Source organism: Triturus cristatus, chromosome 6 (genome assembly GCF_964204655.1).
Source record: "Triturus cristatus chromosome 6, aTriCri1.1, whole genome shotgun sequence".
Taxonomy (NCBI): Eukaryota; Metazoa; Chordata; class Amphibia; order Caudata; family Salamandridae; genus Triturus; species Triturus cristatus.
The window spans coordinates 1,249,561,790-1,249,705,968 of record NC_140589.1 but is presented as its reverse complement, the minus strand read 5'-3'; positions in this window follow the sequence as shown (position 1 = coordinate 1,249,705,968).

The following is a 144,179-nucleotide window of genomic DNA, read 5'->3' as shown; positions in this document are numbered from 1 at the left end:
AATGCCTGAAATTGGTCGAAATAGAAGCTTCTGAGTAGCAGAAAAAGTCTGTAAAAATGGCAATTTTGGTCACATTGAGGCTTTAAAAAGTAGTTATTCAACATTAGGCACAATCCAAATGACATTTTGAATCAATTTTTCTACAGTCCAAAAAATCTATTTTCTGATGAAAAACGATGACCCGTGACCTGTCGAACTTTCTCCAGATGGTCAGAAATTGTAAGTTTTTTATTGTGTTGTCTTTTGACGGTAAATGATTATTGCATGTGAATTAGAACTCTTAGAACTAAAATAAGTGTGTTTAGAGGCATTTTAATGCCTGAAATTGGTCGAAATAGAAGCTTCTGAGTAGCAGAAAAAGTCTGTAAAAATGGCAATTTTGGTCACATTGAGGCTTTAAAAAGTAGTTATTCAACATGAGGCACAAACCAAATGACATTTTGAATCAATTTTTCTACAGTCCAAAAAATCAATTTTCTGATGAAAAACCATGACCCGTGACCTGTCGAACTTTCTCCAGATGGTCAGAAATTGTAATTTTTTTATGTTGCATTTTTTGACTGTAAATGACTATTGCATGTGAATTGTCAGTTTTGGAACTAAAATAAGTGTGATTAGAGGCATTTTAATGCCTGAAATTGGTCGAAATAGAAGCTTCTGAGTAGCAGAAAAAGTCTGTAAAAATGGCAATTTTGGTCACATTGAGGCTTTAAAAAGTAGTTATTCAACATGAGGCACAATCCAAATGACATTTCGAATCAATTTTTCTACACTCCAAAAAATCTATTTTCTGATGAAAAACGATGACCCGTGACCTGTCAACTTTCTCCAGATGGTCAGAAATGGTCATTTTTTAATGTTTAATTTTTTGACTGTAAATGACTATTGCATGTGAATTATCACTTTTGGAACTAAAATAAGTGTGTTTAGAGTCATTTTAATGCCTGAAATTGCTCGAAATAGAAGCTTCTGAGTAGTAGAAAAAGTCTGTAAAAATGGCTATTTTGGTCACATTGGGGCTTTAAAAAGTAGTTATTCAACATGAGGCACAATCCACATGACATTTTGAATCAATTTATCTACAGTCCAAAAAATCAATTTTCTGATGAAAAACGATGACCCGTGACCTGTCAAAATTTCTCCAGATGGTCAGAAATGGTTATTTTTTAATGTGTGGTCTTTTGACTGTAAATGACTATTGCATGTGAATTAGAACTCTTGGAACTAAAATAAGTGTGTTTAGAGGCATTTTAATGCCTGAAATTGGTCGAAATAGAAGCTTCTGAGTAGCAGAAAAAGTCTGTAAAAATGGCAATTTTGGTCACATTGAGGCTTTAAAAAGTAGTTATTCAACATGAGGCACAATCCAAATGACATTTTGAATCAATTTTTCTACAGTCCAAAAAATCAATTTTCTGATGAAAAACCATGACCCGTGACCTGTCGAACTTTCTCCAGATGGTAAGAAATGGTCATTTTTTAATGTTTAATTTTTTGACTGTAAATGACTATTGCATGTAAATTATCACTTTTGGAACTAAAATAAGTGTGTTTAGAGTCATTTAAATGCCTTAAATTGGTCGAAATAGAAGCTTCTGAGTAGGAGAAAAAGTCTGTAAAAATGGCAATTTTAGTCACATTGAGGCTTTAAAAAGTATTTATTCAACATGAGGCACACTCCAAATGACATTTTGAATCAATTTATTTACAGTCCAAAAAATCAATTTTCTGATGAAAAACGATGACCCGTGACCTGTCGAAATTTCTCCAGATGGTCAGAAATGGTAATTTTTTTATGTGTTGTCTTTTGACTGTAAATGACTATTGCATGTGAATTAGAACTCTTGGAACTAAAATAAGTGTGTTTAGAGGCATTTTAATGCCTGAAATTGGGCGAAATAGAAGCTTCTGAGTAGCAGAAAAAGTCTGTAAAAATGGCAATTTTGGTCACATTGAGGCTTTAAAAAGTAGTTATTCAACATGAGGCACAATCCAAATGACATTTTGAATCAATTTTTCTACAGTCCAAAAAATCAATTTTCTGATGAAAAACGATGACCCGTGACCTGTCGAACTTTCTCCAGATGGTCAGAAATTGTAATTGTTTTATGTTACATTTTTTGACTGTAAATGACTATTGCATGTGAATTATCACTTTTGGAACTAAAATAAGTGTGTTTAGAGTCATTTTAATGCCTGAAATTGGTCGAAATAGAAGCTTCTGAGTAGGAGAAAAAGTCTGTAAACATGGCAATTTTGGTCACATTGAGGCTTTAAAAATTAATTATTCAACATGAGGCACAATCCAAATGACATTTTGAATCAATTTATCTACAGTCCAAAAAATCAATTTTCTGATGAAAAACGATGACCCGTGACCTCTCGAAATTTCTCCAGATGGTCAGAAATGGTTAAGTTTTTTAATATGTTGTCTTTTGACTGTAAATGACTATTGCATGTGAATTAGAACTCTTGGAACTAAAATAAGTGTGTTTAGAGGCATTTTAATGGCTGAAATTGCTCGAAATAGAAGCTTCTGAGTAGTCAAAAAAGTCTGTAAAAATGGCAATTTTGGTCACATCGAGGCTTTAAAAAGTAGTTATTCAACATGAGGCACAATCCAAATGACATTTTGAATCAATTTTTCTACAGTCCAAAAAATCAATTTTCTGATGAAAAACGATGACCCGTGACCTCTCGAAATTTCTCCAGATGGTCAGAAATTGTAATTTTTGTATGTGTTGTCTTTTGACTGTAAATGACTATTGCATGTGAATTAGAACTCTTGGAACTAAAATAAGTGTATTTAGAGGCATTTTAATGCCTGAAATTTGTCGCAATAGAAGCTTCTGAGTAGCAGAAAAAGTCTGTAAAAATGGCAATTTTGTTCACATTGAGGCTTTGAAAAGTAGTTATTCAACGTGAGGCACAATCCAAATGACATTTTGAATCAATTTTTCTACAGTCCAAAAAATCAATTTTCTGATGAAAAACAATGACCCGTGACCTGTCGAACTTTCTCCAGATGGTCAGAAATGGTAATTTTTTTATGTTTAATTTTTTGACTGTAAATGACCATTGCATGTGAATTATCACTGTTGGAACTAAAATAAGTGTGTTTAGAGTCGGTTTAATGCCTGAAATTGGTCTAAATAGAAGATTCTGAGTAGGAGAAAAAGTCTGTAAAAATGGCAATTTTCGTAACATTGAGGGTTTAAAAAGTAGTTATTCAACATTAGGCACAATCCAAATGACATTTTGAATCAATTTTTCTACAGTCCAAAAAATCTATTTTCTGATGAAAAACGATGACCCGTGACCTGTCGAACTTTCTCCAGATGGTCAGAAATTGTAAGTTTTTTATTGTGTTGTCTTTTGACGGTAAATGATTATTGCATGTGAATTAGAACTCTTAGAACTAAAATAAGTGTGTTTAGAGGCATTTTAATGCCTGAAATTGGTCGAAATAGAAGCTTCTGAGTAGCAGAAAAAGTCTGTAAAAATGGCAATTTTGGTCACATTGAGGCTTTAAAAAGTAGTTATTCAACATGAGGCACAATCCAAATGACATTTTGAATCAATTTTTCTACAGTCCAAAAAATCAATTTTCTGATGAAAAACCATGACCCGTGACCTGTCGAACTTTCTCCAGATGGTCAGATGTTGTAATTTTTTTATGTTACATTTTTTGACTGTAAATGACTATTGCATGTGAATTGTCAGTTTTGGAACTAAAATAAGTGTGATTAGAGGCATTTTAATGCCTGAAATTGGTCGAAATAGAAGCTTCTGAGTAGCAGAAAAAGTCTGTAAAAATGGCAATTTTGGACACATTGAGACTTTAAAAAGTAGTTATTCAACATGAGGCACAATCCAAATGACATTTTGAATCAATTTTTCTACAGTCCAAAAAATCAATTTTCTGATGAAAAACCATGACCCGTGACCTGTCGAACTTTCTCCAGATGGTCAGAAATTGTAATTTTTTTATGTTACATTTTTTGACTGTAAATGACTATTGCATGTGAATTGTCAGTTTTGGAACTAAAATAAGTCTGATTAGCTGCATTTTAATGCCTGAAATTGGTCGAAATAGAAGCTTCTGAGTAGCAGAAAAAGTCTGTAAAAATGGCAATTTTGGTCACATTGGGGCTTTAAAAAGTAGTTATTCAACATGAGGCACAATCCAAATGACATTTCGAATCAATTTTTCTACAGTCCAAAAAATCAATTTTCTGATGAAAAACGATGACCCGTGACCTGTCGAAATTTCTACAGATGGTCAGAAATGGTAATTTTTTTATGTGTTGTCTTTTGACTGTAAATGACTATTGCATGTGAATTAGAACTCTTGGAACTAAAATAAGTGTGATTAGAGGCATTTTAATGCCTGAAATTGGTCGAAATAGAAGCTTCTGAGTAGCAGAAAAAGTCTGTAAAAATGGCAATTTTGGTCACATTGAGGCTTTAAAAAGTAGTTATTCAACATGAGGCACAATCCAAATGACATTTTGAATCAATTTTTCTACAGTCCAAAAAATCAATTTTCTGATGAAAAACCATGACCCGTGACCTGTCGAACTTTCTCCAGATGGTCAGATGTTGTAATTTTTTTATGTTACATTTTTTGACTGTAAATGACTATTGCATGTGAATTGTCAGTTTTGGAACTAAAATAAGTGTGATTAGAGGCATTTTAATGCCTGAAATTGGTCGAAATAGAAGCTTCTGAGTAGCAGAAAAAGTCTGTAAAAATGGCAATTTTGGACACATTGAGACTTTAAAAAGTAGTTATTCAACATGAGGCACAATCCAAATGACATTTTGAATCAATTTTTCTACAGTCCAAAAAATCAATTTTCTGATGAAAAACGATGACCCGTGACATGTCGAAATTTCTCCAGATGGTCAGAAATGGTTAAGTTTTTTAATATGTTGTCTTTTGACTGTAAATGACTATTGCATGTGAATTAGAACTCTTGGAACTAAAATAAGTGTGTTTAGAGGCATTTTAATGGCTGAAATTGCTCGAAATAGAAGCTTCTGAGTAGTCAAAAAATTCTGTAAAAATGGCAATTTTGGTCACATCGAGGCTTTAAAAAGTAGTTATTCAACATGAGGCACAATCCAAATGACATTTTGAATCAATTTTTCTACAGTCCAAAAAATCAATTTTCTGATGAAAAACGATGACCCGTGACCTCTCGAAATTTCTCCAGATGGTCAGAAATGGTAATTTTTGTATGTGTTGTCTTTTGACTGTAAATGACTATTGCATGTGAATTAGAACTCTTGGAACTAAAATAAGTGTGTTTAGAGGCATTTTAATGCCTGAAATTGGTCGCAATAGAAGCTTCTGAGTAGCAGAAAAAGTCTGTAAAAATGGCAATTTTGTTCACATTGAGGCTTTGAAAAGTAGTTATTCAACGTGAGGCACAATCCAAATGACATTTTGAATCAATTTTTCTACAGTCCAAAAAATCAATTTTCTGATGAAAAACAATGACCCGTGACCTGTCGAACTTTCTCCAGATGGTCAGAAATGGTAATTTTTTTATGTTTAATGTTTTGACTGTAAATGACCATTGCATGTGAATTATCACTGTTGGAACTAAAATAAGTGTGTTTAGAGTCGGTTTAATGCCTGAAATTGGTCTAAATAGAAGATTCTGAGTAGGAGAAAAAGTCTGTAAAAATGGCAATTTTGGTAACATTGAGGCTTTAAAAAGTAGTTATTCAACATTAGGCACAATCCAAATGACATTTTGAATCAATTTTTCTACAGTCCAAAAAATCTATTTTCTGATGAAAAACGATGACCCGTGACCTGTCGAACTTTCTCCAGATGGTCAGAAATTGTTATTTTTTTATTGTGTTGTCTTATGACGGTAAATGATTATTGCATGTGAATTAGAACTCTTAGAACTAAAATAAGTGTGTTTAGAGGCATTTTAATGCCTGAAATTGGTCGAAATAGAAGCTTCTGAGTAGCAGAAAAAGTCTGTAAAAATGGCAATTTTGGTCACATTGAGGCTTTAAAAAGTAGTTATTCAACATGAGGCACAATCCAAATGACATTTTGAATCAATTTTTCTACAGTCCAAAAAATCAATTTTCTGACGAAAAACCATGACCCGTGACCTGTCGAACTTTCTCCAGATGGTCAGAAATTGTAATTTTTTTATGTTACATTTTTTGACTGTAAATGACTATTGCATGTGAATTGTCAGTTTTGGAACTAAAATAAGTGTGATTAGAGGCATTTTAATGCCTGAAATTGGTCGAAATAGAAGCTTCTGAGTAGCAGAAAAAGTCTGTCAAAATGGCAATTTTGGTCACATTGAGGCTTTAAAAAGTAGTTATTCAACATGAGGCACAATCCAAATGACATTTTGAATCAATTTTTCTACAGTCCAAAAAATCAATTTTCTGATGAAAAACGATGACCCGTGACCTGTCGAACTTTCTCCAGATGGTCAGAAATGGTAATTTTTTAATGTGTTGTCTTTTGACTGTAAATGACTATTGCATGTGAATTAGAACTCTTGGAACTAAAATAAGTGTGATTAGAGGCATTTTAATGCCTGAAATTGGTCGAAATAGAAGCTTCTGAGTAGCAGAAAAAGTCTGTAAAAATGGCAATTTTGGTCACATTGAGGCTTTAAAAAGTAGTTATTCAACATGAGGCACAATCCAAATGACATTTCGAATCAATTTTTCTACAGTCCAGAAAATCAATTTTCTGATGAAAAACGATGACCCGTGACCATTCGAAATTTCTCCAGATGGTCCGAAATGGTAATTTTTTTATGTGTTGTCTTTTGACTGTAAATGACTATTGCATGTGAATTAGAACTCTTGGAACTAAAATAAGTGTGATTAGAGGCATTTTAATGCCTGAAATTGGTCGAAATAGAAGCTTCTGAGTAGCAGAAAAAGTCTGTAAAAATGGCAATTTTGGTCACATTGAGGCTTTAAAAAGTAGTTAATCAACATGAGGCACAATCCAAATGACATTTTGAATCAATTTTTCTACAGTCCAAAAAATCAATTTTCTGATGAAAAACCATGACCCGTGACCTGTCGAACTTTCTCCAGATGGTCAGATGTTGTAATTTTTTTATGTTACATTTTTTGACTGTAAATGACTATTGCATGTGAATTGTCAGTTTTGGAACTAAAATAAGTGTGATTAGAGGCATTTTAATGCCTGAAATTGGTCGAAATAGACGCTTCTGAGTAGCAGAAAAAGTCTGTAAAAATGGCAATTTTGGTCACATTGAGACTTTAAAAAGTAGTTATTCAACATGAGGCACAATCCAAATGACATTTTGAATCAATTTTTCTACAGTCCAAAAAATCAATTTTCTGATGAAAAACGATGACCCGTGACCTGTCGAACTTTCTCCAGATGGTCAGAAATGGGAATTTTTTAATGTGTTGTCTTTTGACTGTAAATGACTATTGCATGTGAATTAGAACTCTTGGAACTAAAATAAGTGTGATTAGAGGCATTTTAATGCCTGAAGTTGGTCGAAATAGAAGCTTCTGAGTAGCAGAAAAAGTCTGTAAAAATGGCAATTTTGGTCACATTGAGGCTTTAAAAAGTAGTTATTCAACATGAGGCACAATCCAAATGACATTTTGAATCAATTTTTCTACAGTCCAAAAAATCAATTTTCTGATGAAAAATGATGACCCGTGACCTGTCGAACTTTCTCCAGATGGTCAGAAATGGTAATTTTTTTATGTTTAATTTTTTGACTGTAAATGACCATTGCATGTGAATTATCACTGTTGGAACTAAAATAAGTGTGTTTAGCGTCGGTTTAATGCCTGAAATTGGTCTAAATAGAAGATTCTGAGTAGGAGAAAAAGTCTGTAAAAATGGCAATTTTGGTAACATTGAGGCTTTAAAAAGTAGTTATTCAACATTAGGCACAATCCAAATGACATTTTGAATCAATTTTTCTACAGTCCAAAAAATCTATTTTCTGATGAAAAACGATGACCCGTGACCTGTCGAACTTTCTCCAGATGGTCAGAAATTGTTATTTTTTTATTGTGTTGTCTTATGACGGTAAATGATTATTGCATGTGAATTAGAACTCTTAGAACTAAAATACGTGTGTTTAGAGGCATTTTAATGCCTGAAATTGGTCGAAATAGAAGCTTCTGAGTAGCAGAAAAAGTCTGTAAAAATGGCAATTTTGGTCACATTGAGGCTTTAAAAAGTAGTTATTCAACATGAGGCACAATCCAAATGACATTTCGAATCAATTTTTCTACAGTCCAAAAAATCAATTTTCTGATGAAAAACGATGACCCGTGACCTGTCGAAATTTCTACAGATGGTCAGAAATGGTAATTTTTGTATGTGTTGTCTTTTGACTGTAAATGACTATTGCATGTGAATTAGAACTCTTGGAACTAAAATAAGTGTGTTTAGAGGCATTTTAATGCCTGAAATTGGTCGCAATAGAAGCTTCTGAGTAGCAGAAAAAGTCTGTAAAAATGGCAATTTTGTTCACATTGAGGCTTTGAAAAGTAGTTATTCAACGTGAGGCACAATCCAAATGACATTTTGAATCAATTTTTCTACAGTCCAAAAAATCAATTTTCTGATGAAAAACAATGACCCGTGACCTGTCGAACTTTCTCCAGATGGTCAGAAATGGTAATTTTTTTATGTTTAATGTTTTGACTGTAAATGACCATTGCATGTGAATTATCACTGTTGGAACTAAAATAAGTGTGTTTAGAGTCGGTTTAATGCCTGAAATTGGTCTAAATAGAAGATTCTGAGTAGGAGAAAAAGTCTGTAAAAATGGCAATTTTGGTAACATTGAGGCTTTAAAAAGTAGTTATTCAACATTAGGCACAATCCAAATGACATTTTGAATCAATTTTTCTACAGTCCAAAAAATCTATTTTCTGATGAAAAACGATGACCCCGTGACCTGTCGAACTTTCTCCAGATGGTCAGAAATTGTTATTTTTTTATTGTGTTGTCTTATGACGGTAAATGATTATTGCATGTGAATTAGAACTCTTAGAACTAAAATAAGTGTGTTTAGAGGCATTTTAATGCCTGAAATTGGTCGAAATAGAAGCTTCTGAGTAGCAGAAAAAGTCTGTAAAAATGGCAATTTTGGTAACATTGAGGCTTTAAAAAGTAGTTATTCAACATTAGGCACAATCCAAATGACATTTTGAATCAATTTTTCTACAGTCCAAAAAATCTATTTTCTGATGAAAAACGATGACCCGTGACCTGTCGAACTTTCTCCAGATGGTCAGAAATTGTAAGTTTTTTATTGTGTTGTCTTTTGACGGTAAATGATTATTGCATGTGAATTAGAACTCTTAGAACTAAAATAAGTGTGTTTAGAGGCATTTTAATGCCTGAAATTGGTCGAAATAGAAGCTTCTGAGTAGCAGAAAAAGTCTGTAAAAATGGCAATTTTGGTCACATTGAGGCTTTAAAAAGTAGTTATTCAACATGAGGCACAATCCAAATGACATTTTGAATCAATTTTTCTACAGTCCAAAAAATCAATTTTCTGATGAAAAACGATGACCCGTGACCTGTCGAAATTTCTACAGATGGTCAGAAATGGTAGCTTTTTTATGTGTTGTCTTTTGACTGTAAATGACTATTGCATGTGAATTAGAACTCTTGGAACTAAAATAAGTGTGATTAGAGGCATTTTAATGCCTGAAATTGGTCGAAATAGAAGCTTCTGAGTAGCAGAAAAAGTCTGTAAAAATGGCAATTTTGGTCACATTGAGGCTTTAAAAAGTAGTTATTCAACATGAGGCACAATCCAAATGACATTTTGAATCAATTTTTCTACAGTCCAAAAAATCAATTTTCTGATGAAAAACCATGACCCGTGACCTGTCGAACTTTCTCCAGATGGTCAGAAATTGTAATTTTTTTATGTTACATTTTTTGACTGTAAATGACTATTGCATGTGAATTGTCAGTTTTGGAACTAAAATAAGTGTGATTAGAGGCATTTTAATGCCTGAAATTGGTCGAAATAGAAGCTTCTGAGTAGCAGAAAAAGTCTGTAAAAATGGCAATTTTGGTCACATTGAGGCTTTAAAAAGTAGTTATTCAACATGAGGCACAATCCAAATGACATTTCGAATCAATTTTTCTACAGTCCAAAAAATCAATTTTCTGATGAAAAACGATGACCCGTGACCTGTCGAAATTTCTACAGATGGTCAGAAATGGTAATTTTTTTATGTGTTGTCTTTTGACTGTAAATGACTATTGCATGTGAATTAGAACTCTTGGAACTAAAATAAGTGTGATTGGAGGCATTTTAATGCCTGAAATTGGTCGAAATAGAAGCTTCTGAGTAGCAGAAAAAGTCTGTAAAAATGGCAATTTTGGTCACATTGATGCTTTAAAAAGTAGTTATTCAACATGAGGCACAATCCAAATGACATTTTGAATCAATTTTTCTACAGTCCAAAAAATCAATTTTCTGATGAAAAACCATGACCCGTGACCTGTCGAACTTTCTCCAGATGGTCAGATGTTGTAATTTTTTTGTGTTACATTTTTTGACTGTAAATGACTATTGCATGTGAATTGTCAGTTTTGGAACTAAAATAATTGTGATTAGAGGCATTTTAATGCCTGAAATTGGTCGAAATAGAAGCTTCTGAGTAGCAGAAAAAGTCTGTAAAAATGGCAATTTTGGACACATTGAGACTTTAAAAAGTAGTTATTCAACATGAGGCACAATCCAAATGACATTTTGAATCAATTTTTCTACAGTCCAAAAAATCAATTTTCTGATGAAAAACGATGACCCGTGACCTGTCGAAATTTCTCCAGATGGTCAGAAATGGTTAAGTTTTTTAATATGTTGTCTTTTGACTGTAAATGACTATTGCATGTGAATTAGAACTCTTGGAACTAAAATAAGTGTGTTTAGAGGCATTTTAATGGCTGAAATTGCTCGAAATAGAAGCTTCTGAGTAGTCAAAAAAGTCTGTAAAAATGGCAATTTTGGTCACATCGAGGCTTTAAAAAGTAGTTATTCAACATGAGGCACAATCCAAATGACATTTTGAATCAATTTTTCTACAGTCCAAAAAATCAATTTTCTGATGAAAAACGATGACCCGTGACCTCTCGAAATTTCTCCAGATGGTCAGAAATGGTAATTTTTGTATGTGTTTTCTTTTGACTGTAAATGACTATTGCATGTGAATTAGAACTCTTGGAACTAAAATAAGTGTGTTTAGAGGCATTTTAATGCCTGAAATTGGTCGCAATAGAAGCTTCTGAGTAGCAGAAAAAGTCTGTAAAAATGGCAATTTTGTTCACATTGAGGCTTTGAAAAGTAGTTATTCAACGCGAGGCACAATCCAAATGACATTTTGAATCAATTTTTCTACAGTCCAAAAAATCAATTTTCTGATGAAAAACAATGACCCGTGACCTGTCGAACTTTCTCCAGATGGTCAGAAATGGTAATTTTTTTATGTTTAATGTTTTGACTGTAAATGACCATTGCATGTGAATTATTACTGTTGGAACTAAAATAAGTGTGTTTAGAGTCGGTTTAATGCCTGAAATTGGTCTAAATAGAAGATTCTGAGTAGGAGAAAAAGTCTGTAAAAATGGCAATTTTGGTAACATTGAGGCTTTAAAAAGTAGTTATTCAACATTAGGCACAATCCAAATGACATTTTGAATCAATTTTTCTACAGTCCAAAAAATCTATTTTCTGATGAAAAACGATGACCCGTGACCTGTCGAACTTTCTCCAGATGGTCAGAAATTGTTATTTTTTTATTGTGTTGTCTTATGACGGTAAATGATTATTGCATGTGAATTAGAACTCTTAGAACTAAAATACGTGTGTTTAGAGGCATTTTAATGCCTGAAATTGGTCGAAATAGAAGCTTCTGAGTAGCAGAAAAAGTCTGTAAAAATGGCAATTTTGGTCACATTGAGGCTTTAAAAAGTAGTTATTCAACATGAGGCACAATCCAAATGACATTTCGAATCAATTTTTCTACAGTCCAAAAAATCAATTTTCTGATGAAAAACGATGACCCGTGACCTGTCGAAATTTCTACAGATGGTCAGAAATGGTAATTTTTGTATGTGTTGTCTTTTGACTGTAAATGACTATTGCATGTGAATTAGAACTCTTGGAACTAAAATAAGTGTGTTTAGAGGCATTTTAATGCCTGAAATTGGTCGCAATAGAAGCTTCTGAGTAGCAGAAAAAGTCTGTAAAAATGGCAATTTTGTTCACATTGAGGCTTTGAAAAGTAGTTATTCAACGTGAGGCACAATCCAAATGACATTTTGAATCAATTTTTCTACAGTCCAAAAAATCAATTTTCTGATGAAAAACAATGACCCGTGACCTGTCGAACTTTCTCCAGATGGTCAGAAATGGTAATTTTTTTATGTTTAATGTTTTGACTGTAAATGACCATTGCATGTGAATTATCACTGTTGGAACTAAAATAAGTGTGTTTAGAGTCGGTTTAATGCCTGAAATTGGTCTAAATAGAAGATTCTGAGTAGGAGAAAAAGTCTGTAAAAATGGCAATTTTGGTAACATTGAGGCTTTAAAAAGTAGTTATTCAACATTAGGCACAATCCAAATGACATTTTGAATCAATTTTTCTACAGTCCAAAAAATCTATTTTCTGATGAAAAACGATGACCCGTGACCTGTCGAACTTTCTCCAGATGGTCAGAAATTGTTATTTTTTTATTGTGTTGTCTTATGACGGTAAATGATTATTGCATGTGAATTAGAACTCTTAGAACTAAAATAAGTGTGTTTAGAGGCATTTTAATGCCTGAAATTGGTCGAAATAGAAGCTTCTGAGTAGCAGAAAAAGTCTGTAAAAATGGCAATTTTGGTCACATTGAGGCTTTAAAAAGTAGTTATTCAACATGAGGCACAATCCAAATGACATTTTGGATCAATTTTTCTACAGTCCAAAAAATCAATTTTCTGATGAAAAACCATGACCGTGACCTGTCGAACTTTCTCCAGATGGTCAGAAATTGTAATTTTTTTATGTTACATTTTTTGACTGTAAATGACTATTGCATGTGAATTGTCAGTTTTGGAACTAAAATAAGTGTGATTAGAGGCATTTTAATGCCTGAAATTGGTCGAAATAGAAGCTTCTGAGTAGCAGAAAAAGTCTGTAAAAATGGCAATTTTGGTCACATTGAGGCTTTAAAAAGTAGTTATTCAACATGAGGCACAATCCAAATGACATTTTGAATCAATTTTTCTACAGTCCAAAAAATCAATTTTCTGATGAAAAACGATGACCCGTGACCTGTCGAACTTTCTCCAGATGGTCAGAAATGGTAATTTTTTAATGTGTTGTCTTTTGACTGTAAATGACTATTGCATGTGAATTAGAACTCTTGGAACTAAAATAAGTGTGATTAGAGGCATTTTAATGCCTGAAATTGGTCGAAATAGAAGCTTCTGAGTAGCAGAAAAAGTCTGTAAAAATGGCAATTTTGGTCACATTGAGGCTTTAAAAAGTAGTTATTCAACATGAGGCACAATCCAAATGACATTTCGAATCAATTTTTCTACAGTCCAGAAAATCAATTTTCTGATGAAAAACGATGACCCGTGACCTGTCGAAATTTCTACAGATGGTCAGAAATGGTAATTTTTTTATGTGTTGTCTTTTGACTGTAAATGACTATTGCATGTGAATTAGAACTCTTGGAACTAAAATAAGTGTGATTAGAGGCATTTTAATGCCTGAAATTGGTCGAAATAGAAGCTTCTGAGTAGCAGAAAAAGTCTGTAAAAATGGCAATTTTGGTCACATTGAGGCTTTAAAAAGTAGTTAATCAACATGAGGCACAATCCAAATGACATTTTGAATCAATTTTTCTACAGTCCAAAAAATCAATTTTCTGATGAAAAACCATGACCCGTGACCTGTCGAACTTTCTCCAGATGGTCAGATGTTGTAATTTTTTTATGTTACATTTTTTGACTGTAAATGACTATTGCATGTGAATTGTCAGTTTTGGAACTAAAATAAGTGTGATTAGAGGCATTTTAATGCCTGAAATTGGTCGAAATAGACGCTTCTGAGTAGCAGAAAAAGTCTGTAAAAATGGCAATTTTGGTCACATTGAGACTTTAAAAAGTAGTTATTCAACATGAGGCACAATCCAAATGACATTTTGAATCAATTTTTCTACAGTCCAAAAAATCAATTTTCTGATGAAAAACGATGACCCGTGACCTGTCGAACTTTCTCCAGATGGTCAGAAATGGGAATTTTTTAATGTGTTGTCTTTTGACTGTAAATGACTATTGCATGTGAATTAGAACTCTTGGAACTAAAATAAGTGTGATTAGAGGCATTTTAATGCCTGAAGTTGGTCGAAATAGAAGCTTCTGAGTAGCAGAAAAAGTCTGTAAAAATGGCAATTTTGGTCACATTGAGGCTTTAAAAAGTAGTTATTCAACATGAGGCACAATCCAAATGACATTTTGAATCAATTTTTCTACAGTCCAAAAAATCAATTTTCTGATGAAAAATGATGACCCGTGACCTGTCGAACTTTCTCCAGATGGTCAGAAATGGTAATTTTTTTATGTTTAATTTTTTGACTGTAAATGACCATTGCATGTGAATTATCACTGTTGGAACTAAAATAAGTGTGTTTAGAGTCGGTTTAATGCCTGAAATTGGTCTAAATAGAAGATTCTGAGTAGGAGAAAAAGTCTGTAAAAATGGCAATTTTGGTAACATTGAGGCTTTAAAAAGTAGTTATTCAACATTAGGCACAATCCAAATGACATTTTGAATCAATTTTTCTACAGTCCAAAAAATCTATTTTCTGATGAAAAACGATGACCCGTGACCTGTCGAACTTTCTCCAGATGGTCAGAAATTGTAAGTTTTTTATTGTGTTGTCTTTTGACGGTAAATGATTATTGCATGTGAATTAGAACTCTTAGAACTAAAATAAGTGTGTTTAGAGGCATTTTAATGCCTGAAATTGGTCGAAATAGAAGCTTCTGAGTAGCAGAAAAAGTCTGTAAAAATGGCAATTTTGGTCACATTGAGGCTTTAAAAAGTAGTTATTCAACATGAGGCACAATCCAAATGACATTTTGAATCAATTTTTCTACAGTCCAAAAAATCAATTTTCTGATGAAAAACGATGACCCGTGACCTGTCGAAATTTCTACAGATGGTCAGAAATGGTAGCTTTTTTATGTGTTGTCTTTTGACTGTAAATGACTATTGCATGTGAATTAGAACTCTTGGAACTAAAATAAGTGTGATTAGAGGCATTTTAATGCCTGAAATTGGTCGAAATAGAAGCTTCTGAGTAGCAGAAAAAGTCTGTAAAAATGGCAATTTTGGTCACATTGAGGCTTTAAAAAGTAGTTATTCAACATGAGGCACAATCCAAATGACATTTTGAATCAATTTTTCTACAGTCCAAAAAATCAATTTTCTGATGAAAAACCATGACCCGTGACCTGTCGAACTTTCTCCAGATGGTCAGAAATTGTAATTTTTTTATGTTACATTTTTTGACTGTAAATGACTATTGCATGTGAATTGTCAGTTTTGGAACTAAAATAAGTGTGATTAGAGGCATTTTAATGCCTGAAATTGGTCGAAATAGAAGCTTCTGAGTAGCAGAAAAAGTCTGTAAAAATGGCAATTTTGGTCACATTGAGGCTTTAAAAAGTAGTTATTCAACATGAGGCACAATCCAAATGACATTTCGAATCAATTTTTCTACAGTCCAAAAAATCAATTTTCTGATGAAAAACGATGACCCGTGACCTGTCGAAATTTCTACAGATGGTCAGAAATGGTAATTTTTTTATGTGTTGTCTTTTGACTGTAAATGACTATTGCATGTGAATTAGAACTCTTGGAACTAAAATAAGTGTGATTAGAGGCATTTTAATGCCTGAAATTGGTCGAAATAGAAGCTTCTGAGTAGCAGAAAAAGTCTGTAAAAATGGCAATTTTGGTCACATTGAGGCTTTAAAAAGTAGTTATTCAACATGAGGCACAATCCAAATGACATTTTGAATCAATTTTTCTACAGTCCAAAAAATCAATTTTCTGATGAAAAACCATGACCCGTGACCTGTCGAACTTTCTCCAGATGGTCAGATGTTGTAATTTTTTTGTGTTACATTTTTTGACTGTAAATGACTATTGCATGTGAATTGTCAGTTTTGGAACTAAAATAATTGTGATTAGAGGCATTTTAATGCCTGAAATTGGTCGAAATAGAAGCTTCTGAGTAGCAGAAAAAGTCTGTAAAAATGGCAATTTTGGACACATTGAGACTTTAAAAAGTAGTTATTCAACATGAGGCACAATCCAAATGACATTTTTTTTTTTTTTTTTTTTTTTTTTAAAAAGTTTTTATTGAACAATAATTCGGTTACAAGTACGGGCCTACAACCACCCGGGCCGGCCGCTAGGTACAGAAGGAAATCTACACATATCAAGGCTACAGTCAGTTCCCAGGGCACTGCCCCGCAGTGGCTCCGGATAGTTCTCGAGGAACAGGAGGCTTAAGTCCAACAGTCACAGCAACAAAAAGAAAAACAATAAAAAACAATAGGCGAGGTATGAGGGCAAACAGTGCAGGTCAGGCTCCCCCCGGGGAACTCCAGTCAGGACAATTGAGCAATCGGCAGAAGGAAGGAGTACCGGGAGGCCGGGGACGGAGGGGGGGGGGGGGGGTCAAGGGAGATGAACGTCCATATGTAGTTATTCCAAAAGGTGCCAGGAGCCATCAAGGGTCAGGGGGACATGGCGATATCAGTGTCTACCAGGGGGGGCGTACAGATACCTCCGCGATACGTGTTCCATTGCCCCCAAATTCTATCCCATGCCCCCGGCTTGCCACGGGCCACATACACTGTCTTCTCCCGGAACATACACCAATCCATATTCTCCTTCCATACTGACACGGTGGGCGGCCGTTGAGCGCCCCAAAGTTGCGCTATGTCCCTCTTGGCAATCATGTTCCCTAGGGCCGCCCACCGGGTCTGAGCCGCGCTGTAATCATTGGGCTCCCACACATTCAGGACACAGCGACGCACCTCCGGCAGCAGCACAACCCCAGTGACCTGTCCCATAACCGTATGAACCCGGCGCCAGTAGTCCGCCACCTCGTGGCACTCCCACAGGATATGAAGAAAGGTGGCGCTGAGCCCACAGCCCCGCTTACAGAGCCCGTCGTCGGAAAATCCCATCGAAACCAAGCGAGGACCCGTCACATACACCCGGTGGAGAATTTTGAGCTGTACCAACCGGAGACGAGCCGGAATGGCGACCTCCTTGGGGGACGACAGTGCTGACTGCCAATCCTCGTCGTCCAATTCCACCCCATCCCCAGTCCAAGCCTCCCGAAGGCGCACAAAGAGGTCAGCCCGATGATTAATTAATTTTTTATAAATTAAAGAAATAGTACTATCAGGGACATGTCTGTCAAGTATGCGGTCCTCGAGGGGCGAGGAAACCGGGATCTTGGTCCCCTCCCCGAAGACCGAGAGCAGGGCGTGCCGAACCTGGGCGTAGCGGAAGAACTCCCTGTCCGTTAGCTCGTATTCGGCCTGGAGCACCGCGAAAGTCTTAACCGCGCCCTTGTGCCACAGGTCTCCCACTTTGCTGATCCCAATCGTGTCCCACTGGTCAAACCCCTTCGTGGTCCAGAGGCTGCCCAGGCGGTCGGAGGCAAACAAGGGAGTAGCACATGTTAATCGCTCACTCCAGCCCGTGGCCGCAGTGGCAGCCCTCCAGGTCCGCACCGCAATCTTAGTAGGACCCGTCAGGGTCCGGCCAGCCAGGCGGGAATAAAGTGCCCTGTTATAGTTCCCGCCGGGAAGCAGGAACCTGTCCATCTCATACGCCGGATTCAAGCCGGGCGCATACGTGGCATGGTTAATGGCCGATAGCTGCGAGGCCCAATAGTACCTGCGAATGTCAGGAAGCGCGATGCCCCCGTCATACCAGGGGAGAGTGAGCTTAGCAAGAGCAATACGCGCCCGCCCGTCCCACACCAGTCTCCTCTGCAGGCTCTCCACCTCCCGAAAGTAGGCCACTGGGATAACGTCGAAGGAGTTCTGGAGTGCATAGAGGAACCTGGGAAGGGACATCATTTTGAACAACGCGGCCCGACCCAGCGGGGACAGGGGCAGCCTGCACCACCGGGCCGTGTCCTCCCGCAGTCGCCGAAGTGGACGCAGGAGATTCTGCTCATAGCGAGCCACCGGGTCCAGCGAAACGTATATTCCCAGGTACTTAAAGCCGCTCAGAGATATTTGGATCGGGAGCCGAGGCGGCAGGAGAGGAGGACCACCAGAGATGGGATAGACGCAGGATTTAGACCAATTGATCGTGAGACCCGAATTGTTCCCAAAGGAGGTCAGAACGTCAAAGAGGACGTTGAGCGACTGCCGCGGTGAGGTGAGATAAAGGAGAATATCGTCCGCATACAGCGAGACCCGATCTTCAAAGCCCGGGCCCCATCGGATCCCTCTAAGCGAGGGCTCCCAACGGAGCCAAGCAGCGAGTGGCTCCAGGGCGAGAGCAAAAAGCAAAGGGGACAACGGGCACCCCTGCCTCGTGCCCCTGCCGAGGGCAAAGGGCCGAGAGACCCGCCCATTCACCACCACTTGAGCCATGGGTCCCGTGTAAAGGAGCTTCACCCAGCCAATAAATCCTTCCCCAAAGCCAAATTTAGCCAAGACAGCCCAGAGGAATGGCCACTCAATAGTGTCAAAGGCCATCGTGGCATCCAAAGAAACCAGCACGGCCGGTTCGGAGAGGAACTCCGCCCTGGCAAGGGCACCGTGAAGACGCCGCAAGTTAAGAGCGGTGTTGCGGTGCGGGATAAAGCCGCATTGGTCCGGATGAATAAGGTCGCACACGACACTCAACAAGCGATTGGCAAGGACTTTCGCCAGGATTTTAGGCTCCGCATTGAGCAGTGAAATAGGCCGGTAAGAAGTACAGCGGTCTCGCGGCTTGCCCTCCTTGGGGATAACAACTATAGTGGCCAAGCGCAGGTCGGCCGGAAGGGAACCCGCCGCAAGAGACTCGCGGAACATGCGACTGAGAAAGGGCGCAAGCTTATCAGGGCGCAATTTGTATAGTTCAATGGGCAGACCGTTAGGACCCATAGCCTTGCCCGAGCGAAGAGAGCGAATCGCGGTCGCTATTTCATCCGACGACAAGGGGGCGTCCAGCCGCTCCCGGTCCTCAACGGACAGGCCGGGCAGGGCAATATCTCTCAGTAGAAGGCGAGAGCCATCCTCATCCCTGTCAGTCACTGGGGAGTACACCGCCCGGAGGTGGTCGGCGAAACATTCCACAATCCGATCCGGCTCAGTCACACACACACCATCCGCAGCACGCAACTCGGGGACCACACGATTCACTCTCTCCTTTTTGTCCAGCCACGCAATCAATTTTCCCGCCTTGTCCCCGGCGTCATACAATCGGCCCTGCTGCTCCCTATACATAGTTTTGGCCGCGTCAGTGACCAGGGACCTATATTCAAACTGTTTCAGGCTAAGGGCATGTAGCCCGTCCGGAGTAACATTCGCCTCCAAGGCCGACTCCAGCCCCGAGATGTCAGTCTCCAGCTTCACCACTGCCTCGCTCCTGACCCTCTTAGCCACCACTATCTGGGAGAGGGCGTGTCCGCGGATCACAGTTTTAAAAGCTTCCCACAGGGACAACGCAGACGACACCGACCCCTCGTTTTCACTGAAGTATTGGTCCATGGCCTTAACCAGGCTGTCACGGGTCGTAGGGTCCCGCAGGTACCATGGGTTAATGGGAGCTATCCGCCCTGCGGACCGCGCCCCGGTGTCAAAGAGAAGCCACAGCGGAGAATGGTCGGAGATACCACGCGCCAGGTGCCTGACCTCTCGAATCCGACCAGTCTGCGCCGCGGGCATAAGGAAGTAGTCTAACCTGGAGAGACTCCCATGCGCCCCCGAGTGAAAGGTGAACTGACATTGGGTCGGATGCATCAGTCTCCAACTATCCACCAGGCCGAAGGTCTCCAACATCCCACCCAGCCAGGACTGGGCAGCGGGGAGGGTCCTTGGTGGGTGACGATCCAGTTCACCCGAAACCACAGAATTAAAGTCCCCGCCCATGAGCAGGAGGCCGTCCGGAAGGTCAAGCAGCATTCGACCCAAGTCAGTAAAGGTGGAGTTCTGGAGGCCCGGGGGGACGTAGATTGAAACCAGGGTAAGGGGCTGCCCCTCCCACCTCCCAATCAAACACACATAGCGCCCTCTGTCATCCGAGACTATCCTCGTGATCTCCACCGGAAGGGAGGTTCGCAGGAGAATGCCCACCCCCCTGGAGCCAGTTGTGAAACCAGAATGGGCTACGAGGCGGTATCCCCCCCTGTTCATCGCATGACAGACATTGCCGACCAAATGCGTCTCCTGGAGAAACACCACCAAATGACATTTTGAATCAATTTTTCTACAGTCCAAAAAATCAATTTTCTGATGAAAAACGATGACCCGTGACCTGTCGAAATTTCTCCAGATGGTCAGAAATGGTTAAGTTTTTTAATATGTTGTCTTTTGACTGTAAATGACTATTGCATGTGAATTAGAACTCTTGGAACTAAAATAAGTGTGTTTAGAGGCATTTTAATGGCTGAAATTGCTCGAAATAGAAGCTTCTGAGTAGTCAAAAAAGTCTGTAAAAATGGCAATTTTGGTCACATCGAGGCTTTAAAAAGTAGTTATTCAACATGAGGCACAATCCAAATGACATTTTGGATCAATTTTTCTACAGTCCAAAAAATCAATTTTCTGATGAAAAACGATGACCCGTGACCTCTCGAAATTTCTCCAGATGGTCAGAAATGGTAATTTTTGTATGTGTTGTCTTTTGACTGTAAATGACTATTGCATGTGAATTAGAACTCTTGGAACTAAAATAAGTGTGTTTAGAGGCATTTTAATGCCTGAAATTGGTCGCAATAGAAGCTTTGAGTAGCAGAAAAAGTCTGTAAAAATGGCAATTTTGTTCACATTGAGGCTTTGAAAAGTAGTTATTCAACGTGAGGCACAATCCAAATGACATTTTGAATCAATTTTTCTACAGTCCAAAAAATCAATTTTCTGATGAAAAACAATGACCCGTGACCTGTCGAACTTTCTCCAGATGGTCAGAAATGGTAATTTTTTTATGTTTAATGTTTTGACTGTAAATGACCATTGCATGTGAATTATCACTGTTGGAACTAAAATAAGTGTGTTTAGAGTCGGTTTAATGCCTGAAATTGGTCTAAATAGAAGATTCTGAGTAGGAGAAAAAGTCTGTAAAAATGGCAATTTTGGTAACATTGAGGCTTTAAAAAGTAGTTATTCAACATTAGGCACAATCCAAATGACATTTTGAATCAATTTTTCTACAGTCCAAAAAATCTATTTTCTGATGAAAAACGATGACCCGTGACCTGTCGAACTTTCTCCAGATGGTCAGAAATTGTTATTTTTTTATTGTGTTGTCTTATGACGGTAAATGATTATTGCATGTGAATTAGAACTCTTAGAACTAAAATAAGTGTGTTTAGAGGCATTTTAATGCCTGAAATTGGTCGAAATAGAAGCTTCTGAGTAGCAGAAAAAGTCTGTAAAAATGGCAATTTTGGTCACATTGAGGCTTTAAAAAGTAGTTATTCAACATGAGGCACAATCCAAATGACATTTTGAATCAATTTTTCTACAGTCCAAAAAATCAATTTTCTGATGAAAAACCATGACCCGTGACCTGTCGAACTTTCTCCAGATGGTCAGAAATTGTAATTTTTTTATGTTACATTTTTTGACTGTAAATGACTATTGCATGTGAATTGTCAGTTTTGGAACTAAAATAAGTGTGATTAGAGGCATTTTAATGCCTGAAATTGGTCGAAATAGAAGCTTCTGAGTAGCAGAAAAAGTCTGTCAAAATGGCAATTTTGGTCACATTGAGGCTTTAAAAAGTAGTTATTCAACATGAGGCACAATCCAAATGACATTTTGAATCAATTTTTCTACAGTCCAAAAAATCAATTTTCTGATGAAAAACGATGACCCGTGACCTGTCGAACTTTCTCCAGATGGTCAGAAATGGTAATTTTTTAATGTGTTGTCTTTTGACTGTAAATGACTATTGCATGTGAATTAGAACTCTTGGAACTAAAATAAGTGTGATTAGAGGCATTTTAATGCCTGAAATTGGTCGAAATAGAAGCTTCTGAGTAGCAGAAAAAGTCTGTAAAAATGGCAATTTTGGTCACATTGAGGCTTTAAAAAGTAGTTATTCAACATGAGGCACAATCCAAATGACATTTCGAATCAATTTTTCTACAGTCCAGACAATCAATTTTCTGATGAAAAACGATGACCCGTGACCATTCGAAATTTCTCCAGATGGTCCGAAATGGTAATTTTTTTATGTGTTGTCTTTTGACTGTAAATGACTATTGCATGTGAATTAGAACTCTTGGAACTAAAATAAGTGTGATTAGAGGCATTTTAATGCCTGAAATTGGTCGAAATAGAAGCTTCTGAGTAGCAGAAAAAGTCTGTAAAAATGGCAATTTTGGTCACATTGAGGCTTTAAAAAGTAGTTATTCAACATGAGGCACAATCCAAATGACATTTCGAATCAATTTTTCTACAGTCCAGAAAATCAATTTTCTGATGAAAAACGATGACCCGTGACCATTCGAAATTTCTCCAGATGGTCCGAAATGGTAATTTTTTTATGTGTTGTCTTTTGACTGTAAATGACTATTGCATGTGAATTAGAACTCTTGGAACTAAAATAAGTGTGATTAGAGGCATTTTAATGCCTGAAATTGGTCGAAATAGAAGCTTCTGAGTAGCAGAAAAAGTCTGTAAAAATGGCAATTTTGGTCACATTGAGGCTTTAAAAAGTAGTTAATCAACATGAGGCACAATCCAAATGACATTTTGAATCAATTTTTCTACAGTCCAAAAAATCAATTTTCTGATGAAAAACCATGACCCGTGACCTGTCGAACTTTCTCCAGATGGTCAGATGTTGTAATTTTTTTATGTTACATTTTTTGACTGTAAATGACTATTGCATGTGAATTGTCAGTTTTGGAACTAAAATAAGTGTGATTAGAGGCATTTTAATGCCTGAAATTGGTCGAAATAGACGCTTCTGAGTAGCAGAAAAAGTCTGTAAAAATGGCAATTTTGGTCACATTGAGACTTTAAAAAGTAGTTATTCAACATGAGGCACAATCCAAATGACATTTTGAATCAATTTTTCTACAGTCCAAAAAATCAATTTTCTGATGAAAAACGATGACCCGTGACCTGTCGAACTTTCTCCAGATGGTCAGAAATGGGAATTTTTTAATGTGTTGTCTTTTGACTGTAAATGACTATTGCATGTGAATTAGAACTCTTGGAACTAAAATAAGTGTGATTAGAGGCATTTTAATGCCTGAAGTTGGTCGAAATAGAAGCTTCTGAGTAGCAGAAAAAGTCTGTAAAAATGGCAATTTTGGTCACATTGAGGCTTTAAAAAGTAGTTATTCAACATGAGGCACAATCCAAATGACATTTTGAATCAATTTTTCTACAGTCCAAAAAATCAATTTTCTGATGAAAAATGATGACCCGTGACCTGTCGAACTTTCTCCAGATGGTCAGAAATGGTAATTTTTTTATGTTTAATTTTTTGACTGTAAATGACCATTGCATGTGAATTATCACTGTTGGAACTAAAATAAGTGTGTTTAGAGTCGGTTTAATGCCTGAAATTGGTCTAAATAGAAGATTCTGAGTAGGAGAAAAAGTCTGTAAAAATGGCAATTTTGGTAACATTGAGGCTTTAAAAAGTAGTTATTCAACATTAGGCACAATCCAAATGACATTTTGAATCAATTTTTCTACAGTCCAAAAAATCTATTTTCTGATGAAAAACGATGACCCGTGACCTGTCGAACTTTCTCCAGATGGTCAGAAATTGTAAGTTTTTTATTGTGTTGTCTTTTGACGGTAAATGATTATTGCATGTGAATTAGAACTCTTAGAACTAAAATAAGTGTGTTTAGAGGCATTTTAATGCCGGAAATTGGTCGAAATAGAAGCTTCTGAGTAGCAGAAAAAGTCTGTAAAAATGGCAATTTTGGTCACATTGAGGCTTTAAAAAGTAGTTATTCAACATGAGGCACAATCCAAATGACATTTCGAATCAATTTTTCTACAGTCCAAAAAATCAATTTTCTGATGAAAAACGATGACCCGTGACCTGTCGAACTTTCTCCAGATGGTCAGAAATGGTAATTTTTTAATGTGTTGTCTTTTGACTGTAAATGACTATTGCATGTGAATTAGAACTCTTGGAACTAAAATAAGTGTGATTAGAGGCATTTTAATGCCTGAAATTGGTCGAAATAGAAGCTTCTGAGTAGCAGAAAAAGTCTGTAAAAATGGCAATTTTGGTCACATTGAGGCTTTAAAAAGTAGTTATTCAACATGAGGCACAATCCAAATGACATTTCGAATCAATTTTTCTACAGTCCAGACAATCAATTTTCTGATGAAAAACGATGACCCGTGACCATTCGAAATTTCTCCAGATGGTCCGAAATGGTAATTTTTTTATGTGTTGTCTTTTGACTGTAAATGACTATTGCATGTGAATTAGAACTCTTGGAACTAAAATAAGTGTGATTAGAGGCATTTTAATGCCTGAAATTGGTCGAAATAGAAGCTTCTGAGTAGCAGAAAAAGTCTGTAAAAATGGCAATTTTGGTCACATTGAGGCTTTAAAAAGTAGTTATTCAACATGAGGCACAATCCAAATGACATTTCGAATCAATTTTTCTACAGTCCAGAAAATCAATTTTCTGATGAAAAACGATGACCCGTGACCATTCGAAATTTCTCCAGATGGTCCGAAATGGTAATTTTTTTATGTGTTGTCTTTTGACTGTAAATGACTATTGCATGTGAATTAGAACTCTTGGAACTAAAATAAGTGTGATTAGAGGCATTTTAATGCCTGAAATTGGTCGAAATAGAAGCTTCTGAGTAGCAGAAAAAGTCTGTAAAAATGGCAATTTTGGTCACATTGAGGCTTTAAAAAGTAGTTAATCAACATGAGGCACAATCCAAATGACATTTTGAATCAATTTTTCTACAGTCCAAAAAATCAATTTTCTGATGAAAAACCATGACCCGTGACCTGTCGAACTTTCTCCAGATGGTCAGATGTTGTAATTTTTTTATGTTACATTTTTTGACTGTAAATGACTATTGCATGTGAATTGTCAGTTTTGGAACTAAAATAAGTGTGATTAGAGGCATTTTAATGCCTGAAATTGGTCGAAATAGACGCTTCTGAGTAGCAGAAAAAGTCTGTAAAAATGGCAATTTTGGTCACATTGAGACTTTAAAAAGTAGTTATTCAACATGAGGCACAATCCAAATGACATTTTGAATCAATTTTTCTACAGTCCAAAAAATCAATTTTCTGATGAAAAACGATGACCCGTGACCTGTCGAACTTTCTCCAGATGGTCAGAAATGGGAATTTTTTAATGTGTTGTCTTTTGACTGTAAATGACTATTGCATGTGAATTAGAACTCTTGGAACTAAAATAAGTGTGATTAGAGGCATTTTAATGCCTGAAGTTGGTCGAAATAGAAGCTTCTGAGTAGCAGAAAAAGTCTGTAAAAATGGCAATTTTGGTCACATTGAGGCTTTAAAAAGTAGTTATTCAACATGAGGCACAATCCAAATGACATTTTGAATCAATTTTTCTACAGTCCAAAAAATCAATTTTCTGATGAAAAATGATGACCCGTGACCTGTCGAACTTTCTCCAGATGGTCAGAAATGGTAATTTTTTTATGTTTAATTTTTTGACTGTAAATGACCATTGCATGTGAATTATCACTGTTGGAACTAAAATAAGTGTGTTTAGAGTCGGTTTAATGCCTGAAATTGGTCTAAATAGAAGATTCTGAGTAGGAGAAAAAGTCTGTAAAAATGGCAATTTTGGTAACATTGAGGCTTTAAAAAGTAGTTATTCAACATTAGGCACAATCCAAATGACATTTTGAATCAATTTTTCTACAGTCCAAAAAATCTATTTTCTGATGAAAAACGATGACCCGTGACCTGTCGAACTTTCTCCAGATGGTCAGAAATTGTAAGTTTTTTATTGTGTTGTCTTTTGACGGTAAATGATTATTGCATGTGAATTAGAACTCTTAGAACTAAAATAAGTGTGTTTAGAGGTGTTAGACCTGGCATCATTGGCATGAGTCTCTCCTCCATTTTTTTCTGTTTGCCTCCTCTGTTTACGATGTTTTTGCTGGATTATTGCTTTGGGCACTGTGCCACTGCTGATCAGTGCCACAGTGCAAGTGCTCCCTATGTTAAATTGTTACATTGATTGGTGTTACCATGATTGGCTTGGTTGACTTACTGTTCAGTCCCTAGTCTAGTGCACTGAGTGTGCCAAGGGCGTGTAAGTTAACTGCTGCTGGTGGGCTTGCAGCACTGGTTGTGCCACCCACAGAAGCAGCGTGTAAAATGTGACTCAGGCCTGCCACCGCAGCGCCTGCGTGCAGTCCCTGACTGCCATGTCGACTTGGTAAGGAAACCTACTTACCAGTCTCTAAACCTTCACTTTGCCACATTTCGGACACCTCTATGGTAGGCCCTAGGGCAGGGTGCATTGTTGGTAAAAGGTAGGTCATGCCCTGATGTGTGTGGCATGACCTAATAGTGAATCACAGCCATTTTCGTTTTTCACTATTGAAGGGCTACCTGCCTCCAATAGGCCAGACTGGGCAGACTGATTATTAACTCCATTATAATCTATCTGACTCAGGGAGCATGGTAGCAAGTCAAGTTTAGTATCCCTGAACTCAGAATTTAATAACACACCCTTTAGGATGGATGGTTTTTAAATTCTATGTTTGAAAATAGCACTTTTAGAAAGTGGCTATTTTCTTGTCCAACTATCTACCGGTCTCTGCTGGTTTGGTGTGCGTGTCAGGGGCTGGGTGGCCCCAGAGGTCTGAGTGAGTCAGTGTGGGGTGAATGGGGCGTTTACACATAGAGTGAGGGAAGAGTAGCCTGCCCTGCCTGACACAATACAGGCTCCGCCTCCTGCTGGGCGACTGATAGCCCTGCTCCTGCCAGTGACAATACTGGCTCCGCCTCCTGCTGGGCGGCTGAGGACTCTGCCCTGCTCAGTGAATAGGCCAGGTGCCTCTGCCTGGCAACACCCACAACAAACCTGAGATGGTGGGAATCGCCCTGCTTGGACAAAGGGAACAAAGAGAAAAAGGGGTATAAGAGAAGGACCCCTGAACCAAGAACTCAGATCACTTCTGACAAGGAAACCTGTACCAAGGACAAGAAGCCTGCTTATCTAAGGACTTGCCTCCCCTTTCTGCCAGAGTGCTGTTTTGCTGTGGAGGAACCTGAAAGCTGCTTCTTTATTTTTGCCAAGGAACAAGGAGAGAGGAACTTGGTGTGTACTCTCTGAACACTTGCTAGAAAATCTCCAAGGACTGGAAGAGTGCCAGTCTCCTGTTGAAGTCACAGGGCCAAAGGACTTCACCATTTGCTGAATTGCTGGGAAGTGTTTTTTCCAGTACACGAGGGAAAATCTGCAGTCTCGACGCCAGCAGCAACGCCAGTGAGCAGTGGGTACCGGCCCCGGCTCCAAGTGACCCCGTCTCGACGCCGGTATCGACGCCAGTGAGGAGTGAGTATCGGGTCTACCTCTAAGCGACCCCGTCCCGACGCCGCTGCTGATCGCATCGACTCGACGCCCTTCTCGACGCCGTGAGCGCTGCTCCGGCCCGACATCCCTCGACACCACTGCGGATTGACCCGACTCCGAGGCACGATCGACGCCGACCTCGACGCCGACATCTCGACGCCGTGGATCATCGTTTCCTTCGTTTCTCAAGGTACTGTACTTGTGGGGTCTGTTGCGACTCCAGGCTCGACGTAGCGCTCCTCGCGGTCGACGCCGAACCTTGGGAATCCTGTAGACTCGACGTCGTGTGACTCCTGTGGGGGTTACATTGTTGCCAAAGAACTGTGCTCAGAAGAATACTTTGCTAAAGAACTATTTGCCAAGAAGAAACCTTACTTGAACTATTATTTTTCCTTCCAAAGAGTATTTATTAAGACTGTGGTATATTTTTGTCGTTATTTGGTCTTGTGCTAAACCTTATATAAAGATCCTATTTTTATAATAACTTCGGTGTCGTGTCCATCTGTAGTGTATTCACTTTATTACTGTATGTGGTCATAAATGCTTAACACACTGCCTCTGAGATAAGCCTGTCTGCTCTGCCAAGCTACCAAGGGGGTAGCAGGGGTTATCTGAGTGTGTAATCCCCTTGCCCTGACTAGAGTTGGTTGGTCCCTATTTGTCAGAAGTGTATACCTCTGCCAACTAGAGACCGCCGGTTCTAACATTGGTGGTCAGCGGTGAGGATTTGAACTTTGCATTTATGACTCATGTGCAGTGATTAGTGTACGCTACATAGTGAAAGCAGACCATAACGCAGCCACAGTCCGTTTGGTAGGATATCCTATTTTTGTTCTCCGCTTTCCTGGAGCTTATTTTCTTAAACACTGCCAGTTTTGACCATGGAGAATGCCGGAGCTGCTACACCTGTGGAGAATGTTGTGGGGGAATTTGATAAGGAGAAGATAGATTCCTACACGCTAAAAGATCTAAAAGGATTTTGCAAGCAGTTTAAAGTTCCTACCACAGGTGTCTCAAAGAAAGAGGGCTTCCTCAAAGCGCTGAAGGCCTGGTTAGAGGCCAGAAATCCCTCTGATCCGGTGGTGGTACCGGAAGAGGAAGAAGAAGAGGAAGAGGAAGAGCCCACCGGTGGGCCAGTGTCATCTCCAGGCAGTAGTGCGTCCTCTAGGAGCCTTTCCCCCGAAGAATTAGAAGACAGGGAGAAGGAGAGGGGGTACAAGTTGGAAATGGCAAAACTCAAATTAGGAGGGCAGTTGGAATTAGAGAATGCAAGAAGCAAGAGAGAAGCTGAAATGGAGAGCAAAAGATTAGATTTTGAGAGAGAGAAATTAGCGTTTGAACGTGAGAAGATGGTGAGGGAGATGGAGCTTAAAACTAAGAGTTTAGAGTTGAATCCCTCTGGTGGCAGCACTCCATCTGTGCCTGCAGAAAGTAGGTTTTATTTTCCTAAAGATGTGATCAAGGATTACAGTAAGAATGAAGATATTAGCCAATGGTTTAAAGCATATGAGTTAGCATTGTTGGCCCACCGGGTCCCTGAGAAGGATTGGGGAACGGGGTTGTGGAGCCGCTTTACAAACGAGGGGAGAGATACCTTGTTGAGCCTTCCTGCTGAGGATAGGATGTCTTATACTCATATGAAAGATGCTTTAATGCTGAGATATGGCTTAACTCCAGAAAAGTACAGACAAACCTTTAGAGAATGTAAGAAGTTGCCTGGTACTACGTGGGTTGAATATGTGTCTTTTTTCTGCAGAACCATGGATGGTTGGATAAAGGGTAGCAAGGTTGATAGTTATGATGCTCTTTATGATTTGTTTGCTTGGGAGCACTTGTCTAATAACTGTTTTCCAGAGCTACGCCAGCACCTTGTTGATAGCAAGCTATCTAACCCTAGAAAACTTGCTGAGGAGGCGGACCGCTGGGTCAGTACCAGGGTCCACAAGGGTCCAGTGGGAGACTCAGCCAAGGGTGGGCAGGGTCCCCAGCAGAAGAGTGGGGGGGACAGGGGTAAACAGAGGGAGTTTCAGAAAGGGCCCCAAAGTAGTCCCCAAGGGAACCAAGGGAAGGGTTCCCAGCCTCCCCCTGTAAAGAAGCCAGAGGCCCCGACAGGTAAACCTGTTCACAGGGGCCCCATGACCTGCTATGCCTGTAAGCAGGTGGGACACCGTTATTATGATCCCCAGTGTCCCATGAAGGATTCGAATGCACCGCCGCGTGCACCCCCTCGTCAGGTAGCGAGTGTAGCCCTGGGAGGGGATGAGATGGGTGCCCCCGGTGGGTGGGGTCCCGCAGAAATGTCCCTGGTCTCTTTAGGAGACGTGGAGATGGTCCCTCCAAACCCTCTGCCTAGTAACACTAAGAAATATAGGCAGTGGGTGACCATTAATGGCCATAGGGTGGAAGCTCTCAGAGACACCGGAGCGAGTGTGACAGCTGTCAAGTGTCACTTGGTGTCCAGAGAGCAGGTGGTCCCTCATGCATTCTACCCCGTTGTAGCTGCTGACAACTCACAGAGTAAGTGTGAGGTAGCTCAAGTTCCTTTTGAGTGGGGGGGGGTCTCAGGTACTCTTCAGGTTGCTGTGAGGCCCGCCATGCCTGTTGATTGTCTCTTGGGCAATGATTTGGAGGACTCCCCTTGGGCTAAGGTGGAGAGAAAAGCGCATCTGGAAATGTTGGGTCTGCCTGAGTGGGTGTGTGCGACCACCCGGTCCATGTCAGTCAGTAAGGGTGTTGATGGGGGCCCGGAGCCTGGAAGTATGGCCCAGGTCCCAACCGTGAAGAGAAGAGGCAGGGGGCGCGGGAAACCGTCCCCCATCGTTCCCGCGGTCCAGGAGGGAGCAGACCCTGAGGGGGATGCCCTGGAACCGACAGGAGAACAAGTGGCCGAACTGGGAGACCTGCCCGAGCTGACCCATTGGCAGCAGGATGGTGGTCCCTCCAGGGAGGAATTTTGTGCTGAACAGAAAGTGTGCCCTTCTCTTGTGGGTATGAGGCAGCAGGCCTCAGCCCAAACGACAGGTGATCAGTCAGGATCACATTGGGTCTACTGGGAGAACGACCTCCTGTATAGCGAGCCTAAGGCTGCTGAACCTGGGTCAGCCCGTGTGCTGGTGGTACCCCAGCGCTTCAGAGCCTTCCTACTGGGGTTGGCTCATGACGTTCCGTTAGCTGGACATCTGGGGCAGGACAAGACCTATGACAGGCTTGTCACCCATTTTTATTGGCCTCAGATGAGAAGGGATTCAGATATCCATTGTAGGACCTGTCAAACTTGCCAGGCAAGTGGGAAAAGTGGGCGGAAGCAGAAGGCTCCCCTCCAACCTTTTCCCGTCGTCAGTACCCCCTTTGAGCGAGTGGGAATTGACATTGTGGGGCCCCTGGACCCCAAGACAGCCATGGGCAACAGGTTTATCCTGGTCTTGGTGGACCATGCCACCCGGTACCCGGAAGCCATCCCTCTCCGAACAGTGACGGCCCCCGTGGTGGGACGGGCACTGATGGGTGTTTTCTCCCGCATGGGGTTCCCCAGAGAGGTGGTGTCAGACCGAGGCACCAACTTCATTTCGAATTATATGAAGTCTCTGTGGAAGGAGTGTGGGGTAACCTACAAGTTTACCACTCCTTACCACCCCCAAGGTAATGGGCTGGTTGAGAGATTTAACCGGACCCTAAAAGGCATGATCATGGGTCTTGAAGAACCAATGAGGCGTAAATGGGACGTCCTCTTGCCATGCCTGCTGTTTGCTTACCGTGAGGTGCCACAGAAGTCTCTAGGGTTCAGCCCCTTTGAGCTTTTGTATGGTCACCCGGTAAGAGGACCTTTGAGTCTGGTCAAAGAAGGCTGGGAGCAATCTCCCAGGAAACCTCCCCAGGATGTATATAGTTACATGCTGGCCTTTAGGAACCAGACTCGGCGCTTCAGAGATCTTGCTCAGGCAAATCTGGAGGCCAGCCAGGAAGAGATGAAGCGGTGGTACGATCAGAATGCCACTCTGGTTGAGCTTCAACCTGGTCAGAAAGTTTGGGTCATGGCCCCTGTGGAACCTTGTGCGCTCAAGGACAGGTGGACTGGACCGTTTGAGGTTGTGGAGAAGAAGAGCGATGTCACCTACTTGGTGGACTTGAAATCTCCCAGGAACCCCTTAAGGGTCCTGCATGTCAACCGGTTAAAGCCCCACTTAGAAAGGTCCGAAGTGGGCATGCTCCTTGCCACAGATGCTGGGATGGAGGAGGAGAGTGAGCCTCTTCCTGACCTCCTGTGTGCAAAAGAAAAAGATGGGTCAGTGGATGGTGTTGTCCTCTCTGACACACTGACCCCTGAGCAGCAGCAAGATTGTCGCCATCTGTTGGTACAATTCCCTGATCTGTTCTCCTTAATCCCTGGTGTCACTCAGTGGTGTGTCCATGATGTGGACACTGGGGACAGCACTCCTGTGAGGCACAAGGCCTACAGGGTGACTGACAAGGTCAGAGCATACATCAAGGAGGAGGTCTCCAAGATGTTTGCCTTAGGGGTGGTTGAGTCCTCTAGCAGTCCTTGGGCCAGCCCAGTGGTCTTGGTCCCAAAGGCTGCAGCGCCTGGTGCTTCACCAGAACTTCGGTTCTGTGTGGATTACCGAGGCCTCAATTCGGTCACCAAGACTGACGCGCACCCCATCCCCAGAGCTGATGAGCTCATCGATCGGTTGGGGGCTGCCCGGTACCTTAGTACGTTTGATCTAACGTCTGGGTACTGGCAGATCGCCTTGACTGATGGGGCAAAAGAGAGGTCTGCATTCTCCACACCAGATGGGCACTACCAGTTCCGTGTGATGCCCTTTGGGATGAAGAATGCCCCTGCCACATTCCAGAGGTTGGTTAACCAGGTATTGGCCGGGCTGGAAGATTTCAGCGCCGCCTACCTGGACGATATAGCAGTGTTCAGCGCCAGCTGGGAGGAACACTTGCGCCACCTCCAGGAAGTGTTGTTGGCCCTGCGCAGAGCAGGCCTCACAATCAAGGCTAGTAAGTGCCAGATTGGGCAGGGTTCAGTGGTGTACTTGGGGCACCAAGTAGGGAGCGGCAAGGTGGCCCCCCTGCAACCCAAGATAGATACCATCCTGGCTTGGGAACCGCCCAAAACCCAGACTCAGGTGAGAGCCTTCTTGGGTCTCACGGGTTACTACAGGAGGTTCGTCAAGGGGTATGGCAACATTGTGCACCCCTTGACCTCGCTGACTTCCCGGAAGCAGCCGAGACTTGTGATCTGGACTGACGCCTGTCAGAAAGCCTTTGACACCCTGAAAACTGCAATGTGTACAGCACCGGTCCTCCAGGCACCCGACTTTTCAAAAGAATTCATTGTCCAGACGGACGCTTCAGAGCATGGTGTGGGGGCTGTTCTAGCACAGATGAATGAGGAGGGCCGAGACTTACCTGTAGCCTTCATCAGCCGGAGGTTACTTCCCAGGGAACAAAGGTGGAGTGCGATAGAGCGTGAGGCATTTGCTGTGGTCTGGGCGCTGAAGAAGCTAAGACCCTACCTGTTTGGGACTCACTTCCGGGTTCAGACAGACCACAGGCCCCTCAGATGGTTAATGCAGATGAGGGGTGAGAACCCAAAGCTGTTGAGGTGGTCCATTTCCCTACAGGGGATGGACTTTACGGTGGAACACCGCCCTGGTACAGATCACGCCAATGCTGATGGTCTGTCCAGATTTTTCCGCCTTAGTGATGAGGACTCCCTGGGTGAAGGGTAGTTCTCCCCACATTTCAGCTGGAGGGGACACGTGTTAGACCTGGCATCATTGGCATGAGTCTCTCCTCCATTTTTTTCTGTTTGCCTCCTCTGTTTACGATGTTTTTGCTGGATTATTGCTTTGGGCACTGTGCCACTGCTGATCAGTGCCACAGTGCAAGTGCTCCCTATGTTAAATTGTTACATTGATTGGTGTTACCATGATTGGCTTGGTTGACTTACTGTTCAGTCCCTAGTCTAGTGCACTGAGTGTGCCAAGGGCGTGTAAGTTAACTGCTGCTGGTGGGCTTGCAGCACTGGTTGTGCCACCCACAGAAGCAGCGTGTAAAATGTGACTCAGGCCTGCCACCGCAGCGCCTGCGTGCAGTCCCTGACTGCCATGTCGACTTGGTAAGGAAACCTACTTACCAGTCTCTAAACCTTCACTTTGCCACATTTCGGACACCTCTATGGTAGGCCCTAGGGCAGGGTGCATTGTTGGTAAAAGGTAGGTCATGCCCTGATGTGTGTGGCATGACCTAATAGTGAATCACAGCCATTTTCGTTTTTCACTATTGAAGGGCTACCTGCCTCCAATAGGCCAGACTGGGCAGACTGATTATTAACTCCATTATAATCTATCTGACTCAGGGAGCATGGTAGCAAGTCAAGTTTAGTATCCCTGAACTCAGAATTTAATAACACACCCTTTAGGATGGATGGTTTTTAAATTCTATGTTTGAAAATAGCACTTTTAGAAAGTGGCTATTTTCTTGTCCAACTATCTACCGGTCTCTGCTGGTTTGGTGTGCGTGTCAGGGGCTGGGTGGCCCCAGAGGTCTGAGTGAGTCAGTGTGGGGTGAATGGGGCGTTTACACATAGAGTGAGGGAAGAGTAGCCTGCCCTGCCTGACACAATACAGGCTCCGCCTCCTGCTGGGCGACTGATAGCCCTGCTCCTGCCAGTGACAATACTGGCTCCGCCTCCTGCTGGGCGGCTGAGGACTCTGCCCTGCTCAGTGAATAGGCCAGGTGCCTCTGCCTGGCAACACCCACAACAAACCTGAGATGGTGGGAATCGCCCTGCTTGGACAAAGGGAACAAAGAGAAAAAGGGGTATAAGAGAAGGACCCCTGAACCAAGAACTCAGATCACTTCTGACAAGGAAACCTGTACCAAGGACAAGAAGCCTGCTGATCTAAGGACTTGCCTCCCCTTTCTGCCAGAGTGCTGTTTTGCTGTGGAGGAACCTGAAAGCTGCTTCTTTATTTTTGCCAAGGAACAAGGAGAGAGGAACTTGGTGTGTACTCTCTGAACACTTGCTAGAAAATCTCCAAGGACTGGAAGAGTGCCAGTCTCCTGTTGAAGTCACAGGGCCAAAGGACTTCACCATTTGCTGAATTGCTGGGAAGTGTTTTTTCCAGTACACGAGGGAAAATCTGCAGTCTCGACGCCAGCAGCAACGCCAGTGAGCAGTGGGTACCGGCCCCGGCTCCAAGTGACCCCGTCTCGACGCCGGTATCGACGCCAGTGAGGAGTGAGTATCGGCTCTACCTCTAAGCGACCCCGTCCCGACGCCGCTGCTGATCGCATCGACTCGACGCCCTTCTCGACGCCGTGAGCGCTGCTCCGGCCCGACATCCCTCGACACCACTGCGGATTGACCCGACTCCGAGGCACGATCGACGCCGACCTCGACGCCGACATCTCGACGCCGTGGATCATCGTTTCCTTCGTTTCTCAAGGTACTGTACTTGTGGGGTCTGTTGCGACTCCAGGCTCGACGTAGCGCTCCTCGCGGTCGACGCCGAACCTTGGGAATCCTGTAGACTCGACGTCGTGTGACTCCTGTGGGGGTTACATTGTTGCCAAAGAACTGTGCTCAGAAGAATACTTTGCTAAAGAACTATTTGCCAAGAAGAAACCTTACTTGAACTATTATTTTTCCTTCCAAAGAGTATTTATTAAGACTGTGGTATATTTTTGTCGTTATTTGGTCTTGTGCTAAACCTTATATAAAGATCCTATTTTTATAATAACTTCGGTGTCGTGTCCATCTGTAGTGTATTCACTTTATTACTGTATGTGGTCATAAATGCTTAACACACTGCCTCTGAGATAAGCCTGTCTGCTCTGCCAAGCTACCAAGGGGGTAGCAGGGGTTATCTGAGTGTGTAATCCCCTTGCCCTGACTAGAGTTGGTTGGTCCCTATTTGTCAGAAGTGTATACCTCTGCCAACTAGAGACCGCCGGTTCTAACAAGAGGCATTTTAATGCCTGAAATTGGTCGAAATAGAAGCTTCTGAGTAGCAGAAAAAGTCTGTAAAAATGGCAATTTTGGTCACATTGAGGCTTTAAAAAGTAGTTATTCAACATGAGGCACAATCCAAATGACATTTCGAATCAATTTTTCTACAGTCCAAAAAATCAATTTTCTGATGAAAAACGATGACCCGTGACCTGTCGAAATTTCTACAGATGGTCAGAAATGGTAGCTTTTTTATGTGTTGTCTTTTGACTGTAAATGACTATTGCATGTGAATTAGAACTCTTGGAACTAAAATAAGTGTGATTAGAGGCATTTTAATGCCTGAAATTGGTCGAAATAGAAGCTTCTGAGTAGCAGAAAAAGTCTGTAAAAATGGCAATTTTGGTCACATTGAGGCTTTAAAAAGTAGTTATTCAACATGAGGCACAATCCAAATGACATTTTGAATCAATTTTTCTACAGTCCAAAAAATCAATTTTCTGATGAAAAACCATGACCCGTGACCTGTCGAACTTTCTCCAGATGGTCAGAAATTGTAATTTTTTTATGTTACATTTTTTGACTGTAAATGACTATTGCATGTGAATTGTCAGTTTTGGAACTAAAATAAGTGTGATTAGAGGCATTTTAATGCCTGAAATTGGTCGAAATAGAAGCTTCTGAGTAGCAGAAAAAGTCTGTAAAAATGGCAATTTTGGTCACATTGAGGCTTTAAAAAGTAGTTATTCAACATGAGGCACAATCCAAATGACATTTCGAATCAATTTTTCTACAGTCCAAAAAATCAATTTTCTGATGAAAAACGATGACCCGTGACCTGTCGAAATTTCTACAGATGGTCAGAAATGGTAATTTTTTTATGTGTTGTCTTTTGACTGTAAATGACTATTGCATGTGAATTAGAACTCTTGGAACTAAAATAAGTGTGATTAGAGGCATTTTAATGCCTGAAATTGGTCGAAATAGAAGCTTCTGAGTAGCAGAAAAAGTCTGTAAAAATGGCAATTTTGGTCACATTGAGGCTTTAAAAAGTAGTTATTCAACATGAGGCACAATCCAAATGACATTTTGAATCAATTTTTCTACAGTCCAAAAAATCAATTTTCTGATGAAAAACCATGACCCGTGACCTGTCGAACTTTCTCCAGATGGTCAGATGTTGTAATTTTTTTGTGTTACATTTTTTGACTGTAAATGACTATTGCATGTGAATTGTCAGTTTTGGAACTAAAATAATTGTGATTAGAGGCATTTTAATGCCTGAAATTGGTCGAAATAGAAGCTTCTGAGTAGCAGAAAAAGTCTGTAAAAATGGCAATTTTGGACACATTGAGACTTTAAAAAGTAGTTATTCAACATGAGGCACAATCCAAATGACATTTTGAATCAATTTTTCTACAGTCCAAAAAATCAATTTTCTGATGAAAAACGATGACCCGTGACCTGTCGAAATTTCTCCAGATGGTCAGAAATGGTTAAGTTTTTTAATATGTTGTCTTTTGACTGTAAATGACTATTGCATGTGAATTAGAACTCTTGGAACTAAAATAAGTGTGTTTAGAGGCATTTTAATGGCTGAAATTGCTCGAAATAGAAGCTTCTGAGTAGTCAAAAAAGTCTGTAAAAATGGCAATTTTGGTCACATCGAGGCTTTAAAAAGTAGTTATTCAACATGAGGCACAATCCAAATGACATTTTGAATCAATTTTTCTACAGTCCAAAAAATCAATTTTCTGATGAAAAACGATGACCCGTGACCTCTCGAAATTTCTCCAGATGGTCAGAAATGGTAATTTTTGTATGTGTTTTCTTTTGACTGTAAATGACTATTGCATGTGAATTAGAACTCTTGGAACTAAAATAAGTGTGTTTAGAGGCATTTTAATGCCTGAAATTGGTCGCAATAGAAGCTTCTGAGTAGCAGAAAAAGTCTGTAAAAATGGCAATTTTGTTCACATTGAGGCTTTGAAAAGTAGTTATTCAACGCGAGGCACAATCCAAATGACATTTTGAATCAATTTTTCTACAGTCCAAAAAATCAATTTTCTGATGAAAAACAATGACCCGTGACCTGTTGAACTTTCTCCAGATGGTCAGAAATGGTAATTTTTTTATGTTTAATGTTTTGACTGTAAATGACCATTGCATGTGAATTATCACTGTTGGAACTAAAATAAGTGTGTTTAGAGTCGGTTTAATGCCTGAAATTGGTCTAAATAGAAGATTCTGAGTAGGAGAAAAAGTCTGTAAAAATGGCAATTTTGGTAACATTGAGGCTTTAAAAAGTAGTTATTCAACATTAGGCACAATCCAAATGACATTTTGAATCAATTTTTCTACAGTCCAAAAAATCTATTTTCTGATGAAAAACGATGACCCGTGACCTGTCGAACTTTCTCCAGATGGTCAGAAATTGTTATTTTTTTATTGTGTTGTCTTATGACGGTAAATGATTATTGCATGTGAATTAGAACTCTTAGAACTAAAATACGTGTGTTTAGAGGCATTTTAATGCCTGAAATTGGTCGAAATAGAAGCTTCTGAGTAGCAGAAAAAGTCTGTAAAAATGGCAATTTTGGTCACATTGAGGCTTTAAAAAATAGTTATTCAACATGAGGCACAATCCAAATGACATTTTGAATCAATTTTTCTACAGTCCAAAAAATCAATTTTCTGATGAAAAACGATGACCCGTGACCTGTCGAAATTTCTCCAGATGGTCAGAAATGGTTAAGTTTTTTAATATGTTGTCTTTTGACTGTAAATGACTATTGCATGTGAATTAGAACTCTTGGAACTAAAATAAGTGTGTTTAGAGGCATTTTAATGGCTGAAATTGCTCGAAATAGAAGCTTCTGAGTAGTCAAAAAAGTCTGTAAAAATGGCAATTTTGGTCACATTGAGGCTTTAAAAAGTAGTTATTCAACATGAGGCACAATCCAAATGACATTTTGAATCAATTTTTCTACAGTCCAAAAAATCAATTTTCTGATGAAAAACCATGACCCGAGACCTGTCGAACTTTCTCCAGATGGTCAGATGTTGTAATTTTTTTGTGTTACATTTTTTGACTGTAAATGACTATTGCATGTGAATTATCACTGTTGGAACTAAAATAATTGTGATTAGAGGCATTTTAATGCCTGAAATTGGTCGAAATAGAAGATTCTGAGTAGGAGAAAAAGTCTGTAAAAATGGCAATTTTGGTAACATTGAGGCTTTAAAAAGTAGTTATTCAACATTAGGCACAATCCAAATGACATTTTGAATCAATTTTTCTACAGTCCAAAAAATCTATTTTCTGATGAAAAACGATGACCCGTGACCTGTCGAACTTTCTCCAGATGGTCAGAAATTGTTATTTTTTTATTGTGTTGTCTTATGACGGTAAATGATTATTGCATGTGAACTAGAACTCTTAGAACTAAAATACGTGTGTTTAGAGGCATTTTAATGCCTGAAATTGGTCGAAATAGAAGCTTCTGAGTAGCAGAAAAAGTCTCTAAAAATGGCAATTTTGGTCACATTGAGGCTTTAAAAAGTAGTTATTCAACATGAGGCACAATCCAAATGACATTTTGAATCAATTTTTCTACAGTCCAAAAAATCAATTTTCTGATGAAAAACCATGACCCGTGACCTGTCGAACTTTCTCCAGATGGTCAGATGTTGTAATTTTTTTGTGTTACATTTTTTGACTGTAAATGACTATTGCATGTGAATTGTCAGTTTTGGAACTAAAATAATTGTGATTAGAGGCATTTTAATGCCTGAAATTGGTCGAAATAGAAGCTTCTGAGAAGCAGAAAAAGTCTGTAAAAATGGCAATTTTGGACACATTGAGACTTTAAAAAGTAGTTATTCAACATGAGGCACAATCCAAATGACATTTTGAATCAATTTTTCTACAGTCCAAAAAATCAATTTTCTGATGAAAAACGATGACCCGTGACCTGTCGAAATTTCTCCAGATGGTCAGAAATGGTTAAGTTTTTTAATATGTTGTCTTTTGACTGTAAATGACTATTGCATGTGAATTAGAACTCTTGGAACTAAAATAAGTGTGTTTAGAGGCATTTTAATGGCTGAAATTGCTCGAAATAGAAGCTTCTGAGTAGTCAAAAAAGTCTGTAAAAATGGCAATTTTGGTCACATCGAGGCTTTAAAAAGTAGTTATTCAACATGAGGCACAATCCAAATGACATTTTGAATCAATTTTTCTACAGTCCAAAAAATCAATTTTCTGATGAAAAACGATGACCCGTGACCTCTCGAAATTTCTCCAGATGGTCAGAAATGGTAATTTTTGTATGTGTTTTCTTTTGACTGTAAATGACTATTGCATGTGAATTAGAACTCTTGGAACTAAAATAAGTGTGTTTAGAGGCATTTTAATGCCTGAAATTGGTCGCAATAGAAGCTTCTGAGTAGGAGAAAAAGTCTGTAAAAATGGCAATTTTGGTAACATTGAGGCTTTAAAAAGTAGTTATTCAACATTAGGCACAATCCAAATGACATTTTGAATCAATTTTTCTACAGTCCAAAAAATCTATTTTCTGATGAAAAACGATGACCCGTGACCTGTCGAACTTTCTCCAGATGGTCAGAAATTGTTATTTTTTTATTGTGTTGTCTTATGACGGTAAATGATTATTGCATGTGAACTAGAACTCTTAGAACTAAAATACGTGTGTTTAGAGGCATTTTAATGCCTGAAATTGGTCGAAATAGAAGCTTCTGAGTAGCAGAAAAAGTCTCTAAAAATGGCAATTTTGGTCACATTGAGGCTTTAAAAAGTAGTTATTCAACATGAGGCACAATCCAAATGACATTTTGAATCAATTTTTCTACAGTCCAAAAAATCAATTTTCTGATGAAAAACCATGACCCGTGACCTGTCGAACTTTCTCCAGATGGTCAGATGTTGTAATTTTTTTGTGTTACATTTTTTGACTGTAAATGACTATTGCATGTGAATTGTCAGTTTTGGAACTAAAATAATTGTGATTAGAGGCATTTTAATGCCTGAAATTGGTCGAAATAGAAGCTTCTGAGTAGCAGAAAAAGTCTGTAAAAATGGCAATTTTGGACACATTGAGACTTTAAAAAGTAGTTATTCAACATGAGGCACAATCCAAATGACATTTTGAATCAATTTTTCTACAGTCCAAAAAATCAATTTTCTGATGAAAAACGATGACCCGTGACCTGTCGAAATTTCTCCAGATGGTCAGAAATGGTTAAGTTTTTTAATATGTTGTCTTTTGACTGTAAATGACTATTGCATGTGAATTAGAACTCTTGGAACTAAAATAAGTGTGTTTAGAGGCATTTTAATGGCTGAAATTGCTCGAAATAGAAGCTTCTGAGTAGTCAAAAAAGTCTGTAAAAATGGCAATTTTGGTCACATCGAGGCTTTAAAAAGTAGTTATTCAACATGAGGCACAATCCAAATGACATTTTGAATCAATTTTTCTACAGTCCAAAAAATCAATTTTCTGATGAAAAACGATGACCCGTGACCTCTCGAAATTTCTCCAGATGGTCAGAAATGGTAATTTTTGTATGTGTTTTCTTTTGACTGTAAATGACTATTGCATGTGAATTAGAACTCTTGGAACTAAAATAAGTGTGTTTAGAGGCATTTTAATGCCTGAAATTGGTCGCAATAGAAGCTTCTGAGTAGCAGAAAAAGTCTGTAAAAATGGCAATTTTGTTCACATTGAGGCTTTGAAAAGTAGTTATTCAACGCGAGGCACAATCCAAATGACATTTTGAATCAATTTTTCTACAGTCCAAAAAATCAATTTTCTGATGAAAAACAATGACCCGTGACCTGTCGAACTTTCTCCAGATGGTCAGAAATGGTAATTTTTTTATGTTTAATGTTTTGACTGTAAATGACCATTGCATGTGAATTATCACTGTTGGAACTAAAATAAGTGTGTTTAGAGTCGGTTTAATGCCTGAAATTGGTCTAAATAGAAGATTCTGAGTAGGAGAAAAAGTCTGTAAAAATGGCAATTTTGGTAACATTGAGGCTTTAAAAAGTAGTTATTCAACATTAGGCACAATCCAAATGACATTTTGAATCAATTTTTCTACAGTCCAAAAAATCTATTTTCTGATGAAAAACGATGACCCGTGACCTGTCGAACTTTCTCCAGATGGTCAGAAATTGTTATTTTTTTATTGTGTTGTCTTATGACGGTAAATGATTATTGCATGTGAATTAGAACTCTTAGAACTAAAATACGTGTGTTTAGAGGCATTTTAATGCCTGAAATTGGTCGAAATAGAAGCTTCTGAGTAGCAGAAAAAGTCTGTAAAAATGGCAATTTTGGTCACATTGAGGCTTTAAAAAGTAGTTATTCAACATGAGGCACAATCCAAATGACATTTTGAATCAATTTTTCTACAGTCCAAAAAATCAATTTTCTGATGAAAAACGATGACCCGTGACCTGTCGAAATTTCTCCAGATGGTCAGAAATGGTTAAGTTTTTTAATATGTTGTCTTTTGACTGTAAATGACTATTGCATGTGAATTAGAACTCTTGGAACTAAAATAAGTGTGTTTAGAGGCATTTTAATGGCTGAAATTGCTCGAAATAGAAGCTTCTGAGTAGTCAAAAAAGTCTGTAAAAATGGCAATTTTGGTCACATTGAGGCTTTAAAAAGTAGTTATTCAACATGAGGCACAATCCAAATGACATTTTGAATCAATTTTTCTACAGTCCAAAAAATCAATTTTCTGATGAAAAACCATGACCCGAGACCTGTCGAACTTTCTCCAGATGGTCAGATGTTGTAATTTTTTTGTGTTACATTTTTTGACTGTAAATGACTATTGCATGTGAATTATCACTGTTGGAACTAAAATAATTGTGATTAGAGGCATTTTAATGCCTGAAATTGGTCGAAATAGAAGATTCTGAGTAGGAGAAAAAGTCTGTAAAAATGGCAATTTTGGTAACATTGAGGCTTTAAAAAGTAGTTATTCAACATTAGGCACAATCCAAATGACATTTTGAATCAATTTTTCTACAGTCCAAAAAATCTATTTTCTGATGAAAAACGATGACCCGTGACCTGTCGAACTTTCTCCAGATGGTCAGAAATTGTTATTTTTTTATTGTGTTGTCTTATGACGGTAAATGATTATTGCATGTGAACTAGAACTCTTAGAACTAAAATACGTGTGTTTAGAGGCATTTTAATGCCTGAAATTGGTCGAAATAGAAGCTTCTGAGTAGCAGAAAAAGTCTGTAAAAAGGGCAATTTTGGTCACATTGAGGCTTTAAAAAGTAGTTATTCAACATGAGGCACAATCCAAATGACATTTCGAATCAATTTTTCTACAGTCCAAAAAATCAATTTTCTGATGAAAAACGATGACCCGTGACCTGTCGAAATTTCTACAGATGGTCAGAAATGGTAATTTTTGTATGTGTTGTCTTTTGACTGTAAATGACTATTGCATGTGAATTAGAACTCTTGGAACTAAAATAAGTGTGTTTAGAGGCATTTTAATGCCTGAAATTGGTCGCAATAGAAGCTTCTGAGTAGCAGAAAAAGTCTGTAAAAATGGCAATTTTGTTCACATTGAGGCTTTGAAAAGTAGTTATTCAACGTGAGGCACAATCCAAATGACATTTTGAATCAATTTTTCTACAGTCCAAAAAATCAATTTTCTGATGAAAAACAATGACCCGTGACCTGTCGAACTTTCTCCAGATGGTCAGAAATGGTAATTATTTTATGTTTAATGTTTTGACTGTAAATGACCATTGCATGTGAATTATCACTGTTGGAACTAAAATAAGTGTGTTTAGAGTCGGTTTAATGCCTGAAATTGGTCTAAATAGAAGATTCTGAGTAGGAGAAAAAGTCTGTAAAAATGGCAATTTTGGTAACATTGAGGCTTTAAAAAGTAGTTATTCAACATTAGGCACAATCCAAATGACATTTTGAATCAATTTTTCTACAGTCCAAAAAATCTATTTTCTGATGAAAAACGATGACCCGTGACCTGTCGAACTTTCTCCAGATGGTCAGAAATTGTTATTTTTTTATTGTGTTGTCTTATGACGGTAAATGATTATTGCATGTGAATTAGAACTCTTAGAACTAAAATAAGTGTGTTTAGAGGCATTTTAATGCCTGAAATTGGTCGAAATAGAAGCTTCTGAGTAGCAGAAAAAGTCTGTAAAAATGGCAATTTTGGTCACATTGAGGCTTTAAAAAGTAGTTATTCAACATGAGGCACAATCCAAATGACATTTTGGATCAATTTTTCTACAGTCCAAAAAATCAATTTTCTGATGAAAAACCATGACCGTGACCTGTCGAACTTTCTCCAGATGGTCAGAAATTGTAATTTTTTTATGTTACATTTTTTGACTGTAAATGACTATTGCATGTGAATTGTCAGTTTTGGAACTAAAATAAGTGTGATTAGAGGCATTTTAATGCCTGAAATTGGTCGAAATAGAAGCTTCTGAGTAGCAGAAAAAGTCTGTAAAAATGGCAATTTTGGTCACATTGAGGCTTTAAAAAGTAGTTATTCAACATGAGGCACAATCCAAATGACATTTTGAATCAATTTTTCTACAGTCCAAAAAATCAATTTTCTGATGAAAAACGATGACCCGTGACCTGTCGAACTTTCTCCAGATGGTCAGAAATGGTAATTTTTTAATGTGTTGTCTTTTGACTGTAAATGACTATTGCATGTGAATTAGAACTCTTGGAACTAAAATAAGTGTGATTAGAGGCATTTTAATGCCTGAAATTGGTCGAAATAGAAGCTTCTGAGTAGCAGAAAAAGTCTGTAAAAATGGCAATTTTGGTCACATTGAGGCTTTAAAAAGTAGTTATTCAACATGAGGCACAATCCAAATGACATTTCGAATCAATTTTTCTACAGTCCAGAAAATCAATTTTCTGATGAAAAACGATGACCCGTGACCTGTCGAAATTTCTACAGATGGTCAGAAATGGTAATTTTTTTATGTGTTGTCTTTTGACTGTAAATGACTATTGCATGTGAATTAGAACTCTTGGAACTAAAATAAGTGTGATTAGAGGCATTTTAATGCCTGAAATTGGTCGAAATAGAAGCTTCTGAGTAGCAGAAAAAGTCTGTAAAAATGGCAATTTTGGTCACATTGAGGCTTTAAAAAGTAGTTAATCAACATGAGGCACAATCCAAATGACATTTTGAATCAATTTTTCTACAGTCCAAAAAATCAATTTTCTGATGAAAAACCATGACCCGTGACCTGTCGAACTTTCTCCAGATGGTCAGATGTTGTAATTTTTTTATGTTACATTTTTTGACTGTAAATGACTATTGCATGTGAATTGTCAGTTTTGGAACTAAAATAAGTGTGATTAGAGGTATTTTAATGCCTGAAATTGGTCGAAATAGACGCTTCTGAGTAGCAGAAAAAGTCTGTAAAAATGGCAATTTTGGTCACATTGAGACTTTAAAAAGTAGTTATTCAACATGAGGCACAATCCAAATGACATTTTGAATCAATTTTTCTACAGTCCAAAAAATCAATTTTCTGATGAAAAACGATGACCTGTGACCTGTCGAACTTTCTCCAGATGGTCAGAAATGGGAATTTTTTAATGTGTTGTCTTTTGACTGTAAATGACTATTGCATGTGAATTAGAACTCTTGGAACTAAAATAAGTGTGATTAGAGGCATTTTAATGCCTGAAGTTGGTCGAAATAGAAGCTTCTGAGTAGCAGAAAAAGTCTGTAAAAATGGCAATTTTGGTCACATTGAGGCTTTAAAAAGTAGTTATTCAACATGAGGCACAATCCAAATGACATTTTGAATCAATTTTTCTACAGTCCAAAAAATCAATTTTCTGATGAAAAATGATGACCCGTGACCTGTCGAACTTTCTCCAGATGGTCAGAAATGGTAATTTTTTTATGTTTAATTTTTTGACTGTAAATGACCATTGCATGTGAATTATCACTGTTGGAACTAAAATAAGTGTGTTTAGAGTCGGTTTAATGCCTGAAGTTGGTCGAAATAGAAGCTTCTGAGTAGCAGAAAAAGTCTGTAAAAATGGCAATTTTGGTCACATTGAGGCTTTAAAAAGTAGTTATTCAACATGAGGCACAATCCAAATGACATTTCGAATCAATTTTTCTACAGTCCAAAAAATCAATTTTCTGATGAAAAACGATGACCCGTGACCTGTCGAAATTTCTACAGATGGTCAGAAATGGTAGCTTTTTTATGTGTTGTCTTTTGACTGTAAATGACTATTGCATGTGAATTAGAACTCTTGGAACTAAAATAAGTGTGATTAGAGGCATTTTAATGCCTGAAATTGGTCGAAATAGAAGCTTCTGAGTAGCAGAAAAAGTCTGTAAAAATGGCAATTTTGGTCACATTGAGGCTTTAAAAAGTAGTTATTCAACATGAGGCACAATCCAAATGACATTTTGAATCAATTTTTCTACAGTCCAAAAAATCAATTTTCTGATGAAAAACCATGACCCGTGACCTGTCGAACTTTCTCCAGATGGTCAGAAATTGTAATTTTTTTATGTTACATTTTTTGACTGTAAATGACTATTGCATGTGAATTGTCAGTTTTGGAACTAAAATAAGTGTGATTAGAGGCATTTTAATGCCTGAAATTGGTCGAAATAGAAGCTTCTGAGTAGCAGAAAAAGTCTGTAAAAATGGCAATTTTGGTCACATTGAGGCTTTAAAAAGTAGTTATTCAACATGAGGCACAATCCAAATGACATTTCGAATCAATTTTTCTACAGTCCAAAAAATCAATTTTCTGATGAAAAACGATGACCCGTGACCTGTCGAAATTTCTACAGATGGTCAGAAATGGTAATTTTTTTATGTGTTGTCTTTTGACTGTAAATGACTATTGCATGTGAATTAGAACTCTTGGAACTAAAATAAGTGTGATTAGAGGCATTTTAATGCCTGAAATTGGTCGAAATAGAAGCTTCTGAGTAGCAGAAAAAGTCTGTAAAAATGGCAATTTTGGTCACATTGAGGCTTTAAAAAGTAGTTATTCAACATGAGGCACAATCCAAATGACATTTTGAATCAATTTTTCTACAGTCCAAAAAATCAATTTTCTGATGAAAAACCATGACCCGTGACCTGTCGAACTTTCTCCAGATGGTCAGATGTTGTAATTTTTTTGTGTTACATTTTTTGACTGTAAATGACTATTGCATGTGAATTGTCAGTTTTGGAACTAAAATAATTGTGATTAGAGGCATTTTAATGCCTGAAATTGGTCGAAATAGAAGCTTCTGAGTAGCAGAAAAAGTCTGTAAAAATGGCAATTTTGGACACATTGAGACTTTAAAAAGTAGTTATTCAACATGAGGCACAATCCAAATGACATTTTGAATCAATTTTTCTACAGTCCAAAAAATCAATTTTCTGATGAAAAACGATGACCCGTGACCTGTCGAAATTTCTCCAGATGGTCAGAAATGGTTAAGTTTTTTAATATGTTGTCTTTTGACTGTAAATGACTATTGCATGTGAATTAGAACTCTTGGAACTAAAATAAGTGTGTTTAGAGGCATTTTAATGGCTGAAATTGCTCGAAATAGAAGCTTCTGAGTAGTCAGAAAAGTCTGTAAAAATGGCAATTTTGGTCACATCGAGGCTTTAAAAAGTAGTTATTCAACATGAGGCACAATCCAAATGACATTTTGAATCAATTTTTCTACAGTCCAAAAAATCAATTTTCTGATGAAAAACGATGACCCGTGACCTCTCGAAATTTCTCCAGATGGTCAGAAATGGTAATTTTTGTATGTGTTGTCTTTTGACTGTAAATGACTATTGCATGTGAATTAGAACTCTTGGAACTAAAATAAGTGTGTTTAGAGGCATTTTAATGCCTGAAATTGGTCGCAATAGAAGCTTCTGAGTAGCAGAAAAAGTCTGTAAAAATGGCAATTTTGTTCACATTGAGGCTTTGAAAAGTAGTTATTCAACGTGAGGCACAATCCAAATGACATTTTGAATCAGTTTTTCTACAGTCCAAAAAATCAATTTTCTGATGAAAAACAATGACCCGTGACCTGTCGAACTTTCTCCAGATGGTCAGAAATGTTGATTTTTTTATGTTTAATGTTTTGACTGTAAATGACCGTTGCATGTGAATTATCACTGTTGGAACTAAAATAAGTGTGTTTAGAGTCGGTTTAATGCCTGAAATTGGTCTAAATAGAAGATTCTGAGTAGGAGAAAAAGTCTGTAAAAATGGCAATTTTGGTAACATTGAGGCTTTAAAAAGTAGTTATTCAACATTAGGCACAATCCAAATGACATTTTGAATCAATTTTTCTACAGTCCAAAAAATCTATTTTCTGATGAAAAACGATGACCCGTGACCTGTCGAACTTTCTCCAGATGGTCAGAAATTGTTATTTTTTTATTGTGTTGTCTTATGACGGTAAATGATTATTGCATGTGAATTAGAACTCTTAGAACTAAAATAGGTGTGTTTAGAGGCATTTTAATGCCTGAAATTGGTCGAAATAGAAGCTTCTGAGTAGCAGAAAAAGTCTGTAAAAATGGCAATTTTGGTCACATTGAGGCTTTAAAAAGTAGTTATTCAACATGAGGCACAATCCAAATGACATTTTGAATCAATTTTTCTACAGTCCAAAAAATCAATTTTCTGATGAAAAACCATGACCCGTGACCTGTCGAACTTTCTCCAGATGGTCAGAAATTGTAATTTTTTTATGTTACATTTTTTGACTGTAAATGACTATTGCATGTGAATTGTCAGTTTTGGAACTAAAATAAGTGTGATTAGAGGCGTTTTAATGCCTGAAATTGGTCGATATAGAAGCTTCTGAGTAGCAGAAAAAGTCTGTCAAAATGGCAATTTTGGTCACATTGAGGCTTTAAAAAGTAGTTATTCAACATGAGGCACAATCCAAATGACATTTTGAATCAATTTTTCTACAGTCCAAAAAATCAATTTTCTGATGAAAAACGATGACCCGTGACCTGTCGAACTTTCTCCAGATGGTCAGAAATGGTAATTTTTTAATGTGTTGTCTTTTGACTGTAAATGACTATTGCATGTGAATTAGAACTCTTGGAACTAAAATAAGTGTGATTAGAGGCATTTTAATGCCTGAAATTGGTCGAAATAGAAGCTTCTGAGTAGCAGAAAAAGTCTGTAAAAATGGCAATTTTGGTCACATTGAGGCTTTAAAAAGTAGTTATTCAACATGAGGCACAATCCAAATGACATTTCGAATCAATTTTTCTACAGTCCAGAAAATCAATTTTCTGATGAAAAACGATGACCCGTGACCATTAGAAATTTCTCCAGATGGTCCGAAATGGTAATTTTTTTATGTGTTGTCTTTTGACTGTAAATGACTATTGCATGTGAATTAGAACTCTTGGAACTAAAATAAGTGTGATTAGAGGCATTTTAATGCCTGAAATTGGTCGAAATAGAAGCTTCTGAGTAGCAGAAAAAGTCTGTAAAAATGGCAATTTTGGTCACATTGAGGCTTTAAAAAGTAGTTAATCAACATGAGGCACAATCCAAATGACATTTTGAATCAATTTTTCTACAGTCCAAAAAATCAATTTTCTGATGAAAAACCATGACCCGTGACCTGTCGAACTTTCTCCAGATGGTCAGATGTTGTAATTTTTTTATGTTACATTTTTTGACTGTAAATGACTATTGCATGTGAATTGTCAGTTTTGGAACTAAAATAAGTGTGATTAGAGGCATTTTAATGCCTGAAATTGGTCGAAATAGACGCTTCTGAGTAGCAGAAAAAGTCTGTAAAAAGGGCAATTTTGGTCACATTGAGACTTTAAAAAGTAGTTATTCAACATGAGGCACAATCCAAATGACATTTTGAATCAATTTTTCTACAGTCCAAAAAATCAATTTTCTGATGAAAAACGATGACCCGTGACCTGTCGAACTTTCTCCAGATGGTCAGAAATGGGAATTTTTTAATGTGTTGTCTTTTGACTGTAAATGACTATTGCATGTGAATTAGAACTCTTGGAACTAAAATAAGTGTGATTAGAGGCATTTTAATGCCTGAAGTTGGTCGAAATAGAAGCTTCTGAGTAGCAGAAAAAGTCTGTAAAAATGGCAATTTTGGTCACATTGAGGCTTTAAAAAGTAGTTATTCAACATGAGGCACAATCCAAATGACATTTTGAATCAATTTTTCTACAGTCCAAAAAATCAATTTTCTGATGAAAAATGATGACCCGTGACCTGTCGAACTTTCTCCAGATGGTCAGAAATGGTAATTTTTTTATGTTTAATTTTTTTTACTGTAAATGACCATTGCATGTGAATTATCACTGTTGGAACTAAAATAAGTGTGTTTAGAGTCGGTTTAATGCCTGAAATTGGTCTAAATAGAAGATTCTGAGTAGGAGAAAAAGTCTGTAAAAATGGCAATTTTGGTAACATTGAGGCTTTAAAAAGTAGTTATTCAACATTAGGCACAATCCAAATGACATTTTGAATCAATTTTTCTACAGTCCAAAAAACTATTTTCTGATGAAAAACGATGACCCGTGACCTGTCGAACTTTCTCCAGATGGTCAGAAATTGTAAGTTTTTTATTGTGTTGTCTTTTGACGGTAAATGATTATTGCATGTGAATTAGAACTCTTAGAACTAAAATAAGTGTGTTTAGAGGCATTTTTATGCCTGAAATTGGTCGAAATAGAAGCTTCTGAGTAGCAGAAAAAGTCTGTAAAAATGGCAATTTTGGTCACATTGAGGCTTTAAAAAGTAGTTATTCAACATGAGGCACAATCCAAATGACATTTTGAATCAATTTTTCTACAGTCCAAAAAATCAATTTTCTGATGAAAAACGATGACCCGTGACCTGTCGAAATTTCTACAGATGGTGAGAAATGGTAGCTTTTTTATGTGTTGTCTTTTGACTGTAAATGACTATTGCATGTGAATTAGAACTCTTGGAACTAAAATAAGTGTGATTAGAGGCATTTTAATGCCTGAAATTGGTCGAAATAGAAGCTTCTGAGTAGCAGAAAAAGTCTGTAAAAATGGCAATTTTGGTCACATTGAGGCTTTAAAAAGTAGTTATTCAACATGAGGCACAATCCAAATGACATTTTGAATCAATTTTTCTACAGTCCAAAAAATCAATTTTCTGATGAAAAACCATGACCCGTGACCTGTCGAACTTTCTCCAGATGGTCAGAAATGGTAATTTTTTTATGTTTAATGTTTTGACTGTAAATGACCATTGCATGTGAATTATCACTGTTGGAACTAAAATAAGTGTGTTTAGAGTCGGTTTAATGCCTGAAATTGGTCTAAATAGAAGATTCTGAGTAGGAGAAAAAGTCTGTAAAAATGGCAATTTTGGTAACATTGAGGCTTTAAAAAGTAGTTATTCAACATTAGGCACAATCCAAATGACATTTTGAATCAATTTTTCTACAGTCCAAAAAATCTATTTTCTGATGAAAAACGATGACCCGTGACCTGTCGAACTTTCTCCAGATGGTCAGAAATTGTTATTTTTTTATTGTGTTGTCTTATGACGGTAAATGATTATTGCATGTAAATTAGAACTCTTAGAACTAAAATACGTGTGTTTAGAGGCATTTTAATGCCTGAAATTGGTCAAAATAGAAGCTTCTGAGTAGCAGAAAAAGTCTGTAAAAATGGCAATTTTGGACACATTGAGGCTTTAAAAAGTAGTTATTCAACATGAGGCACAATCCAAATGACATTTCGAATCAATTTTTCTACAGTCCAAAAAATCAATTTTCTGATGAAAAACGATGACCCGTGACCTGTCGAAATTTCTACAGATGGTCAGAAATGGTAATTTTTGTATGTGTTGTCTTTTGACTGTAAATGACTATTGCATGTGAATTAGAACTCTTGGAACTAAAATAAGTGTGTTTAGAGGCATTTTAATGCCTGAAATTGGTCGCAATAGAAGCTTCTGAGTAGCAGAAAAAGTCTGTAAAAATGGCAATTTTGTTCACATTGAGGCTTTGAAAAGTAGTTATTCAACGTGAGGCACAATCCAAATGACATTTTGAATCAATTTTTCTACAGTCCAAAAAATCAATTTTCTGATGAAAAACAATGACCCGTGACCTGTCGAACTTTCTCCAGATGGTCAGAAATGGTAATTTTTTTATGTTTAATGTTTTGACTGTAAATGACCATTGCATGTGAATTATCACTGTTGGAACTAAAATAAGTGTGTTTAGAGTCGGTTTAATGCCTGAAATTGGTCTAAATAGAAGATTCTGAGTAGGAGAAAAAGTCTGTAAAAATGGCAATTTTGGTAACATTGAGGCTTTAAAAAGTAGTTATTCAACATTAGGCACAATCCAAATGACATTTTGAATCAATTTTTCTACAGTCCAAAAAATCTATTTTCTGATGAAAAACGATGACCGTGACCTGTCGAACTTTCTCCAGATGGTCAGAAATTGTAATTTTTTTATGTTACATTTTTTGACTGTAAATGACTATTGCATGTGAATTGTCAGTTTTGGAACTAAAATAAGTGTGATTAGAGGCATTTTAATGCCTGAAATTGGTCGAAATAGAAGCTTCTGAGTAGCAGAAAAAGTCTGTAAAAATGGCAATTTTGGTCACATTGAGGCTTTAAAAAGTAGTTATTCAACATGAGGCACAATCCAAATGACATTTTGAATCAATTTTTCTACAGTCCAAAAAATCAATTTTCTGATGAAAAACGATGACCCGTGACCTGTCGAACTTTCTCCAGATGGTCAGAAATGGTAATTTTTTAATGTGTTGTCTTTTGACTGTAAATGACTATTGCATGTGAATTAGAACTCTTGGAACTAAAATAAGTGTGATTAGAGGCATTTTAATGCCTGAAATTGGTCGAAATAGAAGCTTCTGAGTAGCAGAAAAAGTCTGTAAAAATGGCAATTTTGTTCACATTGAGGCTTTGAAAAGTAGTTATTCAACGCGAGGCACAATCCAAATGACATTTTGAATCAATTTTTCTACAGTCCAAAAAATCAATTTTCTGATGAAAAACAATGACCCGTGACCTGTCGAACTTTCTCCAGATGGTCAGAAATGGTAATTTTTTTATGTTTAATGTTTTGACTGTAAATGACCATTGCATGTGAATTATCACTGTTGGAAAAAAAATAGGTGTGTTTAGAGTCACTTTAATGCCTGAAATTGGTCGAAATAGAAGCTTCTGAATAGGAGAAAAAGTCTGTCATAATGGCAATTTTGGTCACATTGAGGCTTTAAAAAGTAGTTATTCAACATTAGGCACAATCCAAATGACATTTTGAATCAATTTTTCTACAGTCCAAAAAATCTATTTTCTGATGAAAAACGATGACCCGTGACCTGTCGAACTTTCTCCAGATGGTCAGAAATTGTTATTTTTTTATTGTGTTGTCTTATGACGGCAAATGATTATTGCATGTGAATTAGAACTCTTAGAACTAAAATACGTGTGTTTAGAGGCATTTTAATGCCTGAAATTGGTCGATATAGAAGCTTCTGAGTAGCAGAAAAAGTCTGTAAAAATGGCAATTTTGGTCACATTGAGGCTTTAAAAAGTAGTTATTCAACATGAGGCACAATCCAAATGACATTTCAAATCAATTTTTCTACAGTCCAAAAAATCAATTTTCTGATGAAAAACGATGACCCGTGACCTGTCGAAATTTCTACAGATGGTCAGAAATGGTAATTTTTGTATGTGTTGTCTTTTGACTGTAAATGACTATTGCATGTGAATTAGAACTCTTGGAACTAAAATAAGTGTGTTTAGAGGCATTTTAATGCCTGAAATTGGTCGCAATAGAAGCTTCTGAGTAGCAGAAAAAGTCTGTAAAAATGGCAATTTTGTTCACATTGAGGCTTTGAAAAGTAGTTATTCAACGTGAGGCACAATCCAAATGACATTTTGAATCAATTTTTCTACAGTCCAAAAAATCAATTTTCTGATGAAAAACAATGACCCGTGACCTGTCGAACTTTCTCCAGATGGTCAGAAATGGTAATTTTTTTATGTTTAATGTTTTGACTGTAAATGACCATTGCATGTGAATTATCACTGTTGGAACTAAAATAAGTGTGTTTAGAGTCGGTTTAATGCCTGAAATTGGTCTAAATAGAAGATTCTGAGTAGGAGAAAAAGTCTGTAAAAATGGCAATTTTGGTAACATTGAGGCTTTAAAAAGTAGTTATTCAACATTAGGCACAATCCAAATGACATTTTGAATCAATTTTTCTACAGTCCAAAAAATCTATTTTCTGATGAAAAACGATGACCCGTGACCTGTCGAACTTTCTCCAGATGGTCAGAAATTGTTATTTTTTTATTGTGTTGTCTTATGACAGTAAATGATTATTGCATGTGAATTAGAACTCTTAGAACTAAAATAAGTGTGTTTAGAGGCATTTTAATGCCTGAAATTGGTCGAAATAGAAGCTTCTGAGTAGCAGAAAAAGTCTGTAAAAATGGCAATTTTGGTCACATTGAGGCTTTAAAAAGTAGTTATTCAACATGAGGCACAATCCAAATGACATTTTGGATCAATTTTTCTACAGTCCAAAAAATCAATTTTCTGATGAAAAACCATGACCGTGACCTGTCGAACTTTCTCCAGATGGTCAGAAATTGTAATTTTTTTATGTTACATTTTTTGACTGTAAATGACTATTGCATGTGAATTGTCAGTTTTGGAACTAAAATAAGTGTGATTAGAGGCATTTTAATGCCTGAAATTGGTCGAAATAGAAGCTTCTGAGTAGCAGAAAAAGTCTGTAAAAATGGCAATTTTGGTCACATTGAGGCTTTAAAAAGTAGTTATTCAACATGAGGCACAATCCAAATGACATTTTGAATCAATTTTTCTACAGTCCAAAAAATCAATTTTCTGATGAAAAACGATGACCCGTGACCTGTCGAACTTTCTCCAGATGGTCAGAAATGGTAATTTTTTAATGTGTTGTCTTTTGACTGTAAATGACTATTGCATGTGAATTAGAACTCTTGGAACTAAAATAAGTGTGATTAGAGGCATTTTAATGCCTGAAATTGGTCGAAATAGAAGCTTCTGAGTAGCAGAAAAAGTCTGTAAAAATGGCAATTTTGGTCACATTGAGGCTTTAAAAAGTAGTTATTCAACATGAGGCACAATCCAAATGACATTTCGAATCAATTTTTCTACAGTCCAGAAAATCAATTTTCTGATGAAAAACGATGACCCGTGACCTGTCGAAATTTCTACAGATGGTCAGAAATGGTAATTTTTTTATGTGTTGTCTTTTGACTGTAAATGACTATTGCATGTGAATTAGAACTCTTGGAACTAAAATAAGTGTGATTAGAGGCATTTTAATGCCTGAAATTGGTCGAAATAGAAGCTTCTGAGTAGCAGAAAAAGTCTGTAAAAATGGCAATTTTGGTCACATTGAGGCTTTAAAAAGTAGTTAATCAACATGAGGCACAATCCAAATGACATTTTGAATCAATTTTTCTACAGTCCAAAAAATCAATTTTCTGATGAAAAACCATGACCCGTGACCTGTCGAACTTTCTCCAGATGGTCAGATGTTGTAATTTTTTTATGTTACATTTTTTGACTGTAAATGACTATTGCATGTGAATTGTCAGTTTTGGAACTAAAATAAGTGTGATTAGAGGCATTTTAATGCCTGAAATTGGTCGAAATAGACGCTTCTGAGTAGCAGAAAAAGTCTGTAAAAATGGCAATTTTGGTCACATTGAGACTTTAAAAAGTAGTTATTCAACATGAGGCACAATCCAAATGACATTTTGAATCAATTTTTCTACAGTCCAAAAAATCAATTTTCTGATGAAAAACGATGACCCGTGACCTGTCGAACTTTCTCCAGATGGTCAGAAATGGGAATTTTTTAATGTGTTGTCTTTTGACTGTAAATGACTATTGCATGTGAATTAGAACTCTTGGAACTAAAATAAGTGTGATTAGAGGCATTTTAATGCCTGAAGTTGGTCGAAATAGAAGCTTCTGAGTAGCAGAAAAAGTATGTAAAAATGGCAATTTTGGTCACATTGAGGCTTTAAAAAGTAGTTATTCAACATGAGGCACAATCCAAATGACATTTTGAATCAATTTTTCTACAGTCCAAAAAATCAATTTTCTGATGAAAAATGATGACCCGTGACCTGTCGAACTTTCTCCAGATGGTCAGAAATGGTAATTTTTTTATGTTTAATTTTTTGACTGTAAATGACCATTGCATGTGAATTATCACTGTTGGAACTAAAATAAGTGTGTTTAGAGTCGGTTTAATGCCTGAAATTGGTCTAAATAGAAGATTCTGAGTAGGAGAAAAAGTCTGTAAAAATGGCAATTTTGGTAACATTGAGGCTTTAAAAAGTAGTTATTCAACATTAGGCACAATCCAAATGACATTTTGAATCAATTTTTCTACAGTCCAAAAAATCTATTTTCTGATGAAAAACGATGACCCGTGACCTGTCGAACTTTCTCCAGATGGTCAGAAATTGTAAGTTTTTTATTGTGTTGTCTTTTGACGGTAAATGATTATTGCATGTGAATTAGAACTCTTAGAACTAAAATAAGTGTGTTTAGAGGCATTTTAATGCCTGAAATTGGTCGAAATAGAAGCTTCTGAGTAGCAGAAAAAGTCTGTAAAAATGGCAATTTTGGTCACATTGAGGCTTTAAAAAGTAGTTATTCAACATGAGGCACAATCCAAATGACATTTTGAATCAATTTTTCTACAGTCCAAAAAATCAATTTTCTGATGAAAAACGATGACCCGTGACCTGTCGAAATTTCTACAGATGGTCAGAAATGGTAATTTTTTTATGTGTTGTCTTTTGACTGTAAATGACTATTGCATGTGAATTAGAACTCTTGGAACTAAAATAAGTGTGATTAAAGGCATTTAATGCCTGAAATTGGTCGAAATAGAAGCTTCTGAGTAGCAGAAAAAGTCTGTAAAAATGGCAATTTTGGTCACATTGAGGCTTTAAAAAGTAGTTATTCAACATGAGGCACAATCCAAATGACATTTTGAATCAATTTTTCTACAGTCCAAAAAATCAATTTTCTGATGAAAAACCATGACCCGTGACCTGTCGAACTTTCTCCAGATGGTCAGATGTTGTAATTTTTTTGTGTTACATTTTTTGACTGTAAATGACTATTGCATGTGAATTGTCAGTTTTGGAACTAAAATAAGTGTGATTAGAGGCATTTTAATGCCTGAAATTGGTCGAAATAGAAGCTTCTGAGTAGCAGAAAAAGTCTGTAAAAATGGCAATTTTGGACACATTGAGACTTTAAAAAGTAGTTATTCAACATGAGGCACAATCCAAATGACATTTTGAATCAATTTTTCTACAGTCCAAAAAATCAATTTTCTGATGAAAAACGATGACCCGTGACCTGTCGAAATTTCTCCAGATGGTCAGAAATGGTTAAGTTTTTTAATATGTTGTCTTTTGACTGTAAATGACTATTGCATGTGAATTAGAACTCTTGGAACTAAAATAAGTGTGTTTAGAGGCATTTTAATGGCTGAAATTGCTCGAAATAGAAGCTTCTGAGTAGTCAAAAAAGTCTGTAAAAATGGCAATTTTGGTCACATCGAGGCTTTAAAAAGTAGTTATTCAACATGAGGCACAATCCAAATGACATTTTGAATCAATTTTTCTACAGTCCAAAAAATCAATTTTCTGATGAAAAACGATGACCCGTGACCTCTCGAAATTTCTCCAGATGGTCAGAAATGGTAATTTTTGTATGTGTTTTCTTTTGACTGTAAATGACCATTGCATGTGAATTATCACTGTTGGAACTAAAATAAGTGTGTTTAGAGTCGGTTAATGCCTGAAATTGGTCTAAATAGAAGATTCTGAGTAGGAGAAAAAGTCTGTAAAAATGGCAATTTTGGTAACATTGAGGCTTTAAAAAGTAGTTATTCAACATTAGGCACAATCCAAATGACATTTTGAATCAATTTTTCTACAGTCCAAAAAATCAATTTTCTGATGAAAAACAATGACCCGTGACCTGTCGAACTTTCTCCAGATGGTCAGAAATTGTTATTTTTTTATTGTGTTGTCTTATGACGGTAAATGATTATTGCATGTGAATTAGAACTCTTAGAACTAAAATAAGTGTGTTTAGAGGCATTTTAATGCCTGAAATTGGTCGAAATAGAAGCTTCTGAGTAGCAGAAAAAGTCTGTAAAAATGGCAATTTTGGTCACATTGAGGCTTTAAAAAGTAGTTATTCAACATGAGGCACAATCCAAATGACATTTTGGATCAATTTTTCTACAGTCCAAAAAATCAATTTTCTGATGAAAAACCATGACCGTGACCTGTCGAACTTTCTCCAGATGGTCAGAAATTGTAATTTTTTTATGTTACATTTTTTGACTGTAAATGACTATTGCGTGTGAATTGTCAGTTTTGGAACTAAAATAAGTGTGATTAGAGGCATTTTAATGCCTGAAATTGGTCGAAATAGAAGCTTCTGAGTAGCAGAAAAAGTCTGTAAAAATGGCAATTTTGGTCACATTGAGGCTTTAAAAAGTAGTTATTCAACATGAGGCACAATCCAAATGACATTTTGAATCAATTTTTCTACAGTCCAAAAAATCAATTTTCTGATGAAAAACGATGACCCGTGACCTGTCGAAATTTCTACAGATGGTCAGAAATGGTAGCTTTTTTATGTGTTGTCTTTTGACTGTAAATGACTATTGCATGTGAATTAGAACTCTTGGAACTAAAATAAGTGTGATTAGAGGCATTTTAATGCCTGAAATTGGTCGAAATAGAAGCTTCTGAGTAGCAGAAAAAGTCTGTAAAAATGGCAATTTTGGTCACATTGAGGCTTTAAAAAGTAGTTATTCAACATGAGGCACAATCCAAATGACATTTTGAATCAATTTTTCTACAGTCCAAAAAATCTATTTTCTGATGAAAAACGATGACCCGTGACCTGTCGAACTTTCTCCAGATGGTCAGAAATTGTAAGTTTTTTATTGTGTTGTCTTTTGACGGTAAATGATTATTGCATGTGAATTAGAACTCTTAGAACTAAAATAAGTGTGTTTAGAGGCATTTTAATGCCTGAAATTGGTCGAAATAGAAGCTTCTGAGTAGCAGAAAAAGTCTGTAAAAATGGCAATTTTGGTCACATTGAGGCTTTAAAAAGTAGTTATTCAACATGAGGCACAATCCAAATGACATTTTGAATCAATTTTTCTACAGTCCAAAAAATCAATTTTCTGATGAAAAACGATGACCCGTGACCTGTCGAAATTTCTACAGATGGTCAGAAATGGTAATTTTTTTATTTGTTGTCTTTTGACTGTAAATGACTATTGCATGTGAATTAGAACTCTTGGAACTAAAATAAGTGTGATTAGAGGCATTTTAATGCCTGAAATTGGTCGAAATAGAAGCTTCTGAGTAGCAGAAAAAGTCTGTAAAAATGGCAATTTTGGTCACATTGAGGCTTTAAAAAGTAGTTATTCAACATGAGGCACAATCCAAATGACATTTTGAATCAATTTTTCTACAGGCCAAAAAATCAATTTTCTGATGAAAAACCATGACCCGTGACCTGTCGAACTTTCTCCAGGTGGTCAGAAATTGTAATTTTTTTATGTTGCATTTTTTGACTGTAAATGACTATTGCATGTGAATTGTCAGTTTTGGAACTAAAATAAGTGTGATTAGAGGCATTTTAATGCCTGAAATTGGTCGAAATAGAAGCTTCTGAGTAGCAGAAAAAGTCTGTAAAAATGGCAATTTTGGTCACATTGAGGCTTTAAAAAGTAGTTATTCAACATGAGGCACAATCCAAATGACATTTCGAATCAATTTTTCTACACTCCAAAAAATCTATTTTCTGATGAAAAACGATGACCCGTGACCTGTCAACTTTCTCCAGATGGTCAGATATGGTCATTTTTTAATGTTTAATTTTTTGACTGTAAATGACTATTGCATGTGAATTATCACTTTTGGAACTAAAATAAGTGTGTTTAGAGTCATTTTAATGCCTGAAATTGCTCGAAATAGAAGCTTCTGAGTAGTAGAAAAAGTCTGTAAAAATGTCTATTTTGGTCACATTGGGGCTTTAAAAAGTAGTTATTCAACATGAGGCACAATCCACATGACATTTTGAATCAATTTATCTACAGTCCAAAAAATCAATTTTCTGATGAAAAACGATGACCCGTGACCTGTCGAAATTTCTCCAGATGGTCAGAAATGGTTATTTTTTAATGTGTGGTCTTTTGACTGTAAATGACTATTGCATGTGAATTAGAACTCTTGGAACTAAAATAAGTGTGTTTAGAGGCATTTTAATGCCTGAAATTGGTCGAAATAGAAGCTTCTGAGTAGCAGAAAAAGTCTGTAAAAATGGCAATTTTGGTCACATTGAGGCTTTAAAAAGTAGTTATTCAACATGAGGCACAATCCAAATGACATTTTGAATCAATTTTTCTACAGTCCAAAAAATCAATTTTCTGATGAAAAACCATGACCCGTGACCTGTCGAACTTTCTCCAGATGGTCAGAAATGGTCATTTTTTGATGTGTTGTCTTTTGACTGTAAATGACTGTTGCATGTGAATTAGAACTCTTGGAACTAAAATAAGTGTGTTTAGAGTCATTTTAATGCCTGAAATTGGTCGAAATAGAAGCTTCTGAGTACCAGAAAAAATCTCTAAAAATGGTAATTTTGGTCACATTGAGGCTTTAAAAAGTAGTTATTCAACATGAGGCACAATCCAAATGACATTTTGAATCAATTTTTCTACAGTCCAAAAAATCAATTTTCTGATGAAAAACGATGACCCGTGACCTGTCGAACTTTCTCCAGATGGTAAGAAATGGTCATTTTTTAATGTTTAATTTTTTGACTGTAAATGACTATGGCATGTAAATTATCACTTTTGGAACTAAAATAAGTGTGTTTAGAGTCATTTAAATGCCTTAAATTGGTCGAAATAGAAGCTTCTGAGTAGGAGAAAAAGTCTGTAAAAATGGCAATTTTAGTCACATTGAGGCTTTAAAAAGTATTTATTCAACATGAGGCACACTCCAAATGACATTTTGAATCAATTTATTTACAGTCCAAAAAATCAATTTTCTGATGAAAAACGATGACCCGTGACCTGTCGAAATTTCTCCAGATGGTCAGAAATGGTAATTTTTTTATGTGTTGTCTTTTGACTGTAAATGACTATTGCATGTGAATTAGAACTCTTGGAACTAAAATAAGTGTGTTTAGAGGCATTTTAATGCCTGAAATTGGGCGAAATAGAAGCTTCTGAGTAGCAGAAAAAGTCTGTAAAAATGGCAATTTTGGTCACATCGATGCTTTAAAAAGTAGTTATTCAACATGAGGCACAATCCAAATGACATTTTGAATAAGTTTTTCTACAGTCCAAAAAATCAATTTTCTTATGAAAAACGATGACCCCTGACCTGTCAAAATTTCTCCAGATGGTCAGAAATGGTAATTTTTTAATGTGTGGTCTTTTGACTGTAAATGACTATTGCATGTGAATTAGAACTCTTGGAACTGAAATAGGTGTGTTTAGAGGCGTTTTAATGCCTAAAATTGGTCGAAATAGAAGCTTCTGAGTAGGAGAAAAAGTCTGTAAAAATGGCAATTTTAGTCACATTGAGGCTTTAAAAAGTAGTTATTCAACATGAGGCACAATCCAAATGACATTTTGAATCAATTTTTCTACAGTCCAAAAAATCAATTTTCTGATGAAAAACGATGACCCGTGACCTGTCGAACTTTCTCCAGATGGTCAGAAATGGTAATTTTTTTATGTTTAATGTTTTGACTGTAAATGACCATTGCATGTGAATTATCACTGTTGGAACTAAAATAAGTGTGTTTAGAGTCGGTTTAATGCCTGAAATTGGTCTAAATAGAAGATTCTGAGTAGGAGAAAAAGTCTGTAAAAATGGCAATTTTGGTAACATTGAGGCTTTAAAAAGTAGTTATTCAACATTAGGCACAATCCAAATGACATTTTGAATCAATTTTTCTACAGTCCAAAAAATCTATTTTCTGATGAAAAACGATGACCCGTGACCTGTCGAACTTTCTCCAGATGGTCAGAAATTGTTATTTTTTTATTGTGTTGTCTTATGACGGTAAATGATTATTGCATGTGAATTAGAACTCTTAGAACTAAAATACGTGTGTTTAGAGGCATTTTAATGCCTGAAATTGGTCGAAATAGAAGCTTCTGAGTAGCAGAAAAAGTCTGTAAAAATGGCAATTTTGGTCACATTGAGGCTTTAAAAAGTAGTTATTCAACATGAGGCACAATCCAAATGACATTTCGAATCAATTTTTCTACAGTCCAAAAAATCAATTTTCTGATGAAAAACGATGACCCGTGACCTGTCGAAATTTCTACAGATGGTCAGAAATGGTAATTTTTGTATGTGTTGTCTTTTGACTGTAAATGACTATTGCATGTGAATTAGAACTCTTGGAACTAAAATAAGTGTGTTTAGAGGCATTTTAATGCCTGAAATTGGTCGCAATAGAAGCTTCTGAGTAGCAGAAAAAGTCTGTAAAAATGGCAATTTTGTTCACATTGAGGCTTTGAAAAGTAGTTATTCAACGTGAGGCACAATCCAAATGACATTTTGAATCAATTTTTCTACAGTCCAAAAAATCAATTTTCTGATGAAAAACAATGACCCGTGACCTGTCGAACTTTCTCCAGATGGTCAGAAATGGTAATTTTTTTATGTTTAATGTTTTGACTGTAAATGACCATTGCATGTGAATTATCACTGTTGGAACTAAAATAAGTGTGTTTAGAGTCGGTTTAATGCCTGAAATTGGTCTAAATAGAAGATTCTGAGTAGGAGAAAAAGTCTGTAAAAATGGCAATTTTGGTAACATTGAGGCTTTAAAAAGTAGTTATTCAACATTAGGCACAATCCAAATGACATTTTGAATCAATTTTTCTACAGTCCAAAAAATCTATTTTCTGATGAAAAACGATGACCCGTGACCTGTCGAACTTTCTCCAGATGGTCAGAAATTGTTATTTTTTTATTGTGTTGTCTTATGACGGTAAATGATTATTGCATGTGAATTAGAACTCTTAGAACTAAAATAAGTGTGTTTAGAGGCAATTTAATGCCTGAAATTGGTCGAAATAGAAGCTTCTGAGTAGCAGAAAAAGTCTGTAAAAATGGCAATTTTGGTCACATTGAGGCTTTAAAAAGTAGTTATTCAACATGAGGCACAATCCAAATGACATTTTGGATCAATTTTTCTACAGTCCAAAAAATCAATTTTCTGATGAAAAACCATGACCGTGACCTGTCGAACTTTCTCCAGATGGTCAGAAATTGTAATTTTTTTATGTTACATTTTTTGACTGTAAATGACTATTGCATGTGAATTGTCAGTTTTGGAACTAAAATAAGTGTGATTAGAGGCATTTTAATGCCTGAAATTGGTCGAAATAGAAGCTTCTGAGTAGCAGAAAAAGTCTGTAAAAATGGCAATTTTGGTCACATTGAGGCTTTAAAAAGTAGTTATTCAACATGAGGCACAATCCAAATGACATTTTGAATCAATTTTTCTACAGTCCAAAAAATCAATTTTCTGATGAAAAACGATGACCCGTGACCTGTCGAACTTTCTCCAGATGGTCAGAAATGGTAATTTTTTAATGTGTTGTCTTTTGACTGTAAATGACTATTGCATGTGAATTAGAACTCTTGGAACTAAAATAAGTGTGATTAGAGGCATTTTAATGCCTGAAATTGGTCGAAATAGAAGCTTCTGAGTAGCAGAAAAAGTCTGTAAAAATGGCAATTTTGTTCACATTGAGGCTTTGAAAAGTAGTTATTCAACGCGAGGCACAATCCAAATGACATTTTGAATCAATTTTTCTACAGTCCAAAAAATCAATTTTCTGATGAAAAACAATGACCCGTGACCTGTCGAACTTTCTCCAGATGGTCAGAAATGGTAATTTTTTTATGTTTAATGTTTTGACTGTAAATGACCATTGCATGTGAATTATCACTGTTGGAACAAAAATAGGTGTGTTTAGAGTCACTTTAATGCCTGAAATTGGTCGAAATAGAAGCTTCTGAATAGGAGAAAAAGTCTGTCATAATGGCAATTTTGGTCACATTGAGGCTTTAAAAAGTAGTTATTCAACATTAGGCACAATCCAAATGACATTTTGAATCAATTTTTCTACAGTCCAAAAAATCTATTTTCTGATGAAAAACGATGACCCGTGACCTGTCGAACTTTCTCCAGATGGTCAGAAATTGTTATTTTTTTATTGTGTTGTCTTATGACGGTAAATGATTATTGCATGTGAATTAGAACTCTTAGAACTAAAATACGTGTGTTTAGAGGCATTTTAATGCCTGAATTTGGTCGAAATAGAAGCTTCTGAGTAGCAGAAAAAGTCTGTAAAAATGGCAATTTTGGTCACATTGAGGCTTTAAAAAGTAGTTATTCAACATGAGGCACAATCCAAATGACATTTCGAATCAATTTTTCTACAGTCCAAAAAATCAATTTTCTGATGAAAAACGATGACCCGTGACCTGTCGAAATTTCTACAGATGGTCAGAAATGGTAATTTTTGTATGTGTTGTCTTTTGACTGTAAATGACTATTGCATGTGAATTAGAACTCTTGGAACTAAAATAAGTGTGTTTAGAGGCATTTTAATGCCTGAAATTGGTCGCAATAGAAGCTTCTGAGTAGCAGAAAAAGTCTGTAAAAATGGCAATTTTGTTCACATTGAGGCTTTGAAAAGTAGTTATTCAACGTGAGGCACAATCCAAATGACATTTTGAATCAATTTTTCTACAGTCCAAAAAATCAATTTTCTGATGAAAAACAATGACCCGTGACCTGTCGAACTTTCTCCAGATGGTCAGAAATGGTAATTTTTTTATGTTTAATGTTTTGACTGTAAATGACCATTGCATGTGAATTATCACTGTTGGAACTAAAATAAGTGTGTTTAGAGTCGGTTTAATGCCTGAAATTGGTCTAAATAGAAGATTCTGAGTAGGAGAAAAAGTCTGTAAAAATGGCAATTTTGGTAACATTGAGGCTTTAAAAAGTAGTTATTCAACATTAGGCACAATCCAAATGACATTTTGAATCAATTTTTCTACAGTCCAAAAAATCTATTTTCTGATGAAAAACGATGACCCGTGACCTGTCGAACTTTCTCCAGATGGTCAGAAATTGTTATTTTTTTATTGTGTTGTCTTATGACAGTAAATGATTATTGCATGTGAATTAGAACTCTTAGAACTAAAATAAGTGTGTTTAGAGGCATTTTAATGCCTGAAATTGGTCGAAATAGAAGCTTCTGAGTAGCAGAAAAAGTCTGTAAAAATGGCAATTTTGGTCACATTGAGGCTTTAAAAAGTAGTTATTCAACATGAGGCACAATCCAAATGACATTTTGGATCAATTTTTCTACAGTCCAAAAAATCAATTTTCTGATGAAAAACCATGACCGTGACCTGTCGAACTTTCTCCAGATGGTCAGAAATTGTAATTTTTTTATGTTACATTTTTTGACTGTAAATGACTATTGCATGTGAATTGTCAGTTTTGGAACTAAAATAAGTGTGATTAGAGGCATTTTAATGCCTGAAATTGGTCGAAATAGAAGCTTCTGAGTAGCAGAAAAAGTCTGTAAAAATGGCAATTTTGGTCACATTGAGGCTTTAAAAAGTAGTTATTCAACATGAGGCACAATCCAAATGACATTTTGAATCAATTTTTCTACAGTCCAAAAAATCAATTTTCTGATGAAAAACGATGACCCGTGACCTGTCGAACTTTCTCCAGATGGTCAGAAATGGTAATTTTTTAATGTGTTGTCTTTTGACTGTAAATGACTATTGCATGTGAATTAGAACTCTTGGAACTAAAATAAGTGTGATTAGAGGCATTTTAATGCCTGAAATTGGTCGAAATAGAAGCTTCTGAGTAGCAGAAAAAGTCTGTAAAAATGGCAATTTTGGTCACATTGAGGCTTTAAAAAGTAGTTATTCAACATGAGGCACAATCCAAATGACATTTCGAATCAATTTTTCTACAGTCCAGAAAATCAATTTTCTGATGAAAAACGATGACCCGTGACCTGTCGAAATTTCTACAGATGGTCAGAAATGGTAATTTTTTTATGTGTTGTCTTTTGACTGTAAATGACTATTGCATGTGAATTAGAACTCTTGGAACTAAAATAAGTGTGATTAGAGGCATTTTAATGCCTGAAATTGGTCGAAATAGAAGCTTCTGAGTAGCAGAAAAAGTCTGTAAAAATGGCAATTTTGGTCACATTGAGGCTTTAAAAAGTAGTTAATCAACATGAGGCACAATCCAAATGACATTTTGAATCAATTTTTCTACAGTCCAAAAAATCAATTTTCTGATGAAAAACCATGACCCGTGACCTGTCGAACTTTCTCCAGATGGTCAGATGTTGTAATTTTTTTATGTTACATTTTTTGACTGTAAATGACTATTGCATGTGAATTGTCAGTTTTGGAACTAAAATAAGTGTGATTAGAGGCATTTTAATGCCTGAAATTGGTCGAAATAGACGCTTCTGAGTAGCAGAAAAAGTCTGTAAAAATGGCAATTTTGGTCACATTGAGACTTTAAAAAGTAGTTATTCAACATGAGGCACAATCCAAATGACATTTTGAATCAATTTTTCTACAGTCCAAAAAATCAATTTTCTGATGAAAAACGATGACCCGTGACCTGTCGAACTTTCTCCAGATGGTCAGAAATGGGAATTTTTTAATGTGTTGTCTTTTGACTGTAAATGACTATTGCATGTGAATTAGAACTCTTGGAACTAAAATAAGTGTGATTAGAGGCATTTTAATGCCTGAAGTTGGTCGAAATAGAAGCTTCTGAGTAGCAGAAAAAGTATGTAAAAATGGCAATTTTGGTCACATTGAGGCTTTAAAAAGTAGTTATTCAACATGAGGCACAATCCAAATGACATTTTGAATCAATTTTTCTACAGTCCAAAAAATCAATTTTCTGATGAAAAATGATGACCCGTGACCTGTCGAACTTTCTCCAGATGGTCAGAAATGGTAATTTTTTTATGTTTAATTTTTTGACTGTAAATGACCATTGCATGTGAATTATCACTGTTGGAACTAAAATAAGTGTGTTTAGAGTCGGTTTAATGCCTGAAATTGGTCTAAATAGAAGATTCTGAGTAGGAGAAAAAGTCTGTAAAAATGGCAATTTTGGTAACATTGAGGCTTTAAAAAGTAGTTATTCAACATTAGGCACAATCCAAATGACATTTTGAATCAATTTTTCTACAGTCCAAAAAATCTATTTTCTGATGAAAAACGATGACCCGTGACCTGTCGAACTTTCTCCAGATGGTCAGAAATTGTAAGTTTTTTATTGTGTTGTCTTTTGACGGTAAATGATTATTGCATGTGAATTAGAACTCTTAGAACTAAAATAAGTGTGTTTAGAGGCATTTTAATGCCTGAAATTGGTCGAAATAGAAGCTTCTGAGTAGCAGAAAAAGTCTGTAAAAATGGCAATTTTGGTCACATTGAGGCTTTAAAAAGTAGTTATTCAACATGAGGCACAATCCAAATGACATTTTGAATCAATTTTTCTACAGTCCAAAAAATCAATTTTCTGATGAAAAACGATGACCCGTGACCTGTCGAAATTTCTACAGATGGTCAGAAATGGTAATTTTTTTATGTGTTGTCTTTTGACTGTAAATGACTATTGCATGTGAATTAGAACTCTTGGAACTAAAATAAGTGTGATTAAAGGCATTTAATGCCTGAAATTGGTCGAAATAGAAGCTTCTGAGTAGCAGAAAAAGTCTGTAAAAATGGCAATTTTGGTCACATTGAGGCTTTAAAAAGTAGTTATTCAACATGAGGCACAATCCAAATGACATTTTGAATCAATTTTTCTACAGTCCAAAAAATCAATTTTCTGATGAAAAACCATGACCCGTGACCTGTCGAACTTTCTCCAGATGGTCAGATGTTGTAATTTTTTTGTGTTACATTTTTTGACTGTAAATGACTATTGCATGTGAATTGTCAGTTTTGGAACTAAAATAAGTGTGATTAGAGGCATTTTAATGCCTGAAATTGGTCGAAATAGAAGCTTCTGAGTAGCAGAAAAAGTCTGTAAAAATGGCAATTTTGGACACATTGAGACTTTAAAAAGTAGTTATTCAACATGAGGCACAATCCAAATGACATTTTGAATCAATTTTTCTACAGTCCAAAAAATCAATTTTCTGATGAAAAACGATGACCCGTGACCTGTCGAAATTTCTCCAGATGGTCAGAAATGGTTAAGTTTTTTAATATGTTGTCTTTTGACTGTAAATGACTATTGCATGTGAATTAGAACTCTTGGAACTAAAATAAGTGTGTTTAGAGGCATTTTAATGGCTGAAATTGCTCGAAATAGAAGCTTCTGAGTAGTCAAAAAAGTCTGTAAAAATGGCAATTTTGGTCACATCGAGGCTTTAAAAAGTAGTTATTCAACATGAGGCACAATCCAAATGACATTTTGAATCAATTTTTCTACAGTCCAAAAAATCAATTTTCTGATGAAAAACGATGACCCGTGACCTCTCGAAATTTCTCCAGATGGTCAGAAATGGTAATTTTTGTATGTGTTTTCTTTTGACTGTAAATGACCATTGCATGTGAATTATCACTGTTGGAACTAAAATAAGTGTGTTTAGAGTCGGTTAATGCCTGAAATTGGTCTAAATAGAAGATTCTGAGTAGGAGAAAAAGTCTGTAAAAATGGCAATTTTGGTAACATTGAGGCTTTAAAAAGTAGTTATTCAACATTAGGCACAATCCAAATGACATTTTGAATCAATTTTTCTACAGTCCAAAAAATCAATTTTCTGATGAAAAACAATGACCCGTGACCTGTCGAACTTTCTCCAGATGGTCAGAAATTGTTATTTTTTTATTGTGTTGTCTTATGACGGTAAATGATTATTGCATGTGAATTAGAACTCTTAGAACTAAAATAAGTGTGTTTAGAGGCATTTTAATGCCTGAAATTGGTCGAAATAGAAGCTTCTGAGTAGCAGAAAAAGTCTGTAAAAATGGCAATTTTGGTCACATTGAGGCTTTAAAAAGTAGTTATTCAACATGAGGCACAATCCAAATGACATTTTGGATCAATTTTTCTACAGTCCAAAAAATCAATTTTCTGATGAAAAACCATGACCGTGACCTGTCGAACTTTCTCCAGATGGTCAGAAATTGTAATTTTTTTATGTTACATTTTTTGACTGTAAATGACTATTGCGTGTGAATTGTCAGTTTTGGAACTAAAATAAGTGTGATTAGAGGCATTTTAATGCCTGAAATTGGTCGAAATAGAAGCTTCTGAGTAGCAGAAAAAGTCTGTAAAAATGGCAATTTTGGTCACATTGAGGCTTTAAAAAGTAGTTATTCAACATGAGGCACAATCCAAATGACATTTTGAATCAATTTTTCTACAGTCCAAAAAATCAATTTTCTGATGAAAAACGATGACCCGTGACCTGTCGAAATTTCTACAGATGGTCAGAAATGGTAGCTTTTTTATGTGTTGTCTTTTGACTGTAAATGACTATTGCATGTGAATTAGAACTCTTGGAACTAAAATAAGTGTGATTAGAGGCATTTTAATGCCTGAAATTGGTCGAAATAGAAGCTTCTGAGTAGCAGAAAAAGTCTGTAAAAATGGCAATTTTGGTCACATTGAGGCTTTAAAAAGTAGTTATTCAACATGAGGCACAATCCAAATGACATTTTGAATCAATTTTTCTACAGTCCAAAAAATCTATTTTCTGATGAAAAACGATGACCCGTGACCTGTCGAACTTTCTCCAGATGGTCAGAAATTGTAAGTTTTTTATTGTGTTGTCTTTTGACGGTAAATGATTATTGCATGTGAATTAGAACTCTTAGAACTAAAATAAGTGTGTTTAGAGGCATTTTAATGCCTGAAATTGGTCGAAATAGAAGCTTCTGAGTAGCAGAAAAAGTCTGTAAAAATGGCAATTTTGGTCACATTGAGGCTTTAAAAAGTAGTTATTCAACATGAGGCACAATCCAAATGACATTTTGAATCAATTTTTCTACAGTCCAAAAAATCAATTTTCTGATGAAAAACGATGACCCGTGACCTGTCGAAATTTCTACAGATGGTCAGAAATGGTAATTTTTTTATTTGTTGTCTTTTGACTGTAAATGACTATTGCATGTGAATTAGAACTCTTGGAACTAAAATAAGTGTGATTAGAGGCATTTTAATGCCTGAAATTGGTCGAAATAGAAGCTTCTGAGTAGCAGAAAAAGTCTGTAAAAATGGCAATTTTGGTCACATTGAGGCTTTAAAAAGTAGTTATTCAACATGAGGCACAATCCAAATGACATTTTGAATCAATTTTTCTACAGGCCAAAAAATCAATTTTCTGATGAAAAACCATGACCCGTGACCTGTCGAACTTTCTCCAGGTGGTCAGAAATTGTAATTTTTTTATGTTGCATTTTTTGACTGTAAATGACTATTGCATGTGAATTGTCAGTTTTGGAACTAAAATAAGTGTGATTAGAGGCATTTTAATGCCTGAAATTGGTCGAAATAGAAGCTTCTGAGTAGCAGAAAAAGTCTGTAAAAATGGCAATTTTGGTCACATTGAGGCTTTAAAAAGTAGTTATTCAACATGAGGCACAATCCAAATGACATTTCGAATCAATTTTTCTACACTCCAAAAAATCTATTTTCTGATGAAAAACGATGACCCGTGACCTGTCAACTTTCTCCAGATGGTCAGATATGGTCATTTTTTAATGTTTAATTTTTTGACTGTAAATGACTATTGCATGTGAATTATCACTTTTGGAACTAAAATAAGTGTGTTTAGAGTCATTTTAATGCCTGAAATTGCTCGAAATAGAAGCTTCTGAGTAGTAGAAAAAGTCTGTAAAAATGTCTATTTTGGTCACATTGGGGCTTTAAAAAGTAGTTATTCAACATGAGGCACAATCCACATGACATTTTGAATCAATTTATCTACAGTCCAAAAAATCAATTTTCTGATGAAAAACGATGACCCGTGACCTGTCGAAATTTCTCCAGATGGTCAGAAATGGTTATTTTTTAATGTGTGGTCTTTTGACTGTAAATGACTATTGCATGTGAATTAGAACTCTTGGAACTAAAATAAGTGTGTTTAGAGGCATTTTAATGCCTGAAATTGGTCGAAATAGAAGCTTCTGAGTAGCAGAAAAAGTCTGTAAAAATGGCAATTTTGGTCACATTGAGGCTTTAAAAAGTAGTTATTCAACATGAGGCACAATCCAAATGACATTTTGAATCAATTTTTCTACAGTCCAAAAAATCAATTTTCTGATGAAAAACCATGACCCGTGACCTGTCGAACTTTCTCCAGATGGTCAGAAATGGTCATTTTTTGATGTGTTGTCTTTTGACTGTAAATGACTGTTGCATGTGAATTAGAACTCTTGGAACTAAAATAAGTGTGTTTAGAGTCATTTTAATGCCTGAAATTGGTCGAAATAGAAGCTTCTGAGTACCAGAAAAAATCTCTAAAAATGGTAATTTTGGTCACATTGAGGCTTTAAAAAGTAGTTATTCAACATGAGGCACAATCCAAATGACATTTTGAATCAATTTTTCTACAGTCCAAAAAATCAATTTTCTGATGAAAAACGATGACCCGTGACCTGTCGAACTTTCTCCAGATGGTAAGAAATGGTCATTTTTTAATGTTTAATTTTTTGACTGTAAATGACTATGGCATGTAAATTATCACTTTTGGAACTAAAATAAGTGTGTTTAGAGTCATTTAAATGCCTTAAATTGGTCGAAATAGAAGCTTCTGAGTAGGAGAAAAAGTCTGTAAAAATGGCAATTTTAGTCACATTGAGGCTTTAAAAAGTATTTATTCAACATGAGGCACACTCCAAATGACATTTTGAATCAATTTATTTACAGTCCAAAAAATCAATTTTCTGATGAAAAACGATGACCCGTGACCTGTCGAAATTTCTCCAGATGGTCAGAAATGGTAATTTTTTTATGTGTTGTCTTTTGACTGTAAATGACTATTGCATGTGAATTAGAACTCTTGGAACTAAAATAAGTGTGTTTAGAGGCATTTTAATGCCTGAAATTGGGCGAAATAGAAGCTTCTGAGTAGCAGAAAAAGTCTGTAAAAATGGCAATTTTGGTCACATCGATGCTTTAAAAAGTAGTTATTCAACATGAGGCACAATCCAAATGACATTTTGAATAAGTTTTTCTACAGTCCAAAAAATCAATTTTCTTATGAAAAACGATGACCCCTGACCTGTCAAAATTTCTCCAGATGGTCAGAAATGGTAATTTTTTAATGTGTGGTCTTTTGACTGTAAATGACTATTGCATGTGAATTAGAACTCTTGGAACTGAAATAGGTGTGTTTAGAGGCGTTTTAATGCCTAAAATTGGTCGAAATAGAAGCTTCTGAGTAGGAGAAAAAGTCTGTAAAAATGGCAATTTTAGTCACATTGAGGCTTTAAAAAGTAGTTATTCAACATGAGGCACAATCCAAATGACATTTTGAATCAATTTTTCTACAGTCCAAAAAATCAATTTTCTGATGAAAAACGATGACCCGTGACCTGTCGAACTTTCTCCAGATGGTCAGAAATGGTAATTTTTTTATGTTTAATGTTTTGACTGTAAATGACCATTGCATGTGAATTATCACTGTTGGAACTAAAATAAGTGTGTTTAGAGTCGGTTTAATGCCTGAAATTGGTCTAAATAGAAGATTCTGAGTAGGAGAAAAAGTCTGTAAAAATGGCAATTTTGGTAACATTGAGGCTTTAAAAAGTAGTTATTCAACATTAGGCACAATCCAAATGACATTTTGAATCAATTTTTCTACAGTCCAAAAAATCTATTTTCTGATGAAAAACGATGACCCGTGACCTGTCGAACTTTCTCCAGATGGTCAGAAATTGTTATTTTTTTATTGTGTTGTCTTATGACGGTAAATGATTATTGCATGTGAATTAGAACTCTTAGAACTAAAATACGTGTGTTTAGAGGCATTTTAATGCCTGAAATTGGTCGAAATAGAAGCTTCTGAGTAGCAGAAAAAGTCTGTAAAAATGGCAATTTTGGTCACATTGAGGCTTTAAAAAGTAGTTATTCAACATGAGGCACAATCCAAATGACATTTCGAATCAATTTTTCTACAGTCCAAAAAATCAATTTTCTGATGAAAAACGATGACCCGTGACCTGTCGAAATTTCTACAGATGGTCAGAAATGGTAATTTTTGTATGTGTTGTCTTTTGACTGTAAATGACTATTGCATGTGAATTAGAACTCTTGGAACTAAAATAAGTGTGTTTAGAGGCATTTTAATGCCTGAAATTGGTCGCAATAGAAGCTTCTGAGTAGCAGAAAAAGTCTGTAAAAATGGCAATTTTGTTCACATTGAGGCTTTGAAAAGTAGTTATTCAACGTGAGGCACAATCCAAATGACATTTTGAATCAATTTTTCTACAGTCCAAAAAATCAATTTTCTGATGAAAAACAATGACCCGTGACCTGTCGAACTTTCTCCAGATGGTCAGAAATGGTAATTTTTTTATGTTTAATGTTTTGACTGTAAATGACCATTGCATGTGAATTATCACTGTTGGAACTAAAATAAGTGTGTTTAGAGTCGGTTTAATGCCTGAAATTGGTCTAAATAGAAGATTCTGAGTAGGAGAAAAAGTCTGTAAAAATGGCAATTTTGGTAACATTGAGGCTTTAAAAAGTAGTTATTCAACATTAGGCACAATCCAAATGACATTTTGAATCAATTTTTCTACAGTCCAAAAAATCTATTTTCTGATGAAAAACGATGACCCGTGACCTGTCGAACTTTCTCCAGATGGTCAGAAATTGTTATTTTTTTATTGTGTTGTCTTATGACGGTAAATGATTATTGCATGTGAATTAGAACTCTTAGAACTAAAATAAGTGTGTTTAGAGGCAATTTAATGCCTGAAATTGGTCGAAATAGAAGCTTCTGAGTAGCAGAAAAAGTCTGTAAAAATGGCAATTTTGGTCACATTGAGGCTTTAAAAAGTAGTTATTCAACATGAGGCACAATCCAAATGACATTTTGGATCAATTTTTCTACAGTCCAAAAAATCAATTTTCTGATGAAAAACCATGACCGTGACCTGTCGAACTTTCTCCAGATGGTCAGAAATTGTAATTTTTTTATGTTACATTTTTTGACTGTAAATGACTATTGCATGTGAATTGTCAGTTTTGGAACTAAAATAAGTGTGATTAGAGGCATTTTAATGCCTGAAATTGGTCGAAATAGAAGCTTCTGAGTAGCAGAAAAAGTCTGTAAAAATGGCAATTTTGGTCACATTGAGGCTTTAAAAAGTAGTTATTCAACATGAGGCACAATCCAAATGACATTTTGAATCAATTTTTCTACAGTCCAAAAAATCAATTTTCTGATGAAAAACGATGACCCGTGACCTGTCGAACTTTCTCCAGATGGTCAGAAATGGTAATTTTTTAATGTGTTGTCTTTTGACTGTAAATGACTATTGCATGTGAATTAGAACTCTTGGAACTAAAATAAGTGTGATTAGAGGCATTTTAATGCCTGAAATTGGTCGAAATAGAAGCTTCTGAGTAGCAGAAAAAGTCTGTAAAAATGGCAATTTTGTTCACATTGAGGCTTTGAAAAGTAGTTATTCAACGCGAGGCACAATCCAAATGACATTTTGAATCAATTTTTCTACAGTCCAAAAAATCAATTTTCTGATGAAAAACAATGACCCGTGACCTGTCGAACTTTCTCCAGATGGTCAGAAATGGTAATTTTTTTATGTTTAATGTTTTGACTGTAAATGACCATTGCATGTGAATTATCACTGTTGGAACAAAAATAGGTGTGTTTAGAGTCACTTTAATGCCTGAAATTGGTCGAAATAGAAGCTTCTGAATAGGAGAAAAAGTCTGTCATAATGGCAATTTTGGTCACATTGAGGCTTTAAAAAGTAGTTATTCAACATTAGGCACAATCCAAATGACATTTTGAATCAATTTTTCTACAGTCCAAAAAATCTATTTTCTGATGAAAAACGATGACCCGTGACCTGTCGAACTTTCTCCAGATGGTCAGAAATTGTTATTTTTTTATTGTGTTGTCTTATGACGGTAAATGATTATTGCATGTGAATTAGAACTCTTAGAACTAAAATACGTGTGTTTAGAGGCATTTTAATGCCTGAATTTGGTCGAAATAGAAGCTTCTGAGTAGCAGAAAAAGTCTGTAAAAATGGCAATTTTGGTCACATTGAGGCTTTAAAAAGTAGTTATTCAACATGAGGCACAATCCAAATGACATTTCGAATCAATTTTTCTACAGTCCAAAAAATCAATTTTCTGATGAAAAACGATGACCCGTGACCTGTCGAAATTTCTACAGATGGTCAGAAATGGTAATTTTTGTATGTGTTGTCTTTTGACTGTAAATGACTATTGCATGTGAATTAGAACTCTTGGAACTAAAATAAGTGTGTTTAGAGGCATTTTAATGCCTGAAATTGGTCGCAATAGAAGCTTCTGAGTAGCAGAAAAAGTCTGTAAAAATGGCAATTTTGTTCACATTGAGGCTTTGAAAAGTAGTTATTCAACGTGAGGCACAATCCAAATGACATTTTGAATCAATTTTTCTACAGTCCAAAAAATCAATTTTCTGATGAAAAACAATGACCCGTGACCTGTCGAACTTTCTCCAGATGGTCAGAAATGGTAATTTTTTTATGTTTAATGTTTTGACTGTAAATGACCATTGCATGTGAATTATCACTGTTGGAACTAAAATAAGTGTGTTTAGAGTCGGTTTAATGCCTGAAATTGGTCTAAATAGAAGATTCTGAGTAGGAGAAAAAGTCTGTAAAAATGGCAATTTTGGTAACATTGAGGCTTTAAAAAGTAGTTATTCAACATTAGGCACAATCCAAATGACATTTTGAATCAATTTTTCTACAGTCCAAAAAATCTATTTTCTGATGAAAAACGATGACCCGTGACCTGTCGAACTTTCTCCAGATGGTCAGAAATTGTTATTTTTTTATTGTGTTGTCTTATGACAGTAAATGATTATTGCATGTGAATTAGAACTCTTAGAACTAAAATAAGTGTGTTTAGAGGCATTTTAATGCCTGAAATTGGTCGAAATAGAAGCTTCTGAGTAGCAGAAAAAGTCTGTAAAAATGGCAATTTTGGTCACATTGAGGCTTTAAAAAGTAGTTATTCAACATGAGGCACAATCCAAATGACATTTTGGATCAATTTTTCTACAGTCCAAAAAATCAATTTTCTGATGAAAAACGATGACCCGTGACCTGTCGAAATTTCTACAGATGGTCAGAAATGGTAATTTTTTTATGTGTTGTCTTTTGACTGTAAATGACTATTGCATGTGAATTAGAACTCTTGGAACTAAAATAAGTGTGATTAAAGGCATTTTAATGCCTGAAATTGGTCGAAATAGAAGCTTCTGAGTAGCAGAAAAAGTCTGTAAAAATGGCAATTTTGGTCACATTGAGGCTTTAAAAGGTAGTTATTCAACATGAGGCACAATCCAAATGACATTTTGAATCAATTTTTCTACAGTCCAAAAAATCAATTTTCTGATGAAAAACCATGACCCGTGACCTGTCGAACTTTCTCCAGATGGTCAGATGTTGTAATTTTTTTGTGTTACATTTTTTGACTGTAAATGACTATTGCATGTGAATTGTCAGTTTTGGAACTAAAATAAGTGTGATTAGAGGCATTTTAATGCCTGAAATTGGTCGAAATAGAAGCTTCTGAGTAGCAGAAAAAGTCTGTAAAAATGGCAATTTTGGACACATTGAGACTTTAAAAAGTAGTTATTCAACATGAGGCACAATCCAAATGACATTTTGAATCAATTTTTCTACAGTCCAAAAAATCAATTTTCTGATGAAAAACGATGACCCGTGACCTGTCGAAATTTCTCCAGATGGTCAGAAATGGTTAAGTTTTTTAATATGTTGTCTTTTGACTGTAAATGACTATTGCATGTGAATTAGAACTCTTGGAACTAAAATAAGTGTGTTTAGAGGCATTTTAATGGCTGAAATTGCTCGAAATAGAAGCTTCTGAGTAGTCAAAAAAGTCTGTAAAAATGGCAATTTTGGTCACATCGAGGCTTTAAAAAGTAGTTATTCAACATGAGGCACAATCCAAATGACATTTTGAATCAATTTTTCTACAGTCCAAAAAATCAATTTTCTGATGAAAAACGATGACCCGTGACCTCTCGAAATTTCTCCAGATGGTCAGAAATGGTAATTTTTGTATGTGTTTTCTTTTGACTGTAAATGACCATTGCATGTGAATTATCACTGTTGGAACTAAAATAAGTGTGTTTAGAGTCGGTTAATGCCTGAAATTGGTCTAAATAGAAGATTCTGAGTAGGAGAAAAAGTCTGTAAAAATGGCAATTTTGGTAACATTGAGGCTTTAAAAAGTAGTTATTCAACATTAGGCACAATCCAAATGACATTTTGAATCAATTTTTCTACAGTCCAAAAAATCAATTTTCTGATGAAAAACAATGACCCGTGACCTGTCGAACTTTCTCCAGATGGTCAGAAATTGTTATTTTTTTATTGTGTTGTCTTATGACGGTAAATGATTATTGCATGTGAATTAGAACTCTTAGAACTAAAATAAGTGTGTTTAGAGGCATTTTAATGCCTGAAATTGGTCGAAATAGAAGCTTCTGAGTAGCAGAAAAAGTCTGTAAAAATGGCAATTTTGGTCACATTGAGGCTTTAAAAAGTAGTTATTCAACATGAGGCACAATCCAAATGACATTTTGGATCAATTTTTCTACAGTCCAAAAAATCAATTTTCTGATGAAAAACCATGACCGTGACCTGTCGAACTTTCTCCAGATGGTCAGAAATTGTAATTTTTTTATGTTACATTTTTTGACTGTAAATGACTATTGCATGTGAATTGTCAGTTTTGGAACTAAAATAAGTGTGATTAGAGGCATTTTAATGCCTGAAATTGGTCGAAATAGAAGCTTCTGAGTAGCAGAAAAAGTCTGTAAAAATGGCAATTTTGGTCACATTGAGGCTTTAAAAAGTAGTTATTCAACATGAGGCACAATCCAAATGACATTTTGAATCAATTTTTCTACAGTCCAAAAAATCAATTTTCTGATGAAAAACGATGACCCGTGACCTGTCGAAATTTCTACAGATGGTCAGAAATGGTAGCTTTTTTATGTGTTGTCTTTTGACTGTAAATGACTATTGCATGTGAATTAGAACTCTTGGAACTAAAATAAGTGTGATTAGAGGCATTTTAATGCCTGAAATTGGTCGAAATAGAAGCTTCTGAGTAGCAGAAAAAGTCTGTAAAAATGGCAATTTTGGTCACATTGAGGCTTTAAAAAGTAGTTATTCAACATGAGGCACAATCCAAATGACATTTTGAATCAATTTTTCTACAGTCCAAAAAATCTATTTTCTGATGAAAAACGATGACCCGTGACCTGTCGAACTTTCTCCAGATGGTCAGAAATTGTAAGTTTTTTATTGTGTTGTCTTTTGACGGTAAATGATTATTGCATGTGAATTAGAACTCTTAGAACTAAAATAAGTGTGTTTAGAGGCATTTTAATGCCTGAAATTGGTCGAAATAGAAGCTTCTGAGTAGCAGAAAAAGTCTGTAAAAATGGCAATTTTGGTCACATTGAGGCTTTAAAAAGTAGTTATTCAACATGAGGCACAATCCAAATGACATTTTGAATCAATTTTTCTACAGTCCAAAAAATCAATTTTCTGATGAAAAACGATGACCCGTGACCTGTCGAAATTTCTACAGATGGTCAGAAATGGTAATATTTTTATGTGTTGTCTTTTGACTGTAAATGACTATTGCATGTGAATTAGAACTCTTGGAACTAAAATAAGTGTGATTAGAGGCATTTTAATGCCTGAAATTGGTCGAAATAGAAGCTTCTGAGTAGCAGAAAAAGTCTGTAAAAATGGCAATTTTGGTCACATTGAGGCTTTAAAAAGTAGTTATTCAACATGAGGCACAATCCAAATGACATTTTGAATCAATTTTTCTACAGTCCAAAAAATCAATTTTCTGATGAAAAACGATGACCCGTGACCTGTCGAAATTTCTCCAGATGGTCAGAAATGGTTAAGTTTTTTAATATGTTGTCTTTTGACTGTAAATGACTATTGCATGTGAATTAGAACTCTTGGAACTAAAATAAGTGTGTTTAGAGGCATTTTAATGGCTGAAATTGCTCGAAATAGAAGCTTCTGAGTAGTCAAAAAAGTCTGTAAAAATGGCAATTTTGGTCACATCGAGGCTTTAAAAAGTAGTTATTCAACATGAGGCACAATCCAAATGACATTTTGAATCAATTTTTCTACAGTCCAAAAAATCAATTTTCTGATGAAAAACGATGACCCGTGACCTCTCGAAATTTCTCCAGATGGTCAGAAATGGTAATTTTTGTATGTGTTTTCTTTTGACTGTAAATGACCATTGCATGTGAATTATCACTGTTGGAACTAAAATAAGTGTGTTTAGAGTCGGTTAATGCCTGAAATTGGTCTAAATAGAAGATTCTGAGTAGGAGAAAAAGTCTGTAAAAATGGCAATTTTGGTAACATTGAGGCTTTAAAAAGTAGTTATTCAACATTAGGCACAATCCAAATGACATTTTGAATCAATTTTTCTACAGTCCAAAAAATCAATTTTCTGATGAAAAACAATGACCCGTGACCTGTCGAACTTTCTCCAGATGGTCAGAAATTGTTATTTTTTTATTGTGTTGTCTTATGACGGTAAATGATTATTGCATGTGAATTAGAACTCTTAGAACTAAAATAAGTGTGTTTAGAGGCATTTTAATGCCTGAAATTGGTCGAAATAGAAGCTTCTGAGTAGCAGAAAAAGTCTGTAAAAATGGCAATTTTGGTCACATTGAGGCTTTAAAAAGTAGTTATTCAACATGAGGCACAATCCAAATGACATTTTGGATCAATTTTTCTACAGTCCAAAAAATCAATTTTCTGATGAAAAACCATGACCGTGACCTGTCGAACTTTCTCCAGATGGTCAGAAATTGTAATTTTTTTATGTTACATTTTTTGACTGTAAATGACTATTGCATGTGAATTGTCAGTTTTGGAACTAAAATAAGTGTGATTAGAGGCATTTTAATGCCTGAAATTGGTCGAAATAGAAGCTTCTGAGTAGCAGAAAAAGTCTGTAAAAATGGCAATTTTGGTCACATTGAGGCTTTAAAAAGTAGTTATTCAACATGAGGCACAATCCAAATGACATTTTGAATCAATTTTTCTACAGTCCAAAAAATCAATTTTCTGATGAAAAACGATGACCCGTGACCTGTCGAAATTTCTACAGATGGTCAGAAATGGTAGCTTTTTTATGTGTTGTCTTTTGACTGTAAATGACTATTGCATGTGAATTAGAACTCTTGGAACTAAAATAAGTGTGATTAGAGTCATTTTAATGCCTGAAATTGGTCGAAATAGAAGCTTCTGAGTAGCAGAAAAAGTCTGTAAAAATGGCAATTTTGGTCACATTGAGGCTTTAAAAAGTAGTTATTCAACATGAGGCACAATCCAAATGACATTTTGAATCAATTTTTCTACAGTCCAAAAAATCTATTTTCTGATGAAAAACGATGACCCGTGACCTGTCGAACTTTCTCCAGATGGTCAGAAATTGTAAGTTTTTTATTGTGTTGTCTTTTGACGGTAAATGATTATTGCATGTGAATTAGAACTCTTAGAACTAAAATAAGTGTGTTTAGAGGCATTTTAATGCCTGAAATTGGTCGAAATAGAAGCTTCTGAGTAGCAGAAAAAGTCTGTAAAAATGGCAATTTTGGTCACATTGAGGCTTTAAAAAGTAGTTATTCAACATGAGGCACAATCCAAATGACATTTTGAATCAATTTTTCTACAGTCCAAAAAATCAATTTTCTGATGAAAAACGATGACCCGTGACCTGTCGAAATTTCTACAGATGGTCAGAAATGGTAATATTTTTATGTGTTGTCTTTTGACTGTAAATGACTATTGCATGTGAATTAGAACTCTTGGAACTAAAATAAGTGTGATTAGAGGCATTTTAATGCCTGAAATTGGTCGAAATAGAAGCTTCTGAGTAGCAGAAAAAGTCTGTAAAAATGGCAATTTTGGTCACATTGAGGCTTTAAAAAGTAGTTATTCAACATTAGGCACAATCCAAATGACATTTTGAATCAATTTTTCTACAGTCCAAAAAATCTATTTTCTGATGAAAAACGATGACCCGTGACCTGTCGAACTTTCTCCAGATGGTCAGAAATTGTAAGTTTTTTATTGTGTTGTCTTTTGACGGTAAATGATTATTGCATGTGAATTAGAACTCTTAGAACTAAAATAAGTGTGTTTAGAGGCATTTTAATGCCTGAAATTGGTCGAAATAGAAGCTTCTGAGTAGCAGAAAAAGTCTGTAAAAATGGCAATTTTGGTCACATTGAGGCTTTAAAAAGTAGTTATTCAACATGAGGCACAATCCAAATGACATTTTGAATCAATTTTTCTACAGTCCAAAAAATCAATTTTCTGATGAAAAACGATGACCCGTGACCTGTCGAAATTTCTACAGATGGTCAGAAATGGTAATTTTTTTATGTGTTGTCTTTTGACTGTAAATGACTATTGCATGTGAATTAGAACTCTTGGAACTAAAATAAGTGTGATTAAAGGCATTTTAATGCCTGAAATTGGTCGAAATAGAAGCTTCTGAGTAGCAGAAAAAGTCTGTAAAAATGGCAATTTTGGTCACATTGAGGCTTTAAAAAGTAGTTATTCAACATGAGGCACAATCCAAATGACATTTTGAATCAATTTTTCTACAGTCCAAAAAATCAATTTTCTGATGAAAAACCATGACCCGTGACCTGTCGAACTTTCTCCAGATGGTCAGATGTTGTAATTTTTTTGTGTTACATTTTTTGACTGTAAATGACTATTGCATGTGAATTGTCAGTTTTGGAACTAAAATAAGTGTGATTAGAGGCATTTTAATGCCTGAAATTGGTCGAAATAGAAGCTTCTGAGTAGCAGAAAAAGTCTGTAAAAATGGCAATTTTGGACACATTGAGACTTTAAAAAGTAGTTATTCAACATGAGGCACAATCCAAATGACATTTTGAATCAATTTTTCTACAGTCCAAAAAATCAATTTTCTGATGAAAAACGATGACCCGTGACCTGTCGAAATTTCTCCAGATGGTCAGAAATGGTTAAGTTTTTTAATATGTTGTCTTTTGACTGTAAATGACTATTGCATGTGAATTAGAACTCTTGGAACTAAAATAAGTGTGTTTAGAGGCATTTTAATGGCTGAAATTGCTCGAAATAGAAGCTTCTGAGTAGTCAAAAAAGTCTGTAAAAATGGCAATTTTGGTCACATCGAGGCTTTAAAAAGTAGTTATTCAACATGAGGCACAATCCAAATGACATTTCGAATCAATTTTTCTACAGTCCAAAAAATCAATTTTCTGATGAAAAACGATGACCCGTGACCTGTCGAAATTTCTACAGATGGTCAGAAATGGTAATTTTTTTATTTGTTGTCTTTTGACTGTAAATGACTATTGCATGTGAATTAGAACTCTTGGAACTAAAATAAGTGTGATTAGAGGCATTTTAATGCCTGAAATTGGTCGAAATAGAAGCTTCTGAGTAGCAGAAAAAGTCTGTAAAAATGGCAATTTTGGTCACATTGAGGCTTTAAAAAGTAGTTATTCAACATGAGGCACAATCCAAATGACATTTTGAATCAATTTTTCTACAGTCCAAAAAATCAATTTTCTGATGAAAAACCATGACCCGTGACCTGTCGAACTTTCTCCAGATGGTCAGAAATTGTAATTTTTTTATGTTGCATTTTTTGACTGTAAATGACTATTGCATGTGAATTGTCAGTTTTGGAACTAAAATAAGTGTGATTAGAGGCATTTTAATGCCTGAAATTGGTCGAAATAGAAGCTTCTGAGTAGCAGAAAAAGTCTGTAAAAATGGCAATTTTGGTCACATTGAGGCTTTAAAAAGTAGTTATTCAACATGAGGCACAATCCAAATGACATTTCGAATCAATTTTTCTACACTCCAAAAAATCTATTTTCTGATGAAAAACGATGACCCGTGACCTGTCAACTTTCTCCAGATGGTCAGAAATGGTCATTTTTTAATGTTTAATTTTTTGACTGTAAATGACTATTGCATGTGAATTATCACTTTTGGAACTAAAATAAGTGTGTTTAGAGTCATTTTAATGCCTGAAATTGCTCGAAATAGAAGCTTCTGAGTAGTAGAAAAAGTCTGTAAAAATGGCTATTTTGGTCACATTGGGGCTTTAAAAAGTAGTTATTCAACATGAGGCACAATCCACATGACATTTTGAATCAATTTATCTACAGTCCAAAAAATCAATTTTCTGATGAAAAACGATGACCCGTGACCTGTCGAAATTTCTCCAGATGGTCAGAAATGGTTATTTTTTAATGTGTGGTCTTTTGACTGTAAATGACTATTGCATGTGAATTAGAACTCTTGGAACTAAAATAAGTGTGTTTAGAGGCATTTTAATGCCTGAAATTGGTCGAAATAGAAGCTTCTGAGTAGCAGAAAAAGTCTGTAAAAATGGCAATTTTGGTCACATTGAGGCTTTAAAAAGTAGTTATTCAACATGAGGCACAATCCAAATGACATTTTGAATCAATTTTTCTACAGTCCAAAAAATCAATTTTCTGATGAAAAACCATGACCCGTGACCTGTCGAACTTTCTCCAGATGGTCAGAAATGGTCATTTTTTGATGTGTTGTCTTTTGACTGTAAATGACTGTTGCATGTGAATTAGAACTCTTGGAACTAAAATAAGTGTGTTTAGAGTCATTTTAATGCCTGAAATTGGTCGAAATAGAAGCTTCTGAGTACCAGAAAAAATCTCTAAAAATGGTAATTTTGGTCACATTGAGGCTTTAAAAAGTAGTTATTCAACATGAGGCACAATCCAAATGACATTTTGAATCAATTTTTCTACAGTCCAAAAAATCAATTTTCTGATGAAAAACGATGACCCGTGACCTGTCGAACTTTCTCCAGATGGTAAGAAATGGTCATTTTTTAATGTTTAATTTTTTGACTGTAAATGACTATTGCATGTAAATTATCACTTTTGGAACTAAAATAAGTGTGTTTAGAGTCATTTAAATGCCTTAAATTGGTCGAAATAGAAGCTTCTGAGTAGGAGAAAAAGTCTGTAAAAATGGCAATTTTAGTCACATTGAGGCTTTAAAAAGTATTTATTCAACATGAGGCACACTCCAAATGACATTTTGAATCAATTTATTTACAGTCCAAAAAATCAATTTTCTGATGAAAAACGATGACCCGTGACCTGTCGAAATTTCTCCAGATGGTCAGAAATGGTAATTTTTTTATGTGTTGTCTTTTGACTGTAAATGACTATTGCATGTGAATTAGAACTCTTGGAACTAAAATAAGTGTGTTTAGAGGCATTTTAATGCCTGAAATTGGGCGAAATAGAAGCTTCTGAGTAGCAGAAAAAGTCTGTAAAAATGGCAATTTTGGTCACATCGATGCTTTAAAAAGTAGTTATTCAACATGAGGCACAATCCAAATGACATTTTGAATAAGTTTTTCTACAGTCCAAAAAATCAATTTTCTTATGAAAAACGATGACCCCTGACCTGTCAAAATTTCTCCAGATGGTCAGAAATGGTAATTTTTTAATGTGTGGTCTTTTGACTGTAAATGACTATTGCATGTGAATTAGAACTCTTGGAACTGAAATAGGTGTGTTTAGAGGCGTTTTAATGCCTAAAATTGGTCGAAATAGAAGCTTCTGAGTAGGAGAAAAAGTCTGTAAAAATGGCAATTTTAGTCACATTGAGGCTTTAAAAAGTAGTTATTCAACATGAGGCACAATCCAAATGACATTTTGAATCAATTTTTCTACAGTCCAAAAAATCAATTTTCTGATGAAAAACGATGACCCGTGACCTGTCGAAATTTCTACAGATGGTCAGAAATGGTAATTTTTTTATGTGTTGTCTTTTGACTGTAAATGACTATTGCATGTGAATTAGAACTCTTGGAACTAAAATAAGTGTGATTAGAGGCATTTTAATGCCTGAAATTGGTCGAAATAGAAGCTTCTGAGTAGCAGAAAAAGTCGGTAAAAATGGCAATTTTGGTCACATTGAGGCTTTAAAAAGTAGTTATTCAACATTAGGCACAATCCAAATGACATTTTGAATCTATTTTTCTACAGTCCAAAAAATCTATTTTCTGATGAAAAACGATGACCCGTGACCTGTCGAACTTTCTCCAGATGGTCAGAAATTGTAAGTTTTTTATTGTGTTGTCTTTTGACGGTAAATGATTATTGCATGTGAATTAGAACTCTTAGAACTAAAATAAGTGTGTTTAGAGGCATTTTAATGCCTGAAATTGGTCGAAATAGAAGCTTCTGAGTAGCAGAAAAAGTCTGTAAAAATGGCAATTTTGGTCACATTGAGGCTTTAAAAAGTAGTTATTCAACATGAGGCACAATCCAAATGACATTTTGAATCAATTTTTCTACAGTCCAAAAAATCAATTTTCTGATGAAAAACGATGACCCGTGACCTGTCGAAATTTCTACAGATGGTCAGAAATGGTAATTTTTTTATTTGTTGTCTTTTGACTGTAAATGACTATTGCATGTGAATTAGAACTCTTGGAACTAAAATAAGTGTGATTAGAGGCATTTTAATGCCTGAAATTGGTCGAAATAGAAGCTTCTGAGTAGCAGAAAAAGTCTGTAAAAATGGCAATTTTGGTCACATTGAGGCTTTAAAAAGTAGTTATTCAACATGAGGCACAATCCAAATGACATTTTGAATCAATTTTTCTACAGTCCAAAAAATCAATTTTCTGATGAAAAACCATGACCCGTGACCTGTCGAACTTTCTCCAGATGGTCAGAAATTGTAATTTTTTTATGTTGCATTTTTTGACTGTAAATGACTATTGCATGTGAATTGTCAGTTTTGGAACTAAAATAAGTGTGATTAGAGGCATTTTAATGCCTGAAATTGGTCGAAATAGAAGCTTCTGAGTAGCAGAAAAAGTCTGTAAAAATGGCAATTTTGGTCACATTGAGGCTTTAAAAAGTAGTTATTCAACATGAGGCACAATCCAAATGACATTTCGAATCAATTTTTCTACACTCCAAAAAATCTATTTTCTGATGAAAAACGATGACCCGTGACCTGTCAACTTTCTCCAGATGGTCAGAAATGGTCATTTTTTAATGTTTAATTTTTTGACTGTAAATGACTATTGCATGTGAATTATCACTTTTGGAACTAAAATAAGTGTGTTTAGAGTCATTTTAATGCCTGAAATTGCTCGAAATAGAAGCTTCTGAGTAGTAGAAAAAGTCTGTAAAAATGGCTATTTTGGTCACATTGGGGCTTTAAAAAGTAGTTATTCAACATGAGGCACAATCCACATGACATTTTAAATCAATTTATCTACAGTCTAAAAAATCAATTTTCTGATGAAAAACGATGACCCGTGACCTGTCGAAATTTCTCCAGATGGTCAGAAATGGTTATTTTTTAATGTGTGGTCTTTTGACTGTAAATGACTATTGCATGTGAATTAGAACTCTTGGAACTAAAATAAGTGTGTTTAGAGGCATTTTAATGCCTGAAATTGGTCGAAATAGAAGCTTCTGAGAAGCAGAAAAAGTCTGTAAAAATGGCAATTTTGGTCACATTGAGGATTTAAAAAGTAGTTATTCAACATGAGGCACAATCCAAATGACATTTTGAATCAATTTTTCTACAGTCCAAAAAATCAATTTTCTGATGAAAAACCATGACCCGTGACCTGTCGAACTTTCTCCAGATGGTCAGAAATGGTCATTTTTTGATGTGTTGTCTTTTGACTGTAAATGACTGTTGCATGTGAATTAGAACTCTTGGAACTAAAATAAGTGTGTTTAGAGTCATTTTAATGCCTGAAATTGGTCGAAATAGAAGCTTCTGAGTACCAGAAAAAATCTCTAAAAATGGCAATTTTGGTCACATTGAGGCTTTAAAAAGTAGTTATTCAACATGAGGCACAATCCAAATGACATTTTGAATCAATTTTTCTACAGTCCAAAAAATCAATTTTCTGATGAAAAACGATGACCCGTGACCTGTCGAACTTTCTCCAGATGGTAAGAAATGGTCATTTTTTAATGTTTAATTTTTTGACTGTAAATGACTATTGCATGTAAATTATCACTTTTGGAACTAAAATAAGTGTGTTTAGAGTCATTTAAATGCCTTAAATTGGTCGAAATAGAAGCTTCTGAGTAGGAGAAAAAGTCTGTAAAAATGGCAATTTTAGTCACATTGAGGCTTTAAAAAGTATTTATTCAACATGAGGCACACTCCAAATGACATTTTGAATCAATTTATTTACAGTCCAAAAAATCAATTTTCTGATGAAAAACGATGACCCGTGACCTGTCGAAATTTCTCCAGATGGTCAGAAATGGTAATTTTTTTATGTGTTGTCTTTTGACTGTAAATGACTATTGCATGTGAATTAGAACTCTTGGAACTAAAATAAGTGTGTTTAGAGGCATTTTAATGCCTGAAATTGGGCGAAATAGAAGCTTCTGAGTAGCAGAAAAAGTCTGTAAAAATGGCAATTTTGGTCACATCGATGCTTTAAAAAGTAGTTATTCAACATGAGGCACAATCCAAATGACATTTTGAATAAGTTTTTCTACAGTCCAAAAAATCAATTTTCTTATGAAAAACGATGACCCCTGACCTGTCGAAATTTCTCCAGATGGTCAGAAATGGTAATTTTTTAATGTGTGGTCTTTTGACTGTAAATGACTATTGCATGTGAATTAGAACTCTTGGAACTGAAATAGGTGTGTTTAGAGGCGTTTTAATGCCTAAAATTGGTCGAAATAGAAGCTTCTGAGTAGCAGAAAAAGTCTGTAAAAATGGCAATTTTGGTCACATTGAGGCTTTAAAAAGTAGTTATTCAACATGAGGCACAATCCAAATGACATTTTGAATCAATTTTTCTACAGTCCAAAAAATCAATTTTCTGATGAAAAACGATGACCCGTGACCTGTCGAACTTTCTCCAGATGGTCAGAAATTGTAATTGTTTTATGTTACATTTTTTGACTGTAAATGACTATTGCATGTGAATTATCACTTTTGGAACTAAAATAAGTGTGTTTAGAGTCATTTTAATGCCTGAAATTGGTCGAAATAGAAGCTTCTGAGTAGGAGAAAAAGTCTGTAAACATGGCAATTTTGGTCACATTGAGGCTTTAAAAATTAATTATTCAACATGAGGCACAATCCAAATGACATTTTGAATCAATTTATCTACAGTCCAAAAAATCAATTTTCTGATGAAAAACGATGACCCGTGACCTCTCGAAACTTCTCCAGATGGTCAGAAATGGTCAAGTTTTTTAATATGTTGTCTTTTGACTGTAAATGACTATTGCATGTGAATTAGAACTCTTGGAACTAAAATAAGTGTGTTTAGAGGCATTTTAATGGCTGAAATTGCTCGAAATAGAAGCTTCTGAGTAGTCAAAAAAGTCTGTAAAAATGGCAATTTTGGTCACATCGAGGCTTTAAAAAGTAGTTATTCAACATGAGGCACAATCCAAATGACATTTTGAATCAATTTTTCTACAGTCCAAAAAATCAATTTTCTGATGAAAAACGATGACCCGTGACCTCTCGAAATTTCTCCAGATGGTCAGAAATTGTAATTTTTGTATGTGTTGTCTTTTGACTGTAAATGACTATTGCATGTGAATTAGAACTCTTGGAACTAAAATAAGTGTATTTAGAGGCATTTTAATGCCTGAAATTTGTCGCAATAGAAGCTTCTGAGTAGCAGAAAAAGTCTGTAAAAATGGCAATTTTGTTCACATTGAGGCTTTGAAAAGTAGTTATTCAACGTGAGGCACAATCCAAATGACATTTTGAATCAATTTTTCTACAGTCCAAAAAATCAATTTTCTGATGAAAAACAATGACCCGTGACCTGTCGAACTTTCTCCAGATGGTCAGAAATGGTAATTTTTTTATGTTTAATTTTTTGACTGTAAATGACCATTGCATGTGAATTATCACTGTTGGAACTAAAATAAGTGTGTTTAGAGTCGGTTTAATGCCTGAAATTGGTCTAAATAGAAGATTCTGAGTAGGAGAAAAAGTCTGTAAAAATGGCAATTTTCGTAACATTGAGGGTTTAAAAAGTAGTTATTCAACATTAGGCACAATCCAAATGACATTTTGAATCAATTTTTCTACAGTCCAAAAAATCTATTTTCTGATGAAAAACGATGACCCGTGACCTGTCGAACTTTCTCCAGATGGTCAGAAATTGTAAGTTTTTTATTGTGTTGTCTTTTGACGGTAAATGATTATTGCATGTGAATTAGAACTCTTAGAACTAAAATAAGTGTGTTTAGAGGCATTTTAATGCCTGAAATTGGTCGAAATAGAAGCTTCTGAGTAGCAGAAAAAGTCTGTAAAAATGGCAATTTTGGTCACATTGAGGCTTTAAAAAGTAGTTATTCAACATGAGGCACAATCCAAATGACATTTTGAATCAATTTTTCTACAGTCCAAAAAATCAATTTTCTGATGAAAAACGATGACCCGTGACCTGTCGAAATTTCTACAGATGGTCAGAAATGGTAATATTTTTGTGTGTTGTCTTTTGACTGTAAATGACTATTGCATGTGAATTAGAACTCTTGGAACTAAAATAAGTGTGATTAGAGGCATTTTAATGCCTGAAATTGGTCGAAATAGAAGCTTCTGAGTAGCAGAAAAAGTCTGTAAAAATGGCAATTTTGGTCACATTGAGGCTTTAAAAAGTAGTTATTCAACATTAGGCACAATCCAAATGACATTTTGAATCAATTTTTCTACAGTCCAAAAAATCTATTTTCTGATGAAAAACGATGACCCGTGACCTGTCGAACTTTCTCCAGATGGTCAGAAATTGTAAGTTTTTTATTGTGTTGTCTTTTGACGGTAAATGATTATTGCATGTGAATTAGAACTCTTAGAACTAAAATAAGTGTGTTTAGAGGCATTTTAATGCCTGAAATTGGTCGAAATAGAAGCTTCTGAGTAGCAGAAAAAGTCTGTAAAAATGGCAATTTTGGTCACATTGAGGCTTTAAAAAGTAGTTATTCAACATGAGGCACAATCCAAATGACATTTTGAATCAATTTTTCTACAGTCCAAAAAATCAATTTTCTGATGAAAAACGATGACCCGTGACCTGTCGAAATTTCTACAGATGGTCAGAAATGGTAATTTTTTTATGTGTTGTCTTTTGACTGTAAATGACTATTGCATGTGAATTAGAACTCTTGGAACTAAAATAAGTGTGATTAGAGGCATTTTAATGCCTGAAATTGGTCGAAATAGAAGCTTCTGAGTAGCAGAAAAAGTCTGTAAAAATGGCAATTTTGGTCACATTGAGGCTTTAAAAAGTAGTTATTCAACATGAGGCACAATCCAAATGACATTTTGAATCAATTTTTCTACAGTCCAAAAAATCAATTTTCTGATGAAAAACCATGACCCGTGACCTGTCGAACTTTCTCCAGATGGTCAGAAATTGTAATTTTTTTATGTTACATTTTTTGACTGTAAATGACTATTGCATGTGAATTGTCAGTTTTGGAACTAAAATAAGTCTGATTAGCTGCATTTTAATGCCTGAAATTGGTCGAAATAGAAGCTTCTGAGTAGCAGAAAAAGTCTGTAAAAATGGCAATTTTGGTCACATTGAGGCTTTAAAAAGTAGTTATTCAACATGAGGCACAATCCAAATGACATTTCGAATCAATTTTTCTACAGTCCAAAAAATCAATTTTCTGATGAAAAACGATGACCCGTGACCTGTCGAAATTTCTACAGATGGTCAGAAATGGTAATTTTTTTATGTGTTGTCTTTTGACTGTAAATGACTATTGCATGTGAATTAGAACTCTTGGAACTAAAATAAGTGTGATTAGAGGCATTTTAATGCCTGAAATTGGTCGAAATAGAAGCTTCTGAGTAGCAGAAAAAGTCTGTAAAAATGGCAATTTTGGTCACATTGAGGCTTTAAAAAGTAGTTATTCAACATGAGGCACAATCCAAATGACATTTTGAATCAATTTTTCTACAGTCCAAAAAATCAATTTTCTGATGAAAAACCATGACCCGTGACCTGTCGAACTTTCTCCAGATGGTCAGATGTTGTAATTTTTTTATGTTACATTTTTTGACTGTAAATGACTATTGCATGTGAATTGTCAGTTTTGGAACTAAAATAAGTGTGATTAGAGGCATTTTAATGCCTGAAATTGGTCGAAATAGAAGCTTCTGAGTAGCAGAAAAAGTCTGTAAAAATGGCAATTTTGGACACATTGAGACTTTAAAAAGTAGTTATTCAACATGAGGCACAATCCAAATGACATTTTGAATCAATTTTTCTACAGTCCAAAAAATCAATTTTCTGATGAAAAACGATGACCCGTGACCTGTCGAAATTTCTCCAGATGGTCAGAAATGGTTAAGTTTTTTAATATGTTGTCTTTTGACTGTAAATGACTATTGCATGTGAATTAGAACTCTTGGAACTAAAATAAGTGTGTTTAGAGGCATTTTAATGGCTGAAATTGCTCGAAATAGAAGCTTCTGAGTAGTCAAAAAAGTCTGTAAAAATGGCAATTTTGGTCACATCGAGGCTTTAAAAAGTAGTTATTCAACATGAGGCACAATCCAAATGACATTTTGAATCAATTTTTCTACAGTCCAAAAAATCAATTTTCTGATGAAAAACGATGACCCGTGACCTCTCGAAATTTCTCCAGATGGTCAGAAATGGTAATTTTTGTATGTGTTGTCTTTTGACTGTAAATGACTATTGCATGTGAATTAGAACTCTTGGAACTAAAATAAGTGTGTTTAGAGGCATTTTAATGCCTGAAATTGGTCGCAATAGAAGCTTCTGAGTAGCAGAAAAAGTCTGTAAAAATGGCAATTTTGTTCACATTGAGGCTTTGAAAAGTAGTTATTCAACGTGAGGCACAATCCAAATGACATTTTGAATCAATTTTTCTACAGTCCAAAAAATCAATTTTCTGATGAAAAACAATGACCCGTGACCTGTCGAACTTTCTCCAGATGGTCAGAAATGGTAATTTTTTTATGTTTAATGTTTTGACTGTAAATGACCATTGCATGTGAATTATCACTGTTGGAACTAAAATAAGTGTGTTTAGAGTCGGTTTAATGCCTGAAATTGGTCTAAATAGAAGATTCTGAGTAGGAGAAAAAGTCTGTAAAAATGGCAATTTTGGTAACATTGAGGCTTTAAAAAGTAGTTATTCAACATTAGGCACAATCCAAATGACATTTTGAATCAATTTTTCTACAGTCCAAAAAATCTATTTTCTGATGAAAAACGATGACCCGTGACCTGTCGAACTTTCTCCAGATGGTCAGAAATTGTTATTTTTTTATTGTGTTGTCTTATGACGGTAAATGATTATTGCATGTGAATTAGAACTCTTAGAACTAAAATAAGTGTGTTTAGAGGCATTTTAATGCCTGAAATTGGTCGAAATAGAAGCTTCTGAGTAGCAGAAAAAGTCTGTAAAAATGGCAATTTTGGTCACATTGAGGCTTTAACAAGTAGTTATTCAACATGAGGCACAATCCAAATGACATTTTGAATCAATTTTTCTACAGTCCAAAAAATCAATTTTCTGATGAAAAACCATGACCCGTGACCTGTCGAACTTTCTCCAGATGGTCAGAAATTGTAATTTTTTTATGTTACATTTTTTGACTGTAAATGACTATTGCATGTGAATTGTCAGTTTTGGAACTAAAATAAGTGTGATTAGAGGCATTTTAATGCCTGAAATTGGTCGAAATAGAAGCTTCTGAGTAGCAGAAAAAGTCTGTCAAAATGGCAATTTTGGTCACATTGAGGCTTTAAAAAGTAGTTATTCAACATGAGGCACAATCCAAATGACATTTTGAATCAATTTTTCTACAGTCCAAAAAATCAATTTTCTGATGAAAAACGATGACCCGTGACCTGTCGAACTTTCTCCAGATGGTCAGAAATGGTAATTTTTTAATGTGTTGTCTTTTGACTGTAAATGACTATTGCATGTGAATTAGAACTCTTGGAACTAAAATAAGTGTGATTAGAGGCATTTTAATGCCTGAAATTGGTCGAAATAGAAGCTTCTGAGTAGCAGAAAAAGTCTGTAAAAATGGCAATTTTGGTCACATTGAGGCTTTAAAAAGTAGTTATTCAACATGAGGCACAATCCAAATGACATTTCGAATCAATTTTTCTACAGTCCAGAAAATCAATTTTCTGATGAAAAACGATGACCCGTGACCATTCGAAATTTCTCCAGATGGTCCGAAATGGTAATTTTTTTATGTGTTGTCTTTTGACTGTAAATGACTATTGCATGTGAATTAGAACTCTTGGAACTAAAATAAGTGTGATTAGAGGCATTTTAATGCCTGAAATTGGTCGAAATAGAAGCTTCTGAGTAGCAGAAAAAGTCTGTAAAAATGGCAATTTTGGTCACATTGAGGCTTTAAAAAGTAGTTAATCAACATGAGGCACAATCCAAATGACATTTTGAATCAATTTTTCTACAGTCCAAAAAATCAATTTTCTGATGAAAAACCATGACCCGTGACCTGTCGAACTTTCTCCAGATGGTCAGATGTTGTAATTTTTTTATGTTACATTTTTTGACTGTAAATGACTATTGCATGTGAATTGTCAGTTTTGGAACTAAAATAAGTGTGATTAGAGGCATTTTAATGCCTGAAATTGGTCGAAATAGACGCTTCTGAGTAGCAGAAAAAGTCTGTAAAAATGGCAATTTTGGTCACATTGAGGCTTTAAAAAGTAGTTATTCAACATGAGGCACAATCCAAATGACATTTTGAATCAATTTTTCTACAGTCCAAAAAATCAATTTTCTGATGAAAAACGATGACCCGTGACCTGTCGAAATTTCTACAGATGGTCAGAAATGGTAGCTTTTTTATGTGTTGTCTTTTGACTGTAAATGACTATTGCATGTGAATTAGAACTCTTGGAACTAAAATAAGTGTGATTAGAGGCATTTTAATGCCTGAAATTGGTCGAAATAGAAGCTTCTGAGTAGCAGAAAAAGTCTGTAAAAATGGCAATTTTGGTCACATTGAGGCTTTAAAAAGTAGTTATTCAACATGAGGCACAATCCAAATGACATTTTGAATCAATTTTTCTACAGTCCAAAAAATCAATTTTCTGATGAAAAACCATGACCCGTGACCTGTCGAACTTTCTCCAGATGGTCAGAAATTGTAATTTTTTTATGTTACATTTTTTGACTGTAAATGACTATTGCATGTGAATTGTCAGTTTTGGAACTAAAATAAGTGTGATTAGAGGCATTTTAATGCCTGAAATTGGTCGAAATAGAAGCTTCTGAGTAGCAGAAAAAGTCTGTAAAAATGGCAATTTTGGTCACATTGAGGCTTTAAAAAGTAGTTATTCAACATGAGGCACAATCCAAATGACATTTTGAATCAATTTTTCTACAGTCCAAAAAATCAATTTTCTGATGAAAAACGATGACCCGTGACCTGTCGAAATTTCTACAGATGGTCAGAAATGGTAATTTTTTTATGTGTTGTCTTTTGACTGTAAATGACTATTGCATGTGAATTAGAACTCTTGGAACTAAAATAAGTGTGATTGGAGGCATTTTAATGCCTGAAATTGGTCGAAATAGAAGCTTCTGAGTAGCAGAAAAAGTCTGTAAAAATGGCAATTTTGGTCACATTGAGGCTTTAAAAAGTAGTTATTCAACATGAGGCACAATCCAAATGACATTTTGAATCAATTTTTCTACAGTCCAAAAAATCAATTTTCTGATGAAAAACCATGACCCGTGACCTGTCGAACTTTCTCCAGATGGTCAGATGTTGTAATTTTTTTGTGTTACATTTTTTGACTGTAAATGACTATTGCATGTGAATTGTCAGTTTTGGAACTAAAATAATTGTGATTAGAGGCATTTTAATGCCTGAAATTGGTCGAAATAGAAGCTTCTGAGTAGCAGAAAAAGTCTGTAAAAATGGCAATTTTGGACACATTGAGACTTTAAAAAGTAGTTATTCAACATGAGGCACAATCCAAATGACATTTTGAATCAATTTTTCTACAGTCCAAAAAATCAATTTTCTGATGAAAAACGATGACCCGTGACCTGTCGAAATTTCTCCAGATGGTCAGAAATGGTTAAGTTTTTTAATATGTTGTCTTTTGACTGTAAATGACTATTGCATGTGAATTAGAACTCTTGGAACTAAAATAAGTGTGTTTAGAGGCATTTTAATGGCTGAAATTGCTCGAAATAGAAGCTTCTGAGTAGTCAAAAAAGTCTGTAAAAATGGCAATTTTGGTCACATCGAGGCTTTAAAAAGTAGTTATTCAACATGAGGCACAATCCAAATGACATTTTGAATCAATTTTTCTACAGTCCAAAAAATCAATTTTCTGATGAAAAACGATGACCCGTGACCTCTCGAAATTTCTCCAGATGGTCAGAAATGGTAATTTTTGTATGTGTTTTCTTTTGACTGTAAATGACTATTGCATGTGAATTAGAACTCTTGGAACTAAAATAAGTGTGTTTAGAGGCATTTTAATGCCTGAAATTGGTCGCAATAGAAGCTTCTGAGTAGCAGAAAAAGTCTGTAAAAATGGCAATTTTGTTCACATTGAGGCTTTGAAAAGTAGTTATTCAACGCGAGGCACAATCCAAATGACATTTTGAATCAATTTTTCTACAGTCCAAAAAATCAATTTTCTGATGAAAAACAATGACCCGTGACCTGTCGAACTTTCTCCAGATGGTCAGAAATGGTAATTTTTTTATGTTTAATGTTTTGACTGTAAATGACCATTGCATGTGAATTATCACTGTTGGAACTAAAATAAGTGTGTTTAGAGTCGGTTTAATGCCTGAAATTGGTCTAAATAGAAGTTTCTGAGTAGGAGAAAAAGTCTGTAAAAATGGCAATTTTGGTAACATTGAGGCTTTAAAAAGTAGTTATTCAACATTAGGCACAATCCAAATGACATTTTGAATCAATTTTTCTACAGTCCAAAAAATCTATTTTCTGATGAAAAACGATGACCCGTGACCTGTCGAACTTTCTCCAGATGGTCAGAAATTGTTATTTTTTTATTGTGTTGTCTTATGACGGTAAATGATTATTGCATGTGAATTAGAACTCTTAGAACTAAAATACGTGTGTTTAGAGGCATTTTAATGCCTGAAATTGGTCGAAATAGAAGCTTCTGAGTAGCAGAAAAAGTCTGTAAAAATGGCAATTTTGGTCACATTGAGGCTTTAAAAAGTAGTTATTCAACATGAGGCACAATCCAAATGACATTTCGAATCAATTTTTCTACAGTCCAAAAAATCAATTTTCTGATGAAAAACGATGACCCGTGACCTGTCGAAATTTCTACAGATGGTCAGAAATGGTAATTTTTTTATGTGTTGTCTTTTGACTGTAAATGACTATTGCATGTGAATTAGAACTCTTGGAACTAAAATAAGTGTGTTTAGAGGCATTTTAATGCCTGAAATTGGTCGCAATAGAAGCTTCTGAGTAGCAGAAAAAGTCTGTAAAAATGGCAATTTTGTTCACATTGAGGCTTTGAAAAGTAGTTATTCAACGTGAGGCACAATCCAAATGACATTTTGAATCAATTTTTCTACAGTCCAAAAAATCAATTTTCTGATGAAAAACAATGTCCCGTGACCTGTCGAACTTTCTCCAGATGGTCAGAAATGGTAATTTTTTTATGTTTAATGTTTTGACTGTAAATGACCATTGCATGTGAATTATCACTGTTGGAACTAAAATAAGTGTGTTTAGAGTCGGTTTAATGCCTGAAATTGGTCTAAATAGAAGATTCTGAGTAGGAGAAAAAGTCTGTAAAAATGGCAATTTTGGTAACATTGAGGCTTTAAAAAGTAGTTATTCAACATTAGGCACAATCCAAATGACATTTTGAATCAATTTTTCTACAGTCCAAAAAATCTATTTTCTGATGAAAAACGATGACCCGTGACCTGTCGAACTTTCTCCAGATGGTCAGAAATTGTTATTTTTTTATTGTGTTGTCTTATGACGGTAAATGATTATTGCATGTGAATTAGAACTCTTAGAACTAAAATAAGTGTGTTTAGAGGCATTTTAATGCCTGAAATTGGTCGAAATAGAAGCTTCTGAGTAGCAGAAAAAGTCTGTAAAAATGGCAATTTTGGTCACATTGAGGCTTTAAAAAGTAGTTATTCAACATGAGGCACAATCCAAATGACATTTTGGATCAATTTTTCTACAGTCCAAAAAATCAATTTTCTGATGAAAAACCATGACCGTGACCTGTCGAACTTTCTCCAGATGGTCAGAAATTGTAATTTTTTTATGTTACATTTTTTGACTGTAAATGACTATTGCATGTGAATTGTCAGTTTTGGAACTAAAATAAGTGTGATTAGAGGCATTTTAATGCCTGAAATTGGTCGAAATAGAAGCTTCTGAGTAGCAGAAAAAGTCTGTAAAAATGGCAATTTTGGTCACATTGAGGCTTTAAAAAGTAGTTATTCAACATGAGGCACAATCCAAATGACATTTTGAATCAATTTTTCTACAGTCCAAAAAATCAATTTTCTGATGAAAAACGATGACCCGTGACCTGTCGAACTTTCTCCAGATGGTCAGAAATGGTAATTTTTTAATGTGTTGTCTTTTGACTGTAAATGACTATTGCATGTGAATTAGAACTCTTGGAACTAAAATAAGTGTGATTAGAGGCATTTTAATGCCTGAAATTGGTCGAAATAGAAGCTTCTGAGTAGCAGAAAAAGTCTGTAAAAATGGCAATTTTGGTCACATTGAGGCTTTAAAAAGTAGTTATTCAACATGAGGCACAATCCAAATGACATTTCGAATCAATTTTTCTACAGTCCAGAAAATCAATTTTCTGATGAAAAACGATGACCCGTGACCTGTTGAAATTTCTACAGATGGTCAGAAATGGTAATTTTTTTATGTGTTGTCTTTTTACTGTAAATGACTATTGCATGTGAATTAGAACTCTTGGAACTAAAATAAGTGTGATTAGAGGCATTTTAATGCCTGAAATTGGTCGAAATAGAAGCTTCTGAGTAGCAGAAAAAGTCTGTAAAAATGGCAATTTTGGTCACATTGAGGCTTTAAAAAGTAGTTAATCAACATGAGGCACAATCCAAATGACATTTTGAATCAATTTTTCTACAGTCCAAAAAATCAATTTTCTGATGAAAAACCATGACCCGTGACCTGTCGAACTTTCTCCAGATGGTCAGATGTTGTAATTTTTTTATGTTACATTTTTTGACTGTAAATGACTATTGCATGTGAATTGTCAGTTTTGGAACTAAAATAAGTGTGATTAGAGGCATTTTAATGCCTGAAATTGGTCGAAATAGACGCTTCTGAGTAGCAGAAAAAGTCTGTAAAAATGGCAATTTTGGTCACATTGAGACTTTAAAAAGTAGTTATTCAACATGAGGCACAATCCAAATGACATTTTGAATCAATTTTTCCACAGTCCAAAAAATCAATTTTCTGATGAAAAACGATGACCCGTGACCTGTCGAACTTTCTCCAGATGGTCAGAAATGGGAATTTTTTAATGTGTTGTCTTTTGACTGTAAATGACTATTGCATGTGAATTAGAACTCTTGGAACTAAAATAAGTGTGATTAGAGGCATTTTAATGCCTGAAGTTGGTCGAAATAGAAGCTTCTGAGTAGCAGAAAAAGTCTGTAAAAATGGCAATTTTGGTCACATTGAGGCTTTAAAAAGTAGTTATTCAACATGAGGCACAATCCAAATGACATTTTGAATCAATTTTTCTACAGTCCAAAAAATCAATTTTCTGATGAAAAATGATGACCCGTGACCTGTCGAACTTTCTCCAGATGGTCAGAAATGGTAATTTTTTTATGTTTAATTTTTTGACTGTAAATGACCATTGCATGTGAATTATCACTGTTGGAACTAAAATAAGTGTGTTTAGAGTCGGTTTAATGCCTGAAATTGGTCTAAATAGAAGATTCTGAGTAGGAGAAAAAGTCTGTAAAAATGGCAATTTTGGTAACATTGAGGCTTTAAAAAGTAGTTATTCAACATTAGGCACAATCCAAATGACATTTTGAATCAATTTTTCTACAGTCCAAAAAATCTATTTTCTGATGAAAAACGATGACCCGTGACCTGTCGAACTTTCTCCAGATGGTCAGAAATTGTAAGTTTTTTATTGTGTTGTCTTTTGACGGTAAATGATTATTGCATGTGAATTAGAACTCTTAGAACTAAAATAAGTGTGTTTAGAGGCATTTTAATGCCTGAAATTGGTCGAAATAGAAGCTTCTGAGTAGCAGAAAAAGTCTGTAAAAATGGCAATTTTGGTCACATTGAGGCTTTAAAAAGTAGTTATTCAACATGAGGCACAATCCAAATGACATTTTGAATCAATTTTTCTACAGTCCAAAAAATCAATTTTCTGATGAAAAACGATGACCCGTGACCTGTCGAAATTTCTACAGATGGTCAGAAATGGTAGCTTTTTTATGTGTTGTCTTTTGACTGTAAATGACTATTGCATGTGAATTAGAACTCTTGGAACTAAAATAAGTGTGATTAGAGGCATTTTAATGCCTGAAATTGGTCGAAATAGAAGCTTCTGAGTAGCAGAAAAAGTCTGTAAAAATGGCAATTTTGGTCACATTGAGGCTTTAAAAAGTAGTTATTCAACATGAGGCACAATCCAAATGACATTTTGAATCAATTTTTCTACAGTCCAAAAAATCAATTTTCTGATGAAAAACCATGACCCGTGACCTGTCGAACTTTCTCCAGATGGTCAGAAATTGTAATTTTTTTATGTTACATTTTTTGACTGTAAATGACTATTGCATGTGAATTGTCAGTTTTGGAACTAAAATAAGTGTGATTAGAGGCATTTTAATGCCTGAAATTGGCCGAAATAGAAGCTTCTGAGTAGCAGAAAAAGTCTGTAAAAATGGCAATTTTGGTCACATTGAGGCTTTAAAAAGTAGTTATTCAACATGAGGCACAATCCAAATGACATTTCGAATCAATTTTTCTACAGTCCAAAAAATCAATTTTCTGATGAAAAACGATGACCCGTGACCTGTCGAAATTTCTACAGATGGTCAGAAATGGTAATTTTTTTATGTGTTGTCTTTTGACTGTAAATGACTATTGCATGTGAATTAGAACTCTTGGAACTAAAATAAGTGTGATTAGAGGCATTTTAATGCCTGAAATTGGTCGAAATAGAAGCTTCTGAGTAGCAGAAAAAGTCTGTAAAAATGGCAATTTTGGTCACATTGAGGCTTTAAAAAGTAGTTATTCAACATGAGGCACAATCCAAATGACATTTTGAATCAATTTTTCTACAGTCCAAAAAATCAATTTTCTGATGAAAAACCATGACCCGTGACCTGTCGAACTTTCTCCAGATGGTCAGATGTTGTAATTTTTTTGTGTTACATTTTTTGACTGTAAATGACTATTGCATGTGAATTGTCAGTTTTGGAACTAAAATAATTGTGATTAGAGGCATTTTAATGCCTGAAATTGGTCGAAATAGAAGCTTCTGAGTAGCAGAAAAAGTCTGTAAAAATGGCAATTTTGGACACATTGAGACTTTAAAAAGTAGTTATTCAACATGAGGCACAATCCAAATGACATTTTTTTTTTTTTTTTTTTTTTAAAAAAAAAGTTTTTATTGAACAATAATTCGGTTACAAGTACGGGCCTACAACCACCCGGGCCGGCCGCTAGGTACAGAAGGAAATCTACACATATCAAGGCTACAGTCAGTTCCCAGGGCACTGCCCCGCAGTGGCTCCGGATAGTTCTCGAGGAACAGGAGGCTTAAGTCCAACAGTCACAGCAACAAAAAGAAAAACAATAAAAAACAATAGGCGAGGTATGAGGGCAAACAGTGCAGGTCAGGCTCCCCCCGGGGAACTCCAGTCAGGACAATTGAGCAATCGGCAGAAGGAAGGAGTACCGGGAGGCCGGGGACGGAGGGGGGGGGGGGTCAAGGGAGATGAACGTCCATATGTAGTTATTCCAAAAGGTGCCAGGAGCCATCAAGGGTCAGGGGGACATGGCGATATCAGTGTCTACCAGGGGGGGCGTACAGATACCTCCGCGATACGTGTTCCATTGCCCCCAAATTCTACCCCATGCCCCCGGCTTGCCACGGGCCACATACACTGTCTTCTCCCGGAACATACACCAATCCATATTCTCCTTCCATACTGACACGGTGGGCGGCCGTTGAGCGCCCCAAAGTTGCGCTATGTCCCTCTTGGCAATCATGTTCCCTAGGGCCGCCCACCGGGTCTGAGCCGCGCTGTAATCATTGGGCTCCCACACATTCAGGACACAGCGACGCACCTCCGGCAGCAGCACAACCCCAGTGACCTGTCCCATAACCGTATGAACCCGGCGCCAGTAGTCCGCCACCTCGTGGCACTCCCACAGGATATGAAGAAAGGTGGCGCTGAGCCCACAGCCCCGCTTACAGAGCCCGTCGTCGGAAAATCCCATCGAAACCAAGCGAGGACCCGTCACATACACCCGGTGGAGAATTTTGAGCTGTACCAACCGGAGACGAGCCGGAATGGCGACCTCCTTGGGGGACGACAGTGCTGACTGCCAATCCTCGTCGTCCAATTCCACCCCATCCCCAGTCCAAGCCTCCCGAAGGCGCACAAAGAGGTCAGCCCGATGATTAATTAATTTTTTATAAATTAAAGAAATAGTACTATCAGGGACATGTCCGTCAAGTATGCGGTCCTCGAGGGGCGAGGAAACCGGGATCTTGGTCCCCTCCCCGAAGACCGAGAGCAGGGCGTGCCGAACCTGGGCGTAGCGGAAGAACTCCCTGTCCGTTAGCTCGTATTCGGCCTGGAGCACCGCGAAAGTCTTAACCGCGCCCTTGTGCCACAGGTCTCCCACTTTGCTGATCCCAATCGTGTCCCACTGGTCAAACCCCTTCGTGGTCCAGAGGCTGCCCAGGCGGTCGGAGGCAAACAAGGGAGTAGCACATGTTAATCGCTCACTCCAGCCCGTGGCCGCAGTGGCAGCCCTCCAGGTCCGCACCGCAATCTTAGTAGGACCCGTCAGGGTCCGGCCAGCCAGGCGGGAATAAAGTGCCCTGTTATAGTTCCCGCCGGGAAGCAGGAACCTGTCCATCTCATACGCCGGATTCAAGCCGGGCGCATACGTGGCATGGTTAATGGCCGATAGCTGCGAGGCCCAATAGTACCTGCGAATGTCAGGAAGCGCGATGCCCCCGTCATACCAGGGGAGAGTGAGCTTAGCAAGAGCAATACGCGCCCGCCCGTCCCACACCAGTCTCCTCTGCAGGCTCTCCACCTCCCGAAAGTAGGCCACTGGGATAACGTCGAAGGAGTTCTGGAGTGCATAGAGGAACCTGGGAAGGGACATCATTTTGAACAACGCGGCCCGACCCAGCGGGGACAGGCGCAGCCTGCACCACCGGGCCGTGTCCTCCCGCAGTCGCCGAAGTGGACGCAGGAGATTCTGCTCATAGCGAGCCACCGGGTCCAGCGAAACGTATATTCCCAGGTACTTAAAGCCGCTCAGAGATATTTGGATCGGGAGCCGAGGCGGCAGGAGAGGAGGACCACCAGAGATGGGATAGACGCAGGATTTAGACCAATTGATCGTGAGACCCGAATTGTTCCCAAAGGAGGTCAGAACGTCAAAGAGGACGTTGAGCGACTGCCGCGGTGAGGTGAGATAAAGGAGAATATCGTCCGCATACAGCGAGACCCGATCTTCAAAGCCCGGGCCCCATCGGATCCCTCTAAGCGAGGGCTCCCAACGGAGCCAAGCAGCGAGTGGCTCCAGGGCGAGAGCAAAAAGCAAAGGGGACAACGGGCACCCCTGCCTCGTGCCCCTGCCGAGGGCAAAGGGCCGAGAGACCCGCCCATTCACCACCACTTGAGCCATGGGTCCCGTGTAAAGGAGCTTCACCCAGCCAATAAATCCTTCCCCAAAGCCAAATTTAGCCAAGACAGCCCAGAGGAATGGCCACTCAATAGTGTCAAAGGCCATCGTGGCATCCAAAGAAACCAGCACGGCCGGTTCGGAGAGGAACTCCGCCCTGGCAAGGGCACCGTGAAGACGCCGCAAGTTAAGAGCGGTGTTGCGGTGCGGGATAAAGCCGCATTGGTCCGGATGAATAAGGTCGCACACGACACTCAACAAGCGATTGGCAAGGACTTTCGCCAGGATTTTAGGCTCCGCATTGAGCAGTGAAATAGGCCGGTAAGAAGTACAGCGGTCTCGCGGCTTGCCCTCCTTGGGGATAACAACTATAGTGGCCAAGCGCAGGTCGGCCGGAAGGGAACCCGCCGCAAGAGACTCGCGGAACATGCGACTGAGAAAGGGCGCAAGCTTATCAGGGCGCAATTTGTATAGTTCAATGGGCAGACCGTTAGGACCCATAGCCTTGCCCGAGCGAAGAGAGCGAATCGCGGTCGCTATTTCATCCGACGACAAGGGGGCGTCCAGCCGCTCCCGGTCCTCAACGGACAGGCCGGGCAGGGCAATATCTCTCAGTAGAAGGCGAGAGCCATCCTCATCCCTGTCAGTCACTGGGGAGTACACCGCCCGGAGGTGGTCGGCGAAACATTCCACAATCCGATCCGGCTCAGTCACACACACACCATCCGCAGCACGCAACTCGGGGACCACACGATTCACTCTCTCCTTTTTGTCCAGCCACGCAATCAATTTTCCCGCCTTGTCCCCGGCGTCATACAATCGGCCCTGCTGCTCCCTATACATAGTTTTGGCTGCGTCAGTGACCAGGGACCTATATTCAAACTGTTTCAGGCTAAGGGCATGTAGCCCGTCCGGAGTAACATTCGCCTCCAAGGCCGACTCCAGCCCCGAGATGTCAGTCTCCAGCTTCACCACTGCCTCGCTCCTGACCCTCTTAGCCACCACTATCTGGGAGAGGGCGTGTCCGCGGATCACAGTTTTAAAAGCTTCCCACAGGGACAACGCAGACGACACCGACCCCTTGTTTTCACTGAAGTATTGGTCCATGGCCTTAACCAGGCTGTCACGGGTCGTAGGGTCCCGCAGGTACCATGGGTTAATGGGAGCTATCCGCCCTGCGGACCGCGCCCCGGTGTCAAAGAGAAGCCACAGCGGAGAATGGTCGGAGATACCACGCGCCAGGTGCCTGACCTCTCGAATCCGACCAGTCTGCGCCGCGGGCATAAGGAAGTAGTCTAACCTGGAGAGACTCCCATGCGCCCCCGAGTGAAAGGTGAACTGACATTGGGTCGGATGCATCAGTCTCCAACTATCCACCAGGCCGAAGGTCTCCAACATCCCACCCAGCCAGGACTGGGCAGCGGGGAGGCTCCTTGGTGGGTGACGATCCAGTTCACCCGAAACCACAGAATTAAAGTCCCCGCCCATGAGCAGGAGGCCGTCCGGAAGGTCAAGCAGCATTCGACCCAAGTCAGTAAAGGTGGAGTTCTGGAGGCCCAGGGGGACGTAGATTGAAACCAGGGTAAGGGGCTGCCCCTCCCACCTCCCAATCAAACACACATAGCGCCCTCTGTCATCCGAGACTATCCTCGTGATCTCCACCGGAAGGGAGGTTCGCAGGAGAATGCCCACCCCCCTGGAGCCAGTTGTGAAACCAGAATGGGCTACGAGGCGGTATCCCCCCCTGTTCATCGCATGACAGACATTGCCGACCAAATGCGTCTCCTGGAGAAACACCACCAAATGACATTTTGAATCAATTTTTCTACAGTCCAAAAAATCAATTTTCTGATGAAAAACGATGACCCGTGACCTGTCGAAATTTCTCCAGATGGTCAGAAATGGTTAAGTTTTTTAATATGTTGTCTTTTGACTGTAAATGACTATTGCATGTGAATTAGAACTCTTGGAACTAAAATAAGTGTGTTTAGAGGCATTTTAATGGCTGAAATTGCTCGAAATAGAAGCTTCTGAGTAGTCAAAAAAGTCTGTAAAAATGGCAATTTTGGTCACATCGAGGCTTTAAAAAGTAGTTATTCAACATGAGGCACAATCCAAATGACATTTTGAATCAATTTTTCTACAGTCCAAAAAATCAATTTTCTGATGAAAAACGATGACCCGTGACCTCTCGAAATTTCTCCAGATGGTCAGAAATGGTAATTTTTGTATGTGTTGTCTTTTGACTGTAAATGACTATTGCATGTGAATTAGAACTCTTGGAACTAAAATAAGTGTGTTTAGAGGCATTTTAATGCCTGAAATTGGTCGCAATAGAAGCTTCTGAGTAGCAGAAAAAGTCTGTAAAAATGGCAATTTTGTTCACATTGAGGCTTTGAAAAGTAGTTATTCAACGTGAGGCACAATCCAAATGACATTTTGAATCAATTTTTCTACAGTCCAAAAAATCAATTTTCTGATGAAAAACAATGACCCGTGACCTGTCGAACTTTCTCCAGATGGTCAGAAATGGTAATTTTTTTATGTTTAATGTTTTGACTGTAAATGACCATTGCATGTGAATTATCACTGTTGGAACTAAAATAAGTGTGTTTAGAGTCGGTTTAATGCCTGAAATTGGTCTAAATAGAAGATTCTGAGTAGGAGAAAAAGTCTGTAAAAATGGCAATTTTGGTAACATTGAGGCTTTAAAAAGTAGTTATTCAACATTAGGCACAATCCAAATGACATTTTGAATCAATTTTTCTACAGTCCAAAAAATCTATTTTCTGATGAAAAACGATGACCCGTGACCTGTCGAACTTTCTCCAGATGGTCAGAAATTGTTATTTTTTTATTGTGTTGTCTTATGACGGTAAATGATTATTGCATGTGAATTAGAACTCTTAGAACTAAAATAAGTGTGTTTAGAGGCATTTTAATGCCTGAAATTGGTCGAAATAGAAGCTTCTGAGTAGCAGAAAAAGTCTGTAAAAATGGCAATTTTGGTCACATTGAGGCTTTAAAAAGTAGTTATTCAACATGAGGCACAATCCAAATGACATTTTGAATCAATTTTTCTACAGTCCAAAAAATCAATTTTCTGATGAAAAACCATGACCCGTGACCTGTCGAACTTTCTCCAGATGGTCAGAAATTGTAATTTTTTTATGTTACATTTTTTGACTGTAAATGACTATTGCATGTGAATTGTCAGTTTTGGAACTAAAATAAGTGTGATTAGAGGCATTTTAATGCCTGAAATTGGTCGAAATAGAAGCTTCTGAGTAGCAGAAAAAGTCTGTCAAAATGGCAATTTTGGTCACATTGAGGCTTTAAAAAGTAGTTATTCAACATGAGGCACAATCCAAATGACATTTTGAATCAATTTTTCTACAGTCCAAAAAATCAATTTTCTGATGAAAAACGATGACCCGTGACCTGTCGAACTTTCTCCAGATGGTCAGAAATGGTAATTTTTTAATGTGTTGTCTTTTGACTGTAAATGACTATTGCATGTGAATTAGAACTCTTGGAACTAAAATAAGTGTGATTAGAGGCATTTTAATGCCTGAAATTGGTCGAAATAGAAGCTTCTGAGTAGCAGAAAAAGTCTGTAAAAATGGCAATTTTGGTCACATTGAGGCTTTAAAAAGTAGTTATTCAACATGAGGCACAATCCAAATGACATTTCGAATCAATTTTTCTACAGTCCAGAAAATCAATTTTCTGATGAAAAACGATGACCCGTGACCATTCGAAATTTCTCCAGATGGTCCGAAATGGTAATTTTTTTATGTGTTGTCTTTTGACTGTAAATGACTATTGCATGTGAATTAGAACTCTTGGAACTAAAATAAGTGTGATTAGAGGCATTTTAATGCCTGAAATTGGTCGAAATAGAAGCTTCTGAGTAGCAGAAAAAGTCTGTAAAAATGGCAATTTTGGTCACGTTGAGGCTTTAAAAAGTAGTTATTCAACATGAGGCACAATCCAAATGACATTTTGAATCAATTTTTCTACAGTCCAAAAAATCAATTTTCTGATGAAAAACGATGACCCGTGACCTGTCGAAATTTCTACAGATGGTCAGAAATGGTAGCTTTTTTATGTGTTGTCTTTTGACTGTAAATGACTATTGCATGTGAATTAGAACTCTTGGAACTAAAATAAGTGTGATTAGAGGCATTTTAATGCCTGAAATTGGTCGAAATAGAAGCTTCTGAGTAGCAGAAAATGTCTGTAAAAATGGCAATTTTGGTCACATTGAGGCTTTAAAAAGTAGTTATTCAACATGAGGCACAATCCAAATGACATTTTGAATCAATTTTTCTACAGTCCAAAAAATCAATTTTCTGATGAAAAACCATGACCCGTGACCTGTCGAACTTTCTCCAGATGGTCAGAAATTGTAATTTTTTTATGTTACATTTTTTGACTGTAAATGACTATTGCATGTGAATTGTCAGTTTTGGAACTAAAATAAGTGTGATTAGAGGCATTTTAATGCCTGAAATTGGTCGAAATAGAAGCTTCTGAGTAGCAGAAAAAGTCTGTAAAAATGGCAATTTTGGTCACATTGAGGCTTTAAAAAGTAGTTATTCAACATGAGGCACAATCCAAATGACATTTCGAATCAATTTTTCTACAGTCCAAAAAATCAATTTTCTGATGAAAAACGATGACCCGTGACCTGTCGAAATTTCTACAGATGGTCAGAAATGGTAATTTTTTTATGTGTTGTCTTTTGACTGTAAATGACTATTGCATGTGAATTAGAACTCTTGGAACTAAAATAAGTGTGATTAGAGGCATTTTAATGCCTGAAATTGGTCGAAATAGAAGCTTCTGAGTAGCAGAAAAAGTCTGTAAAAATGGCAATTTTGGTCACATTGAGGCTTTAAAAAGTAGTTATTCAACATGAGGCACAATCCAAATGACATTTTGAATCAATTTTTCTACAGTCCAAAAAATCAATTTTCTGATGAAAAACCATGACCCGTGACCTGTCGAACTTTCTCCAGATGGTCAGATGTTGTAATTTTTTTGTGTTACATTTTTTGACTGTAAATGACTATTGCATGTGAATTGTCAGTTTTGGAACTAAAATAATTGTGATTAGAGGCATTTTAATGCCTGAAATTGGTCGAAATAGAAGCTTCTGAGTAGCAGAAAAAGTCTGTAAAAATGGCAATTTTGGACACATTGAGACTTTAAAAAGTAGTTATTCAACATGAGGCACAATCCAAATGACATTTTGAATCAATTTTTCTACAGTCCAAAAAATCAATTTTCTGATGAAAAACGATGACCCGTGACCTGTCGAAATTTCTCCAGATGGTCAGAAATGGTAATTTTTTTATGTTTAATGTTTTGACTGTAAATGACCATTGCATGTGAATTATCACTGTTGGAACTAAAATAAGTGTGTTTAGAGTCGGTTTAATGCCTGAAATTGGTCTAAATAGAAGATTCTGAGTAGGAGAAAAAGTCTGTAAAAATGGCAATTTTGGTAACATTGAGGCTTTAAAAAGTAGTTATTCAACATTAGGCACAATCTAAATGACATTTTGAATCAATTTTTCTACAGTCCAAAAAATCTATTTTCTGATGAAAAACGATGACCCGTGACCTGTCGAACTTTCTCCAGATGGTCAGAAATTGTTATTTTTTTATTGTGTTGTCTTATGACGGTAAATGATTATTGCATGTGAATTAGAACTCTTAGAACTAAAATACGTGTGTTTAGAGGCATTTTAATGCCTGAAATTGGTCGAAATAGAAGCTTCTGAGTAGCAGAAAAAGTCTGTAAAAATGGCAATTTTGGTCACATTGAGGCTTTAAAAAGTAGTTATTCAACATGAGGCACAATCCAAATGACATTTCGAATCAATTTTTCTACAGTCCAAAAAATCAATTTTCTGATGAAAAACGATGACCCGTGACCTGTCGAAATTTCTACAGATGGTCAGAAATGGTAATTTTTGTATGTATTGTCTTTTGACTGTAAATGACTATTGCATGTGAATTAGAACTCTTGGAACTAAAATAAGTGTGTTTAGAGGCATTTTAATGCCTGAAATTGGTCGCAATAGAAGCTTCTGAGTAGCAGAAAAAGTCTGTAAAAATGGCAATTTTGTTCACATTGAGGCTTTGAAAAGTAGTTATTCAACGTGAGGCACAATCCAAATGACATTTTGAATCAATTTTTCTACAGTCCAAAAAATCAATTTTCTGATGAAAAACAATGACCCGTGACCTGTCGAACTTTCTCCAGATGGTCAGAAATGGTAATTTTTTTATGTTTAATGTTTTGACTGTAAATGACCATTGCATGTGAATTATCACTGTTGGAACTAAAATAAGTGTGTTTAGAGTCGGTTTAATGCCTGAAATTGGTCTAAATAGAAGATTCTGAGTAGGAGAAAAAGTCTGTAAAAATGGCAATTTTGGTAACATTGAGGCTTTAAAAAGTAGTTATTCAACATTAGGCACAATCCAAATGACATTTTGAATCAATTTTTCTACAGTCCAAAAAATCTATTTTCTGATGAAAAACGATGACCCGTGACCTGTCGAACTTTCTCCAGATGGTCAGAAATTGTTATTTTTTTATTGTGTTGTCTTATGACGGTAAATGATTATTGCATGTGAATTAGAACTCTTAGAACTAAAATAAGTGTGTTTAGAGGCATTTTAATGCCTGAAATTGGTCGAAATAGAAGCTTCTGAGTAGCAGAAAAAGTCTGTAAAAATGGCAATTTTGGTCACATTGCATTGAGGCTTTAAAAAGTAGTTATTCAACATGAGGCACAATCCAAATGACATTTTGGATCAATTTTTCTACAGTCCAAAAAATCAATTTTCTGATGAAAAACCATGACCGTGACCTGTCGAACTTTCTCCAGATGGTCAGAAATTGTAATTTTTTTATGTTACATTTTTTGACTGTAAATGACTATTGCATGTGAATTGTCAGTTTTGGAACTAAAATAAGTGTGATTAGAGGCATTTTAATGCCTGAAATTGGTCGAAATAGAAGCTTCTGAGTAGCAGAAAAAGTCTGTAAAAATGGCAATTTTGGTCACATTGAGGCTTTAAAAAGTAGTTATTCAACATGAGGCACAATCCAAATGACATTTTGAATCAATTTTTCTACAGTCCAAAAAATCAATTTTCTGATGAAAAACGATGACCCGTGACCTGTCGAACTTTCTCCAGATGGTCAGAAATGGTAATTTTTTAATGTGTTGTCTTTTGACTGTAAATGACTATTGCATGTGAATTAGAACTCTTGGAACTAAAATAAGTGTGATTAGAGGCATTTTAATGCCTGAAATTGGTCGAAATAGAAGCTTCTGAGTAGCAGAAAAAGTCTGTAAAAATGGCAATTTTGGTCACATTGAGGCTTTAAAAAGTAGTTATTCAACATGAGGCACAATCCAAATGACATTTCGAATCAATTTTTCTACAGTCCAGAAAATCAATTTTCTGATGAAAAACGATGACCCGTGACCTGTCGAAATTTCTACAGATGGTCAGAAATGGTAATTTTTTTATGTGTTGTCTTTTGACTGTAAATGACTATTGCATGTGAATTAGAACTCTTGGAACTAAAATAAGTGTGATTAGAGGCATTTTAATGCCTGAAATTGGTCGAAATAGAAGCTTCTGAGTAGCAGAAAAAGTCTGTAAAAATGGCAATTTTGGTCACATTGAGGCTTTAAAAAGTAGTTAATCAACATGAGGCACAATCCAAATGACATTTTGAATCAATTTTTCTACAGTCCAAAAAATCAATTTTCTGATGAAAAACCATGACCCGTGACCTGTCGAACTGTCTCCAGATGGTCAGATGTTGTAATTTTTTTATGTTACATTTTTTGACTGTAAATGACTATTGCATGTGAATTGTCAGTTTTGGAACTAAAATAAGTGTGATTAGAGGCATTTTAATGCCTGAAATTGGTCGAAATAGACGCTTCTGAGTAGCAGAAAAAGTCTGTAAAAATGGCAATTTTGGTCACATTGAGACTTTAAAAAGTAGTTATTCAACATGAGGCACAATCCAAATGACATTTTGAATCAATTTTTCTACAGTCCAAAAAATCAATTTTCTGATGAAAAACGATGACCCGTGACCTGTCGAACTTTCTCCAGATGGTCAGAAATGGGAATTTTTTAATGTGTTGTCTTTTGACTGTAAATGACTATTGCATGTGAATTAGAACTCTTGGAACTAAAATAAGTGTGATTAGAGGCATTTTAATGCCTGAAGTTGGTCGAAATAGAAGCTTCTGAGTAGCAGAAAAAGTCTGTAAAAATGGCAATTTTGGTCACATTGAGGCTTTAAAAAGTAGTTATTCAACATGAGGCACAATCCAAATGACATTTTGAATCAATTTTTCTACAGTCCAAAAAATCAATTTTCTGATGAAAAATGATGACCCGTGACCTGTCGAACTTTCTCCAGATGGTCAGAAATGGTAATTTTTTTATGTTTAATTTTTTGACTGTAAATGACCATTGCATGTGAATTATCACTGTTGGAACTAAAATAAGTGTGTTTAGAGTCGGTTTAATGCCTGAAATTGGTCTAAATAGAAGATTCTGAGTAGGAGAAAAAGTCTGTAAAAATGGCAATTTTGGTAACATTGAGGCTTTAAAAAGTAGTTATTCAACATTAGGCACAATCCAAATGACATTTTGAATCAATTTTTCTACAGTCCAAAAAATCTATTTTCTGATGAAAAACGATGACCCGTGACCTGTCGAACTTTCTCCAGATGGTCAGAAATTGTAAGTTTTTTATTGTGTTGTCTTTTGACGGTAAATGATTATTGCATGTGAATTAGAACTCTTAGAACTAAAATAAGTGTGTTTAGAGGCATTTTAATGCCTGAAATTGGTCGAAATAGAAGCTTCTGAGTAGCAGAAAAAGTCTGTAAAAATGGCAATTTTGGTCACATTGAGGCTTTAAAAAGTAGTTATTCAACATGAGGCACAATCCAAATGACATTTTGAATCAATTTTTCTACAGTCCAAAAAATCAATTTTCTGATGAAAAACCATGACCCGTGACCTGTCGAAATTTCTACAGATGGTCAGAAATGGTAGCTTTTTTATGTGTTGTCTTTTGACTGTAAATGACTATTGCATGTGAATTAGAACTCTTGGAACTAAAATAAGTGTGATTAGAGGCATTTTAATGCCTGAAATTGGTCGAAATAGAAGCTTCTGAGTAGCAGAAAAAGTCTGTAAAAATGGCAATTTTGGTCACATTGAGGCTTTAAAAAGTAGTTATTCAACATGAGGCACAATCCAAATGACATTTTGAATCAATTTTTCTACAGTCCAAAAAATCAATTTTCTGATGAAAAACGATGACCCGTGACCTGTCGAAATTTCTACAGATGGTCAGAAATGGTAGCTTTTTTATGTGTTGTCTTTTGACTGTAAATGACTATTGCATGTGAATTAGAACTCTTGGAACTAAAATAAGTGTGATTAGAGGCATTTTAATGCCTGAAATTGGTCGAAATAGAAGCTTCTGAGTAGCAGAAAATGTCTGTAAAAATGGCAATTTTGGTCACATTGAGGCTTTAAAAAGTAGTTATTCAACATGAGGCACAATCCAAATGACATTTTGAATCAATTTTTCTACAGTCCAAAAAATCAATTTTCTGATGAAAAACCATGACCCGTGACCTGTCGAACTTTCTCCAGATGGTCAGAAATTGTAATTTTTTTATGTTACATTTTTTGACTGTAAATGACTATTGCATGTGAATTGTCAGTTTTGGAACTAAAATAAGTGTGATTAGAGGCATTTTAATGCCTGAAATTGGTCGAAATAGAAGCTTCTGAGTAGCAGAAAAAGTCTGTAAAAATGGCAATTTTGGTCACATTGAGGCTTTAAAAAGTAGTTATTCAACATGAGGCACAATCCAAATGACATTTTGAATCAATTTTTCTACAGTCCAAAAAATCAATTTTCTGATGAAAAACCATGACCCGTGACCTGTCGAACTTTCTCCAGATGGTCAGATGTTGTAATTTTTTTGTGTTACATTTTTTGACTGTAAATGACTATTGCATGTGAATTGTCAGTTTTGGAACTAAAATAATTGTGATTAGAGGCATTTTAATGCCTGAAATTGGTCGAAATAGAAGCTTCTGAGTAGCAGAAAAAGTCTGTAAAAATGGCAATTTTGGACACATTGAGACTTTAAAAAGTAGTTATTCAACATGAGGCACAATCCAAATGACATTTTGAATCAATTTTTCTACAGTCCAAAAAATCAATTTTCTGATGAAAAACGATGACCCGTGACCTGTCGAAATTTCTCCAGATGGTCAGAAATGGTAATTTTTTTATGTTTAATGTTTTGACTGTAAATGACCATTGCATGTGAATTATCACTGTTGGAACTAAAATAAGTGTGTTTAGAGTCGGTTTAATGCCTGAAATTGGTCTAAATAGAAGATTCTGAGTAGGAGAAAAAGTCTGTAAAAATGGCAATTTTGGTAACATTGAGGCTTTAAAAAGTAGTTATTCAACATTAGGCACAATCTAAATGACATTTTGAATCAATTTTTCTACAGTCCAAAAAATCTATTTTCTGATGAAAAACGATGACCCGTGACCTGTCGAACTTTCTCCAGATGGTCAGAAATTGTTATTTTTTTATTGTGTTGTCTTATGACGGTAAATGATTATTGCATGTGAATTAGAACTCTTAGAACTAAAATACGTGTGTTTAGAGGCATTTTAATGCCTGAAATTGGTCGAAATAGAAGCTTCTGAGTAGCAGAAAAAGTCTGTAAAAATGGCAATTTTGGTCACATTGAGGCTTTAAAAAGTAGTTATTCAACATGAGGCACAATCCAAATGACATTTCGAATCAATTTTTCTACAGTCCAAAAAATCAATTTTCTGATGAAAAACGATGACCCGTGACCTGTCGAAATTTCTACAGATGGTCAGAAATGGTAATTTTTGTATGTATTGTCTTTTGACTGTAAATGACTATTGCATGTGAATTAGAACTCTTGGAACTAAAATAAGTGTGTTTAGAGGCATTTTAATGCCTGAAATTGGTCGCAATAGAAGCTTCTGAGTAGCAGAAAAAGTCTGTAAAAATGGCAATTTTGTTCACATTGAGGCTTTGAAAAGTAGTTATTCAACGTGAGGCACAATCCAAATGACATTTTGAATCAATTTTTCTACAGTCCAAAAAATCAATTTTCTGATGAAAAACAATGACCCGTGACCTGTCGAACTTTCTCCAGATGGTCAGAAATGGTAATTTTTTTATGTTTAATGTTTTGACTGTAAATGACCATTGCATGTGAATTATCACTGTTGGAACTAAAATAAGTGTGTTTAGAGTCGGTTTAATGCCTGAAATTGGTCTAAATAGAAGATTCTGAGTAGGAGAAAAAGTCTGTAAAAATGGCAATTTTGGTAACATTGAGGCTTTAAAAAGTAGTTATTCAACATTAGGCACAATCCAAATGACATTTTGAATCAATTTTTCTACAGTCCAAAAAATCTATTTTCTGATGAAAAACGATGACCCGTGACCTGTCGAACTTTCTCCAGATGGTCAGAAATTGTTATTTTTTTATTGTGTTGTCTTATGACGGTAAATGATTATTGCATGTGAATTAGAACTCTTAGAACTAAAATAAGTGTGTTTAGAGGCATTTTAATGCCTGAAATTGGTCGAAATAGAAGCTTCTGAGTAGCAGAAAAAGTCTGTAAAAATGGCAATTTTGGTCACATTGCATTGAGGCTTTAAAAAGTAGTTATTCAACATGAGGCACAATCCAAATGACATTTTGGATCAATTTTTCTACAGTCCAAAAAATCAATTTTCTGATGAAAAACCATGACCGTGACCTGTCGAACTTTCTCCAGATGGTCAGAAATTGTAATTTTTTTATGTTACATTTTTTGACTGTAAATGACTATTGCATGTGAATTGTCAGTTTTGGAACTAAAATAAGTGTGATTAGAGGCATTTTAATGCCTGAAATTGGTCGAAATAGAAGCTTCTGAGTAGCAGAAAAAGTCTGTAAAAATGGCAATTTTGGTCACATTGAGGCTTTAAAAAGTAGTTATTCAACATGAGGCACAATCCAAATGACATTTTGAATCAATTTTTCTACAGTCCAAAAAATCAATTTTCTGATGAAAAACGATGACCCGTGACCTGTCGAACTTTCTCCAGAGGGTCAGAAATGGTAATTTTTTAATGTGTTGTCTTTTGACTGTAAATGACTATTGCATGTGAATTAGAACTCTTGGAACTAAAATAAGTGTGATTAGAGGCATTTTAATGCCTGAAATTGGTCGAAATAGAAGCTTCTGAGTAGCAGAAAAAGTCTGTAAAAATGGCAATTTTGGTCACATTGAGGCTTTAAAAAGTAGTTATTCAACATGAGGCACAATCCAAATGACATTTCGAATCAATTTTTCTACAGTCCAGAAAATCAATTTTCTGATGAAAAACGATGACCCGTGACCTGTCGAAATTTCTACAGATGGTCAGAAATGGTAATTTTTTTATGTGTTGTCTTTTGACTGTAAATGACTATTGCATGTGAATTAGAACTCTTGGAACTAAAATAAGTGTGATTAGAGGCATTTTAATGCCTGAAATTGGTCGAAATAGAAGCTTCTGAGTAGCAGAAAAAGTCTGTAAAAATGGCAATTTTGGTCACATTGAGGCTTTAAAAAGTAGTTATTCAACATGAGGCACAATCCAAATGACATTTTGAATCAATTTTTCTACAGTCCAAAAAATCAATTTTCTGATGAAAAACCATGACCCGTGACCTGTCGAACTTTCTCCAGATGGTCAGATGTTGTAATTTTTTTATGTTACATTTTTTGACTGTAAATGACTATTGCATGTGAATTGTCAGTTTTGGAACTAAAATAAGTGTGATTAGAGGCATTTTAATGCCTGAAATTGGTCGAAATAGACGCTTCTGAGTAGCAGAAAAAGTCTGTAAAAATGGCAATTTTGGTCACATTGAGACTTTAAAAAGTAGTTATTCAACATGAGGCACAATCCAAATGACATTTTGAATCAATTTTTCTACAGTCCAAAAAATCAATTTTCTGATGAAAAACGATGACCCGTGACCTGTCGAACTTTCTCCAGATGGTCAGAAATGGGAATTTTTTAATGTGTTGTCTTTTGACTGTAAATGACTATTGCATGTGAATTAGAACTCTTGGAACTAAAATAAGTGTGATTAGAGGCATTTTAATGCCTGAAGTTGGTCGAAATAGAAGCTTCTGAGTAGCAGAAAAAGTCTGTAAAAATGGCAATTTTGGTCACATTGAGGCTTTAAAAAGTAGTTATTCAACATGAGGCACAATCCAAATGACATTTTGAATCAATTTTTCTACAGTCCAAAAAATCAATTTTCTGATGAAAAATGATGACCCGTGACCTGTCGAACTTTCTCCAGATGGTCAGAAATGGTAATTTTTTTATGTTTAATTTTTTGACTGTAAATGACCATTGCATGTGAATTATCACTGTTGGAACTAAAATAAGTGTGTTTAGAGTCGGTTTAATGCCTGAAATTGGTCTAAATAGAAGATTCTGAGTAGGAGAAAAAGTCTGTAAAAATGGCAATTTTGGTAACATTGAGGCTTTAAAAAGTAGTTATTCAACATTAGGCACAATCCAAATGACATTTTGAATCAATTTTTCTACAGTCCAAAAAATCTATTTTCTGATGAAAAACGATGACCTGTCGAACTTTCTCCAGATGGTCAGAAATTGTAAGTTTTTTATTGTGTTGTCTTTTGACGGTAAATGATTATTGCATGTGAATTAGAACTCTTAGAACTAAAATAAGTGTGTTTAGAGGCATTTTAATGCCTGAAATTGGTCGAAATAGAAGCTTCTGAGTAGCAGAAAAAGTCTGTAAAAATGGCAATTTTGGTCACATTGAGGCTTTAAAAAGTAGTTATTCAACATGAGGCACAATCCAAATGACATTTTGAATCAATTTTTCTACAGTCCAAAAAATCAATTTTCTGATGAAAAACCATGACCCGTGACCTGTCGAAATTTCTACAGATGGTCAGAAATGGTAGCTTTTTTATGTGTTGTCTTTTGACTGTAAATGACTATTGCATGTGAATTAGAACTCTTGGAACTAAAATAAGTGTGATTAGAGGCATTTTAATGCCTGAAATTGGTCGAAATAGAAGCTTCTGAGTAGCAGAAAAAGTCTGTAAAAATGGCAATTTTGGTCACATTGAGGCTTTAAAAAGTAGTTATTCAACATGAGGCACAATCCAAATGACATTTTGAATCAATTTTTCTACAGTCCAAAAAATCAATTTTCTGATGAAAAACCATGACCCGTGACCTGTCGAACTTTCTCCAGATGGTCAGAAATTGTAATTTTTTTATGTTACATTTTTTGACTGTAAATGACTATTGCATGTGAATTGTCAGTTTTGGAACTAAAATAAGTGTGATTAGAGGCATTTTAATGCCTGAAATTGGTCGAAATAGAAGCTTCTGAGTAGCAGAAAAAGTCTGTAAAAATGGCAATTTTGGTCACATTGAGGCTTTAAAAAGTAGTTATTCAACATGAGGCACAATCCAAATGACATTTCGAATCAATTTTTCTACAGTCCAAAAAATCAATTTTCTGATGAAAAACGATGACCCGTGACCTGTCGAAATTTCTACAGATGGTCAGAAATGGTAATTTTTTTATGTGTTGTCTTTTGACTGTAAATGACTATTGCATGTGAATTAGAACTCTTGGAACTAAAATAAGTGTGATTAGAGGCATTTTAATGCCTGAAATTGGTCGAAATAGAAGCTTCTGAGTAGCAGAAAAAGTCTGTAAAAATGGCAATTTTGGTCACATTGAGGCTTTAAAAAGTAGTTATTCAACATGAGGCACAATCCAAATGACATTTTGAATCAATTTTTCTACAGTCCAAAAAATCAATTTTCTGATGAAAAACCATGACCCGTGACCTGTCGAACTTTCTCCAGATGGTCAGATGTTGTAATTTTTTTGTGTTACATTTTTTGACTGTAAATGACTATTGCATGTGAATTGTCAGTTTTGGAACTAAAATAATTGTGATTAGAGGCATTTTAATGCCTGAAATTGGTCGAAATAGAAGCTTCTGAGTAGCAGAAAAAGTCTGTAAAAATGGCAATTTTGGACACATTGAGACTTTAAAAAGTAGTTATTCAACATGAGGCACAATCCAAATGACATTTTTTTTTTTTTTTTTTTTTTTTTTTAAAAAAGTTTTTATTGAACAATAATTCGGTTACAAGTACGGGCCTACAACCACCCGGGCCGGCCGCTAGGTACAGAAGGAAATCTACACATATCAAGGCTACAGTCAGTTCCCAGGGCACTGCCCCGCAGTGGCTCCGGATAGTTCTCGAGGAACAGGAGGCTTAAGTCCAACAGTCACAGCAACAAAAAGAAAAACAATAAAAAACAATAGGCAAAGTATGAGGGCAAACAGTGCAGGTCAGGCTCCCCCCGGGGAACTCCAGTCAGGACAATTGAGCAATCGGCAGAAGGAAGGAGTACCGGGAGGCCGGGGACGGAGGGGGGGGGGGGTCAAGGGAGATGAACGTCCATATGTAGTTATTCCAAAAGGTGCCAGGAGCCATCAAGGGTCAGGGGGACATGGCGATATCAGTGTCTACCAGGGGGGGCGTACAGATACCTCCGCGATACGTGTTCCATTGCCCCCAAATTCTACCCCATGCCCCCGGCTTGCCACGGGCCACATACACTGTCTTCTCCCGGAACATACACCAATCCATATTCTCCTTCCATACTGACACGGTGGGCGGCCGTTGAGCGCCCCAAAGTTGCGCTATGTCCCTCTTGGCAATCATGTTCCCTAGGGCCGCCCACCGGGTCTGAGCCGCGCTGTAATCATTGGGCTCCCACACATTCAGGACACAGCGACGCACCTCCGGCAGCAGCACAACCCCAGTGACCTGTCCCATAACCGTATGAACCCGGCGCCAGTAGTCCGCCACCTCGTGGCACTCCCACAGGATATGAAGAAAGGTGGCGCTGAGCCCACAGCCCCGCTTACAGAGCCCGTCGTCGGAAAATCCCATCGAAACCAAGCGAGGACCCGTCACATACACCCGGTGGAGAATTTTGAGCTGTACCAACCGGAGACGAGCCGGAATGGCGACCTCCTTGGGGGACGACAGTGCTGACTGCCAATCCTCGTCGTCCAATTCCACCCCATCCCCAGTCCAAGCCTCCCGAAGGCGCACAAAGAGGTCAGCCCGATGATTAATTAATTTTTTATAAATTAAAGAAATAGTACTATCAGGGACATGTCCGTCAAGTATGCGGTCCTCGAGGGGCGAGGAAACCGGGATCTTGGTCCCCTCCCCGAAGACCGAGAGCAGGGCGTGCCGAACCTGGGCGTAGCGGAAGAACTCCCTGTCCGTTAGCTCGTATTCGGCCTGGAGCACCGCGAAAGTCTTAACCGCGCCCTTGTGCCACAGGTCTCCCACTTTGCTGATCCCAATCGTGTCCCACTGGTCAAACCCCTTCGTGGTCCAGAGGCTGCCCAGGCGGTCGGAGGCAAACAAGGGAGTAGCACATGTTAATCGCTCACTCCAGCCCGTGGCCGCAGTGGCAGCCCTCCAGGTCCGCACCGCAATCTTAGTAGGACCCGTCAGGGTCCGGCCAGCCAGGCGGGAATAAAGTGCCCTGTTATAGTTCCCGCCGGGAAGCAGGAACCTGTCCATCTCATACGCCGGATTCAAGCCGGGCGCATACGTGGCATGGTTAATGGCCGATAGCTGCGAGGCCCAATAGTACCTGCGAATGTCAGGAAGCGCGATGCCCCCGTCATACCAGGGGAGAGTGAGCTTAGCAAGAGCAATACGCGCCCGCCCGTCCCACACCAGTCTCCTCTGCAGGCTCTCCACCTCCCGAAAGTAGGCCACTGGGATAACGTCGAAGGAGTTCTGGAGTGCATAGAGGAACCTGGGAAGGGACATCATTTTGAACAACGCGGCCCGACCCAGCGGGGACAGGCGCAGCCTGCACCACCGGGCCGTGTCCTCCCGCAGTCGCCGAAGTGGACGCAGGAGATTCTGCTCATAGCGAGCCACCGGGTCCAGCGAAACGTATATTCCCAGGTACTTAAAGCCGCTCAGAGATATTTGGATCGGGAGCCGAGGCGGCAGGAGAGGAGGACCACCAGAGATGGGATAGACGCAGGATTTAGACCAATTGATCGTGAGACCCGAATTGTTCCCAAAGGAGGTCAGAACGTCAAAGAGGACGTTGAGCGACTGCCGCGGTGAGGTGAGATAAAGGAGAATATCGTCCGCATACAGCGAGACCCGATCTTCAAAGCCCGGGCCCCATCGGATCCCTCTAAGCGAGGGCTCCCAACGGAGCCAAGCAGCGAGTGGCTCCAGGGCGAGAGCAAAAAGCAAAGGGGACAACGGGCACCCCTGCCTCGTGCCCCTGCCGAGGGCAAAGGGCCGAGAGACCCGCCCATTCACCACCACTTGAGCCATGGGTCCCGTGTAAAGGAGCTTCACCCAGCCAATAAATCCTTCCCCAAAGCCAAATTTAGCCAAGACAGCCCAGAGGAATGGCCACTCAATAGTGTCAAAGGCCATCGTGGCATCCAAAGAAACCAGCACGGCCGGTTCGGAGAGGAACTCCGCCCTGGCAAGGGCACCGTGAAGACGCCGCAAGTTAAGAGCGGTGTTGCGGTGCGGGATAAAGCCGCATTGGTCCGGATGAATAAGGTCGCACACGACACTCAACAAGCGATTGGCAAGGACTTTCGCCAGGATTTTAGGCTCCGCATTGAGCAGTGAAATAGGCCGGTAAGAAGTACAGCGGTCTCGCGGCTTGCCCTCCTTGGGGATAACAACTATAGTGGCCAAGCGCAGGTCGGCCGGAAGGGAACCCGCCGCAAGAGACTCGCGGAACATGCGACTGAGAAAGGGCGCAAGCTTATCAGGGCGCAATTTGTATAGTTCAATGGGCAGCCCGTTAGGACCCATAGCCTTGCCCGAGCGAAGAGAGCGAATCGCGGTCGCTATTTCATCCGACGACAAGGGGGCGTCCAGCCGCTCCCGGTCCTCAACGGACAGGCCGGGCAGGGCAATATCTCTCAGTAGAAGGCGAGAGCCATCCTCATCCCTGTCAGTCACTGGGGAGTACACCGCCCGGAGGTGGTCGGCGAAACATTCCACAATCCGATCCGGCTCAGTCACACACACACCATCCGCAGCACGCAACTCGGGGACCACACGATTCACTCTCTCCTTTTTGTCCAGCCACGCAATCAATTTTCCCGCCTTGTCCCCGGCGTCATACAATCGGCCCTGCTGCTCCCTATACATAGTTTTGGCCGCGTCAGTGACCAGGGACCTATATTCAAACTGTTTCAGGCTAAGGGCATGTAGCCCGTCCGGAGTAACATTCGCCTCCAAGGCCGACTCCAGCCCCGAGATGTCAGTCTCCAGCTTCACCACTGCCTCGCTCCTGACCCTCTTAGCCACCACTATCTGGGAGAGGGCGTGTCCGCGGATCACAGTTTTAAAAGCTTCCCACAGGGACAACGCAGACGACACCGACCCCTCGTTTTCACTGAAGTATTGGTCCATGGCCTTAACCAGGCTGTCACGGGTCGTAGGGTCCCGCAGGTACCATGGGTTAATGGGAGCTATCCGCCCTGCGGACCGCGCCCCGGTGTCAAAGAGAAGCCACAGCGGAGAATGGTCGGAGATACCACGCGCCAGGTGCCTGACCTCTCGAATCCGACCAGTCTGCGCCGCGGGCATAAGGAAGTAGTCTAACCTGGAGAGACTCCCATGCGCCCCCGAGTGAAAGGTGAACTGACATTGGGTCGGATGCATCAGTCTCCAACTATCCACCAGGCCGAAGGTCTCCAACATCCCACCCAGCCAGGACTGGGCAGCGGGGAGGGTCCTTGGTGGGTGACGATCCAGTTCACCCGAAACCACAGAATTAAAGTCCCCGCCCATGAGCAGGAGGCCGTCCGGAAGGTCAAGCAGCATTCGACCCAAGTCAGTAAAGGTGGAGTTCTGGAGGCCCGGGGGGACGTAGATTGAAACCAGGGTAAGGGGCTGCCCCTCCCACCTCCCAATCAAACACACATAGCGCCCTCTGTCATCCGAGACTATCCTCGTGATCTCCACCGGAAGGGAGGTTCGCAGGAGAATGCCCACCCCCCTGGAGCCAGTTGTGAAACCAGAATGGGCTACGAGGCGGTATCCCCCCCTGTTCATCGCATGACAGACATTGCCGACCAAATGCGTCTCCTGGAGAAACACCACCAAATGACATTTTGAATCAATTTTTCTACAGTCCAAAAAATCAATTTTCTGATGAAAAACGATGACCCGTGACCTGTCGAAATTTCTCCAGATGGTCAGAAATGGTTAAGTTTTTTAATATGTTGTCTTTTGACTGTAAATGACTATTGCATGTGAATTAGAACTCTTGGAACTAAAATAAGTGTGTTTAGAGGCATTTTAATGGCTGAAATTGCTCGAAATAGAAGCTTCTGAGTAGTCAAAAAAGTCTGTAAAAATGGCAATTTTGGTCACATCGAGGCTTTAAAAAGTAGTTATTCAACATGAGGCACAATCCAAATGACATTTTGAATCAATTTTTCTACAGTCCAAAAAATCAATTTTCTGATGAAAAACGATGACCCGTGACCTCTCGAAATTTCTCCAGATGGTCAGAAATGGTAATTTTTGTATGTGTTGTCTTTTGACTGTAAATGACTATTGCATGTGAATTAGAACTCTTGGAACTAAAATAAGTGTGTTTAGAGGCATTTTAATGCCTGAAATTGGTCGCAATAGAAGCTTCTGAGTAGCAGAAAAAGTCTGTAAAAATGGCAATTTTGTTCACATTGAGGCTTTGAAAAGTAGTTATTCAACGTGAGGCACAATCCAAATGACATTTTGAATCAATTTTTCTACAGTCCAAAAAATCAATTTTCTGATGAAAAACAATGACCCGTGACCTGTCGAACTTTCTCCAGATGGTCAGAAATGGTAATTTTTTTATGTTTAATGTTTTGACTGTAAATGACCATTGCATGTGAATTATCACTGTTGGAACTAAAATAAGTGTGTTTAGAGTCGGTTTAATGCCTGAAATTGGTCTAAATAGAAGATTCTGAGTAGGAGAAAAAGTCTGTAAAAATGGCAATTTTGGTAACATTGAGGCTTTAAAAAGTAGTTATTCAACATTAGGCACAATCCAAATGACATTTTGAATCAATTTTTCTACAGTCCAAAAAATCTATTTTCTGATGAAAAACGATGACCCGTGACCTGTCGAACTTTCTCCAGATGGTCAGAAATTGTTATTTTTTTATTGTGTTGTCTTATGACGGTAAATGATTATTGCATGTGAATTAGAACTCTTAGAACTAAAATAAGTGTGTTTAGAGGCATTTTAATGCCTGAAATTGGTCGAAATAGAAGCTTCTGAGTAGCAGAAAAAGTCTGTAAAAATGGCAATTTTGGTCACATTGAGGCTTTAAAAAGTAGTTATTCAACATGAGGCACAATCCAAATGACATTTTGAATCAATTTTTCTACAGTCCAAAAAATCAATTTTCTGATGAAAAACCATGACCCGTGACCTGTCGAACTTTCTCCAGATGGTCAGAAATTGTAATTTTTTTATGTTACATTTTTTGACTGTAAATGACTATTGCATGTGAATTGTCAGTTTTGGAACTAAAATAAGTGTGATTAGAGGCATTTTAATGCCTGAAATTGGTCGAAATAGAAGCTTCTGAGTAGCAGAAAAAGTCTGTCAAAATGGCAATTTTGGTCACATTGAGGCTTTAAAAAGTAGTTATTCAACATGAGGCACAATCCAAATGACATTTTGAATCAATTTTTCTACAGTCCAAAAAATCAATTTTCTGATGAAAAACGATGACCCGTGACCTGTCGAACTTTCTCCAGATGGTCAGAAATGGTAATTTTTTAATGTGTTGTCTTTTGACTGTAAATGACTATTGCATGTGAATTAGAACTCTTGGAACTAAAATAAGTGTGATTAGAGGCATTTTAATGCCTGAAATTGGTCGAAATAGAAGCTTCTGAGTAGCAGAAAAAGTCTGTAAAAATGGCAATTTTGGTCACATTGAGGCTTTAAAAAGTAGTTATTCAACATGAGGCACAATCCAAATGACATTTCGAATCAATTTTTCTACAGTCCAGAAAATCAATTTTCTGATGAAAAACGATGACCCGTGACCATTCGAAATTTCTCCAGATGGTCCGAAATGGTAATTTTTTTATGTGTTGTCTTTTGACTGTAAATGACAATTGCATGTGAATTAGAACTCTTGGAACTAAAATAAGTGTGATTAGAGGCATTTTAATGCCTGAAATTGGTCAAAATAGAAGCTTCTGAGTAGCAGAAAAAGTCTGTAAAAATGGCAATTTTGGTCACATTGAGGCTTTAAAAAGTAGTTATTCAACATGAGGCACAATCCAAATGACATTTCGAATCAATTTTTCTACAGTCCAGAAAATCAATTTTCTGATGAAAAACGATGACCCGTGACCATTCGAAATTTCTCCAGATGGTCCGAAATGGTAATTTTTTTATGTGTTGTCTTTTGACTGTAAATGACTATTGCATGTGAATTAGAACTCTTGGAACTAAAATAAGTGTGATTAGAGGCATTTTAATGCCTGAAATTGGTCGAAATAGAAGCTTCTGAGTAGCAGAAAAAGTCTGTAAAAATGGCAATTTTGGTCACATTGAGGCTTTAAAAAGTAGTTAATCAACATGAGGCACAATCCAAATGACATTTTGAATCAATTTTTCTACAGTCCAAAAAATCAATTTTCTGATGAAAAACCATGACCCGTGACCTGTCGAACTTTCTCCAGATGGTCAGATGTTGTAATTTTTTTATGTTACATTTTTTGACTGTAAATGACTATTGCATGTGAATTGTCAGTTTTGGAACTAAAATAAGTGTGATTAGAGGCATTTTAATGCCTGAAATTGGTCGAAATAGACGCTTCTGAGTAGCAGAAAAAGTCTGTAAAAATGGCAATTTTGGTCACATTGAGACTTTAAAAAGTAGTTATTCAACATGAGGCACAATCCAAATGACATTTTGAATCAATTTTTCTACAGTCCAAAAAATCAATTTTCTGATGAAAAACGATGACCCGTGACCTGTCGAACTTTCTCCAGATGGTCAGAAATGGGAATTTTTTAATGTGTTGTCTTTTGACTGTAAATGACTATTGCATGTGAATTAGAACTCTTGGAACTAAAATAAGTGTGATTAGAGGCATTTTAATGCCTGAAGTTGGTCGAAATAGAAGCTTCTGAGTAGCAGAAAAAGTCTGTAAAAATGGCAATTTTGGTCACATTGAGGCTTTAAAAAGTAGTTATTCAACATGAGGCACAATCCAAATGACATTTTGAATCAATTTTTCTACAGTCCAAAAAATCAATTTTCTGATGAAAAATGATGACCCGTGACCTGTCGAACTTTCTCCAGATGGTCAGAAATGGTAATTTTTTTATGTTTAATTTTTTGACTGTAAATGACCATTGCATGTGAATTATCACTGTTGGAACTAAAATAAGTGTGTTTAGAGTCGGTTTAATGCCTGAAATTGGTCTAAATAGAAGATTCTGAGTAGGAGAAAAAGTCTGTAAAAATGGCAATTTTGGTAACATTGAGGCTTTAAAAAGTAGTTATTCAACATTAGGCACAATCCAAATGACATTTTGAATCAATTTTTCTACAGTCCAAAAAATCTATTTTCTGATGAAAAACGATGACCCGTGACCTGTCGAACTTTCTCCAGATGGTCAGAAATTTTAAGTTTTTTATTGTGTTGTCTTTTGACGGTAAATGATTATTGCATGTGAATTAGAACTCTTAGAACTAAAATAAGTGTGTTTAGAGGCATTTTAATGCCTGAAATTGGTCGAAATAGAAGCTTCTGAGTAGCAGAAAAAGTCTGTAAAAATGGCAATTTTGGTCACATTGAGGCTTTAAAAAGTAGTTATTCAACATGAGGCACAATCCAAATGACATTTTGAATCAATTTTTCTACAGTCCAAAAAATCAATTTTCTGATGAAAAACGATGACCCGTGACCTGTCGAAATTTCTACAGATGGTCAGAAATGGTAGCTTTTTTATGTGTTGTCTTTTGACTGTAAATGACTATTGCATGTGAATTAGAACTCTTGGAACTAAAATAAGTGTGATTAGAGGCATTTTAATGCCTGAAATTGGTCGAAATAGAAGCTTCTGAGTAGCAGAAAAAGTCTGTAAAAATGGCAATTTTGGTCACATTGAGGCTTTAAAAAGTAGTTATTCAACATGAGGCACAATCCAAATGACATTTTGAATCAATTTTTCTACAGTCCAAAAAATCAATTTTCTGATGAAAAACCATGACCCGTGACCTGTCGAACTTTCTCCAGATGGTCAGAAATTGTAATTTTTTTATGTTACATTTTTTGACTGTAAATGACTATTGCATGTGAATTGTCAGTTTTGGAACTAAAATAAGTGTGATTAGAGGCATTTTAATGCCTGAAATTGGTCGAAATAGAAGCTTCTGAGTAGCAGAAAAAGTCTGTAAAAATGGCAATTTTGGTCACATTGAGGCTTTAAAAAGTAGTTATTCAACATGAGGCACAATCCAAATGACATTTCGAATCAATTTTTCTACAGTCCAAAAAATCCATTTTCTGATGAAAAACGATGACCCGTGACCTGTCGAAATTTCTACAGATGGTCAGAAATGGTAATTTTTTTATGTGTTGTCTTTTGACTGTAAATGACTATTGCATGTGAATTAGAACTCTTGGAACTAAAATAAGTGTGATTAGAGGCATTTTAATGCCTGAAATTGGTCGAAATAGAAGCTTCTGAGTAGCAGAAAAAGTCTGTAAAAATGGCAATTTTGGTCACATTGAGGCTTTAAAAAGTAGTTATTCAACATGAGGCACAATCCAAATGACATTTTGAATCAATTTTTCTACAGTCCAAAAAATCAATTTTCTGATGAAAAACCATGACCCGTGACCTGTCGAACTTTCTCCAGATGGTCAGATGTTGTAATTTTTTTGTGTTACATTTTTTGACTGTAAATGACTATTGCATGTGAATTGTCAGTTTTGGAACTAAAATAATTGTGATTAGAGGCATTTTAATGCCTGAAATTGGTCGAAATAGAAGCTTCTGAGTAGCAGAAAAAGTCTGTAAAAATGGCAATTTTGGACACATTGAGACTTTAAAAAGTAGTTATTCAACATGAGGCACAATCCAAATGACATTTTGAATCAATTTTTCTACAGTCCAAAAAATCAATTTTCTGATGAAAAACGATGACCCGTGACCTGTCGAAATTTCTCCAGATGGTCAGAAATGGTTAAGTTTTTTAATATGTTGTCTTTTGACTGTAAATGACTATTGCATGTGAATTAGAACTCTTGGAACTAAAATAAGTGTGTTTAGAGGCATTTTAATGGCTGAAATTGCTCGAAATAGAAGCTTCTGAGTAGTCAAAAAAGTCTGTAAAAATGGCAATTTTGGTCACATCGAGGCTTTAAAAAGTAGTTATTCAACATGAGGCACAATCCAAATGACATTTTGAATCAATTTTTCTACAGTCCAAAAAATCAATTTTCTGATGAAAAACGATGACCCGTGACCTCTCGAAATTTCTCCAGATGGTCAGAAATGGTAATTTTTGTATGTGTTTTCTTTTGACTGTAAATGACTATTGCATGTGAATTAGAACTCTTGGAACTAAAATAAGTGTGTTTAGAGGCATTTTAATGCCTGAAATTGGTCGCAATAGAAGCTTCTGAGTAGCAGAAAAAGTCTGTAAAAATGGCAATTTTGGTCACATTGAGGCTTTAAAAAGTAGTTATTCAACATGAGGCACAATCCAAATGACATTTTGAATCAATTTTTCTACAGTCCAAAAAATCAATTTTCTGATGAAAAACCATGACCCGTGACCTGTCGAACTTTCTCCAGATGGTCAGATGTTGTAATTTTTTTATGTTACATTTTTTGACTGTAAATGACTATTGCATGTGAATTGTCAGTTTTGGAACTAAAATAAGTGTGATTAGAGGCATTTTAATGCCTGAAATTGGTCGAAATAGACGCTTCTGAGTAGCAGAAAAAGTCTGTAAAAATGGCAATTTTGGTCACATTGAGACTTTAAAAAGTAGTTATTCAACATGAGGCACAATCCAAATGACATTTTGAATCAATTTTTCTACAGTCCAAAAAATCAATTTTCTGATGAAAAACGATGACCCGTGACCTGTCGAACTTTCTCCAGATGGTCAGAAATGGGAATTTTTTAATGTGTTGTCTTTTGACTGTAAATGACTATTGCATGTGAATTAGAACTCTTGGAACTAAAATAAGTGTGATTAGAGGCATTTTAATGCCTGAAGTTGGTCGAAATAGAAGCTTCTGAGTAGCAGAAAAAGTCTGTAAAAATGGCAATTTTGGTCACATTGAGGCTTTAAAAAGTAGTTATTCAACATGAGGCACAATCCAAATGACATTTTGAATCAATTTTTCTACAGTCCAAAAAATCAATTTTCTGATGAAAAATGATGACCCGTGACCTGTCGAACTTTCTCCAGATGGTCAGAAATGGTAATTTTTTTATGTTTAATTTTTTGACTGTAAATGACCATTGCATGTGAATTATCACTGTTGGAACTAAAATAAGTGTGTTTAGAGTCGGTTTAATGCCTGAAATTGGTCTAAATAGAAGATTCTGAGTAGGAGAAAAAGTCTGTAAAAATGGCAATTTTGGTAACATTGAGGCTTTAAAAAGTAGTTATTCAACATTAGGCACAATCCAAATGACATTTTGAATCAATTTTTCTACAGTCCAAAAAATCTATTTTCTGATGAAAAACGATGACCCGTGACCTGTCGAACTTTCTCCAGATGGTCAGAAATTTTAAGTTTTTTATTGTGTTGTCTTTTGACGGTAAATGATTATTGCATGTGAATTAGAACTCTTAGAACTAAAATAAGTGTGTTTAGAGGCATTTTAATGCCTGAAATTGGTCGAAATAGAAGCTTCTGAGTAGCAGAAAAAGTCTGTAAAAATGGCAATTTTGGTCACATTGAGGCTTTAAAAAGTAGTTATTCAACATGAGGCACAATCCAAATGACATTTTGAATCAATTTTTCTACAGTCCAAAAAATCAATTTTCTGATGAAAAACGATGACCCGTGACCTGTCGAAATTTCTACAGATGGTCAGAAATGGTAGCTTTTTTATGTGTTGTCTTTTGACTGTAAATGACTATTGCATGTGAATTAGAACTCTTGGAACTAAAATAAGTGTGATTAGAGGCATTTTAATGCCTGAAATTGGTCGAAATAGAAGCTTCTGAGTAGCAGAAAAAGTCTGTAAAAATGGCAATTTTGGTCACATTGAGGCTTTAAAAAGTAGTTATTCAACATGAGGCACAATCCAAATGACATTTTGAATCAATTTTTCTACAGTCCAAAAAATCAATTTTCTGATGAAAAACCATGACCCGTGACCTGTCGAACTTTCTCCAGATGGTCAGAAATTGTAATTTTTTTATGTTACATTTTTTGACTGTAAATGACTATTGCATGTGAATTGTCAGTTTTGGAACTAAAATAAGTGTGATTAGAGGCATTTTAATGCCTGAAATTGGTCGAAATAGAAGCTTCTGAGTAGCAGAAAAAGTCTGTAAAAATGGCAATTTTGGTCACATTGAGGCTTTAAAAAGTAGTTATTCAACATGAGGCACAATCCAAATGACATTTCGAATCAATTTTTCTACAGTCCAAAAAATCCATTTTCTGATGAAAAACGATGACCCGTGACCTGTCGAAATTTCTACAGATGGTCAGAAATGGTAATTTTTTTATGTGTTGTCTTTTGACTGTAAATGACTATTGCATGTGAATTAGAACTCTTGGAACTAAAATAAGTGTGATTAGAGGCATTTTAATGCCTGAAATTGGTCGAAATAGAAGCTTCTGAGTAGCAGAAAAAGTCTGTAAAAATGGCAATTTTGGTCACATTGAGGCTTTAAAAAGTAGTTATTCAACATGAGGCACAATCCAAATGACATTTTGAATCAATTTTTCTACAGTCCAAAAAATCAATTTTCTGATGAAAAACCATGACCCGTGACCTGTCGAACTTTCTCCAGATGGTCAGATGTTGTAATTTTTTTGTGTTACATTTTTTGACTGTAAATGACTATTGCATGTGAATTGTCAGTTTTGGAACTAAAATAATTGTGATTAGAGGCATTTTAATGCCTGAAATTGGTCGAAATAGAAGCTTCTGAGTAGCAGAAAAAGTCTGTAAAAATGGCAATTTTGGACACATTGAGACTTTAAAAAGTAGTTATTCAACATGAGGCACAATCCAAATGACATTTTGAATCAATTTTTCTACAGTCCAAAAAATCAATTTTCTGATGAAAAACGATGACCCGTGACCTGTCGAAATTTCTCCAGATGGTCAGAAATGGTTAAGTTTTTTAATATGTTGTCTTTTGACTGTAAATGACTATTGCATGTGAATTAGAACTCTTGGAACTAAAATAAGTGTGTTTAGAGGCATTTTAATGGCTGAAATTGCTCGAAATAGAAGCTTCTGAGTAGTCAAAAAAGTCTGTAAAAATGGCAATTTTGGTCACATCGAGGCTTTAAAAAGTAGTTATTCAACATGAGGCACAATCCAAATGACATTTTGAATCAATTTTTCTACAGTCCAAAAAATCAATTTTCTGATGAAAAACGATGACCCGTGACCTCTCGAAATTTCTCCAGATGGTCAGAAATGGTAATTTTTGTATGTGTTTTCTTTTGACTGTAAATGACTATTGCATGTGAATTAGAACTCTTGGAACTAAAATAAGTGTGTTTAGAGGCATTTTAATGCCTGAAATTGGTCGAAATAGAAGCTTCTGAGTAGCAGAAAAAGTCTGTAAAAATGGCAATTTTGGTCACATTGAGGCTTTGAAAAGTAGTTATTCAACGCGAGGCACAATCCAAATGACATTTTGAATCAATTTTTCTACAGTCCAAAAAATCAATTTTCTGATGAAAAACAATGACCCGTGACCTGTCGAACTTTCTCCAGATGGTCAGAAATGGTAATTTTTTTATGTTTAATGTTTTGACTGTAAATGACCATTGCATGTGAATTATCACTGTTGGAACTAAAATAAGTGTGTTTAGAGTCGGTTTAATGCCTGAAATTGGTCTAAATAGAAGATTCTGAGTAGGAGAAAAAGTCTGTAAAAATGTCAATTTTGGTAACATTGAGGCTTTAAAAAGTAGTTATTCAACATTAGGCACAATCCAAATGACATTTTGAATCAATTTTTCTACAGTCCAAAAAATCTATTTTCTGATGAAAAACGATGACCCGTGACCTGTCGAACTTTCTCCAGATGGTCAGAAATTGTTATTTTTTTATTGTGTTGTCTTATGACGGTAAATGATTATTGCATGTGAATTAGAACTCTTAGAACTAAAATACGTGTGTTTAGAGGCATTTTAATGCCTGAAATTGGTCGAAATAGAAGCTTCTGAGTAGCAGAAAAAGTCTGTAAAAATGGCAATTTTGGTCACATTGAGGCTTTAAAAAGTAGTTATTCAACATGAGGCACAATCCAAATGACATTTTGAATCAATTTTTCTACAGTCCAAAAAATCAATTTTCTGATGAAAAACGATGACCCGTGACCTGTCGAAATTTCTCCAGATGGTCAGAAATGGTTAAGTTTTTTAATATGTTGTCTTTTGACTGTAAATGACTATTGCATGTGAATTAGAACTCTTGGAACTAAAATAAGTGTGTTTAGAGGCATTTTAATGGCTGAAATTGCTCGAAATAGAAGCTTCTGAGTAGTCAAAAAAGTCTGTAAAAATGGCAATTTTGGTCACATTGAGGCTTTAAAAAGTAGTTATTCAACATGAGGCACAATCCAAATGACATTTTGAATCAATTTTTCTACAGTCCAAAAAATCAATTTTCTGATGAAAAACCATGACCCGTGACCTGTCGAACTTTCTCCAGATGGTCAGATGTTGTAATTTTTTTGTGTTACATTTTTTGACTGTAAATGACTATTGCATGTGAATTGTCAGTTTTGGAACTAAAATAATTGTGATTAGAGGCATTTTAATGCCTGAAATTGGTCGAAATAGAAGCTTCTGAGTAGCAGAAAAAGTCTGTAAAAATGGCAATTTTGGACACATTGAGACTTTAAAAAGTAGTTATTCAACATGAGGCACAATCCAAATGACATTTTGAATCAATTTTTCTACAGTCCAAAAAATCAATTTTCTGATGAAAAACGATGACCCGTGACCTGTCGAAATTTCTCCAGATGGTCAGAAATGGTTAAGTTTTTTAATATGTTGTCTTTTGACTGTAAATGACTATTGCATGTGAATTAGAACTCTTGGAACTAAAATAAGTGTGTTTAGAGGCATTTTAATGGCTGAAATTGCTCGAAATAGAAGCTTCTGAGTAGTCAAAAAAGTCTGTAAAAATGGCAATTTTGGTCACATCGAGGCTTTAAAAAGTAGTTATTCAACATGAGGCACAATCCAAATGACATTTTGAATCAATTTTTCTACAGTCCAAAAATCAATTTTCTGATGAAAAACGATGACCCGTGACCTCTCGAAATTTCTCCAGATGGTCAGAAATGGTAATTTTTGTATGTGTTTTCTTTTGACTGTAAATGACTATTGCATGTGAATTAGAACTCTTGGAACTAAAATAAGTGTGTTTAGAGGCATTTTAATGCCTGAAATTGGTCGCAATAGAAGCTTCTGAGTAGCAGAAAAAGTCTGTAAAAATGGCAATTTTGTTCACATTGAGGCTTTGAAAAGTAGTTATTCAACGCGAGGCACAATCCAAATGACATTTTGAATCAATTTTTCTACAGTCCAAAAAATCAATTTTCTGATGAAAAACAATGACCCGTGACCTGTCGAACTTTCTCCAGATGGTCAGAAATGGTAATTTTTTTATGTTTAATGTTTTGACTGTAAATGACCATTGCATGTGAATTATCACTGTTGGAACTAAAATAAGTGTGTTTAGAGTCGGTTTAATGCCTGAAATTGGTCTAAATAGAAGATTCTGAGTAGGAGAAAAAGTCTGTAAAAATGGCAATTTTGGTAACATTGAGGCTTTAAAAAGTAGTTATTCAACATTAGGCACAATCCAAATGAGATTTTGAATCAATTTTTCTACAGTCCAAAAAATCTATTTTCTGATGAAAAACGATGACCCGTGACCTGTCGAACTTTCTCCAGATGGTCAGAAATTGTTATTTTTTTATTGTGTTGTCTTATGACGGTAAATGATTATTGCATGTGAACTAGAACTCTTAGAACTAAAATACGTGTGTTTAGAGGCATTTTAATGCCTGAAATTGGTCGAAATAGAAGCTTCTGAGTAGCAGAAAAAGTCTGTAAAAAGGGCAATTTTGGTCACATTGAGGCTTTAAAAAGTAGTTATTCAACATGAGGCACAATCCAAATGACATTTCGAATCAATTTTTCTACAGTCCAAAAAATCAATTTTCTGATGAAAAACGATGACCCGTGACCTGTCGAAATTTCTACAGATGGTCAGAAATGGTAATTTTTGTATGTGTTGTCTTTTGACTGTAAATGACTATTGCATGTGAATTAGAACTCTTGGAACTAAAATAAGTGTGTTTAGAGGCATTTTAATGCCTGAAATTGGTCGCAATAGAAGCTTCTGAGTAGCAGAAAAAGTCTGTAAAAATGGCAATTTTGTTCACATTGAGGCTTTGAAAAGTAGTTATTCAACGTGAGGCACAATCCAAATGACATTTTGAATCAATTTTTCTACAGTCCAAAAAATCAATTTTCTGATGAAAAACAATGACCCGTGACCTGTCGAACTTTCTCCAGATGGTCAGAAATGGTAATTTTTTTATGTTTAATGTTTTGACTGTAAATGACCATTGCATGTGAATTATCACTGTTGGAACTAAAATAAGTGTGTTTAGAGTCGGTTTAATGCCTGAAATTGGTCTAAATAGAAGATTCTGAGTAGGAGAAAAAGTCTGTAAAAATGGCAATTTTGGTAACATTGAGGCTTTAAAAAGTAGTTATTCAACATGAGGCACAATCCAAATGACATTTTGAATCAATTTTTCTACAGTCCAAAAAATCAATTTTCTGATGAAAAACCATGACCCGTGACCTGTCGAACTTTCTCCAGATGGTCAGATGTTGTAATTTTTTTGTGTTACATTTTTTGACTGTAAATGACTATTGCATGTGAATTGTCAGTTTTGGAACTAAAATAAGTGTGATTAGAGGCATTTTAATGCCTGAAATTGGTCGAAATAGAAGCTTCTGAGTAGCAGAAAAAGTCTGTAAAAATGGCAATTTTGGTCACATTGAGGCTTTAAAAAGTAGTTATTCAACATGAGGCACAATCCAAATGACATTTCGAATCAATTTTTCTACAGTCCAAAAAATCCATTTTCTGATGAAAAACGATGACCCGTGACCTGTCGAAATTTCTACAGATGGTCAGAAATGGTAATTTTTTTATGTGTTGTCTTTTGACTGTAAATGACTATTGCATGTGAATTAGAACTCTTGGAACTAAAATAAGTGTGATTAGAGGCATTTTAATGCCTGAAATTGGTCGAAATAGAAGCTTCTGAGTAGCAGAAAAAGTCTGTAAAAATGGCAATTTTGGTCACATTGAGGCTTTAAAAAGTAGTTATTCAACATGAGGCACAATCCAAATGACATTTTGAATCAATTTTTCTACAGTCCAAAAAATCAATTTTCTGATGAAAAACCATGACCCGTGACCTGTCGAACTTTCTCCAGATGGTCAGATGTTGTAATTTTTTTGTGTTACATTTTTTGACTGTAAATGACTATTGCATGTGAATTGTCAGTTTTGGAACTAAAATAATTGTGATTAGAGGCATTTTAATGCCTGAAATTGGTCGAAATAGAAGCTTCTGAGTAGCAGAAAAAGTCTGTAAAAATGGCAATTTTGGACACATTGAGACTTTAAAAAGTAGTTATTCAACATGAGGCACAATCCAAATGACATTTTGAATCAATTTTTCTACAGTCCAAAAAATCAATTTTCTGATGAAAAACGATGACCCGTGACCTGTCGAAATTTCTCCAGATGGTCAGAAATGGTTAAGTTTTTTAATATGTTGTCTTTTGACTGTAAATGACTATTGCATGTGAATTAGAACTCTTGGAACTAAAATAAGTGTGTTTAGAGGCATTTTAATGGCTGAAATTGCTCGAAATAGAAGCTTCTGAGTAGTCAAAAAAGTCTGTAAAAATGGCAATTTTGGTCACATCGAGGCTTTAAAAAGTAGTTATTCAACATGAGGCACAATCCAAATGACATTTTGAATCAATTTTTCTACAGTCCAAAAAATCAATTTTCTGATGAAAAACGATGACCCGTGACCTCTCGAAATTTCTCCAGATGGTCAGAAATGGTAATTTTTGTATGTGTTTTCTTTTGACTGTAAATGACTATTGCATGTGAATTAGAACTCTTGGAACTAAAATAAGTGTGTTTAGAGGCATTTTAATGCCTGAAATTGGTCGAAATAGAAGCTTCTGAGTAGCAGAAAAAGTCTGTAAAAATGGCAATTTTGGTCACATTGAGGCTTTGAAAAGTAGTTATTCAACGCGAGGCACAATCCAAATGACATTTTGAATCAATTTTTCTACAGTCCAAAAAATCAATTTTCTGATGAAAAACAATGACCCGTGACCTGTCGAACTTTCTCCAGATGGTCAGAAATGGTAATTTTTTTATGTTTAATGTTTTGACTGTAAATGACCATTGCATGTGAATTATCACTGTTGGAACTAAAATAAGTGTGTTTAGAGTCGGTTTAATGCCTGAAATTGGTCTAAATAGAAGATTCTGAGTAGGAGAAAAAGTCTGTAAAAATGGCAATTTTGGTAACATTGAGGCTTTAAAAAGTAGTTATTCAACATTAGGCACAATCCAAATGACATTTTGAATCAATTTTTCTACAGTCCAAAAAATCTATTTTCTGATGAAAAACGATGACCCGTGACCTGTCGAACTTTCTCCAGATGGTCAGAAATTGTTATTTTTTTATTGTGTTGTCTTATGACGGTAAATGATTATTGCATGTGAATTAGAACTCTTAGAACTAAAATACGTGTGTTTAGAGGCATTTTAATGCCTGAAATTGGTCGAAATAGAAGCTTCTGAGTAGCAGAAAAAGTCTGTAAAAATGGCAATTTTGGTCACATTGAGGCTTTAAAAAGTAGTTATTCAACATGAGGCACAATCCAAATGACATTTTGAATCAATTTTTCTACAGTCCAAAAAATCAATTTTGATGAAAAACGATGACCCGTGACCTGTCGAAATTTCTCCAGATGGTCAGAAATGGTTAAGTTTTTTAATATGTTGTCTTTTGACTGTAAATGACTATTGCATGTGAATTAGAACTCTTGGAACTAAAATAAGTGTGTTTAGAGGCATTTTAATGGCTGAAATTGCTCGAAATAGAAGCTTCTGAGTAGTCAAAAAAGTCTGTAAAAATGGCAATTTTGGTCACATTGAGGCTTTAAAAAGTAGTTATTCAACATGAGGCACAATCCAAATGACATTTTGAATCAATTTTTCTACAGTCCAAAAAATCAATTTTCTGATGAAAAACCATGACCCGTGACCTGTCGAACTTTCTCCAGATGGTCAGATGTTGTAATTTTTTTGTGTTACATTTTTTGACTGTAAATGACTATTGCATGTGAATTGTCAGTTTTGGAACTAAAATAATTGTGATTAGAGGCATTTTAATGCCTGAAATTGGTCGAAATAGAAGCTTCTGAGTAGCAGAAAAAGTCTGTAAAAATGGCAATTTTGGACACATTGAGACTTTAAAAAGTAGTTATTCAACATGAGGCACAATCCAAATGACATTTTGAATCAATTTTTCTACAGTCCAAAAAATCAATTTTCTGATGAAAAACGATGACCCGTGACCTGTCGAAATTTCTCCAGATGGTCAGAAATGGTTAAGTTTTTTAATATGTTGTCTTTTGACTGTAAATGACTATTGCATGTGAATTAGAACTCTTGGAACTAAAATAAGTGTGTTTAGAGGCATTTTAATGGCTGAAATTGCTCGAAATAGAAGCTTCTGAGTAGTCAAAAAAGTCTGTAAAAATGGCAATTTTGGTCACATCGAGGCTTTAAAAAGTAGTTATTCAACATGAGGCACAATCCAAATGACATTTTGAATCAATTTTTCTACAGTCCAAAAAATCAATTTTCTGATGAAAAACGATGACCCGTGACCTCTCGAAATTTCTCCAGATGGTCAGAAATGGTAATTTTTGTATGTGTTTTCTTTTGACTGTAAATGACTATTGCATGTGAATTAGAACTCTTGGAACTAAAATAAGTGTGTTTAGAGGCATTTTAATGCCTGAAATTGGTCGCAATAGAAGCTTCTGAGTAGCAGAAAAAGTCTGTAAAAATGGCAATTTTGTTCACATTGAGGCTTTGAAAAGTAGTTATTCAACGCGAGGCACAATCCAAATGACATTTTGAATCAATTTTTCTACAGTCCAAAAAATCAATTTTCTGATGAAAAACAATGACCCGTGACCTGTCGAACTTTCTCCAGATGGTCAGAAATGGTAATTTTTTTATGTTTAATGTTTTGACTGTAAATGACCATTGCATGTGAATTATCACTGTTGGAACTAAAATAAGTGTGTTTAGAGTCGGTTTAATGCCTGAAATTGGTCTAAATAGAAGATTCTGAGTAGGAGAAAAAGTCTGTAAAAATGGCAATTTTGGTAACATTGAGGCTTTAAAAAGTAGTTATTCAACATTAGGCACAATCCAAATGAGATTTTGAATCAATTTTTCTACAGTCCAAAAAATCTATTTTCTGATGAAAAACGATGACCCGTGACCTGTCGAACTTTCTCCAGATGGTCAGAAATTGTTATTTTTTTATTGTGTTGTCTTATGACGGTAAATGATTATTGCATGTGAACTAGAACTCTTAGAACTAAAATACGTGTGTTTAGAGGCATTTTAATGCCTGAAATTGGTCGAAATAGAAGCTTCTGAGTAGCAGAAAAAGTCTGTAAAAAGGGCAATTTTGGTCACATTGAGGCTTTAAAAAGTAGTTATTCAACATGAGGCACAATCCAAATGACATTTCGAATCAATTTTTCTACAGTCCAAAAAATCAATTTTCTGATGAAAAACGATGACCCGTGACCTGTCGAAATTTCTACAGATGGTCAGAAATGGTAATTTTTGTATGTGTTGTCTTTTGACTGTAAATGACTATTGCATGTGAATTAGAACTCTTGGAACTAAAATAAGTGTGTTTAGAGGCATTTTAATGCCTGAAATTGGTCGCAATAGAAGCTTCTGAGTAGCAGAAAAAGTCTGTAAAAATGGCAATTTTGTTCACATTGAGGCTTTGAAAAGTAGTTATTCAACGTGAGGCACAATCCAAATGACATTTTGAATCAATTTTTCTACAGTCCAAAAAATCAATTTTCTGATGAAAAACAATGACCCGTGACCTGTCGAACTTTCTCCAGATGGTCAGAAATGGTAATTTTTTTATGTTTAATGTTTTGACTGTAAATGACCATTGCATGTGAATTATCACTGTTGGAACTAAAATAAGTGTGTTTAGAGTCGGTTTAATGCCTGAAATTGGTCTAAATAGAAGATTCTGAGTAGGAGAAAAAGTCTGTAAAAATGGCAATTTTGGTAACATTGAGGCTTTAAAAAGTAGTTATTCAACATTAGGCACAATCCAAATGACATTTTGAATCAATTTTTCTACAGTCCAAAAAATCTATTTTCTGATGAAAAACGATGACCCGTGACCTGTCGAACTTTCTCCAGATGGTCAGAAATTGTTATTTTTTTATTGTGTTGTCTTATGACGGTAAATGATTATTGCATGTGAATTAGAACTCTTAGAACTAAAATAAGTGTGTTTAGAGGCATTTTAATGCCTGAAATTGGTCGAAATAGAAGCTTCTGAGTAGCAGAAAAAGTCTGTAAAAATGGCAATTTTGGTCACATTGAGGCTTTAAAAAGTAGTTATTCAACATGAGGCACAATCCAAATGACATTTTGGATCAATTTTTCTACAGTCCAAAAAATCAATTTTCTGATGAAAAACCATGACCGTGACCTGTCGAACTTTCTCCAGATGGTCAGAAATTGTAATTTTTTTAAGTTACATTTTTTGACTGTAAATGACTATTGCATGTGAATTGTCAGTTTTGGAACTAAAATAAGTGTGATTAGAGGCATTTTAATGCCTGAAATTGGTCGAAATAGAAGCTTCTGAGTAGCAGAAAAAGTCTGTAAAAATGGCAATTTTGGTCACATTGAGGCTTTAAAAAGTAGTTATTCAACATGAGGCACAATCCAAATGACATTTTGAATCAATTTTTCTACAGTCCAAAAAATCAATTTTCTGATGAAAAACGATGACCCGTGACCTGTCGAACTTTCTCCAGATGGTCAGAAATGGTAATTTTTTAATGTGTTGTCTTTTGACTGTAAATGACTATTGCATGTGAATTAGAACTCTTGGAACTAAAATAAGTGTGATTAGAGGCATTTTAATGCCTGAAATTGGTCGAAATAGAAGCTTCTGAGTAGCAGAAAAAGTCTGTAAAAATGGCAATTTTGGTCACATTGAGGCTTTAAAAAGTAGTTATTCAACATGAGGCACAATCCAAATGACATTTCGAATCAATTTTTCTACAGTCCAGAAAATCAATTTTCTGATGAAAAACGATGACCCGTGACCTGTCGAAATTTCTACAGATGGTCAGAAATGGTAATTTTTTTATGTGTTGTCTTTTGACTGTAAATGACTATTGCATGTGAATTAGAACTCTTGGAACTAAAATAAGTGTGATTAGAGGCATTTTAATGCCTGAAATTGGTCGAAATAGAAGCTTCTGAGTAGCAGAAAAAGTCTGTAAAAATGGCAATTTTGGTCACATTGAGGCTTTAAAAAGTAGTTAATCAACATGAGGCACAATCCAAATGACATTTTGAATCAATTTTTCTACAGTCCAAAAAATCAATTTTCTGATGAAAAACCATGACCCGTGACCTGTCGAACTTTCTCCAGATGGTCAGATGTTGTAATTTTTTTATGTTACATTTTTTGACTGTAAATGACTATTGCATGTGAATTGTCAGTTTTGGAACTAAAATAAGTGTGATTAGAGGTATTTTAATGCCTGAAATTGGTCGAAATAGACGCTTCTGAGTAGCAGAAAAAGTCTGTAAAAATGGCAATTTTGGTCACATTGAGACTTTAAAAAGTAGTTATTCAACATGAGGCACAATCCAAATGACATTTTGAATCAATTTTTCTACAGTCCAAAAAATCAATTTTCTGATGAAAAACGATGACCCGTGACCTGTCGAACTTTCTCCAGATGGTCAGAAATGGGAATTTTTTAATGTGTTCTCTTTTGACTGTAAATGACTATTGCATGTGAATTAGAACTCTTGGAACTAAAATAAGTGTGATTAGAGGCATTTTAATGCCTGAAGTTGGTCGAAATAGAAGCTTCTGAGTAGCAGAAAAAGTCTGTAAAAATGGCAATTTTGGTCACATTGAGGCTTTAAAAAGTAGTTATTCAACATGAGGCACAATCCAAATGACATTTTGAATCAATTTTTCTACAGTCCAAAAAATCAATTTTCTGATGAAAAATGATGACCCGTGACCTGTCGAACTTTCTCCAGATGGTCAGAAATGGTAATTTTTTTATGTTTAATTTTTTGACTGTAAATGACCATTGCATGTGAATTATCACTGTTGGAACTAAAATAAGTGTGTTTAGAGTCGGTTTAATGCCTGAAATTGGTCTAAATAGAAGATTCTGAGTAGGAGAAAAAGTCTGTAAAAATGGCAATTTTGGTAACATTGAGGCTTTAAAAAGTAGTTATTCAACATTAGGCACAATCCAAATGACATTTTGAATCAATTTTTCTACAGTCCAAAAAATCTATTTTCTGATGAAAAACGATGACCCGTGACCTGTCGAACTTTCTCCAGATGGTCAGAAATTGTAAGTTTTTTATTGTGTTGTCTTTTGACGGTAAATGATTATTGCATGTGAATTAGAACTCTTAGAACTAAAATAAGTGTGTTTAGAGGCATTTTAATGCCTGAAATTGGTCGAAATAGAAGCTTCTGAGTAGCAGAAAAAGTCTGTAAAAATGGCAATTTGGTCACATTGAGGCTTTAAAAAGTAGTTATTCAACATGAGGCACAATCCAAATGACATTTTGAATCAATTTTTGTACAGTCCAAAAAATCAATTTTCTGATGAAAAACGATGACCCGTGACCTGTCGAAATTTCTACAGATGGTCAGAAATGGTAGCTTTTTTATGTGTTGTCTTTTGACTGTAAATGACTATTGCATGTGAATTAGAACTCTTGGAACTAAAATAAGTGTGATTAGAGGCATTTTAATGCCTGAAATTGGTCGAAATAGAAGCTTCTGAGTAGCAGAAAAAGTCTGTAAAAATGGCAATTTTGGTCACATTGAGGCTTTAAAAAGTAGTTATTCAACATGAGGCACAATCCAAATGACATTTTGAATCAATTTTTCTACAGTCCAAAAAATCAATTTTCTGATGAAAAACCATGACCCGTGACCTGTCGAACTTTCTCCAGATGGTCAGAAATTGTAATTTTTTTATGTTACATTTTTTGACTGTAAATGACTATTGCATGTGAATTGTCAGTTTTGGAACTAAAATAAGTGTGATTAGAGGCATTTTAATGCCTGAAATTGGTCGAAATAGAAGCTTCTGAGTAGCAGAAAAAGTCTGTAAAAATGGCAATTTTGGTCACATTGAGGCTTTAAAAAGTAGTTATTCAACATGAGGCACAATCCAAATGACATTTTGAATCAATTTTTCTACAGTCCAAAAAATCAATTTTCTGATGAAAAACCATGACCCGTGACCTGTCGAACTTTCTCCAGATGGTCAGATGTTGTAATTTTTTTGTGTTACATTTTTTGACTGTAAATGACTATTGCATGTGAATTGTCAGTTTTGGAACTAAAATAATTGTGATTAGAGGCATTTTAATGCCTGAAATTGGTCGAAATAGAAGCTTCTGAGTAGCAGAAAAAGTCTGTAAAAATGGCAATTTTGGACACATTGAGATTTTAAAAAGTAGTTATTCAACATGAGGCACAATCCAAATGACATTTTGAATCAATTTTTCTACAGTCCAAAAAATCAATTTTCTGATGAAAAACGATGACCCGTGACCTCTCGAAATTTCTCCAGATGGTCAGAAATGGTAATTTTTGTATGTGTTGTCTTTTGACTGTAAATGACTATTGCATGTGAATTAGAACTCTTGGAACTAAAATAAGTGTGATTAGAGGCATTATAATGCCTGAAATTGGTCGAAATAGAAGCTTCTGAGTAGCAGAAAAAGTCTGTAAAAATGGCAATTTTGGTCACATTGAGGCTTTAAAAAGTAGTTATTCAACATGAGGCACAATCCAAATGACATTTTGAATCAATTTTTCTACAGTCCAAAAAATCAATTTTCTGATGAAAAACGATGACCCGTGACCTGTCGAAATTTCTCCAGATGGTCAGAAATGGTTAAGTTTTTTAATATGTTGTCTTTTGACTGTAAATGACTATTGCATGTGAATTAGAACTCTTGGAACTAAAATAAGTGTGTTTAGAGGCATTTTAATGGCTGAAATTGCTCGAAATAGAAGCTTCTGAGTAGTCAAAAAAGTCTGTAAAAATGGCAATTTTGGTCACATCGAGGCTTTAAAAAGTAGTTATTCAACATGAGGCACAATCCAAATGACATTTTGAATCAATTTTTCTACAGTCCAAAAAATCAATTTTCTGATGAAAAACGATGACCCGTGACCTCTCGAAATTTCTCCAGATGGTCAGAAATGGTAATTTTTGTATGTGTTTTCTTTTGACTGTAAATGACCATTGCATGTGAATTATCACTGTTGGAACTAAAATAAGTGTGTTTAGAGTCGGTTAATGCCTGAAATTGGTCTAAATAGAAGATTCTGAGTAGGAGAAAAAGTCTGTAAAAATGGCAATTTTGGTAACATTGAGGCTTTAAAAAGTAGTTATTCAACATTAGGCACAATCCAAATGACATTTTGAATCAATTTTTCTACAGTCCAAAAAATCAATTTTCTGATGAAAAACAATGACCCGTGACCTGTCGAACTTTCTCCAGATGGTCAGAAATTGTTATTTTTTTATTGTGTTGTCTTATGACGGTAAATGATTATTGCATGTGAATTAGAACTCTTAGAACTAAAATAAGTGTGTTTAGAGGCATTTTAATGCCTGAAATTGGTCGAAATAGAAGCTTCTGAGTAGCAGAAAAAGTCTGTAAAAATGGCAATTTTGGTCACATTGAGGCTTTAAAAAGTAGTTATTCAACATGAGGCACAATCCAAATGACATTTTGGATCAATTTTTCTACAGTCCAAAAAATCAATTTTCTGATGAAAAACCATGACCGTGACCTGTCGAACTTTCT